We start from the raw sequence: 131780 nt of genomic DNA, 5'->3' as shown, positions 1-131780 counted from the left end.
TCTTTTTTTTAAATGCCTGTGATCTTCCTTCTCAAAAGAAGAACACATTTGCTCTCGCTGATGGCTCCGTTATGCCCTTCACCACATCAGTGGTAATTATAGTGATGAATTTCTAATTCTGTCCTTTCGCCTTAATTAGCGGGCATTCTTCTGTGAAAGCCTGAGAGTCTTGCTGACTCTCAGCCCAAGCAGCATCTACTCAACGGCATAAAATGTTCCCCTCATTTTATTTGTAACCAATGTAGCATGCTCCCCAAATTCATGGTACAAATATGGTCAAATACCTTTTATTTTCCTAGCTAATTGCTCAAGTCTTTACCTTTCTTATTGGCAGAAAGTCGATTACCAGCCTTTTGATGGTAGGCTTTCCCACCTTTCCTTCTCTTAGAGTTGCCAAAAAAATCGCTTGGTGCCGTCAGTGGGTGCAAGTGGTGGCTGCCAGCCCCAATTGCCCCTCAAGGCTTCTCCACCTCCCCCTACTCCTGAGGGGCGATTGGGGCTGGCAGCCATGGCTCACACCTGCTGCAGGTGCAGGTCCCAATTGCTCCGTGCTGTCACTGGATGCATGCCATGGTGGGAGGGGTTGGGCGGGGGCACAGAGGATGGGCAGAGACCTGCCCCTGTGCCCACTGCAGCTTCACGGCCCACAGTTCCTTTCAAGGTGCACAAATTCGTGCACTGGGCCCCTAGTAGATATATAGATATAGATGCACATTTTAACAGCTGATAGCTCAATTGATGTTTCTTTTGAGCTTTAAACCATTGAAATTAATTCAAAGTGTGTGTACATTTTGGGGGGACAACCTGTAAACAGCAAATTGATCAGATGCAGTTAAATCCAAATTTCTCCTCATGGTTTAGAAATATATTTTGCTGCACCAACCTGGCTATCCAGCCTATCTACCACTGCTCCTCTAACTACCCTGAGCTCAAGCCCTGTTGCTAATCCCCTAATGTGACCAGCATTGTCCCTTGGCCTTCTTCTCCCTTACGTATCACCTCCATAAAAACTCAGTGCTTGTCAATCAGAGGTTTAATAGCATTTTCCATGTACTCCTCTTATGCCTTTATACTGCTATCATTTACAGGCTTATTTGAGCTCTCACTCGATTACAAACCTTGGAGGGCAAGACTATGACTTTTTAAAATCGTAGTATTTGCACACCATGAAGTTGAACGAATCCTTTGCATTTTAATTTTTATTGAATTACTTGGGGACATAAAATGATTACAGATGTGAGAACTGGGGTTTTTGTGTGTTTTTTTTTTTTAAAGAAAGGACCACTTTTCTTCTAAATCTACTTTGCCTAGTAAAAGTTTTAAAAAGTCCTTTATTGAACAAGACAAAGAAAATAGATTATACTTTTAATATATGGACAAACTCAAAGTAGTCCTAATTGTTAGGAAATAGGGTGTTATTCTTTAGATATATTGGATTAAAGACCTTTATTAGATATTTGATTTTCAAATATTTTACCCCAGCATGTGGGTTATCTTTTGATTCTCTCAACCTTGTTTTTCAAAGGAAAGTTTTAATTTTTAATGAAGTAAATTTATTCTATTTACCAACAGTCTTCAGATTCACATAAATCTTTAAGAATTTCAGTAAGGCCCTGAACTTGCTGTTTCAATTTAGAAAAGAGGTGAACACCAAGGAGACTTCATTACCCAGAAGCCTGCTTACCTTTTCAGGATCATCTCACCCTTCCAAACTCTCCCCACCATCTGCACTCCCAGAACACATTAAATTTCCTTCTGAAATGGCCATGCCCTCCTGCCCTCCCAGCTTCTACACATGTTTCCAGCTGCCTAGACAGACTTCCCCAATCAAAACACTAATCTCACTGAGTTGTATTTGTGTAAAATGAGAGAGAGAGAGAGAGAGAGAGAGAGAGAGAGAGAGAGAGAGAGAGAGATTTATTGGCTCACTGACTCATAAAAACTCTAGAGTAAGAGGAACAAGGGACACAGGATAATGTGTGCTTTGTGTAGTATGGGCATTTTCCTCCATGTTGGTTTCATTCTCTAAAGTGTTCTATGTGATATGAAAAAAGCCTTTGGTAGGTGTCTGCAAATTTGAGACTCCCCTACTTCTCTACACATCTATATCACCCACCCCCCGCAAAAGATTCAGGCATAAAGGAACAACTTTTCTTTTTCAGAAATGACAATGGGTTTGCAAAGATTTACCCACTAGCCCATCTTGCAGTTCACTCTTTCAGTAGTGAGGAAAGCTTTCCTTGGACCCTCTAAGAAAAATTTCCCTCACATGCATCACATGGTCATTTCTGAGCTAATCCTTAGTGACAGAATGGGATTATTTTACACCACTCAGATCCATGCATGAAGTTTGGGTGGGATTAACTTTTCCTCAATTTCATGGTTCCAAAAGAGAAGTGCTTGACTTGTAAACAAAATTTGGATAGGAAGGAAAGAGAAGAAAATGGTTGCTGAGTAGGCAACCAGCAATCGACTACAGGCTGGCTGCAGTCCCTGTTTAGAGAATAAAATTCATTTATCAATAGATGCCTGCTAAGCTCCCAAACCTCAGATAGCTCACTATCCAGAGGAGGAAGAAAGCATAAATTCATTGTGTTAAGATCAGTGATGGAAGCAGAGCCAGGCACCTGACAAAGTTTGGGTGAAGGATCATTGAAGGTAAATGTTAAAGTTCAAGAAGGCGTTAGATAGAAAAAAATTAAGTAGAAGTTGTTGGAACAGGAAATTTCTCTTTGCATAGTTCTCTAATACTTAGCTTTTTAAATCACCCAAAGGCTTTCTGAAGACCAAGTATTGCATAGTTTTCTCAATACGTGGTTGATACTCTTCCAATAAGAATATAATTCCAGAGTAACAATACGAATCTAATAAAAATTCCAAAAGGCAAAGGTTCTGTGTGACACTTGAAAGTATACTCTGAAACAAAGGCTAAATATATCGCATATAGTACCTAAGTGACTGGGCTAACAAAAGCCTGAATTCCAGATCCAAGTTTAGAAAGCATTTTAGTGTTACTTTCACATTTGTATATGTAAATATTTAAACTTTCTTTTCCGTAAAATACTGTTTCATTATTTAGATAGAATACCTATGTGCAGTATAAGTAACTAAGTAGATGACAGATCAATAGATGACTGATTGGTTAGACAGACTGACGGTGATAGCAGGAAAGAGTGGAAAAGAGATGGAGGGAAGGAGAGATGAAAGAGCCATCCACATACATGGATTCCTCATAAAACTTTCTTCAGGGTAGTTATCACCAGTGCAGGGTATGGCTGACATCTGCTGGTAAAACTCAGTAAAAAATGTGTGTGGATTTGTGCCCTCATTAAAGAGGTGCTAATCAGTGAATTATGGCTCTGTTTTCAAGAAGAGTAATTTAAAATGCTTCTAGTCATGCAATTTTTATGTCTGCATCATGCCAAGCATCCAGACACTTGAAAATATCTGCAATGTCAGGTCTCACACAGATACCGACAGTATCTATGTCTTCTTTGCTAAGAGTCACTATTCTCTAACCAGAGACCAAAAAGTCATGAAATTTTTTGGCTGTTTTTTACACGAGCACTTCAAGAGGCAAAAATAACATACGTGATGTCATTCAAAATCATTTGCACATTGTGTTAATCTAGTGCCATTTTAAGAAATAAGGGTATATTAAAATTAGGTTCAGCTTTTAAAAAAAAAAGAAAAGTTGGGTGAGTATTGTTGGACAGAATGGAGGTGGGAGCTCGGTGAGCAGTCCAGCGGCAATCACCATGTGCAAGTGAATCTCTGTCCCAGTGGGGCAGGTGGGTATCCTGACTATCATGCCTGCTGGGAGTTGTATGGTCTTGAACATGGAAATCAGCCGGATGATCAAATGCCAGAGGGGAGAGATGTGAAGGTAGCTACGGGGAAAGTTGAATTCCTGTGAGGGAAGAACAGAAAACATTGGGCTTTCTGGTTCTTTCCTGCCCCCAGTGACTACTGTCTTCTCCAATTACACATGACCTTCCAGTCATTCATCATAGTGGGAATAAAACTCTACCACTAGAGCCAAACACAGCTTCCTCCTCAGAGAGAACTGAAATGGCATATTGCTTCAGTAAAGCCCTGTATCCCAATGACCTAGATAATTTAGGTATCTTAGTAAAATTATGTACAATGCTAAGACTTTTAGGTGCATTGACAGAAATTCAAAGGAAAGTTCATAACTAAAGGTTAATAACTTCAACTTTGTGCGGTGGAATAAAAGAAAGATGTTCCAAAGAAATCCTGATTCTTATTCTGGAAAAAGGAAATTCTCTCTGCAGTTTTCAAATTGCAAATTGAGGTTAAAATAGAAAAGTGATATTGGAACAACCTCAGAAATTCTATATAAATTGCATTGGATTGTGAATTCCTTAGCAAAGCCAAAGTACTACGTGATTGCAAAATAATAGGTTACTAATGTTTTGCCTCTTTCAGTTTCCACTGACAAATGAGAACGAGATTCTTGAAAACTTGCCTGCGTTATTTGTAGTCCCTTAAACGTGGTGTTAGCATCAGCTATATTCATCAAACGGGGGAAAGGGGAGGAATGCTCTGCTGCCATCATTCATAAAGCTGGGAAACCTGCTTCAGCATCTGTTTGCTCTGCCAGGTAATATAAATAATGCCCTAGATTATGTTTAATCAATCACAGAATGCTCTGGATCGCTGCCTCAGCAATGAGGAACAAGAAGTGTGGCAGGTCAATGGCAAGTGCAGATCTCCGCAGAAGAGAATGCCTTGGCTGCCCAAAAGGGACACAGATTAATTCAAGTTTTATTTTGGGAAGTCTGAATTGTGCATAAATGAATGCTGATTTCTTATCTCCTGAACTCCAGACTCATATCCAAATGTCTACTCCACAGATCCACTTGAATGTATAAAAAGCATCTCAAAAATCAACACGTTCAAAACTGAACTCTTTTCTTCAAAACTGCTCCTTCTAATCTTCCTCATCTCAGTTACCATCAATCCCATCCTTCCAGTTATGTAAGCCTAAAAAGTCTAGTCATGGTAAAAGACCTGTACTCAGAAAATTACAGGATGTTGAAAAAAGAGACAGAGGAAGACATAAACAAATGAAAGAATATACGTGTCCATGGATTGGTAGAATCAACATCATTAAAATGCCCATACTACACAAAGCACTCTATAGATTCAATGCACTTCCCATTAAAATACCAATGGCATGTTTCACAGTCCTAAATAAACTCTTCAAGAATTCATCTGGAATATAAAAAGACCCCGAATAGCTACAGCAATCCTGAGAAAGAACAAAGTTGGAGGGATCACAATACTAGATATCAAGCTATATTACAAAGCCACTGTTCTCAAAACTTCCTGGTACTGGCAAAAGAATAGACATATAGACCAATGAAACAGAACAGAGAACCCAGAAATCAACCCAAGCCATTATGCTCAATTAATATTTGACAAATGAGACAAGAGCATACAATGGAGTCAAGACAGTCTCTTCAATAAATGGTGTTGGGAAAATTGGACAGATACATTAAAAAATGAAACTAGGACACCAACTTACACCATACATAAAAATAAACTCAAAATGGACAAAGGACTTAAATGTAAGACGAGAAACCATAAAAATCTTAGAAGAATCCATAGGCAGCAAAATATCAGACATATGTCTTAGCAATATCTTTACCAATACAGCTCTTAGGACAATGAGAAAAATGGGACTACATTAAAATAAAAAGCTTCTGCACAGCAAAAGAAACCATCAACAAAACAAGAAAGTCCACTGCATGGGAGTACATGTTTGCTAATGTTATCTCCAATAAGGGTTTAATCTCCAAAATTTATAGGAGATTGTAACTCATACAACTTAACAAAAGGAAGATAAACAATCCAATAAAAAAAAAATGGGCAAAGGTCCTAAATAGACACTTTTTTTTTAAAGAGGTCATACAGAAGGCCAAGAGACATATAAAAACATGCTCAAAGTTACTAATCATCTGAGAGCTGAAAATCAAAACGACAATGAGGTACCATCTCATACCTGTCAGAATGGCTATTATCAACAAATCAACAAATAACAAGTGCTGGCGAGGATGAGGAGAAAAAGGAACCCTCGTGCACTGCTGGTGGGAATGCAGACTGGTACAGCCACTGTGGAGAACAGTATGGAGTTTCCGCAAAAAGCTAAAAATGGAACTGCCATTTGACCCAGTGATCCCACTTCTAGGAATATATCCCAAGAAACTAGAAACACCAATCAGAAAGGATATAAGCACCACCTATGTTCATAGCAGCACAATTCACCATAGCTAAGATTTGGAAACAACCTAAGTGCCCATCAGCAGATGAGTGGATTAAAAAACTGTGGTACATCTACACAATGGAATACTACGCTGCAGTAAAAAAGAAGGAACTCTTACCATTTGCAACAGCATGGATAGACCTGGAGAGCATTATGCTAAGCAAAATAAGCCAGTAGGAGAAAGATAAATATATGATATCACTCATTTGTAGAATATAAGGAACAACATAAACTGATGAACAAAAATAGAGCCAGAGACACAGAAGCATCAAACAGACTGTCCAACCTAAGAGGGAAGGCAAGGAGGTGGGGGTGGTAAGAGATCAACAAAAGGACTTGTATGCATGCATATGAGCATAATCGATGGACACAGACAGTAGGGAGGTGAGGGCATGTGCTTGGGGATGGGAGCAGCCAAGGAGAGATCAATGTGGGGAAAAGGAGACTTATGTAATACCTTAATAAAGAATTTAAATTAAAAAAAAAGTTTAGTCATCATAGATTAACCTGAAAAGCTTAGAGTCATCATATACTTCTCTATTTTTTTTTAAATTCCTGCACCTAATGTCAGCAAATTCTGTTTAATCTAGCTTCAAAATATAACAGATACTAAGCATGTCTCACCACCTCCATTGCTACCAATGCCATCATCATCTAGCACCTGAATTATTGCAACAGCCTCCTAACTAGTCCTCCACTGCTTTTTCAGTCCATTCTCATTCCAGCCTCCAGAGGGATTATCACAATTTTCACAATGGTTGTCACAGTTCTGATTTGTTATGGTTCTGACAGAGGTTGCATTCCTCTATGGATACAAACTCTGGTTAAACCCTGTTCCATAACCCATCTCTCACTGGGCATTTCCTCTTCTTGACCTTTTAGGCCTACAGATTTCTGGCTACTGCTGGTCACCAAATGTTCCACCATCCTTTGTGTGCTCCATTAATCCTCCTTTTAAAACAGTTCTTTATCTTCAGTTGAAATCATTTTAGGTGTTTTATCTCCTTCTTATCAGGACCCTTAGAAATGCAGCCATTAATTATATTAATTGCTTTTTTTTTTTTTTTACATGAAACCAACCTCACATTTTTGAGATCCACTCAATTTGGTTAAAATGCAAGTTATAGGTTGTTAGATTCAGTTTGCTAATTTCTTTTCAGGTCTTTGTATTTATGTTCATGATAGAATGACCTGTTATTTTCCTTCCTCATTCTGTCCTTTTCAGATTTTTATATCAAGATAAAAAATCCTCATGCCAAGATTTCAGAGTCTTTCTTCGGTTTCTATACTCTGAAAAAATTTATGTAAGATTAAAAATACATATTCCTTAAATTTTATTATGTTTGGTAAAATCATCTGGCTTACTATTTCTTCTTTTATTTTTCTTGAACCACTTTTGCAAGTTAAATTTCTCCAAAATGTATCCATTTTGTTAGTTTCAAACTTACTGGGAAAAGTTGTAATATCCCTTTTGAACATCCTCATTTATACACGGTTCTGTCTCTTTTACATCACAATATTGTTTATTTATGAATTCTCTAGGTTTATTTTTTTTATTAAGCTTATTAGATTTGTCTCTTAGTATTTTCAAAGAAGCTACATTTGGCTTAGTTATTCTTCATATTATATATTTATTTCCTATTTCACTAATTTTTATTATCTTTTTTATTTTAAACCTATTTTCTTAATGTTTATTCACTTGTTCTTTTTACACATTAAATTGGATGCTTAGATTATTACTTTTTAACTTTATTTTCCAATATAAGGCCCAGTCCTTTTTAAACCTCTTATAATAGTTACAACTTTCTACACAGTCCAAAAATAAGGGGAACAGAACACATGCTTTTTTAAGGCTTCAGGTAGGGATCCCAACAAGATGCCTGTGTAAAGGCTATAAATGACATTTTAAGATTGGATGTAAGTAAAGAAATATATTTAAAACTGCTGGTCACTATTTCACTACGCAACTGGGATGTAAACTCTAGGAGAGCAGGGACTTTTGTTTCTCACTGATATACCCTTAGTGCCAGAACAGTACCTGAAACATGGGAGGCATTTAATACATACCTTTTTTTGAGTCTATTAAATGAATCTGACAGGTAAATATGTAGTAAGTTTACTTTTATCAATCTTAGTGAGTTAAATTTTTTTAGATAGCACTATTAGAACATTTCACACAAGAAATGTTAACTATGATATCTAAAAACTTTTCAAACCAGGCAATTATTCTCATTTAGAATATACTTTTCCTTCATTTTAGCTCAGCATTTCTATTTCCTTCTAAATTTTAAGTGTTCATAGTAATACCACAAGGTGGCATACAAAACCTCATAAAAACATTTCTGTTTTTTTTGTTTGTTTTTTGTCAAAATTTTACTATATATTCATCCTATCGAAAACCTCTTTAAATCCAGGCAAGAGAGACCAAACTCTGGACCCTTTGCTTGAGGGCTAGGTTCTGCCTGCTGGAGTCTATGTCCTTCTCTGTAGGGTGAAACCATAGGGCCTAGAGACATGGCCCTTCTCCCCTGGACAGCTTTTCTGGTCAGTTCCAGGAGGGTGGGTAGAGAGCTGGAGAGCACATTCCTAGGCTGGGCTGGTCGAGGGGCATTTAGAAGCTGGGATGGGTTTTCCTTGGGAGAGGATAGAGCTGGGACAAAAAGCTCTCTGAGACCAGCTCTCCCTGCTTTGCCACTCATTAACACAGGGCTTGAAGAGTCCAAGAATTCTGGAAACCTTAGGAAGGCATGTTTGCCAAGGATAGGAATAGTTTATTAGCTAGAATTATCACTTCTAAAAGTCAGGTGCTATATGGTATGTGGACCTCTATTTTCACTCTTGTCAGAGCCCTGTAAACATTAGAGAAAAGACTATGTGTGTATATATAATTTGTGTGCATTTGCTTACTAAAAATCTGTATTTGAAATTTCTACATTAGAATACTGGGATTTCAGTAATAAAATTGGCTTTTTATTTGAATAGCTTGTATTGACTATCAGGAAAATAACTTTCATCATATATGGCCTCTAACAGAATTTGCAAACAAAGTATATAATTCAATGAATTTTATTATTTTCAGAGTTATGCAGCCATCACCACTAACTTCAGAACATTGTCATCACCACAAAAAGAACTCTACCCATTAGCAGTGTGTGAAGGTTTGACCACTGTAATGTGAGTAGGAAGGATGTGCATAACTTCACCTCAAATCTTCGCAGTTAGTGCTTGTGTTGTACATGGCTTATCTGGTCCATATTCCTTGCCAGACTGTAAGTCCTTTATGAGGATCAGACACAGGCCTGACTCATCTTTTAACTTTTCCACAGTATTCGTCAAATGATTTATAACAAATATTTGCTGAGTAAAATTATAAACATCATAGAAATGATAGTTTAAAATCTTTGACATCAGTTATTTTATCATTAATATTCACTTATTTTTTAATATTTACTTAAGACGGTAGAAAAATATTAATGAACGATTTTGGCTTTAAAATATATTATGAAAATGCACAAATGTTTTCAAATCAATATATAGTTTCAGATCCTAATCCTGAGACTAACAAGGTAAAATTGTCAATATCCCTCCTGTAAGAACCCATTAAATAACTAAATATTTTCCTACAATATTGTTTCTAAAAATTTTTTTTTGGCTAATCCTCACTCAAGAATATTTTCCCATTGATTTTCAGAAAGAGTGGAAGGGAGAGAGAGAGAGAAGCATGTATGTGAGAGAGACACATCGACTGGCTGCCTCCGCACACACTTCGACCAGAGCTGGGGATTGGAGCCGGGAATCGAGCCTACAACAGAGGTACATACCCTTGACTGGAATTAAATCGACCCTTCAATCCACAGGCCAACACTCTTTCCACTGAGCCATGCTGGCTAGGGCCCTACAATATTGTTTTTAGATGTTCCAGTGACACAGAGAGAAATTTTACTTAATTCATTGTTATGATTGAATAAATATTTATTAATCCCATTCAAGGTAGTTCAAATTTATTTTTTTAAGAAATATTTTTTAAAAATTAAAAGTGGAAACATGGTACCATATCAAAAGATCTGAAAGTTTTGAGCCGAAATTTACTTCACTTTCTAAGAAACAAGCATTACCTGTTGTTGTTTTTAGAAAAAGTGAATTTTATATATTATTTGCTTTCTTTGCCCTTATATATATGCACTAACATTCAAAAGGTACAACTTTAGATCAATAAATAGTTATAAAATAAATGTTCAGAATTTAGTTATTAAGAGTGTGTCCAGACACTTCTATACAACCTTTTTCAATGGAAAAAATATCAAGTTTCAAGGAGTTATATATTCTTAACAAGCACTATAAATAAATTTTGGCATTTACTAACTTAAGTACTCAAGGACTTGGTTTGAAGAGTCCAACAAACTGAATGTCTGCTTTTCAAGATTACTATTATCTTCTATTAACGGAGAGATTTTAGTGTTTCTATATTCTAATAGTTCACCATCCTTGCTTGATGTCAATAGTTCATTATCGGCTACACCAATAGTTGCGTCTTCTACCAGAATACTGGCTTGGTATGCTCCAACTGGAATTTCAGGCATTCCAATGTAGTCATGATCTGCCACTACTGAACTTTGTAAGAGATAAAGGCTGTCTGAAAGAAGAAACATAAGTTTGCCTTTTAGAATTATAATTAAACATCACTTCAAATTAAACAATGCTAAATGAAGAACAAAATCCCAAGTAATAAGAATTAACTAGCAAGATTAACTTTCATTGGATTCTCCTACCCACTAAACATTCCAGAGAATGAATAAAATAATATATGAATTTGAAAGTTTATATATATTGAAATAGTTACCACTTTTATATGTTAGAAATGCATTTATAGATCTTGAGCTTAAGTACTTACTAGTTATATTAGAATTGGTAACAAATGGACTTTACCAAACTTATTTGTTAGAAGAGAGGTTCTATATATATGATACACACTCTATATATGTGATACACACACACACACACACACACACACGCACACACACACACACACACACACTTTTTCTTTTAAACTAGAGGCCCAGTGCATGGATTCATGCACCAGTGGGGTCCCTTGCCTGGCCTGTGCCCTCTCGCAATCCGGAACTCCTTGGGGAAGGTCAGACTGCCAGTTTTGGCCCAGCCCCCGCTGGCCAGGCTAAGGGACCCCACCGGTGCACAAATCCATGCACCAGGCCTCTAGTATGCATAAAGGATCTTTGGTTAATCTCTGCCTTCCCCCCTTTTCTCTGAGATTCATCAGTGTGTTCAGTGTTTCCGTGCATTGAGCGTCTGCCCCCGGGTGATCAGTCTGCATCATAGCTACCAGTCAAATAATCGCTTAGGCTTTTATATATATAGATAAGTAACTTATTGTAATAAGGATTATATTCAGCAAATTCTACACAAATGTAATAGAAAACTACTCTGGAGATTTCAAGCCTTGTTTATGTAGGGGAAAAAACACAATATTCTCATTCATTCAGAAAGGTCAAATATGTTTAACTCCTACGATGGTCTGTCTGCTGGAGCCAATAGAAATGCTCTTTAACTTCAAAAAAAGATTACAAAAAATTACCAGAACAGTGACTCTTGAAACCTTAAGAACATATTGAAATAATATTTTAGATACACTAGGTTATATAAGAAATATTATTAAAATTATTTTCATCTATTTGTACTTTTTAAATGTGAATACTAGAAAATTTAAAATTACATATTGCATATTTCTTGCATTGTATATCTATTGGATGGTACTGATCTAGAATTCTGAGTTAGGGATATAAAAAAGAACAAGATAAGTCCTGTCTTCATTATAGAGAGATAAACATTTTAAAAATATATTTTTATTGATTTCAGAGAGGAAGGGAGGGGAAGAGATAGAAATATCAATGATGAGAGAGAATCATTGATTGGCTGTGCACCCCCACTGGGGATTGAGCCCACAACCCGGGCCTTGACCTCCTGATTCACTGGTCGGTGCTCAACCATTGAGCGATGCTGGGTAGGCTAAACAAACATTTTTAAAGGACTTTTCTACTCAGTCCCATTACACAAGAGACTAAGTATTTTTCTTTCCTCAATATATTGACTTAGTTATGTCTGATGAAAGCAATATTTCAGTTTTTGCAGTTTTAAGGAGTAAAAAATAAGTTTAAGCAGCAAATTATTTTTAGGCTTTTTCAGGTTTATTTGTGTTCATATTACCCTTTCTAAAGTATTTATTTATTTATGTGTTTTAATTCATTTTTAAGTTATAGTTGACATACAATATTATATTAGTTTCAGGTGTACATCCCAGTGATTAGATATTAATAACTTACTAACTAATCACCCCAATAAACCTTGTACCCATTTGATACCATACACAGTTATTTATGAAATATTATTGACTATATTCCCTATGCTGAAGTTTACACCCCCATAACTATTCTGTAAAAAAAAAAATTTAAATATTCTTAAGGAGAAAAATAAATTAAAGTCAAAGCCTCAGAGACGTCTGAGTGATTTGGATTAATATATTTTTTCAAATAGAAAGAAAAGTATAGGGTTTCAAAATACTTAATTTTCTTATTCAGAAGAGAGGTGACTTGACTATTCCTATACACTGAGTGGCCAGGTTATTATGATCTCTGAACGCATAATAATCTGGCCACTCAGTGTGTGTGTGTGTGTGTGTGTGTGTGTGTGTGTGTGTGTGTGTGTGTGTGTATTAGAGGCCTGGTGCATTAATTCGTGCATGGGTGGGGTCCGGCCAGCTTGGCCAGGGAGGGGACATGGGCGGTTGGCTGGCCTGCCTGCTGGTCGAACTCCTGGTCAAGGGGACAATTTGCATATTAGCCTTTTATTATATAGGATATACACTGAGTGGCCAGATTATTATGCATTCAGAGATCAAAATAATCTGGCCACTCAGTGTATATGGCCTGATAATCCTAAAACCATTAGAATGTGTTGCCATACTCATCTTCTCATGATAAAATAACAATAATTTGATAGTTATTGTTATAATACAATAGTTGTTGTTGTAATAAATAACCAATACTAACAACAGAGAACTGAATGACTGAGTTCAGATTATATACGTAAAAGGCCAAAGGGAGGCTCTTTGCATAAACTATATTAAATAAAGTCAAGATCATGGGCTTGATAATATAGAGGCTAAGCTCTGTTTTGTTTCATGGGTGTAGTCCATATTGTGGTGGGCAGAAGAATGGGCCACTAAAGATCTCCATGTACTAATCTCTGGAATGTGTGAATATGTTACCTTACATGGCAAAGATGAACTAGAATAGTGATGGAATTAAAGTTACTAACAAGCTTATGTTAAAATGGGGAGTTTATCCTGAATTATCTGGTTAGGCCCAAAAACTATGGTTCTTAAATGTGGAAGATAGAAGGCTGGAGTTATGTGATGTGAAAAGGACCACCTGCCATTGCTGGCTTTGAAGACAGAGGAAGAGGGCCACAAGCCAAGCAGTATAGGTAGCCTCTAGAAGGTGAAAAAGGCAAGGAAACAGGTTCTTGTCTAGAGCCTACAGAAGGGAACAGAGCCCTGACAATGACTTGATTTTACTAGTAGCCCAGTGAGACTTAGGTTGGACCTTCTAAGCTACTGAACTGAAAGGTAATAAACTGGTATTGTTTTTTTGTGTGTTTTTTTAAATATATTTTTTGACTTTTTACAGAGAGGAAGGGAGAAGGATAGAGAGCTAGAAACATCGATGAGAGAGAAACATCGATCAGCTGCCTCCTGCACACCCCCTACTGGGGCTGTGCCCGCAACCAAGGTACATGCCCTTGACCGGAATCCAACCTGGGGCCCCTCAGTCCACAGACCGACGCTCTATCCACTGAGCCAAACCGGTTTCGGCCTGGTATTGTTTTAAGCCACTAAAATTGTGACTTAAACGCTTCCTAAATTTGTTCAGCAGCAATAGGAAACAACATATAATGAAAACCATTTTACAAATTGTGAAGGGCCATCACACTATATCTTTTGAGGGAGGCAAACACAATCTATCACAATAACTCCTATCCAAAACAAAACAAACAAATGAAACTATTTAAAATCTATGATGGATAAAACAAGGTTCAATAACATTTTTAATTTCAAAGGGGAACATTATGATTATAAAGAGACACTATGGTATATCATTAAATTTCTTGTTAAAATAATTAATCTTGAAAAGATGCCTGTCATTGGACTAGAGAGACAAAATGACAAATAGGACTTGCTAAAATAATAATGAGAAACATTGTAGACATAGTACAGAATGTACTCTCTCTACACCATGTTCTGGATAAGAATGGATAAGAAGTTGGCATCAGAAGCATATCTGCTTTGGACAGTGAGCCTTTAATACAAAAATCTCAAGGCTGGTAAAAGTAGCAATGACAGGTACAGACAAATTCATAGTTCTTTTGGCTATAGCTCATCCAAATTTATGTCAAATAAAAGAATGGGGTGCTTATTCAAAGACATTTTGTTTGCTTTAAATTTAGTTCAAGACTCTTTAAAATCAGCTTCTGAGGTGAAGATTTTCAGGAAAATATGTGATATTGAAGAAAAGATTGCAGATATCACATTACAGTTAAACCTCATTTCTGGAACATCTCCCACCTCCAACAATTCGGTTCTAGATCAACGGTTCACTGAGAAAAAATGTCTCAGTTGTCAATCAAAACTTCAGTTTCAGACCTGACAACCCTTTCATACTGATACCTCAGCATGTCAAAAAGCGTCTCTCGGGCAACAAAGGACAGAATGCTTTGTTGCTGTGGAAATCAAATGATTAGCACAATTTTAAAACATAAAGAGACCATCAAGAGTGCTAATATTCCCTAGCCAGTTTGGTTCAGTGGATAGAGCACTTGTGAGAGGACTGAAGGGTCCTGGTTCCATTCAGGTCAAGGGGACATCCCTTGTTGCAGGCTCTCCTGGTCGGGTGTGGGAGGCAACCAATCAATGTGTTCTCACATCAATGTTTCTCTCTCCCTCTGACTCTAGTCCTTTCCTTCCACTCTCTCTAAAAACCAGTGGAAAAATATCCTCTGGTGAGGATAAACAAACAAAAAGGAGTGCTAATGTTGCTAAGGGTGTGAAAACAGCCTTAAAACAATCACAGGCAATTGGACAGGTAGGAAAACTGTTGCTAACTGGATAAACAAAAAGCAGTTAGCCAGTGATAGCATTCCAGAGGCAGTGATACATTGAAAAATTCATTTAAGGCCCTAGCTAGAGAGTGGGCCCTTGGACCAAAGGGTCCAATCAATGTGTGTGTCTCTCTCTGTCTCTTCCCCTGCCCCCCTCCCTTCCACTCTGTCTAAAAATTAATTGAAAAAATATACTTTGGTGAGGATTTTTTAAAAATAAAAAAATTAAGGCTATTAGGGGATGGTTCAATGAATTTAGGAAGCGTTTATTTATAGATTAAATAGTACATTAGACAGGCACTATATGTAAGAAGGGTTAAAACAGGGAATCATTTAGGGGTCTGGAATGGATTAATTCAATTTACATTATTTCTAATGGAATAAAAGGATTCAAGTTTTCAAACAAACCGCTCCTCAAACAGCCTTCTGGAATGAATTAAGTTTGAGAACTGAAGTTCCACTGTATTTTGAATTGCTGCAAATAAGAGAAACATAAAAAGGACCAAACAGTAATCACGAACCAGATTCCAAGATGGCCAGATCAACACTTTCTTGGTTAACAAGAAAAACAAATTTACCCACCAATCTCAGGTTTCTTATGTGTACACTAGTACTAGAATTGCAACTTTATTTATATACTGGAAAAAGTATCTGCAGAGAATTCAAGCAAGCAGCAAAGAGTATATAGCCTCTGTTTAGAAACTGTTATACATAATTGGATTCTGAAATATCCAGGAGTAGCAAAATGTTTGGCTTGTTTCTTTGGCAAGAGCAAATTGCAAAACGTTGGAACAGATCCTGAAACAGGAATACCTTAAATATAAATTTTGTATTAATGAGGTTAACACATTAGAAAGAAGCTGAACGTCAAAGATTAAGAAGAAAATCATGCTAAAGAAGAAAGGACATGTACCTGCATAAACTTTTCCTACAGAAGGGAGAAATCATAAAGGGTAGCTCAGAATTAAGTAACTCAAGAAATAAAGTGCTTATCTTCTAACAAAGAGAATGAAGGTACCATGAGCTTTCAGAATTCAAATAGTTCAAGATAAGATTACTAATAGAGCAACTGGGTCTGTCACAAGCAGATGGAAAGGCACTAAGAGCTTCTAATGAGAGCTGTGACCCAGATCAGAACCACAATTGAGCTATTACTGAGCAAACAGACTGCAAGGGCTTCATCTATCTATACTAATAAAAGGGTAATATGCTAATTAGACTGGGTCGACCAGCCATCTTCTGGACGTCCGACTTCCTTCTGGACCAAGCCATGGTGGTGGGGGCCAAGGCAGAGAGGGCAGTTAGGGGCTATCAGGCCAGCAGGGGAGGGCAGTTGGGGGCAACCAGGCTGGCAGGGGAGGGCAGTTGGGGGTGAGATCAGGCAGGCAGGGGAGGTCTGTTAGGGGTGATCACGCAGGCAGAGGCAGTTGGGGGCGAGATCAGGCCGGCAGGAGAGAGCAATTGGGGGCAAGATCAGGCTGGCAGGGGAGGGCAGTTAGGGGTGATCAGGCAGGCAGGCAGAGGCAGTTGGGGGTGATCAGGCAGGCAGGCAGGTGAGCAGTTAGGAGCCAGTGGTCCCAGAGTGTGAGAGGGATGTCCGACTGCCAGGATCTTCAACTAAACTGGCAGTCGGACATCCCCTAAGGGGTCCCCATCTGGAGAGGGTGCAGGCTGGGCTGAGGGAACCCCACACCCCGCCCCCCCTGCACAAATTTCGTGCACCAGGCCACTAGTATATATATAAAAGCCAAGCGACTGGAATGCTGGGACGACTATAACAACTGGTCACTATGATGCCCACTGCAGCCGGCCAACCTCCTGCAGCCCCTCCCCCCAGCTATCCCTACCCCCCGTCGCCTCTCCCCCCAAATTGGGGGAGGTGGCCAGCTGGACCCCCCACCCATGCACAAATTCATGCATTGGGCCTCTAGTGTCCTATAAAGTGTAGGTTATCTGGTGCTCTTCTAATTATTATTAAGACAGTTAAAGAACTCAGCTATTTATACAGATGAAAACTATACTAAATTATATCTTCCATAAATTGTTATTCATATTCAAATAATATTGATGCTTTATCTTTCTTTATGGAAAAGGCAAAGTTAAGTGGCTAAGGTACCAATGAACTCCTTCTCAGTTATCCACCCCAGAGAAACTCTAGGGAGCAGATACCCTAGGACAAAACAAAAGTCTCACAAAAGTGGGATTTAATCTGAAAGCCATAGCAAAATGTCATTTAGCTCTAGTCTATGAAAGAAAGGGTTAAAGAAATCAGGATATCTTGACTGCTCAGTACCATATTTGGGGGAAAGTATAATTTTGTTTAGGGTGTTATCACCTCTTCTTATAGCACCTTATAACATTCTGAGTACACCCCATTCTGCCCCCTCCCCCATACCCACCTGACTATGATGCAATGTTAAAAACTAATCACATTTAAGTCCTCTAATAAATTTATCTCACAACAGGATTTGGGACAGTATATTTGTTTTTGGCATTATCTTAGTTGCTGTTTTTTCATGCTAAAATGAGAAAGTTGCTCATAAAATACTGAATATGAAACTAGAGAACACATAATTCTTCCGTGAATTGGCTCAGTATCTCTCACATGAACAATGGGAAGTGTGAGAAGCACACTAGCAATCAAAATAAAATCTCTTTTAAGCCTGATGGTTCCAAAAGAGATATTCTAATAAAACAGAACTACCTAGGATCTAAAACTATACCAAGTTTTATAAAAATGAAAATGTGTGGCGTTTTATTTTTAACTTCTCTCCTCATTCAAAGAAAGTAAAAGTATAGAGAAGTGACAGATATTTACCTTGTTCACTGGATTCTCTTACATAGGGCTTAAGGTGAGACATTTTGATAGGTCTTTTAAGCCTAGTCCCAGTGTTGTCTCTCAGAACAGCACATCCACTTTCTGTAATATAGTCTATGACACAAGGACCAACCCATTCCGACTGGAAACGACCATCCTTCCACCAGTTTTTCCTTTGCCTTAAAACTTCATGACCCACTTTTAGATGAAATGGATTTAACTGCTTTGGTTTCTTTTTAACAATGATTTTGTTTTTATGTGTTTCATCAACAGTGTTATTCTCCATCTACAAGTATGGGGCAGGGGAAAAGAGAAAGAGAACAAAGGGGATGAAAGAGCTATAGCTTCTTGAAGGTAAATGCAGATAATACTATAAATTATTAATTATTAAGATGCTACTTTAAAGTTAGGTATGAATCCTACTTAATCCTTAAAATAATATTTGAAAGTCAGCATTACCCCAACTTTACAAACAAAGTAAACTGCAGTAGATTAAGTAATTTGCCCGTCAAACAACTGGAAAGCAGTAAAATGAGGGATTTGAATTCTGCTCTACATGATTCCAAAATGCATGGTTTTTCTATAAATGTCTTTCAGAATTTCATAGCTAGTAAGAACCATGTTTAATTAAGACAAGCAGAATTTGGTGGGAAAAGAATTTGGTTTAAGGATGTATCAGATGTGTGTGTGTGTGTGTGTGTGTGTGTGTGTGTGTGTGTGTGTGTGTGTATGCTACGGAATTTTAAAATATCACTTTATAGATTTTTCTGTTATAGAGTTTTCTATTAAATAGAATCACCTGGCTCACTGAAGTTGTCTTATTCTCCATTATTTTATCAGCTTCTTTAATTGCACTTAGAATTTTGGCAAACATACTTGTATCATCACCATCCACTTGGTGGAGAACATCTGAAGTCTCAGGCATATAAGGATTTCGATTAAACATTTGAAAGTATGGCATATTTTTAGTAGGCTCCTGTTTTAAGTAAAATAAACAATAATTTACAATAAAACACTTATTTGGCAAGGAATACTCATAACTTAAAAGTATAGAATTACAAAAAGGGACATACCAAGTGAGTTACATTGAAGGCAAATGAGACAGCTGACAGGTGCTCATCCCAGTTGTTTGGGTGGTCAGCACAGTGTTTGGAAAGAAATGTTTTGATGGTGCTGGGTATACCTTCAGTCTGGTTAACAGCTTGAGAGGCATGAGAAATTACAATTTGCTTCATGCCAAACAATCCACACAGTTCAACATTGATCTGAAAAATATATAAAACAAAGCTGACTTTAAAATTTTATTTTATTTTCCCTTGATTAAAAGGTTTCAAAAGAAATTGAAACTTGCCTTTTGCATTGACCATGGCCATTTTATATAAAAACATGTTTCTTATTTAAAATAGTAATTATCATTTATTGAGTCCTATGTGCTGATCAACGGACTAGATGCTTTATACTGTTGTCATTATACGTTACGACAATCATATAAGGTAATATTAATCCCATTTTAAAGGTAAGAAGCTGGAGCTTTGGTAAGTTTAGTGCCTTGGTAGGCACACACATACATCAAGGAAGTGGAAGAACAGAATTTAACATCAACTCTGAGTACAAATAACATTTTAATTCAGTAGATAGTTTCTAAAAAACACTAGTCACATAATCCAATTATCAGCTATATGACCTTGGCCAACTCACCAAACCTCTGTGTACTCGGTTTCCTCATCTGTAAAATCAGGAAAATCCTACACAGGATTCTTTTGAGGATTAAATGAGTAAATGTAAAGACTTAAAACAGTTCTTGGCAATTTATAACTCTTAATGTTACTATTATTGTTGTTGTAATGTACACGACCTAAAAGAAGTCAGAATGAGTTTAAAGCCCTGGCCAGTGTGTCTGAGTGGGTTGGGTGTCATCCTGTGCACCTAAAGGTTGCCTGTTTGATTCTCAGTCATGGCACATGCTTGGGGTTGCAGGCTCCATCCCAGTAGGGGGAGTGCAGGAGGCACTGATTGATGCTTCACTCTAACATCAATATTTCTCTCTCTCTCCCTCTCCCTTCCTCTCTCTAAAAAGAAAATCAATAAAAAATCTTTTTTAAAAGTTACAAAGTGCAATTGTTGGGCTTTTAAGAGTTGTTGGGTGGACTAAGCTGGTACTAGCTTTTTTTTTTTTTTTTTGTCCATTACCTTTCCCCTCTTTCTGACTAAAATGTAGACTTTATGGCATGGGCTCTGGCAGCCATACTGGAAGCACAAGCTTGACAGTCACCTCTTAAAGATGGTGGAACAGTAAGCTAGAAGCATTAGTTCCCAATGACATTCAGAGTTACCCTTCCAACCTGGGCCTTCTTTTACCTAAATTTATATACTGGGAGGAGGAGAAGTGTTGTGTTACTTGCAGCTGAATAAAATTTCTAGCTAATATACTATGTACTAGTAAGCTATCTCCTTTTAATTAAAAAATAATTAAAAATAAATCCCAGAGAATAGGTATATTTGGGTAAGCTTCAATCTGGGGTCATATCAGTAGTTTTAAGTGGCACCTGTGGAATAGCTTCAACTTCTTTCTTTCAAGAAACTGCCTAGAAATGATGCAGTGAATCCATTTGTGAGATGCTATCTTGATATCCTTACCCCAATGGCCTTTTTTTCTTCCCATTAAACCAGACATCCCACTAGTGGTTACAATTTTTGTTTTCCATAAGACATATTTCTAAAATTAAAGAAGTAATTTTACATTTGAAAATGTTTATTCTCTTTTCTTCAGAGGCTTAAAAAAATCTATATTTTATTGAAACAATTAGCAAATATTCTAAGCCAAGTTACAGTAGAAACGTGTATTTTCATCCAACTATATGATAAATCTCCCACTTTGTGTACACTGTTCTAATCTTATTACAATACTTTACCAGTGTTTTCTGTATTTGCTGACAAAATAAAACATTTGGTAGTCATTATGCTTTCTTTGTAATATTTAAGCCATTTAAATCACAGCAAAAAGAACACATTTTCCCAATCATGTGTGATTTTAAATTTTTTGTATTATTAAACCTCTTAAAAGAGACTTATAAATATTTACTGTTACTTTTGGTAAAAATTTCAAAGTGCTGGATTGATTATCATGATTTTAAACATGACTGGAAACACTGCTGGTGATTTATATTGGCTTTAGGCTATCATTATTTCATTTCTTGAAGCACTATATGCACTTAAGGTGAGGCTCCTCATTAACAGAGGTAAAAGCAAGTACTTCCAAATAGTGTTCTTTATAATTTTGAATTTTGGGAGCCAATTTCCTATCAGATTGGATTAGTTCATATTTATTTTCATTTCATTAATGTGTCTATGAAAGATCTAATACCACAAGTTAATTAGAAGTGTCAGCTCTATCATTTTCTTGTGGTTGATAGGTGACTGCATTATTGATATTATCATGTTTTATTATAAGAAACTTAAGCCACCTGGCTACTCTGTGATGATTCACTTTGCTGAAAATTACATGATAGCTATAAATTCAATTATTGCTAAAAGCAAGGGACAGGGAACCACTGAAGATTCCTATATATTGAGGATTCTCTTTTTTCAAAAAAATATATTTTATTGATTTTTCACAGAGAGGAAGGGAGAGGGAGAGAGAATTAGAAACATCGATGAGAGAGAAACATCGATCAGCTGCCTCCTGCTCACCGTCTGCTGGGGATGTGCCCGCAACCAAGGTACATGGCCTTGAACAGAAACGAACCTGGGACCATTCAGTCTGCAGGCCGATGCTCTATCCACTGAGCCAAACCAGTCAGGACTCTCACTTTTCTCTTATGATACCTTCACACAATCATTTGCCTTATTGACTCAGGATGCTATTATCAATCTGTCCACATTATTAGTAAAGCTGTATTTCTTTCTTATTAGATAAAAAAGAAATATAAACAGAAGTTCTAATATTGTCATTAAACAAAACAGGGTCTTACATCCCTATTTTGCAGATTACTGCTGTGTCAGTCAAGTTAGGCAAGATTATGTTGCAGTTACAAAACACATTCAAGTTTCCGTGGCTTAATTCAACAGTTTTACTGTTTGCTCATTCAAAGTCAGTTGTAGGTCAGAATGTCTTTCCAAAGCAACTATTCTCCACTAGGTGCCTCAGCAATTCTGGATGAGAGAAATTCCATCACTCTCTACTATAGTAACTGGAATATTCTGTCAATTCTCCAGAGAAAAGAGTAAGATTGGGAGACTGAAGAACTGGGCATGAGTTTTTCACTACCTTGTGCTGTAAAAGTGGCACACATCCATCCACTCAATTTTTTTGGCTAGATCTAGTTACTTGGACTTCTCTACCTGCAAGAGACTAGAAGGAGCCATCTATATCTGAAGACTAGAAGAACTAATTATTGCTGAGCACTAGTAATTTATATGACAAAAGCAACAGATAATTATGCATATTTTAATCACTAAAATTATAAAAGCAATTTGATAATACATATAAACTGAAAAATTAAGAAATAAATCTATAATCTTATTCCTCTTAAAAATAATTCCATGGTTAATCTTATGGGTTTTTATTTTAGTGTTTTAATACCTATTTTTTATATAATTATCTAAGTCAATAAATGAATATGCAATATAGATGTAATAAAATTCTTTACTCAGATTTTTGTTTGTTTGTTTAATCCTCACCTGAGAATATGTTTACTGATTTTAGAGCTTAGACCTCAGCTGTCTTACCTGATGAATGAACTCATCTCTTTGGTCCATTATTATTTTCTGAGGAGGTCCATATAAGAAAAATATATTGATAATAGCTTTAGAAACTTCTGATGCTGAAACATCACATAGAGGCAAAATCACAACCCATTTTGTGAACAAATCTGTCATGATTATAGCATATACATGACGTCTGTTGCTTATATGAAATGGACCCATTAGATCAACAGTAACTATACTCCATGGATTTTCCACCTTGAGGTGCTGTTTAGGTGCTAGAATAACTGTATTTTTTGCCACTTGACAATGATGACAAGCATATACCTGCAAAACAGGCACACAGTGAAGAAAAGACATGTAAATTTTAATACAGTCAACATAATAAAAGCAGTCTTATAAATCTAAAACTTCAATACTTAATAGGTACTTTGTGTATTAAAGAAGAAATTTTTGGATTATTCTAGAATAGAATAAAACCTCCTATTCAAGATAATAAGTAAATATTAGTTGCTATACTATTCAATGACCATCTTAAGAAGTTTTATTCAAATGGAACATAATTCTGGTTTACATTCAATAAATATTTATGAAATGAATAGATCTTAAGACAACTCTGCTATAATTTGAAATCAGTATGTAAATATATAGTAATTTCTTTAAGCAAAATGTTTTTAAAAAATTACCACTCCAGTAAATTAATTCATACATCTACTTCAACAAATATTTATAAAAACATAATTTTATTCAAACAATATTTATAGATACCAAAAATTCCTTTAGGTTCTGGGAAAAGAGAAGGGGCAAAAACAAAAAGTCATGGAGCGTTCATGTGAATGAGATGAGATCAATTGATGAACTTATGGATGGTGTCATTGCTCAACATATTTCTGGAATTCCACTTTGGAAACTAGTTTCAAACCAACTCCTAAACAAAATTTTAAAACAATCTTCTTAAGTTATAGTTACTTTTTCATTGATTATTTTTTAGAGAGAGAAAGGGGGAGGGAGGGAGATGGAGAAAGAAGGGAGAAAGAGAGAGAGAGAGAGATTGATGTATAATTGTTTTTGATCAAAGTTTTTATTTTATAACTTATATACAAATAACCTGGTTATTTCCAAAAATCATATCCATTCTCAAATTTGATAAATATGTCATCAAATGTTTGTAAAGGAATTATGACAGATTCTAAAGGCAAATACAAATGTCCAGGTCTTTGGAATACCTACATAGATTCATAAACTAATAAGTCATAAATGATACTTTTTTAAATGTTGGCTTAATTATTTATGCCTAAAATGACCATCCTTTTGATGTACTATTACAATTATTAAAGGGATCTCATATACATATCAAAGAATTCCTACTATTTGCAAATTGAGTGTACTAGAAAGAATAGAAATCAGTTCATCTACCAGCAAGAATCCCAGAATTTCTGGGTGACTTTTTTATTATAAGAAGTTGAATGTTCTAGTGGGTTATAAAGTTACAAAACTCAGACTAATTTCATTATCTTCACAACTTGACTTTGCATTTAGTTGGTTTTAGGTTTCTACAGTATTTGACATTTTCTATGGCAAGATGAAATGGGCACAAAAGATGATAGCACACATAGGACCTGACTTTTCATGAACATATTCACTTCAAGAATTCACATAAAGATTGGATGACTGCCATCAATGAGGTCATTTAGTTCAAGGAATTTCAACCCCATTTATATTCTGCCTATACAATGGAGATAAATGATGGAAGTCTGGTTCTAAAAAATCTGTCTATATATAATGTTTAAATAATGCTTTGTTCTAGTTCATATTATACTTTAGTGATTTTAAAGAATAATTCTGAAGGAAAATAAAACACCCAAAATGTTTCAGTACAGAAATTACCCACACAAAAGGTACTAAACCATTTGTACACCATAAGTGTCTACAGATGTAAGCAGCGGGCCTTTTTTAATTAAATTCAAAATATCGTGGCAGTTAACTGGTTAATGAAAACTGTTATCCAGAATAAATCTGGAGCAATAATGAATTTTGGATATCTATTACAGTTACATTATTCAAAATATTCTAAATAAAAGCCATACCCACTGTTTGACATCATTGGTCACAGAAGTCCAGTAGTAATTGGATTCCACTAGAGTGAGGGTTCTGGATATGCCATGATGGACTCCAGTTTTGTTTTCATGGCATTCTCTTAGGACTTTCTTCTTTTCTTCTTCTGAAATAATAACCAAACGATTTTGTTTTCTGTCTTTTCCAACATAAAACAACTTTTTATCTGGAATAAATGAGACAAAAATATAATTGCAATTTTTAGAGATCTATATAATTTTAAGATAATCACGGCCTTTTCTTTAAACCATGAGGGTTTTTTAAAAAAAATTAAAAACCTTTTTATCTCTAAGACAGAATATTTGTAATGATGCTAACATACAATCTGAAAGGCTCTCAGCTGTTAGACTTACTAGATATATATGAGGAGCACTAGCTTCTATAACTTTGTATTACTTAACTAGCTTGATCACCAAAGCATGTGAAACTATAGAAGTATGAAATTAACTTTCTATGGGTTACTCAAACTAGAAAAATACTTGCAGACACCTTCTAAAAATGGCAAACTATGTACTGATAAGCCACTTCAGGAACAGAATTTTCTGAAATAGTATTTCATAATAACTCCATTTTTGTAAGCAACCACCTCTCTTAAAATTTTTCTGGATTTGAGTAGGAGGTGGGGTTGTTAAAGCCAGAAAGTGGGAGAACATTAATCTTCAAGATAGTTTGCTTTCCTTTGGAGGATACCTGGCAAGAATCTAGCAGGGAGAGAACCATCGCCTCTCCAGTATAGATGAGGTAACTGTTTGAAATCCAGATTACACCATTAAGTTACTAATATGATTAAGTTACTAATATGATTAATTAAGCACATGCTCAGTGGAACAGTCCTTACTTGAATTTAAGCAACCTGAGGGCAGAAACCTTACTCTCTTATTCATCAATGTATCTCCAAGGCTGAAATATGACCTGCTCATTAGGAACTTTGTAAACATTTTTTACAAAAAATGATTAAATAAATCAATCAATGAATCCTCACTTTAATCTAAGAAGTATGTCTGTTCTTAAGCTTAAGGGAGTTATGTACACAGGGAGAAATGAATAGGTGTTTATTTATTACTAGAGGCCCGGTGCATGAATTCATGCACCAGTGGGGTCCCTCAGCCTGGCCTGTGGGATCAGGCCAAAACCAGCTCTCTGACATCCCCTGAGGGGTCCTAGATTGTGAGAAGCCGCAGTCTAGGCCAAGGGACCACGCAGGTGCATAACTGGGGCTGGGAAGGGACACGGGAGGTTGGCCAGCCAGAGAGAGACCACAGGAGGGCTCCAGGGTGTGTCCGGCCCATCTCACTCAGTCCTGATCAGCCGGACCCCAGCAGCAAGATAACCTACCAGTCGGAGCATCTGCCCTCCGGTGGTCAGTGCACGTCAGAGCAACTGGTCGACCGTCTGCCCCCTGGTTGTCAGTGCACATCATAGTGAGCGGTTGAGCAGCCTTAGCATATTATGCTTTGATTGGTTGAATGGATGACTGGACGACTGGACACTTAGCATATTAGACTTTTATTATATAGAATCATAGAATTTTCTTGACTTTCTTTGAGGAAAGCCTGATTCTGTGCCTCCAGCCAAAATTCTCATTAATAGCACCAACATTCAGTTATCTGGTGACTATACCTCTTACTTATCTCATTCCAAACTTCCCTTCCTCTTTGGAAGAGGGCAAAGAGGCAAAAATTATCATAAACTTTCAATACATATATTCTACTGCCTAATATTTAACCCATTCAGAAATTATTTAATAGCAGTGAAAAGAGGGAACCACAGAAATAAGTATAATAAACAAACAAGTTAACTTTGTCAACATTTTCATATTAAGCATCAAATAAGTTTTTCATTGACAGTAAGTGCTTCAAAATACATCATTAGAGTAGAAACCACCTGAGGGGGAAAAGCAGGCAAGGTTAATTTAGGTATATGTTATTGTTTTTTATCCCAAGGTATAATTTTCTGTCTATAAATTTAAATGCCCTTTTCATGGCCTTCAGTTAACTTCTGTGTGATTTTTATTTTGCTTTTGACTGAGTGGCATCATCAATTCAACTAGTAATTGTTTGGCAACAACCAATTACTACAGAAACTCTCAGGATTCCATAAAGAACACATATGGAGAAGCATCTATATTAACTCTATATTCAAGATTTGGGGCCTTAATTTTACCTTTGAAGACAAATTTTTTTGCAGCTCTTCTTATTCCACTTCTCTCACTCGGTAGTGTAGTTGGATGATATTCACCAGTTCGTTTATAATATGCAATTTGTTTAAGATGAAGTTCACCGTTTTTTCCACTACGTACCATTATGAACCTAGGTAAAAGATATTTAAGATATAATTTAGCCCGGCTAATGTGGCTCAGTGGTTAAGCATCAACCTATGAACCAGGAAGTCAAGGTTGGATTCCCAGTCAGGGCATATGCCTGGGTTGCAGGCTTGATCCCCAGTAGGGGGCGTACAGGAGGCAGCAGATCAAGGATTCTCTCTCATCACTGATGTTTCTATTCTTCTTTTCCTTTCCCTTCCTCTCTCTGAGCTCAATAAAAAAATATATATATATGTATTTAAAATATATAATTTAAATAAGATAATTCAGTTGCTTTTTCAGTTCAGACCCTGTCACACTTCTGCTTTACATATGAATTTAATATTCACAAAATATTACCTGAGAGAGATTACTGTATTGTAGTACAGAAAAGGAACAGTATGATGTATAAGAGCTAAAATATTCAAATGTTATTTTTGAGATATATTATGACAAATTACCTTGTCTCTTTCTACATGGTAAGAAATGTTGACAATTTTCCACATACTGGGGGAAAAAAGGAAATGAAAAAGTATAGTTCAAAGAGTTTTGTTTAAAGTCTCTCAGTACCATTAACTAAAGTGTTACTTATATAGGATGGTTCTGTTATGAGACATTTAAATAAACGATAGGTTATAAAGAGAGAGATTCAGTTTCATATTACTTCTACATATATTTATGGTCATTGAAAAATGCAAAAAAGAACCCTATTCAAATCATTTATGGGAAAGGTATGTTTCGGAAATGTTCATATAATAAGAAGAAAGGAGATAGTTATTCTAGAGGTCATGCACTCTTCTGAACTATACATAAGCTGCTTTTTTGAACAGAAATTATTTTTTATTTTATGCATACCTTCTCTATGTTATAAAGAAAAATCTGGTTGTATAGGCCAAAATAAAGGAAAACTTCTCTATTTTAGTTTTCTTTAAAAAGAAAAATTTTTCTTTCATATTTTCAGTTGAAAGGAATGCGCCTGTGCTGGTTTTCTGTTTGGCACCACCCCCACCCCATTCAGAATCATTTTTGGCTTTTCTCTCTCTGCTGCTGAGCCCTAGGAGACTGACCTTTACAGGCTGCATTTATAGCTTTCTATCCCACAAAGTCCATTCTGCACAAATAAGATGGATTGGGGTGGAAAAACAGAAAGGTCAGTACAGTTAGGGGGCAACTGCATAATTCAGGCAAAAAATGATAAAATTCTGAGTCAAAGCAATATCAGTGGAAATGGACAGATACACTTTTTAAGAATCGTGACTGACTGGATGTGTGAGGGAATAAAATTAAGAGGCTGGGATCATTTCTGAAGTTCTGGCTTAGGGAGAACAATGACAGTATTGAACATGTTGTACTGAGCTCATGGATGGCCTAAGCCTGTAGATGAAGTTAAGGCAATGGAAGAAGGATTTCATGGAAAGGGCACCTAGTAAGAAGAACAGCAGACATACCCTTATCCTTTAACATTCACATGAATGAATACGCTCATCTGTGAATCCTTCCTGACCACATCTATTTCCTCTCAGGCAGAACTGTGCACACCTTCCCTGGTGCACCCACAGTACGTGCACCACTTTCATAAAATCTGCAACACTTGATTCAACTTACTAGTTTATATTCTCTCTCCCAAACACTAGTCTATTGGAAATCCCTCAGCAACATGAGATTAGCCAGAGAAATAGGAAAAAGTCCAGAAGAGCTTCTGTCATAGAAGTCTAGGGAATAAAGAGCAAAGAACAAGAATTAGCTGTAGCGCCTAAAGATGTGCCAGAATTACTACAATCTCATGATGAATCTTTAACAATGAGGAGCTGCTTTTTTTTTTTTTTTTTTTTTTTTTGAGGAGCTGCTGCTTATGGATGAGTAAAGAAAGTGGTTTCTTGAGATGAAACCTATGCTATGAAGATTGTTGCAATGACAACAAAGAATTTCGAATATCATGTAAACTAGTGGATAAAGCAGTGGCAGGATTTGTGAGACTTCTAACGTGGGCAAAATGCTGTCAAACAGCATTGTATGGTACAGAGACATTGTTCATGAAAGGACGAGTTTTCAATGCAGAAAACTTCATTTTTGTCTTTTTTAAGAAACCGCCACAGTCACCCCCAACCTTTAGCAACCACCACCCTAATTAGTCAGCAGGCATCAACATCTAGGCAAGACCCTCAACCAGCAAAAAGATGACTCACTGAAGGCTCAGAGGACGATTAGCACTTTTTAGCAATAAAGTATTTTTTAATTAAGGTAAGTATTTATTTTAGAGAATGTTATTGTGTACTTTATAACAGACTACAGCATAGTGTAAACGTAACTTTTATATGTACTGGGAAAAGAAAAACTTTGCGTGATTCGCTATTATGATATTCACTTTACTGCAGTGGTCTGGAACTGAACCTGCAATATCCAGGGGTTTATCTGTAGTAATCATGACTGTGTAGTACTGGCAAAATGCGAGCCGTTGGCCTATTGAACAGAATAGAGTGTCTAGAAAAAAAGCAACACAGAAATTATAAATTGATTTTTGAAAAAAGCACCAAGGTAATTCAACAGCGAATGAATAATACTCACAAGAAATGTTGCTGGAACAACTAAATAGCAATATAAAAAAAAAAAGACCTCAACTCATATCTTGCACCAACTGTAAAAATTAACCCACTATGGGTCACAGACCAAAAGGTAAAACCTGAAACTATAGAACTTCTAGAATAGGGGTGGGGAACGTCCGGCCCGCAGGCTATATAATGGCCCTGAAAGGCATTAGGGGTGAGTCAATTAAATGTCTGATCAAATATAGTAGGCTCATTTTTAAGTTGATAATTTTGTATGGCCCGGGAATTATGTTATAAATATCCAAATGGTCCATTGGCACATAAAAGCTTCCCCACTCCTGTTCTAGAAGATAACAAAAAAGAAAATCTTTGTGAGTTTAGGTACACAGATATGGGTGGCAAATAATCACATGAAAAGATACTCAGCACCATTATACAATGAAAAATGCAAATTAAACCACAATAAGATACCAGTACATACCCATCAAAATGGCAAAAACAACAACAACTAAGCAAAACAAACCTAACAATACTAAGTATTACCAAGGACGAGAATTGATAGTAAAAGTTACAAAGTGATTTTATAATAAGTAATTTAAATTACAAATAAGGAATAGGTCTTATTAATTCTTAATGCTTACATTGTTTCACACAGTGTTTGGGACACAATGATCATTCAACTATTTGTCAATAAGTAAAGTATTACTTGCATTTCCTAATAGAAGAGTTAGCATTGAATTAAAAGAGACCACATGTTCCAAAGTTCACATTGGGAAAACATTACTTGCATACATGTGGCACTGTTAGTACGGTGTGTCTAAGAAGATAAGGCTTTTAGGAGTCAGCATTTCTAGTGAGTGAGTTACCTAAGCCTTAGTATCCACATTTAGAAAAAGGACATAATACTTATCCCACCTTTTTCACAATTACATGGATCAATGAGATAATGGATTTGAAGTCTTTTACAAATGGTAAATCAATACATAATTACTAGAGGCCTGATGCACGAAATTCGTGCACGGGTAGGGTCCCTAGGCCTGGCCGGCAATCAGCGCCAATCTGTGGGGTGACCGGCAGGGCAATTGGGAGGCCCCCACTGGCAACCGCCTTAGCTGGCCTGGCGCTGCCCACTCACTGACCCCACTGCTGCCGCTGGTCACCTCCCTCTGCAGGGTGACCAGCGGGGCGATCCGGGGGGCCCCCGCTGTCTGGCCTGGGGCCTGCGGGCAGTTCCTGCGTTGAGCATCTACCCCCTGGTGGTCAGTGCGTGTCATAGCGACCGGTCATTCTGCTGTTCGGTCAATTTGTATATTAGGCTTTTATTATATAGGATTGTTTAAATACTTAAGTATTATCATCCATATCAAGCTGTTCAAAGTAAGAGAGAACACTTCTCAAAATCTTTACAAGGAATAAGATTTTAAAACCTCACTTCTTTCTTTAATGGTTGATTAATGTTTTCTGGCAAAGTATATGTTTTACTAACAATGAAACCTAGAAAACTCAACAGTTGCATACTTCACTAGCATAATGAGATTATAGTCTAAAGGGGTTCACAAGCTTATAGTTCTGGAAGTAGACACAGATGACAAGGACAAATAGAAAATGGAAAAGGAAGAAAATCAGTTCACAATAGTAGTGTTTTAAATAGATGGTTAAAAGTTTGCTGCTAATACCTGGTATTTACATACAAGAATAACTTAAAGAACCAGTAGATTTTTTTTTTTCTTTTCAAAGTGTATTCACCATTTGGTCCCTAGAAACCCCTCCGCACTCCCCCTGTGCCTTGGTGGTTGAGCATTGACCTCTGAACCAGGAGGTCAAGGTTTCATTCTATAGGCCTATGTTGGGGGCTGGATCCCCAGTAGGGGGTGTGCAGGAGGCAGCCGATCAATGATTTTCATCATGGATGTTTCTATCTCTCTATCCTCTCCCTCCCTCTCTGGAATAAAAAATATTTATAAAAGAAAATGGCTTTAAGCTGTAATATTCAGAACAAATATACGTAATCTTCCTCTGCCCAAGTATTATTATTTTTTATTGATTTCAGAGAGGAAGGGAGAGAGAGAAACATCAATGATGAGAGAGAATCACTGATTGGCTTCCTCCTGCACGCTCCCTGCTGGGGACTGAGCCCATTACCCAGGCATGTGCCCTTGACCAGAATCGAACCCAGGACCCTTTAGTCTGCGGGCCAACGCTTTACCCACTGAGCCAAACCAGCTAGGGCTGTGCCCAAGTATTATTAAATGAAGGTATCATTTACAAAGGACAATTTAGTGGTTTGAGCAATAAATATGAAGATTCTATTAGGCTTTTTTTGGATTTACTCTGTTTCAGGAATTTTTGTTAAAATAATTGCTTGTGTATTAAAACAAGTAGAAGTAAGAAAAGGTATGGCTCTTCCTTTCCGTCTGGCCGCAGCCATCAGGTAAACCAAGATGGGCGCTTACAAGTACATCCAGGAGCTATGGAGGAAGAAGCAGTCCCATGTAATGCGCTTCCTCCTCCGCTGCCACCCGCCCGACAAAGCGCGCAGGCTGGCCTACAAGGCCAAGCAAGGTTATGTCATGTATCAGGTTCGTGTGCGCCGTGGTGGCCGCAAGGGCCCTGTTCCTAAGGGTGCGACCTCCGGCTAGCCTGTCCATCACGGTGTTAACCAGCTACCATTTGCCCAAGTGTTCGGTCTGTTGCTGAGGAACCAGCAGGACGCCACTGTGGGGCTCTGAGGGTCCTGAAATCTTACTGGGCTGGTGAAGATTCCACGTACACATTCTTTGAGGCTATCCTCATTGATCCATTCCACAAGGCCCTCGGAAGAAATCCTGACACCCAGCGGATCACCAGACCAGTCCACAAGCACAGGGAGCTGTGAGGGCTGACATTTTGGGGAAGGCGCAGTCCTCTCCAGCTCCACCGTTACCGCCAAGGTAAGGAACGTTTGTGAAATTCTTCCCTAATAAGCAATTAGCACAGTCAAAACAAGAAAAAGTCCTGAATGAAGGTGGCTCATGACAACTTCTAGCTTGGCAAGAGGAAATGTCAGTCGTATTTGGCTGAACTTTTTACACTCGATCCCTTGTACAACATCAGGTAAAATCAATGAGTATCTGTGTTAATATTTATTACTTAATTCCTTTAATAATTTTATCTTGTGCGTGCAATAAAGACAGTGAAGCGTCCCTTTAAATAAAATCAGGATTTAACTGTTTCACCAAAGGCAAAACCCATCAAGGCCACCAATTTAAAGCCTCTAAAAGTTGTATGCCTATGCTCCAAATTAAGAACTCAAAATTAGTAATATTTCAATAAGCATGTTAACTTGTGATCAGAATTTTACTTCTTGATTCTTCTATTTTAATTTCTAAAAAAAATGTAAGAGCACAATTTTATGCAGCGTCCAAGACTGGGAAATCTAAATATACCAGACAATTCACTGTAATCTGCGCTTCACTTCAACGCACACATTCGTTTAACAAAAATGTCTTCATCTCCAAATGCATAAAAATGAAGTCACGTGTGACAAATGCATTTCACTTTGAAAATTATTTCTCTAGGTTAGAAACGCCCATTTAAGGAACACCCACAGAGATAAAATGGGTCCTTTTCCTTCAAAACAACGGCACAGGATTCTCCCTGGAGCCAGCGCTTCTCCCCGCACAGGAGCCTTTAATTTGGGGCAGAAGGGTAATACTTCGGGTTAAATGACAGCTATGCTCAAGTCAGGAGGGAGAATTCTTCAATGTCGACCAAGTGCAGCACTCAACTTTTGAACTCACTCGGAGACTCGGACGCTACTTTAAAGGAGCATTTCCAGAGCGTTTTCAAGCGGCTAAATCTGAAAGGCAAGGTCCGGCTAAACTGAGCACACACAGAAAAACGACCATTAAGCAAAACTCGGTTCCACCGAGCAGGCATCTCCCCAGGCCCGAACACGGAAACCGCCCAGTTTCAGTTCTGCCGACGGGACACCGCCAGGCCCTGCCGCCCCAAGGGCGCCTGCGCAACATCCAATTACACCCTTCCTAGGCTAGGCGGTGGGAACGGCTTTGAAATTACTGTCAGGTTACGCCTCGCTTCAAAAATCCATTAGGTATGACAAAGCACACCTGAACGACCACTCACCGAAGTGGTCCTAAATGCAAGCGACAGGATTTAAGCTCCCTCTCGCGACTTATCTGGTGCTGCCGGAAGCGGAACTAGCCGAGTCGTTAAGAGGGGAGGGGCTTATGGGGGTGGAGCTCCGGTCAAAGAAGGTGAGGGCGGAACCTTGGGCTCTTGCGGGGACGTGGTTCTGCCCGGCGAGGTGTCGGAGTGAGACCCGAAGCGGGCGAGGAGGCGTGGCGGAGGCTCTCCGGTGTAGTAGTTCCTTGCGCTCCCTCCATGTGGCTCTTCTGTTACTGAAGAAAGAAGACCCGCGTCCGCGCTGACAGCTGGAGCCTCGGGACCGATACCTCCCCCCCTGCCCTCGGGATTAAAAGGGAAACCGAGACCTGTATGGTGTGGGCCATCTCCAGCCGCTCGCGTGACCACCGCAGCCGTGGCAGGTGAGGGTCCCGAGACCGAAGAAAAACCGAGACGCGGAACCCGCTCGCCCAGGGTTTGCAGCCGGCCGCCGCCGCCGCCGCCGGGCAGTTGCTTTGTCTCCCGCGGAGCTCTGCGGAGCCGGAGCCACGCGCGCCTCGGAGGGCGGGGACCAGAGCGAAGGGCAGCGTGGAGGAGTGACAGCACCGCTCTGCGGGTCGTTTCGCGTTTTCATTTCTCCTCCTCCATTGCTTCCCCTTTTTCATGTCTTGGGTTTGGGATACCAGAGGGTGTCAGCTCAGCAGGGAACAGCCGAGCTTCTCGCCGGTGCTGCAGGCTGCGGTCTGGCTCCACCAAAGTAGGCGGTCTCGAGTTTGGGGACTTAACGTGGGTAGAAATGGCTATTTTTATTTTCATTTTTCCGCCTCTATCCCCCTGCCCATCGCCGCCTCCACCCTCATTTCAGTGCGTGGCAGCTCTCCGGAGTAAGGACTGATGACCGCACCGAATCCGTTGGAGAGGGTTGCATCCTTTGGCGCTTCGAGGAAGCAGGGGCGAGGGCGGTGGCCCTTCGATCTCTGTTGCCGGGTTCTCAACGACTTCCTGGGGGAGTTGCGACCTTTGGAGCCTGCGGGTCACACTCGCCTGGCGTGCTGGAAGGCTTAACTGGAAGTCAGAAGCATGGCTGACTTCATAGCACCTTACCATGGGTGCTCTCCGCTGCGATAGGCTTTTGTTTTACTGTTGAAAAATTCTACAATGAAAAATAAAGTTTTTGTTTCGGGCAGATAAAATAATAAGGATAGCTGACATGAGCTGTGTGCCAAGTGCTTTACATGTTTTCTCCTACACCCCTCAACAATTGCATGAGGCAGATTATTATCCTCATTTTACAGAAGAAGAAACTGAGGCTGAGAGAGGTCGCATAACTTGCCCTAATAAACTACTGCTGCTGTTAAACATTTGAACCTGTGTGGGAAACCAGGTTTTTCAGACTCCAGCCTCTGCATGCTTACTTATTATACTACTATTGTTCTGCCTATATGCTTCATCGCTTCCAGGTTCTTGACTAACCTTTGCAATGGCTGAAAGCATTCATTAAAAAAAAATTTTTTTGGAGTGTCTAACCAAAGACAGACATGATCTCTGTCTTTATGGAGCGTCAGTATTGTGATGCAGAATTCAGTACTTCAGAAAGCGAAATACTGAACTTACTGTAGCATGGGCTTGCTTAAAGCAAGTGATTAAAGCAACGGTTTTCAACCAGTGTGCCACAAGAATTTTTAAAACATGCAATACCTGACTCTTTAGTCAGGGGCACTGATCTCTTTTCCCTTAGATTGTCACATAAAAAAATGACAAGAGCCAACACAACAATAGATGTCCAGTGTGCGTGAATCAAAATTATACCTATTTTTTGTCAGATCAGCAAAAATTAAAACATTTTTTGGTGTCCGGCAAAATTTTAGTAATTAGTTTATGTGTGCCATGAGATGAAAAAATGGTATGTATTCTGTGCCAGTTAAGTTTAGGTCAGAATCTCTGCCATCATTATAACAACTATACGTAAACAGCTAACATTTACTTTATGTTTACCATATGCTAATTGCTATGGTGTCTGCATTGTCATTTAATCGTCAAAATAATCTCAGACTTATCACCCCATTTTACTGGAATTAGCTATTTGGGACTAGAACTTTCGGAGTTATGCTTTGCAATTCTATCTAGCATAGCATTCAACTCTTCTTAAGAATATTTGATCAAGTAAGTTCTTAGCAGTAATCAAATAAAATATTTGATATGTAGTTTCATCTTGGTAGGTAATTAAGTTTTAATATGACCAAGGGACAAGTACTTGTAAACAGCCTTGAGATAAATCACTGATGTGTGGAGTTCTTAAACTGATGTTCATGGGCGTCTGTTTATGTGGAGGAGTTTGGATGGCAATCCGTCACATACAGTTGCTTGAAGGACTTAGTGCACATGTACTTTTTTTCTAAGAGAATCCATAAATTTTATCAGATTTGCCAGTTTTTTTTTACTTCTGAAGGTTTAAGGGCTGATATAATCAAATACTGTTTTCACTCTAATCTTGTTTTGTTGATTTATATGAGACCAGAATGCAGAATAGTTATATTCTCTAAAACTATATACATATATTTTTGGGTTTTTTTTGTTTTGTTTTGTTTTGTTTTGCAAAATGTACTTTTACAAATTGGGGCCTTTTAAATTTCGATTCAGCTTCCTCAGCTCAGTGCGGCAGGCAACATTAGCTCGCTCTGGCTCTGCTCTAACAGGGAAAAGCAGATGACAAGAGACTGAACTGTAAGTGTATCTGCCTCTATTTCCAACAGACTCATGTTCTACTTTCGCACACACACACACACACACCCACACTCACACACAATCACAAAAGCTCGGAAAATTTTATTCATCCTTTTAAAGAAAAAGTTAATATAAAATTATAACAACAAAAAAAAAGGGAACCTGAACTTTAGTAATAACAGCTGGAACCATCCTCAGCAGCAGTGGGAAAAAGACTTAATTTAGTTGATTTTCTGTGGTTATTGATTGTTCACTAGTCTCACAGTGAAGGAGCTGCACATTTTTTTAAAGGGACTGAACAGCTACTGGAGGTTTGGTTCTCCAGGCAACAACCTGACACAAATCAAGGACCTGGGAATCTTCGCACCATCCCAAGATCTAGTAGCACATACTTTTCGAGGATGTGCAATGTTCAATTATAAGTGTGCTTATGTGAGAGTAACACGTTTGTCTCCAAGAGACATTTCATTTTGAAGATATGTGGTATCATCCTCTTGTTGAAAGCACTAGTTCCCCTGTTGAAACTTACTAGGGATCACAGTGGGTTGGACGCAATTTAAAGTTGCTTTTGTTCTCATAAGAATTTCATGAAGCCTTCTCACCAAGGGTGCTGACGCCGGAATTTCTGGGGGAAAATACAGCTTCTTATTGCAGTTTTCCCAAATGGAGCAGCACATTGTATGGGATGTATGACTTCTGACTGTTGTATACTTTGGATTTCCCAGAGAGTAGGGTTAGTCAGTCAGCCAGATTAAACCTTGAAAATTCTGATGAGTGAGCTTGACCCAGCAGTTATGGACCAGTTCTACATTAAAGATGGTGTTACTACACAGGATGCTACTCGTTAGAATGGAATTCATGACCTGATACCAGGTTCTGTCATTGATGCCACAATGTTTAATCCTTGTGGGCATTCAATGAATGGCATGGAATCGGATATGGAACTTATTGGACGACTCACATCACTCCAGAACCAGAATTTTCTTACGTTAGCTTTGAAACAAACTTAAGTCGGGCCTACTATGATGACCTGATCAGGAAGTCTTCAGACCAGGAAAATTTGTGACCATCTTGTTTGTGAACCAGAGTTCTAAGTGACACACAATGCTTTCTTCTCCCCAGAAGATTGAAGGTTTTAAATGTCTTGATTGTCAGAATGCTACCTTCAATGATTACAACCTTGTTTTTACCAGTTTTGCTAAGAAGCAGTAACAACAGCAGAGTTAAGAAAAATGGAGAAAAAAAATGCAAAAAGAGAACACACATAGAAGAAGGTGGTGCTGCTTTTTAGATATTGATACCAGGGGCCATGCTTTCCATAGCCACCACCTTGTAGTTGCAGAAAGCCCTAGACTCAATGATAGTGTAATCATTTTGAATTGAATACTTTCTTATATCAAGGAGTTTGATATCTTGCATGAATGTTCTCTCCTGTGTTTAAGTATCCTATGCCACCCTTGCTGTGAAATTGAAGTGCTTGTAGAAAAAAAATATTTTATTATATGAAACTTTATAACACTTGTGATAATTCAGTTTGGTTTATGCACAATGTAATATTTCTCCAACACATGGCTTTCATCCCCCTTAGGTGCTGGCCTCAGCCTAATCATTTGGGACTATTCTATTAAATTGCTGCCAGGATATTATGTCCAGTTACCTCCAAATTCTAGAACATATTCTCTACTGATGTTGCTGAAACCAAATTCTACTTTATACAGATATTTTTTGCAACAGCAATTAAAGGTTTTTCTTCCACGAGTTGAGTCCTCTTAAGAAAGTGATTGCAGTTATCCATTCTTTGTGTATTATTATTTTAACATTATTGCTTCCTGCACTTGTATTCCTTTACTTGATTTAGTTCCCTACCATGGTGTCTCCCCTTCCAGCCCCACCCCAATAAAGTGATACACTGTTTAAAAAGAATTGATTTAATGTAATTTCAGACTGATGGATAGGGGTCAGTGTTTATTAAACTTCATTACCTTTATCTGTTGTTTTTCATTCAGATATTACTGAACTATATGCAGAGGAATTTAGCTTTTAATGTAATTTTGTTACAATTTAAATATTTTTTTTCCTAAGTTGTTAGATAATTTTGCACTTGAGGATTTTAGTGTTTAGTCTTTTTGTTATTTTGTATCAGTTTGTCCAGTTACAAAGTTGTATATTGAAGATCTGAGTCTTAATTTCTTAATTGTATGGAAGAAAATATCTTTTCAAGTTATTGGTACAGATTTTATAAGCGTCATTTAAAATTATTTTTTTATTGTATTTTAGGTAAAAGGATTGCTGAATCATCTCACTGAAGCAATAGCCTCACTATCTTTGTTTTCTAAACTGCATCAACAATGAAGCAATGATATCTGAAAACAAAAGAACATTTGCCAGCTAAGTGTCATCACAGTTCAAGTGACTATAAGCAGAAATAAGCTGCAACAGACCTATGTGTCAGCTGGTATAAAGAGAATGCATTCTTGTGATGCTATTTATGTAGAAGCAGTTTTAATATAGCACATTTAAATTATAACCTATACCAAATGAAATAAAAATGAGCGGATCCGCCAGATTTTTTGTTGGGCCTGAAGATACAGAAATCAACCCTGGTAATTATCGACATTTCTTCCACCATGCAGATGAAGATGAGGAGGAGGAGGATGAGACTGTAAGTTGTTTTTGGGTGAGAAAAGACCAATATAGGATAGATTTTTTTATTGATCATTGTTAAGGTGAATTAGTATTTTATCTGAAATTGTGAAGACTTTTTTTTCATATAGAAATTTGTAGGGAATATTTTAAACTGAAAAAGTGGATTTTACAAGTGACATTGAATTTATGGTGTGTCAAGAAATACAATTAGGGCTCAGACTTTTAAATTACTTAATGATTCCTATTATAGTGTCATTCAGTGATATGCCTAGCACAACAAAGGATTAGGTTGAAAAAGTGACATAAATCAAAAGGGTTTGTATGTAGAAATATATAACCAATACATCAAGATAAAGAAGGAAATAATTTCAAAGGTACCAAAGTAGGACTACTTAACCAGCTTAAGATTGTCATGTTATCAACACGGGGTGGTTGACCATAAGATATCCCTATTTATTAACTAATCAGAATTAAATAAATTGTGTGGCTAGAAGGAGAGGCTACCTTACATATCTGCAGATTGTGTGTGCATGTGGGTTTAAGTATGTATAAGCGTGTGCAAGTTCTGTTCTCTTATCTATTAGAATGTTTATCCATGTTGGATCTTGAGGAATGTACATCCATGTTGGATCTTGAGGACACATTTATTATGTTTGTTTTGCTATAGTTCCATGAGTTCAATATTATTCTTGTTATTTTCTCTTTACAACTTGAGATTGCTTAACTCTGAGAACTGATTTAAAATACAAACTTATGTTTGTGTTTCTTATATTTCTAATTGAAAAAATAATTTTGTCTTAAAACAAAAACCTGTTATACTTTGTAAAAGCAGTAAAAACAGACCAAAAATAGTTGTTAAATGACTCTTTAAATTCTTTCACAGTGCAGTTACACATATCTAAAATGCAAATCAGACTGTCACTCATTTAAAACCTATCCCACCACCCACCTCACTCCAGAAAAAAAAAAGATTTTCAAGCTTTTCTTGCCAGCCAAAACTTTTCTTCCTCTGCAGTTTTATCTACAAGGCCAGTAAATAAATCATAAAAACAGCTTCTCTGGCTGACTTAGACTGGAAAGAACTATTGACTCAGCTTCTACTGCACTTAACCCTTTCTCTATCGAGTTCTGAACACACTGTGGACACCACTGGTAGATCAAGTCTAGTCTTACACATAAGGACTTTTTTTTTCAACTGTATCTAGACCTGTACTGTCTCTCATGCCTTTTACCTTTTATGTTTTAGCAATATTAAAGGTACCACGTATTCCATGTTGTATCATGCCTTTTTGCTGTTGTATGCACTCCTTTGTCTCTATGAGATGCCTTTATTTGGGGGTGCATTGTGAACAGTTTTTCATCCTTCGAAACAATGCTCAGATTTCATATTCACTCTTGCCCTTCTTCCCCATGAGAAAATTGAACACTTCTTCCTTGATACTATTTCTGTAACTTGACATATATACTTTTATTTCATGTATCATAATATACTGTATTATTACTCTGTCCCCCATTAGACTCAAAGAACTTTGAGGACAGGTAGTTTTTATATGTCTAACTCTTCAGTGCTTAATATACAGTTCTTGGACTATTCGAACTAATTAAATTGTTTATATTCATGATGTGTAGTTGTCATTTTGAGGAGCTTGATATGATTTATTTGACCTATAAATTGTTAAAACATTTTGTTTCAGATCATTCTTCTGTTAAAATTTCAAAGAATTTCATTTAGACATTAAATCTAACTAAATAATTTAGACCTGTTTTAAAAATTATTTTCATTCTTCTAAGATTTTATCTAATAGGAAAATTCTGTTACTTTTTCTTAATATAGGTTTATCTGTACATTTTAAACTGTAATGTTTTCAGTTCATCTTAGGCAATGATCAGCTATTCATTAAATAGATCTACAATAAGCAAATAAAACTTAAATCTGCAATAAGGAAATAAAACTTAGATCTACAATAAGCAAATAAAACTTAGATCTACAATAAGCAAATAAAACTTAGATCTACAATAAGCAAATAAAAATTAGCTTTTAATTTTTTAAACTGTAAAGCAGTATGCAATATTAGGTGGAGCACTTTTGTTGTCTGCAAAATCTACTTTAGGGACATTATAATGAGCTATGCCGAAGCTTTTCTTCAGGAAAAAATTGAATAAGGGGGGGATATTAAAGTGGATGATCACAGTGAGAAAGACAACAGATCCCAGGGAAGTTAGGATTTACAATCAAATCCAATACCAATTTGAATTTTATATGAATTAGAGCAATGAAGAAATATAATTCTAGGCTAAAAATACCAATTTAATTCTGATGTTATCCAGCTTTATTTTTAGAGTCTAATAAAACTTTTGAGCTCTAGTATAAATGTGAGCCCAGATTATAATGTCATATGAAATATATAAAATGGAAGGAGAGAAGAATTGCAATGAAAAACTGGATACAGCTTTCTTTATATATTTGATAAAACTCTAAGCACCTGAATGCAAAGGCCTCAATGAATCTTGAGTAATTTTATAAACCTGTGAGCTACTCATAAGTTCTTATTTTCATTTTCTGCTTTTTTAGTTACAGGCCAAATCATGGCCTTTGAACTGTAGCAGTGGTGCCAGAGAGGAACAATACGATTAAATAGGAATATTAGAGTGTGATGATTGGGGTGTCAAAGAGCATTGACACTGCTTAGCAGTGTGGCCTTCTCTAAAATTTCCTTCTAATTTGTCATAGTTGACCAACTAATATTCACACTTAATCTACAAAAATAGTTTAATACTGTGTAGCTTTGTAGTCAGAACAACATCATATTTTAGTCAAGAGAATTCTTTATTGCACTCCCATTGGCCTTTTATTTGGATTAGATAGGGTTTGTCTTTTATTTGCCCCTTTGTGGTGTGAAGAAGGTAAATATTAGGGACAATTAAAGGAGAATTTGTTTAAGTTTAAAATTTGAAAGAAACTAGTAACAATGTTCTGAAAGTTTATTTTAAATTTTTTTGCAGAGCTTTGTAGAAAACTATTATTTTGTTAATATGTGTTATGACAATGATATAATTTTGAAAAATGCCTTTTTTGGTTAATGTGTCATTTTTTATTAATTCACAAGCCTCATCTACTTCTGAGAAAGATTTAAGATAGCTGTACTTTGGAGTTTTTATTAAGTCAACCTGATTTTTTTGTTTCTTTTCTGTTTTAGCCACCAGAAAGGCAGATTGTGGTTGGAATATGTTCCATGGCAAAGAAATCCAAATCAAAACCAATGAAGGAAATTCTTGAAAGGATCTCCTTATTTAAATATATTACAGTAATAGTATTTGAAGAGGAAGTTATTTTGAATGAACCAGTGGAAAATTGGCCTTTATGTGATTGTCTTATTTCTTTCCATTCTAAAGGTATTAAAGAATGGGGATGGAAACCCCCTTTTATCATCTCTGATTGTAAAACTAATACATGTTAATTGTAAATATTAGATAAATTAGAAAAATAAAATTAAACTTATCTACTCTCACAGATGATATAAACATTTTTACATATTTCTTTCCAGCCTTTTTTTGTGTGTGTATTTTTAGAAATATATTTAGTATTATAGTGTATATGTAATTTTATGTTTAACTTTTTCACTAGTTATATCAGAAGTTTTTTTTCTCCATATCATTCTTTAAAAACCTGATTTTTAATTCTTTTCTAGTGTGTCATTGTGTGGAAGTACGATAGCATATTTAACCAATATCCTAACAATTACATGGTTTCCAGTTTTCACTATTAAAAGTAAGGTTTTGATGAAGTCCTCTAAGTTTTTTAGGATAAATTTTTGAATTATTTAACATTTTAATCCCTTATGCTTTTGCCAGATAGGAAATGATCTGTTATTTCTCATATATATATATTCATACTTTATTTCTTAAGAACTTAAAATTTTAATATTAGGTTTTACTTCTATAAATCAAACTGAAATATCATTAAGCTTAAGTTTTACTTCTTAGTAAAGTAGTTCTTCATGATAAGTCTACTAAGCAAAATTATTGTTAAATGTATGTCTGAAAATTTATAACCTAAGACTGTGAATTACGTGAATTTCTCACTAAGAATTATAGGAGATATGTGCTCACTTATAATATATTTATAATATATGGTTCTTGTTACCAAATATGTAGTCCCCAGCTGTATTAAACTCTCACTTTAGTTAGTGTTCAAGAAGCATCTCCTTCAGCAAGATGGAGATGGACCATGGTTCAGACCTTTTGTGCTTCCACAGCCTATATTGATTTTTATTCTAGAGAAGCCAAGGCCCTGGTCTCCTTTATAGACTGAAGTACATCATTTCAGAGAACCTTAAAATTTGCTTATCCCTGAGGGTAAGGTGTTCTTCTCCTACTACCACATGGTTCTTTCTACAAAACCTATTTGCCTATAAAAAGTAGGTGCTAAGGTCATATCCCAAATGCTGTCTTTTGGTGAGGAAAAAGTTCCTCTTAACAACAACAAAAGCAGGGGGTTGACTGTTGCTCAATTCTGTTAGGAGCCTTCAAATTAGAGGCATTGAGACACCTTTACAAGTGAAGAATTCTGAGTCTCCATAAAAAGGTTTGTAACTTGTGGTCATGTGATTCTTGGTATAGAGTATTTCTATTTAAATTTTAAAAACTAAGAGTAATTTTGGAATAAATCTTCCTTAATTGACTAGCATTTTGTTTTATTTTTACCTTCAGTATGTTTTAATACTTCTTTCCTACAGGTCTTCACGGGTATAATATAGTTAATGCTAAAGTTATGCATGCTTGCTGATTTTTACCCATTTCCTTAGATAAAATATCCATTAAAATATTGTCACTTAAGAAATAATAACAGTTAACATTTATTGAGTACTTGCTGTGCCAGGTATTGTTTTTAGTATTTTATATACACTTTTATTTAATTCCTCAGAAACCCTACTAGGTAAGACTGGTGTAATACCCATTTACAGCCAGGAATCAGAGGCTTAGAGATGTTTAAAAAAATTTTGGCCCAAGATCACATAGCTAGTGAAAGGTGGAACCAGGATTTGAACCCCAGTTTATGCTCTTAACCTCAAAGTAGACTGCCTCTCTTAATAATGTGAATTGATGAATAAAATTGTAGGCTTCTACTGTCAATACAAAGAGTGACATATAATCATTAAAACTTTTTAGATTTTTAAAGACTATATTTGCCATTTGATTTGTTTTCAATATAATTAGTTATTCCAGTCTAGAAAGTTTAGGGAGTTAATAGCTGATATTTTAACACTGACCTAGTAGTAGCAGCAAGTGTTATTCTGCTCTTGTATTTTTTATTTTGAGCATATATCTGTTGCTTGTGAATTAATTTTTGTTTTGCTGCTATTTTTAAAGATGTATATGTTCTTTGAACTGTCAGCTAATTTATATATATATAAATTATATATAAGCATCAAAATATTTTAAGTGAGAAGAGGAATCATGTATTTTTTTTAAAAAAAAATCACCAGGTGACTGTGATATTCTTATTTATATAGAGATTTCTATTTGTTTATGAGGTAATCTTACCTTTATCAGGTGACTTTAAATAATCAAGCAGTGACTAACAGGTCAGTGTTCTAAATTCGGTTATATAATCACTGGCTTGCTATGCCTTACCAATCAAATTAACTACAAAAAAATAAAGTTTATTTAATAGTACATGTCAAATCAAGTTTTATGTGTTTATTATTCCACACCTATAAAGAAAGTATTTATATGCATAATGAAATTCAACTTTGATGGGAAGTGGCTTACATTTAAGTCAATAAAGTTATAGATCTCAGCTTATCTTAAGATTGTACAGAATATGTTAATGATATGTGTTCTTAGGATTTCCACTGGACAAAGCAGTTGCCTATGCAAAACTCAGGAATCCATTTGTAATCAATGACTTGAATATGCAGTATCTCATACAAGATAGGTGAGTGAGTGGTGAAGTTGGTTGAATTAAGGGAAGGAAAATTAACTTTAATATCTACTGTAAGCAGACATGGGATCAGGTGCTTTCATATACTTTAATTTGTGGTATCCTTGAAATAATACTTGGAAGTAGGTATTCATACCCAGTTTTATGGATGAAGAAACTTGAGATCTAAGCATATCAATACGGTAAATTTGCCTAAAGTTACTAGTTCCACAAGTAGTGGGGCAAGGACTTATGCCAGGTTTGTTTAATTTCCAAAGCCTACTAAACCATTGAAAATGATGAACAATTACTTAAACATGTGACTGATGAGGAAATTAGGGCTTTACTCATTATAATTAGATTATTTTTAATGGTAAAGTATAACCATTTGAAAAACATTTCACTATATATCTTAAAATTAATTTAACAGGCCAAAAGCATGGATTTCTAAGAGAAATGGTAAAATATTAATGTATTTCATTTAATTGATATTTTAGTCTAATGGCTACCCTTATAATTTTACTAGCATTCTGTTTTCTTTTGTGTTAGCATTACAATATAAGATTATATATATGAAAGGGTTTTATAAAGTATATGACCCTATAGTTTATTTGTTTTTCTATTTTTGTTTTTTACTATTCTTTCAGATAGTAACATTGTTAATATCTAAAATTTTAAAACATTTTTCTTAGGTTTACATATTAATGCATGTTTATGTATTATAAATATATGTACATATACAAATGCATATTCATTTTAAGAAGTTTGGAAAACAGAAGCATAAAGAAAAACATTTAACCCTACCACTACATCTACCATATTTGTTCATATAGAAAGTGATATATACCGACACTCATATTTTACAAAATTAGGATCACTGTTCTCTTGTACTGTAAACATTTTCCCATGTTATTAAGTTTATGTAGAGTGTAAAGATTTAATGGTTCGGTAATATTCTGTCATTGCAATGTAGCAACTTTAACCATTTCTTTTTATACATTTACATTCTTAATTTAAAAGTTAGTATTTTAATATGCCACATAATATATTATGCATACATTTTTTGTTCTAATTGCTGAATACATTTTTTAATATTTTAAATGACATTTCTTTATTTAAAAAATAAAGAGACTTAATATACATTTCTTTTTTAGTGGTAGAACAGTAATAATATACTTATGAAGAGTACAATGACATACTCATGAAACAACTATAAAACAATAAGGATGTTTGTTTTCCTTTTTCTTCAGGAGAGAAGTATATAGTATTCTTCAGGCTGAAGGTATTTTACTTCCTCGTTATGCAATTTTGAACCGTGATCCAAATAATCCCAAAGGTAAAAGTAACAAATTTTAAACAAGCTATCTTCTATCTTTCAACATATTTTGAGGAACTATAGTTCCTAAAGCCATATATCATAAGTGTTGGTAGATGTTGTTTGCATAGGTGTTTTAAAGTAAAATCAAATTAGTACTTAAATTTTTCTTGCTATTATGTTTGATTTATAGAATGCAGCCTGATTGAAGGGGAAGATCATGTAGAAGTAAATGGGGAAGTTTTTCAAAAGCCATTTGTAGAGAAGCCAGTTAGTGCAGAAGATCACAATGTTTACATTTACTATCCAACATCTGCTGGTGGTGGAAGTCAAAGACTTTTTCGAAAGGTAAACCTTTGTTATCCTAGTGAAGACTGTTCTTTATACATTGTTGTATAAATTTTACTAAAAGTAATCAATTATTTGTTAAAACTATGATTAAGAATGTATCATTTAGATATAAATTATTTAAACTAATATACTATGTTAGAAAAACAAGGCATCATTTTACTTAATGTTGCTTATGCAAAATTTCTACCTACAGAATGTCAAGAAGTTGCTTTCTTTCTTTCTACCTTTCATTTACATATCTGTCATATGAAAAATTTAGGTAAATATCAGCAGTATTTTAGAAAATATCAGCAGCCCCCAAAATGGATAGTTCATAGAAAAAGTAATACAAATAAGTTTTATATACCTGCGAGTATGCTCAAAATTGCACCCATAATAAAATAAATGCAAGTCAGGAATAAAAGATAATGATATTGAGTTACTTTGTATTGGCAAAGATAAAAAAAGATGGAAGTAGTTGGAAAACAAGCCCACATACACATAAATAGTCATGGATGTGCAAAGTAAAGACACAATGATACTATTTTATATCCACTAGGGTGGCACATATTAAAAAGTCTAACAATACCAAGTATAGACAAGCATGTAGAGTAGTGGGAACTCGCATACATTGCTGGAGAGATAAGATTTTGACATTAGTTTTGTAAGTTGAATATGGGCATAGTCTCACCTAGCAATTCCCTTTCTAATATATACTTTAGAAACACTCTTGCACACATGTGCCAGAGAGACAGTTTTAAGAATGTTTAAAGTAATGTTGTTCTAGTAGGAAAAGCTTTGAAACAACTCAAATACACATTGATAGGAGAATGAATAAATTACAGTATATTTATATGGTGAAAAATTCTGTAGTAGTAAAAATGAATGAACTAGAGTTACATGCAACAACATGGTTGGATCTTAGAAACATTATTCTTAGTGTTCATTGTATTTTTTAATGCTGTTTAACTTACATGTAAATTACAAATGCAGCAGAAAATATAGTATCAGCTGCACAGTGTTGTTAAATATTTGTGGATTAAAACGAATTATTTTTGTCTAAGATGGAAATAGATGCTAAAGGGTTATATTATAAAAATGAGGAGAATAATTTAGTTTTTATGCTGATGGCCATATTTTGTTTTCAGATTGGCAGTAGAAGTAGTGTTTATTCCCCAGAAAGCAATGTACGAAAAACGGGCTCATATATATATGAAGAGTTTATGCCCACAGATGGTACTGATGTTAAGGTAGGGTTGATTAAAGTATATTTTAATTCTGTATTTAAAGTTTACCAGTGATATCATAAAATAGAGCACCCTTTAATTAGCAATGTCTATGCTTTATCTGTTTTGTACTGTGAAAGCCTTTGGAAGTCTGAAGCCTATAGACCCTTTTAAAAAATAAATTTTATAGAATAATGTTTTTAAATGCTTAAAATAAAACATATAAGATTAAAAATGAGATAAATTTTATTGAAATAAAATTTTTAAAAACCAACTTTGTGATATAATAATATGTATGCTTCTTTAAAAGGACATTAAGTAATAAAATATAGTGGGTCTAATAACCATCACTGATCAGCGTAAATGATGTTTTGAGATATGCAACAACTGTAATGTGTTATAAAAATGTGTGATTTCTGCTGGCAAAGATAAAATTATAGACAAATCTAAATTGCTTTACTTTTTGTCAGTCTGTCTAACCAGAGTGTTCTTTATTAAATCTGATCATGAACCTCTCCTTAAAAATTCTCTTGTGGATCCTCATTGACCATAGGATAATTATCAGGTTCATAAAACTGGCATACAAGGTATTTATTTTATAGTTTGTCTGCTGTCGGTCCTATGAACCTTATTTCTTAGGGTATAAACCAGGCCAAATAACTTACTCTTACCTGAATACCTTGTGCTATTTCATGCCTCTGCCCTCTATCTGTGTTTACCTTTGCTTAGAATGCCGTTCCCTCTCTTGTGTGCCTTCAAATTTATGCTCTCCCTCACCTTCCCTTTTTTTTAAATCATCTTTGGCAGTTACTTCTATAATGCTTTTTTGTTATTTGTATCTCTCTTTTTGTTAAACTAAAATATTTTAAGAAAAATCACATCATTTACATCCCCGTATTCCCTCATAATGCTCAGTATAATTTTTTTCTAGAGAATTGAACTTCACTTTACCAGTTTTGCCATATAATTAATTATTTATAACCTCTTCCAACATATTAAAAAATTTGACATGTAAATAAAAAGATGTGTGAAAGCCTAATCTGGAGACAAATATTTTTTATATTTTAATAAAATATATACTTTAACATTCATGAAAGGTTTATACAGTGGGTCCAGATTATGCCCATGCTGAAGCTCGAAAATCTCCAGCACTTGATGGCAAGGTGGAACGAGACAGTGAAGGAAAAGAAGTAAGATACCCTGTTATTCTCAATGCACGAGAAAAATTAATTGCTTGGAAAGTTTGCCTTGCATTTAAGGTAAGATGTTATACAGCCCATATAGAACTATGTAAAAGGAATTCTAATATTATTTTATTTTTTTAGTAAAATAACTGTTGTTTGGGCTTATAATTGGAGAATAAGCGGAGAAAAAAGAAGTGATATATCTGAACAATTTATGTACTCTTCAAGGGATTCTTGTAGTGCCAAAAAATAAAAATACATAATAAATGAAGGCCTTTGTTTTTCTGTATTTCTGTATTACATAAAAGGGAACTTTGTCAGTTTATTCAGAAATTAAAATTATGGGGGGAAAAACCTCAAAACACTAGAGTTAACCAGTGTTTAGGATTATTATTTAACATACTAAAAACAAAATAGGTTGTAAATGTTATTTACTCATAGAATTGATAAACAATTTTTGTTGTTGTCGAGTAACAGAGGTCCTCAGTATTCTAGCCTTGACAACCAATCTGTTAGCCTATTGTATCTAATAAAGTATGTTCATGAAAGCGATACAAATATATTTCTTAAAGAAAACTTTTTACTTCCAATATTTGACTACATCCCTCAATCTATATTGTTAGGCTTTTACTACTGTTAATATTTTTGTTATTATTATTATGTTAATGGAAATATACTTTTATTATTCTTTTTATATTTTTTATTAATCCTCACCCTAGGATATTTTTCCATTGATTTCTTTAGAGTGAGGAAAAGGAGGGGAAGAGATAGAGAGAAACATTGATGTGAGAGAGACACATCGATTGATTGCCTCCCACACATGCCCAACCAGGGCTGGGAATTGAGCCTACCACTGAGATATATGCCCTTTAGTCCATGGGCTGACGTGCTATCCACTGAGCCAAACCAGCTAGGGTATACTAAATCTACTATAAAGATTTAAATAGAAGTTTTACAACTTGTGTCTAATAACTTCAAAAGCTACATTTTTGAAGACTTGCCTTGGAAATATAACTTGAAGATGAGTGTGTATTGGATAGTAAATAATAAGTAAATTCTTTATTAATAATTTGAGGTCTCTTTTATGGAAGGAATGTTAGCCTATAAATACGTTTTACTAACTATATTTAAATCATTTTAACTTGTAATACTAAGATTTCAAAAGCCATGACTTAACGTCACATTATGCTAATATGTGATGATTTGAATATAAAATAAAAGCTAGGAAAATTCCTAGAGCTTGAACAGGAAATGCATACCTTTCAACTGTTTTGTTCTCCCAAATAAAGTAAATTTATTTTGGATACTCACAAGTATGTGCTTGTCAGGGTTTGAAAGATTCATGGGGATAATTTGACATTTCCTTTGCGATATTTCTTCAAAATTGTTTTTTCTTTTTTTTTCTTTTTGGATAAAAGTGATGTCATTTCTGCTAGCACAAAATTTATCAAAGCCTTTATATGTTTTTACTTTTGTTTTTAAAGCAATGTTACTTGAGAACTGGATAAAAAAGTATAATTTTTTTTGGTCTCCTTAGTCCCTTAAACATTATTGTTCTACATCTACTTTATAATAATGATTATATGGCATGTGTTATATATTTTCAGGGTAGTGAAGATACAAATAAGTAATATCATTTTTTTTTACTTATTATAAAGTAAGCTAGTAAACAGTAATACACTTTTTGGCATTTATATAATTTGATATGTTCTAACAAGCCTGGGAAATTGTGAATATTAATTCAAATGGAACTTTAAATTTTATAATTTATTTTAAATAGCAAACAGTTTGTGGCTTTGATTTATTGCGAGCCAATGGACAGTCCTATGTCTGTGATGTCAATGGCTTCAGTTTTGTGAAAAATTCCATGAAGTATTATGATGATTGTGCAAAAATACTTGGGTATGAATTTTTTTCTTTATATTTCTTCTTCTTTACCTTTATTACAGCTAATACATGCTAGTTATACAGAAACTAAATAATTATCAACATCAAATGATTAGGATTTTGTTAGCACTGTAAAAATCAGTGTTTATAAAATGACAACCCCAAAGACCATGCCAAATCATGACTTAAAATTTGAGTTATCAAAGATAGATTAATTTATGACCAGTGTAGATAAAGGCTTAAAGGTTTTTTAACTTCATAGATTTAGAAATGCTGTGGTTTCATTCTCTTATATGGCACAAAATTAACATTCATGAAGTAAATAACCAGAGTGAAATAGAAATATTTGGAATTTAGGATTGTTTTGAATAATACTACTTTTTAAAAACATGTTACTTAAAGATCTTTCTTATGAGATTATCAACTGAATGTAAGAAATTATTGCTTACAGAAATGCCATCTTTATATTCTTTAACCTGTTTTCTTATACTCTGATTTAAAAGACTTACAAAACAAGAGCTATCTCTAAACCATTTTAAAGTATATATGACAAAGCCATAAGAAACTTACACTTTAAAATGCATTTTAATAATTGCAATTAGCTTTTATTGTATATTTCAAATGTTTGTGAACTTATCCTTAAAGTGAAATTTGGGAACTTACTAAATTTTAGCATGAATAAATGCTAAACTAAAACAAAACCAAAAGTATTTTTTAATTACTTAAACACGTTTGTTAACCCTTTTAGCAATATGATAGAAATTTGTTAAAAATAGGCAATGGTATTTAAAATAGCTTATATGTGATCAATACATTAGTAAGAATTGATTAGTGACCATACCGAAGAGATCATCTTCGGTTTTAGAACCTTTGTAAAGTAGATGTGATACGGTTATAGTGAATTACTTGAATATAATGTGACTTACATTTTTAAAACTAAGGTATATAAGTAAATACTTTTAAATTTATGGCATCCCATTAGTGTGTTCTGATACACCAGTTTAGAACTGTTTGTCTAATTTTTCTTGATCAGGATTGATTCTTTGGGTTACTTATGTGCTGTTGTCACAATAATCACTAGATAGTTAGACTTTAACTCTTATGATTCTCTATTTTTTGTCTTAAAATGAACTACTTTTTATTTTATTTTTATTTATTTATTTATTTATTTTACTTTTCTCAAAGCAATATTGTGATGAGAGAGCTTGCTCCACAATTTCATATCCCCTGGTCAATACCCTTAGAAGCTGAAGATATCCCGATTGTACCAACTACATCTGGAACTATGTAAGTTTGAATATTTTCATTTAGAAATTCCTTCGGTTTTCCCCAGTAGTCTGTGCTATTTCAATAAAGATTAAATTTCTGAATGATTATTAGATATTTTACTTGGCATATTTTCATATGGTCCACTTTGCAGATGGAGCAATAGATTACATGCTTTTACAGAGGTTCTCCTGGACTAAAAATGTTTTACATTGTTATAAATAAAATCCCCCAAAATGCTCGAATAATTGTAGAACTGTTTAATTAAACCATAAAAATAAAGGGGTTGACAACAGATGCATTACTTAAACTTTTATAGTTAGTGGTCATGCAACTTTGGCATGCTTAGCATGTAAAGAAAAAATATAAAGTTATATTTTGAGTTAAGTTAATTGAACGAATATTGCCAAAGTATTTCATAACATTCTAGTGAAAGTTACTGCTTGAAACTCACCTATTACTCAGGTGAATTGACCATATTGTTCACATTCACAGCTTAGAGACTTACATTAACATATTAAATATTCTCAGAAGTCCTGGGAGGATGACAAAAGTATTTAATTTTGTTTTTAAACCCATATTTCCAAACTTATTTAACACAAATTGAGAATTTCTTTTGTTTTAATTTTAGGATGGAACTTAGATGTGTCATAGCTGTCATTCGTCATGGGGATCGAACACCAAAACAAAAAATGAAAATGGAAGTGAGGCATCAAAAGTATGTTTTAAGGGGGATAATTTAATACTCAGAAGATAATTTATTATTTTTGATAGATGATTAGCTATTTCAATTACTACATCATATAGAAAAACTGTTTACTACTATTTATTGGCCATTAATATTTAAACCTGTAGTTGCAAACAGAATCCATTTAAAATAATTGTATATATCAGCATCTGAAAATTATTGTGGCAGTACCAATAAATGACGTTCAGTCTGACCTAGTTTTCATTTATTGCTGTAAATATGTTCTATTTAATCTTGGTTTATTATTCTCTTATATTGCTCTCTGATAGTCATTAACCTCCCAACCTTCTAGAAGAAAATTAGTATGTTTTTTTTTCTATTTAGTATTTGACATGGGAAACCTGAGCCATTAAATAAGTACTGAAACATATTTTTTAAGTATATATGTGTGTGTTGTGACTTCAGAGAACATATATTTCAGATATTTTGTTTTATAATCATATAAAAAATCATGTTTTTATCATGAGAAACTTTTTCACGTAATCCAGTGATTATTAGTTTGATAGGGTTAGGGAAATAAAAAAGTATATCTATCAACGTAAAGAAACAACATAGTATAGTGAAGAAGGGAAAGAGGACACAGTATTTGAAATCCAAAGAGCCTGAGTCCCATATCTATGATTTGTTATCATTATAGTTCTATGTCTACTATTTATTATAATTGATGTAAGTATATGGCAAAAATATTAATTATTGCAAATGACTAATAGTGCTCTATCTTTTTTATAAGATTTTTTGATCTTTTTGAAAAGTGTGATGGATATAAATCTGGGAAATTAAAACTCAAAAAGCCAAAACAATTACAGGCAAGTGCATTTGATTTCTTGTTGAGTTTTAAGTTGCTAATGGGAAAGTTATATAAAAATGTAATTCTTAATTTATTTTACAGGAAGTGCTGGATATTGCACGGCAACTTCTTATGGAACTGGGGCAAAATAATGATTCTGACATTGAAGAAAACAAGTCAAAACTTGAACAACTTAAGACTGTGTTAGAGATGTGAGTATCTTTGAACCCCTTAATTTTGATGATGACTTGTAATGTTCTTTTGAAAATATGTGTGACTTTCCTTGTTAATGTCCTTCAGCTCGATATTTTTAATTTTTATCACTGTAGCTGAGGAGAAATTAGTGAAAGCCTATTGAGATTTTTATTCTCACCAGTAAGAAAATAGATGTTGTATTGAAGTTTATTGTTTTAGTTTTAATTTTAATGAGGAGATGAAAAGAGGACATCAAATTTGGATCTTCTATGAAGTACTACTTAGTATGAAGTTCACTTTGCTAACTTGACAACATACTCAGCGCTGTTTCAAAATATAATAATTTTGAACTATGTTTTGTCGAGTGAAGTAGGTACCACCAGTATTTTTATTATAAACTTTACAATTTTGACCACTTACAATCTTATTTCATTTATTTATTTATTTCCTTTGTTTTTTAAGACACATTTATGTTTTAATATATTTCTATACTTTGTTATCTCTTCAAAATCGTCTAAATTTTGTAGAGAAACTTTTTTGTATTATTATTATTTTTTTAATCCTCACCAGAGAACATTTTCTTGATTTTTGGAGAGGAGGAAAGGAGAGAGAAAGAGAGAGAGACAGAGAGAGATATCTATATGAGAGAGAAACATTCATGGGTTGCCTCCTGCAAGCTGCAAGTGCCCCAACCGGGCCAGGAGCAGACCTGCAACCCACGTATGTGCTTGACTGGGAATCGAATTCTCAACCTTTTAGTGTACTGGAGGATGCTCCTACCAACTGAGCCATACCAGCCATGGCTCTATTTTCATTTTTAAGGTGCTAGAATGACTACTTTTACCACAGATTTTCTACTAGGATATTTTGAAGAATTCAACAAGGTAATTACAAATAGAGGAGGCAATAAATGTAAGGTTTAGTTTTTTCTAGAGATGGATTTAGTTGTTTTCTAGGAGGTCATATTGAACACTTACTGAATATTGTTCATTCTGCTTGCCATTTTATTTTTCAGGTATGGCCACTTTTCTGGAATAAATCGTAAGGTGCAATTAACCTATCTCCCTCATGGCTGTCCTAAAACATCTAGTGAAGAGGAAGGTGTGTCATTATTACTGCCTATTGTGTTTTATTTATATGCAAGGATTGGTTTGCTTTTTAGTGGTGTTTTGTTAACTGCTTTCTATCTAAAATGTAGATTTTATCCTTTAAGTAAACGGTAGATTTTATTATATTGAAAACTTCATAGGACTTCTCTTTTACTCTGGGGTTGTTTCAGAAAATTTATTTATTTATAACTAAACTAGAGGCCCGGTGCACGAAATTCGTGCATGGGGGCGGGGGGGGACTGTTCCTCAGCCCAGCCTGCACCCTCTCCAATCTGGGACCCCTCGATGGATGTTCGACTGCCCTAAATGGGCAGTCGGACATCCCTCTCATAATCCAGGACTGCTGGCTCCCAACTGCTCACCTGCCTGCCTTCCTGATTGCCCCTAACCACTTCTGCCTGCCAGCCTGATCATCTCCAAACCACTGCCCTGCCAGCCTGATTGATGTCTAACTGCTCCCCTGCCAGCCTGTTTGCCCCCAACTTCCCTCCTCTGCCGGTCTGGTCAACCCTAACTGCCCTGTCCTGCAGGCTTGATCGCCCCAACTTCCCTCCTCTGCAGGCCTGGTCCCTCCCAACTGCCCTCCCCTGCAGGCTTGATCGCCCCCAACTTCCCTCCTCTGCAGGCCTGGTCCCTCCCAACTGCCCTCCCCTGCAGGCTTGATCACCCCCAACTCCCCTCCCTTGCCGGCCATCTTGTGGTGGCCATTTTGTGTCCACATGGGGGCAGGATCTTTGACCACATGGGGGCAGCCATCTTGTGTGTTGGAGTGATGGTCAATCTGCATATTACTCTTTTATTAGATAGGATAGAGGCCTGGTGCATGGGTGGGGGCCAGCTGGTTTGCCCTGAAGGGTGTCCTGGATCAAGGTAGGGGTTCCCTTGGGGCATGGGGCGGCCTGGGCGAGGGGCCTGTGGTGGTTTGCAGGCCAGCCATGCCCCTCGGTGACCCAAGTGGAGGCCCTGGTATCTGGGATATATTTATCTTCTACAATTGAAACTTTGTAGCCTGGAATGGAGCCAAGCATTCTGCTCACTCCATGGCAGCAGCCATTTCTGTTGGGGTTTATTCACCTTCTATAATTGAAACTTTGTTGCCTTGAGTGGAGGCCTAGGCTGGCCAGGGCAGGTGGAAAGCTTGACTTCCTCCATCGCCAGGGGCAACCCTAGCCTGCTCTCTCCAGCTCCGTGGCTGCCACCATTTTTCTTGGGATTTATCTTCTGTAATTGAAACTTTGTAGCCTTAAGTGAAGGCCTGGGCCGGCCAGGGTGTGCGAAAAGCTTGGCTTCCTCCATTGTTGGGGAAACCCAAGCCTCCCTCCTGCTCTCTCCATGGCCGAAGCCATCTTGTTTGGGTTAATTTGCACAATCGCTCCTGATTGGCTGATGGGCATGGCTTGTGGGTGTAGTGGAGTGATGGTTAATTTGCATATTACTCTTTTATTAGATAGGATGGTACTTAATGAGCCTCTTCCTCTTTTGGTAGAAGAGGTCAAACTATAGGATGAAAGCTCAAAAAGTATGAAAAGACTATTTAAAAAAATACACAATCAATGTGTTCGAAAATAGATATTTTTCTCCAGAATGAGCATTTAAATATGATTAGTCTCTTCAGAGCAGTCAGCTCAAAAGTTCATATACTAATTTACCTTTCAAAAGAAAAATAGGCAGGGTTAGAAAAGTCATTTTGTGGAGAAATGCAGATGCCCTATAATATAATCCTACTTAATAAAGAGGGAATATGCAAATTGACTGTCACACCATCACAAAGATGGTGGCACCCAATTGCCTCAGCCCTGCCAGAGTCCCCCAGTTCTTTCAGTCCCGCTGAGGGCGGGTGGCAAGTGTGTAGTACAGCCAGACCCACCCTCAGCTCCCCAGCCGCCTAGGGCCGGCCCGAGGCACAGGTAAGCCCCGGATGTCGGCTGCCCAGCCACCCAGGGCAGGCCCAAGGCGCAGGCAAGCCTCGTATGGCAGCTGCCCAGCTGCCCAGGGCCACCTGAGGCTCAGGTAACCAGGGCCAGCCCAAGGCACAGGCAAGCCTCGGATGGTAGCTGCCCAGCCACCCAGGGCCACCCAAGGCTCAGGTAACCAGGGCCCGCCAAGGCTTGTGCTGCCGGCAGTGGCAGCAGCAGAGGTGTGATGGGGGCATTGCCTTTTCCTGATTGCCGGGTCGCCTCCCACCCCTGAGGGCTCCCCAACTGTGAGAGGGGGCAGGCCAGGCAGAGGGGACCCCCCCTATCCAGTGCATGAATTTTCATGCACCCGGCCTCTAGTATGATGATAATTACTCTTGCTTATCACATTGGGAAAGTATTTTCTTATTTTATTTTCTCAAACTGTTAATAAAGAATGCTGATGAGAATATAGTGTGGCAGGATTTCAGTCTACTGGTAGGAGTATAAATTGACGTAACTCTTTGAATAGTAATATGTCAATATCTTTATATCAGGAACTTCAAAAAATGTTCATATGCTTTAACCTTAATTCTACTTATACGAGTTTATCCCAAGGAAATAATTGGATATTCAGGGGAAGATTGATCTATTGGGACTTTCAAAATGGCATTATTTATAATACAGAAGTTGAAGTAATGATTATCATACATGCAAACAGAACTTAGACTATGCTGATCTTTATATATTTACTAGAGACCCGATGCACAAAATTTGTGCAAGAGTAGACCTTCCTTCCCCCGGCTGCCGGCACCGGCTTCCCTCTGGTAGGCACCCGGGACCCGGGCTTCCCTCGCAGCCCCGGGTTCGTCTGGAAGGACTCATTTGGAAGGACATCCAGTCTAATTAGCATATTATGCTTTTATTATTATAGACTAGAGGCCCAGTGCACAAGATTCATGCACTGGAAGGGGTGTCCCTCAGCCCAGCCTGCACCCTCTCCAATCTTGGGGGATGTCCAACTGCCAATTTAGGCCCAATCCCAAATGGGCAGTCAGACATCCCTCTCACAATCCGGGACTGCTGGCCCCCTACCGCTCACCTGCTTGCCTGCCTGATTGCCCCTACCGCTTCTGCCTGCCAGCCTGATCACCCCCTAACCACTCCCCTGCCAGCCTGATCGACACCTAACTGCTCCCCTGCTGGCTCAGTCGCCCCCAACTGCCCTCCCCTGCAGGCCTGATTACCCCTAACTGCCCTCCCCTGCCTACCTGGTCGCCCCTAACTGCCCTCCCCTGCCAGCCTGGTCCCCCCAACTGCCCTCCCTCCCCTGCAGGCCCTGTTGCTCCCAACTGTCCTCCCCTGCCAGCATGGTAACCCCTAACTGCCCTCCCCTGCTGGCCTGATCGCCCACAACTGCCCTCCCCTGCCGGACATCTTGTGACCACATGGGGGTGGCCATCTTGTGTGAGGGCATGATGGTCAATTTGCATATTACCTCTTTATTATATAGGATTTTAAAATTTGATGTGTTGTTCTCTTATTGTACTAGTGATTAATAGCAATAAGCTTAATTTCTTTTATCTTAATCTTTATAATAAAAATACATTCCATAAATAACTAAATTAAAAGTCAGTTAATTAAATGTTCTTCCATAAATTAATATTGGTGTGCATGGTAAAGCACAAAGAACTATTAACTAGCCCCAGGGGAAGAGTGATTTTCTATCATTTCTAATGAATCATCAAGTTGTTTAGCACTTATATTGCTTGTTTTTAAAATATCTTTGTTTTTGCCAAAACCGGTTTGGCTCTGTGGATAGAGCATCGGTCTGTGGACTGAAAGGTCCCAGGTTCAGTTCCGGTCAAGGGCATGTACATTGGTTGTGGGCACATCCCCGGTAGGGGGCGTGCAGGAGGCAGCTGGTCAATGTTTCTCTCTCATCGATGTTTCTAGCTTTCTATCTCTCTCCCTTCCTCTCTGTAAAAAAATCAATAAAATATATTAAAAAATAAAATAAAATAAAAAAATAATAAAATATCTTTGTTTTTGTAGCATAACACAGAACTTAGGACATAATAAAGGGCAGATCAAAATTAAGTATAGAAATTACTCACTTATGGTACCTCCTCTAAGTCTGAGAAAATACTTGGTCTGGGACATATAGAGATTCCACAATTCCAAATTTTATTTTACTTATTTTTTAATTACAGTTGACATACAGTATTATATTAGTTTCAGATGTACAACATAATAATTAAACATTTCACAAGTCTTAATTTTAAAAGCTGCTCTTGGCTACATTTTTTTGTATATCTCACCTATACATTTAAATTATAATTAATTTTAGGCTCTGTCATTTCACATCTTTCTAAAAATTGTGCAAATCATTGATTCCTAATCATAGAAAAGGGATATATCTTCTTCACTTCAGCTCTTGATATAAAGACAAGATCTGGATCCCGTCATCAAGGAGCTCTTAATCTAGCATGTGTAGCACAATTACATACATTGCTATTATACCACTATGAGAGCAGTGAAGGAGAAGCAATACTTCCTTTCAGAAAACTCGGAAAGAGCCTTATTCCAAAGTATGGGGGAGATTTTGAGATTTTTAACAGGTGGAATAAGGGGTATTTCTGTCAGAAGCCTACTAAGAGAAGTACGTTTAAGGAACAAAATAATACCTAAGGGCCACAAAGAAAAATTAATCTTGAAACATGTGTTTAAAATAAACAAATTTGACATTTGCTTTATCCACTCACATGTATCCTAGACAGCCGAAGAGAAGAACCGTCCTTACTTTTGGTTCTAAAATGGGGAGGAGAACTAACTCCTGCAGGCAGGGTCCAGGCTGAAGAACTTGGAAGAGCTTTCAGGTGTATGTATCCTGGAGGTCAAGGTAAATCTTGGAGTTTCTCTAATTTGGTTAAATTTATACATTGTGTTTTCTATCTTTATGTATTTTGAGACATTAAATGTTTATAGAAATATAGTGAAATAAAAATATAGCTTAAGTGATTTGAGGATTTATTTTCAGGAGATTATGCAGGATTTCCTGGTTGTGGATTACTTAGATTGCATAGTACCTACAGACATGACCTCAAAATATATGCTTCTGATGAAGGACGAGTGCAGATGACTGCAGCTGCTTTTGCTAAGGTATAAGTCAATGTTTTTAGAATTACTAGAATTTTTATCTAATATTGCATTTTAAAATATTTTTACTAAGACAGTGTTAAATTCCCAAATCTGAAACTTTCAACTAAAGCCCTGAAATGACAGTGACAAATTATATTAGTAATAAAATTTATTGTAAATAGTTTATACCTTATAAAATTCATGTAACAAAATAATTGCGATACTTCCTATTATTTTATATAATAATTTTAAAAACTGTGTTGGTTTTACTTAATCTGTTTAGGGGCTATTGGCACTAGAGGGAGAGCTTACACCCATCCTTGTTCAGATGGTAAAAAGTGCAAACATGAATGGTCTTCTGGACAGTGATAGTGACTCTTTGAGCAGTTGTCAGCAACGTGTGAAAGCAAGACTTCATGAAATACTTCAGAAGGACAGAGATTTTACTACTGACGATTATGAAAAGGTGGGTCTTAACCAACTCTTTTACATGTGAAATATTATACACCCAGAAAAGTACAAAAACATGCACTTAGCCTTTATTGTATTGTATTGTATCATATAATCATCACCATTCAAATAGAGAAATAGAACATTTCAACAACTCTAGCCTCTGTGTACCTATCCCGATTGCAACCTCTATCTTGGCTTTTTATGTTGCTCTTTTTCATAATCATATCACTGGATAAATCTGCATCTCTATTATAGTTTTAGTAGTTTGGGCTCTTTTTTTAAGCCTCAAATAATAGAATATGTTTTCTTTTATGTCTGGCTTCTTTTACTCAATAATGTTTGTGAAATTCACATGTATTTTTGAGGATTTTAATAGTTAATAATCATCTGTCTCTGTGTAGTATTTTATTTCAGATGTTGGCAAACTTTCTCTGTAAAAGACTAAGTAGTAAATATTTTAGACTTTGGAGTTTACATTTGTTCTTTTGTTGCATAATCTTTTTTTTTTTTTTTAACCACCTTTGAAAAATGGACAAACCATTCTTAGTTTGTGGGCTGTGTCACTGGCCACATTTGCCCTGCAGGCCTCAGTTTTACCCCATGTTCTATTTTATGAGTATACTACAACTTATATATGCTTCTATTATTGTTATAGTTTTAGGTTATTTGATAATGCTATGACTATCCTTGTGTGGGTCCTATTGCATATGAGCATGTCTCTCTTGGATCTATTCTAATTGTAACCCACGGTATGCTTATGTTTCAGTATCAGTAGACAATGGCCAACTGTTTTCCAAAGTCATTGGCCCAATTACACTCCCATCAAAATTCCTTGGGAATTGTCATTGTTCTGCATAGTCTCTGTTCATGTCATTCTCAGACTAATCAATTTTGACCATTCTGAAAGTAGATGTATAGTAGTACTTCATTAGATAATCCTCTTTCCTGAGGACTTCTCTTCAAGTCTCTGGTCTTTTTTTTCTACTACTTGTCTGTGTTTTTCTTTTTGAGTGGTAGAAGTTCTTTATATATTTCAGATATGAGCTCCTTTTTATATATACTACCACTTATTCTGAGCCTTTATTATATCTTTTGGTAAACAGAAGTTCCTATTTTTCATGAATTCCAAGTTCAATTTTTTCCTTTATGGTCAATGCATTTTAATGTATTGCTTATATCTTTTTCTAACCAGAAGGCATTAGATATTCTTATATATGATCTGTAAGCTTTACCATTTTGCTCTTCACATTTATCCACAGTCCAGCTAAAATTGTATGCTATATACAAAGGTAAGGACATAAATTTGTATTTTTTCCCTAACTATATGTATGCCTTGATGTCTCAGCATGACATACTGCAAAGACAGTCCTTTCCCCATTACTTTATAATATCACCTTTATCATATATGTTCGTATGCTCTTTTTGTGGATCCCAAATTCTACATAGTTCCTTCTTCAAGTTTTCCTTGGCTTTTCCTACATTTCCATGTATATTTTTAAATAATCTGGTCAGAAATTCTGTTGGGATATTGATCTACATTGCATTAAACCTGTAGTTTGTGAAAACTTACAAATTTTTAAAAAAATGTATAATTGTAAATGGTATCTCAGAGTTTTATTTTCTAATTGCTGCTATGTAGAAACATTTTTAATATTGACTTTATATGCATCAACCTATTGAACTTATTTATTAACTTAATAACTTATCTATAGACTTTTTTTGATTCTTTAAAAGCATATCCACAGGATTTTTTCTTCCTTCCCATCCTTATATGTTTTTATTCTTTTTCTTACCTTAATTTAATAGCTAGCACCTTCAAATTAATATTAAATAGAAGTGGCATTTCTTGTGCATGCTCTGAAAAGGAAAGCTTTTAACACTTGTCCATTAAGTGTGATGTTTTCTGTAATTTTTTATAGCTTCTTATTTCAGTATGAGGGAATTCTATTCTGTTCCTATTTTGCTAAGATTTTATCATGAAAAGGTATTGATTTTTATCATTATCTTTTCATCTATTGCATCATATGATATTTTAGAATGTGACACTACTTTCGTTCCTAGAATCAACTTTTTAATGTATTTTTAAAAATATATATCTCTGGATTTACTAATATTTTTGGTAGGAGTTTTACATTACTTCTTTATGTCTTCGTCTGCTTTTAATATTAGGATTGTACTAGACTCATAAAAATAGTTAGGGGATCCTATTTAGGTTGCATAGTTTGTGTACTTATGTTTCATTAAATGTTTGGTAAAATTTACTGGTAAATCCTATGATAAATTTTATTGGCATTTTCTTTAGATAAAGTTTGTAATTATGAATTTCAGGGTAATTAAGTAGTTTCTAGTTATTATGTCTTATATCAGTATTAAGTTATATTCTTCTCAACATTTATAATACCCTATATAAGTTCTTTGTAATGTCTGTAATATCTGTAGGGACATCCTTATTGTTTTATCACATTATACCATTTTTTTTTTCTTTTTAAAAAAATATATTTTTATTAATTTCATAGAGGAAGAGAGAGGGAGAGAGATTGAAACATCAGTGATGAGAGAGAATCATTGATTGGCTACCTCCTGCACTCCCCTGACCAGGGATTGAGCCTACAGCCTGGGCATGTGTCCTAACTGGAAATTGAACCATGACTTCCTGGTTCACAGGTCGATGTTCAACCACTGGCCACACCGGCAAGCATACCATTTTTCTTCTTGATGAGTTTTGCCATGGTTAATTCAGGTTTATTAATTATTTCAAAGACCTAACTTTCAGATTTGTCAGATTTGTTGGTCCTCTGGATTATGCACCTGGTTTTCATTTGATTCATTTTTATTGCTTAATGTCTCATTCCTTCTATTTCTACAGTTTTATTTTGCTATTTTTCTAATTCTCAAAAACTAATGTCACTAGATGGATGCTTATTAAGTCTTGAATCTTTTCAAAAATACATGCTCTAGCCATACATTTTTCTTTATGCACTGTTTTAACTGTATTCATAAAATATAAAGGTTTATGCAATTTGAGACATTTTCTCATTTTCTTTGTGATTTCTTCTTTGGTCATGGGTTATTTAGAAGTATATTTTTTAAATTTCCAGACCTATGGCATTTCAAAGTTATACTTCCATTATTTCTAAGTTTATATCATTTTGGTTCAAATAAAAATTCCTCTTGATTTCTTTATCTATTTTTTCTTGCTTTACTGTTGTGTTAAAATTTCTTAATATAATTGTGTATTTTTCATGTCTTTGTAGTCCTCTCAATTCTTGCTTTATCTCTTGATTCCATGTTATTAGATGCATATAAATTTAGAGTAGATATATTTCAATCAATACTTTTTGCCTCAAAGTTTACTTTGTTTGAGATTATATAGCTACAACAGTCATTTTCTCTTATTTGGTGTTTGTATAGTATATCAGATTACTTTTAATCTTTCTGAAACTGTATTTCTTAGGTATATCGCTTAAAATCTGCATATAGTTGTTTTTTAAATAATTCTTATGAAAATTTTGGTTTATTCTCTCATTTCTTGCTTCATTGGAATTGATACTTTATTTATTTTTCTGTTAGTTTGACATTTTTGTTTGATTTTACTATTTGTTTTGATATTACCCCAGAGATAGCAGTAGGCTTCTATGACTTCTAAAAGTTGAAGGTTTACATCATGCTTTTACTCTCTTCCTGGACAATGCAAGGACCCTAAAGAGTGCTTTTCAAACTTTAACTTGCATAAGAATTGTGTGGGGCCTTGTTAAAAAAATGCAGATTCTGATTCATCATATCTGGGGTGGGGAATGGAATTTTGCATTTTTAATAAGCTTCCAATTCATGCCAATACTATTAGTCCTTGAACTATATAGCAGTAAGGCCCCAAATCATTGTAACATTTGCTCAGCTAGCAATATACATGATACAATAAGTAATGTTGTTTATTTTTATTCTGTATATTTTAAATCCCACAATGTATTATTTTTGTTACCCTTTTATAAAAGCAATATTTATTTAGATTTACCTATGATTTTGCTCTTAAATTACCTTTTCTTCTTTCTGAATTTTAGAGTTTCCATTTAAGATAATTTTCATTCTGTTTGGAGAGCAATATAGTCATTCTGTTAGTATCACTCTACTGATGGTGAATTCTTTTTTCCTGAGTATAGAATTCTAGGATGGCACTTACTTTCTTTTATTGCTTTGAAGATGTTGTTTTACTATCTTATAGCTTCCAGTGTTTATCTTGAGAAGTTAGTTGTTGATCTTATTATTCCACATTTGAAGATAATTTTTTAAAATAACTCCTTTTGGCATAATTTAATCTTTGGTTTTCAGCAGTTTTTCTATTTTATGTCTAGATATAAATTGCTTTTTAATTTTTCCTTCTAATAGTTTCTAATAGGATTCTTGGATCTTTGGTTTTAGTTTTGGGAAGTCTTTTTTTTGTTTTGTTTTGTTTTGTTTTCCCTGTTACTTTCTTCTGTGTCTCCAAATATATGCTTGCTAGAACTTTGTCTTATCCTTTTTTTGGATTTTATTTTTCATCTTTTTTTCTCTGTGATTTATTCCGGATAATATCTTCTAACCAGTCTCTAATTTACTAAATTCTGGCTGTATGTAATGTGCTTATAAAGTCAGCCAGTGTATTTTTCAATTTCAGAATTTCTGTTTGCTTCTTTTTTACATATAATATTGTCATTTTTTCGATAATATGCAATTCTTTGATAATTTTCAATGTTTTCTTTTATCTTCTTGATCATAGAAAGTCTCTCTTTTTTTTAGTTTTTGATAATTTTATTACTTAGTCTCTAGTTCTGTTTCTGTTGTTTATTCTCCTGATTGGTATTCATAATGTCCTATTTTCTTGTGTGCCTGAATATTTTTAATTACGGTTGAATACTTTGTTTGTGGAAATAAATAGAATATTAACATCTTCCAATAAGGTTTTTTATTTGTCCTTGCTATATGCCTTTGGACATAGCAATCTAAGATTGCCTTAATCCAGTTTCAGAACAGATCTTTTTGGCTTAGCAGTTGACCTGAACCTGATCTGCAGTTTGTTGGTGGATTGGTTTGCTTCTGATTGACTCTCACTTTTTGAGGCAGAGTTTATCAGTGTTCCACCTTTGGAAATCCTGGACTTCACTTTTGCTCCCTTAGCCTAGTACAGTGGTCGGCAAACTCATTAGTCAACAGAGCCAAATATCAACAGTACAACGATTGAAATTTCTTTTGAGAGCCAAATTTTTTAAACTTAAACTATATAGGTAGGTACATTGTTATTAACTTAATTAGGGTGCTCCGAAGCTGGCCTTTGCTAAAAACTCAAGGGGCCAAAGAGCCGCATGTGGCTCTCGAGCTGCAGTTTGCCCACCACTGGCCTAGTAGGACTATTAAAGCTCTACTCCACTTCTCTGCTGCCTATTCAGGATCAACAAATGTCTCCAGTTCAGAAACAGCCTTAAATGCCAGATTCACTCTCTATATGAGTTTCGGTTCTATAATTCTTTATTATATTATTAGAGGCCCGGTACACAAATTTTGTGCATGGGGAGTGACCTCGGGGGATGTCCGGGACCCCTTGCTCCTTACCACCCGTCTGCTCGCTGCTCCTTAGCGCTGCTGTGGAAGAGAGAGAGGCTCCCACCACCACTGCTGCCTCACCAGCAGTGAGCCCAGTTTCTGGCGGAGCAGTGCTCCCCCTGTGGGAGCGCACTGACCACCAGGGGGCAGCTCCTGCATTGAGCGTCTGCCCCCAGTGATCAGTGCGTATCATAGCAACAGGTCATTCTGGTTGTTCCGCCGTAATGGTTGCTTAGGCTTTTATTATATAGATTCTCAGATACCTCAAAGCAGAAGTATAGAAGTTCTTTGCCCAAGATTTTTATGTATTTACAATGGTTACATTAAGCTGAACTACTAGTTCGTCATAATGAGAAGTAGAACTCTACTTTACACTTTGTATTATTTGTAGAAACTTACTCATTTGATGGAGTTAAGTAACTTGCCAAGCTAAGTGTAAAAACTAGAATTTGAAACTATGTTGTTATTAATGGCTTTTGTTGACTTGTAAAAAATCTTATCACAAAGGAATTAGCATGGTGTTTAAGAGCACCAGCTCTATAGCCAGACTACCTGCTTTTTTATCCCACTCTTCACATACCAGTGGTTGATCTTGGGCTTAACCTCTAAATACCTCAACTGGAAAAAAAAATTATTATAATGATAGAGCCTTAGGATTATTACATCTAAATATCTGTCAAATTGTTGAGTCTACAAATTGTTGATGTAGGTTAGAATAAAATGGCATTGTAAGTTATAGTACTTCTGCCATACTTTCTCTGAAGATGATCTCATGATAGCTAATGTTTAATTTTTTTAACATGAAATTCTGAGGTTTTTGCTTCATCCTTAATCTTATTACTATATAATGTGGCCATCTTAATTTGTGGTATGGAATTATTCTTCAGTTTTGTATATTGTTATCTTGGACAGTTGTGCACAAACAGATATAAAATGTATACTTTATCCGTTTGTAGCTTACTCCCTCTGGAAGCATTTCTCTTACTAAATCAATGCATTTAATTAAAAATCCTGTGAAGACCTGTGACAAAGTGTATTCTTTGATACAAAGTTTGACTTCTCAAATCAGACATCGCATGGAAGATCCCAAATCATCAGGTAAATATGTTTTTCTTAGAGCATAACACAAATAAAAATTGCTATTTGGTTACTATAAACATTTTAAAATAAGGTGCACTAATCTTAAAAAATAAAACTTCTCATACTACATGTAGGTGTGAGTTAATATATATCCAGCAAAAGAATAAATAGCTAAGTTATAGTTGCTATTTTTCCCTTGACAGCATGAAAGAAAACGTTCTTATTTGGTTCATTCTGTAGCGTTGCCAGATAGCTAAACAGCAAATAGGCAGCATAATAAGCAAGAGCAAACAATAAGAAGGTGACCTGGGCTCTGGCTCTGAGACTAGCTTGGTTAATAACAGGGGTCCTCAAACTTTTTAAACAGGGGGCCAGTTCACTGTCCCTCAGACCATTGGAGGGCCGGACTATAGTTTAAAAAAAACTATGAACAAATTCCTATGCACACTGCACATATCTTATTTTGAAGTAAAAAATCAAAATGGCAAAAACACCCGCATGTGGCCCACGGGCCGTAGTTTGAGGACGCCTGGTTAATAACTTGGACAACCTTGTAATCTTGGATTACTTACTAGTAAAAGTAGATCTTTGAATTGTTTAATTTGTATGGTTTCTTTCCGTAATGACTGTCTACTCTGTTAGTTATGTGAATCTAATAAAATAATAAATGATAATATAATTTGAATAAGTTAAAATTCAGAATTGAAAATTTATTAGCTTCATAGAGTTTTGTATATAATTCTTCTGTTTCTTACTATTGACGTGTGTACCATATGGAAAGGTCTTTATAAACCCGAGTTTTAACCTATATATACCTTTATTCAAGTCTATAAAATATATGGTTGTTAATAGCTTATGCCTATGGTAACATTTCCTAGCTCCTTAACAATTTTATCTTTGACATTCAAAAAAATTGCTAATTATCAATCTTTTAGTATATTCTTAATTTTATTTTTAACTTTAATATTTTTAAAATGTCATGTTGTTTTAGATATCCAGCTTTACCATAGTGAGACATTAGAGCTTATGCTACGTAGATGGTCCAAGTTGGAGAAAGACTTTAAAACAAAGAATGGAAGATATGACATTAGTAAAATCCCTGACATATATGACTGTATAAAATATGATGTCCAGCATAACTGTTCCTTGAAGTTAGAAGACACAATGGAATTATATGGTCTTTCAAAGGCATTAGCAGATATTGTTATCCCTCAGGTAAGTAATTCCTAGGAATCAATTTTCTTAGTGTTGTATAGATACTTTACAAATGTCTTATCAGTGGCTAAAAGACAGCTGATTTTCATGTTCATTTAAAACCCACAACTTCAAAAAGGAAACTAAGTAATTATGAATTTATATTTTGAACCTTTTATTTATTATATGAAATTATTATTTGATTTTCTAATAGTTTGTAATGACTTGTTAAAATCTTTATTGTTGAGAGTATTACAGTTGTCCTCCTTTTTGCCCCCATTGTCCACTTCCACCTGGTTCCTGACCCACCCCAGGCCCTCACCACCCTATTGTTTGTGTCCATAGGTAATGCATATATGCATATAAGATCTTTGGTTAATCTGCCCCACCTCTCCCCTCTGAGATTCATCTGTCTGTTCCATGTTTTCATGCCTTTGGTTCTATTTTATTCATCAGTTTATTTTGTTCATTAGGTTCCTTTTTCATTTATGTTGATTTTTAGATTCAATTGTTGATAGATATGTATTTATTGCCATTTTGTTCATATTTTTAATCCTTTTTCTTCCTCACCTTCGTCGTCTTCTCCCTCTTCCTCTTCCTCTTCTTAAATAATACCCTTCAAACATTTCATGTATTAACTCCTTTAGCTTTTTCTTTTCTGTGAATCTCTTTATCTGACCTTCAATTCTGAATGACAGCTTTGTAGTGACTTTTTAAAAATTAAGCATTGATACTCCTAAAGAACAATAATACACTAACAAATAAGACAACTAAAAACAATGGAATAAATTACTTAAGTATTTGTTGGGCAGTTGTTGTACATCTACCAGTCCTATGCTGTGGAGATGTGTGTGGAGTGAGAGAAAAAGGTAACTGTGGCCCTATATAAATTTTAAAATTCTTTACTTTATGGGAAAATATTTTGAAAATATATTTAGAGGTCAAGATGTAAGTAGTTATAAGGAGAGGTGTTCATGGGTCTTTTTATTATAGGAAAACAAAGTAAAGTCAGAATTTAAATAACTAAAATGCAATTAAGCAGAAAATCAGATTGATAATAAAGAGGTAAGTGATAAGACAAGTTGAGGTAAAAGATATCTTAGAAGAAAATAGTTCTGGATGCCCTTTTGGCATCTCCTTTACTAAAAGATTATTTGTGTGTTATACCAGGGAGATTGGACTAGATCAGACATTTCAATGTAGAATCACAATTAAAAGGCAGAAAGAATGAAATACATGAAAAGTACAAAGATTATGAACAAATATAGCCTCATTTAAAGCTACTCTGCTGTAAAAATTGTTAAAATATTACTTCTCCTTCTGCTAATATTTACAGAAACTCCAGGAAAAACCTAAAAACTTTGAAAAACTAGGAATTTAGACAGCATGCAACTTACCTGTGGTTATTGTGTAAATGTTAGAGATTAGCTTATTCTTCCAGCATGAAAGAGCAACTATTTATTTGTTTGGTCAGATATATCATATAAACAATTTTAGGTGTAGTATATGAATCAGTTATTTGCAAACATGAATTCTTTTTAAAAGAATATAAAAATATCTGACTATGTCTTTGGACTTCACTTTTAAAAATACTCACTTAGGAACAAGGACTTTCGTTGACTAACAACTTTTGTTTACTAAATTAAAGAATTTACTCTGCAAAATGGGATATTTTATTAACAGAATAAAATGTTCTATTTTTATAATCAGTATTTTAAGATTACCATCAAAGTGAACACACTAAATTCTGCTGAACTCAGTATTAGTTACAAGGTATATAGAAAATCATTGAGCTAACACTAAGTTACTGAATCAGCATCCATTTTTGTTATGAAATTCAAGATAGAGAATTCATTCAAGTTTCTTTATAAAAGAGTCTGAGAAGAATGGTTATTGTTAATTTTGGTAAACCTTAGTTTGCATTGAAAGCATACATAAGACCCTGATATTTTTCATTGTTTTGGATTGCATTGACATTAGTTCAGGCTCAGTGTATCTTATTTATACTTATTCTTACAATGAAGATGATTTAAAAGTATATTTTTAAACAGATAAGCTATAAATATAAGACCCTCTTAAGTCTTTATGTTACCGTTATACATTTTTCAAGGTAGATTTTCAGTATATCTAAATGTATCACAATGGCTAAATAAATATACAAATGCTTTGTTAACATAATCATGTTGTGTTAACATAATTCTAAACATTCAGGAATTGGGAATGAAAAGTTGCTTTCCAAGAATTGGGATAAAAAGAAAACTCAAGTATCAATGGTGTTTTAGATGATGTCTTCTATTTTTTGTGTATTTCTGGTATATTGTTTAAATAGGTGAAGAAATTTCCCACCATCTCCTTGTAAATTAAATATTTATAATGAATACTAGAGACCCGGTGCACAGAATTCATGCACTTGGGGGGGGGGGGTGTCCCTCAGCCCAGCCTGAACCCTCTCCAATCTGCAGATACAATTTATCTCTTAAATTTATATATGTAACAAATGTTCTTTGTAAAAATAGAACCAGGAAAAGCATACTGTTTTACAACATGATTTTACCCCTTCACTTAGCATTAAGAACTTTTCATATCAGTACAGCTTTCCTGTACTCCCCCCCACCACCCCCCTCATAGCTTGCTTCCCTGCCCCCTGGTGTAGCTCTCCACCCCCCGCTTGTAGTTTGCTGCCCCACCCTCCTGCAGATCCTTGATCTGGTTGTTACGAGGTCGTTACGTTAGCATATTCCTCTCTTATTATATAGGATGGTGGAATGCTGTGATGTAACAGTAACTTATTTAACCACTTCTCATATTTGGAAATCTGGATTTTTTTTTTTCTTTCACTCTTTTTACACATACATTTTTATCTCAAGACTATTTCTGTAGCTTTAGAAATCTTTTACCAGTTTTCTTCCAGATGAGTTGTGTATGAGAGTATCTGTTTCCTCATGCCTTGATAACAATAAAAATTTCCACTGGTAATTTTTAATTCCAGCATTTTCCTTTCATTGACTTGTACATACACAATTGCATTTATAGCCCTTTTACATACTTAATTCACTGTCATCTATGTTGGCAAGATAATTGAACCAACCAAGCTTTAGTTTAAGAAAAATGACCCCAAGAAGTTCCATTATTGTGGGTCTTCCTTTTGTAATCAATCAACCTTTTCTTTATTAGGCAGTCTTGATCATACTTATCTTTGGCCATCTGGGAAGTACCTGATAGCAGGAAGTAGCCTTTAAATTCAGATATCCCAGTTGTACTTGGAGAGAGTGGTGCCTATTTCTTTCTCCTCTCTACTCTCCCTTCTTTCCCTCTCTTGTCCACCTCACTTTCTGCCCTCTTCCTTTTCTCTCTTATCCCATCTACACACACATCACAGATTTTTCTCTTCTCATATCATCATTTTTTTATCTACTCCTTTGAACTAATTTTTATTAGAATTATTATAATTTATTTTTCTTTATACCTCATATTATAATCTCTCATAAATTTATTTAACCTATAGTAATTATAGATATCATGAAATTTGATAATTTTATGGCATTTTTTTGCCCACCACTAATTAAAACTTTAAAAGTATTGGCCAAAGGCTTTATATAATTTGTTAGCCTTTTTAATCTGGCATTTGAATAGATAAAAATTTCAGTTTCAATTTATATTTCTTTTCAAATGTTTATTGACTATTTGTTCTGTGCTTCAGTGTTTGTATTCTTAATCCATCTTTGTTTTAGGTTTGTTTCTACATTTAAAACCTAACCTGCCAATTGAGTTGGACTACAACCCATAAAGATTACATTCATCCATTCATCATCCCTTCTTCAGAAATTATTAGGTGTTTTTTTTCAGTCCCACCAAAAATTCTTTCAATTACACTTAATAGTTTTGGGAATAGTATACTTAAACAGCTACAGAAATGTAAACTAGAAGTTGTATATAGTTTTCTAAAAGGCTTATTATAGTTCTTTAATTTAGCAGTGCATTTGTTAGAGCTCTTCGGCATTATACTTTTTTTTCTAATATCATATGTTTTCTGTTCAGGAATATGGTATAACCAAAGCTGAAAAGCTGGAGATTGCCAAAGGCTACTGTACTCCTCTAGTTAGAAAAATTCGCTCAGACCTTCAGAGGACACAAGATGATGACACTGTAAATAAACTCCATCCTGTGTAAGAGACTGTATTGGTATTTAAATCTATAGGTGTCTGTTTTAGTATACTTCAAATCTAAATTACTTTTTAATGTTCCTATGAAGTAATTAGGAGTGTGTCACTTGGCACACTGTGGAAATAAGGATTGCCTAGGTATTCCTAGTAGTTAACTTCCAACCAGGATTCTTTTTCCCTCCAAATTGGGTAAGAACTGAAGTGAAAAGGGAAAAGGAATATGTGTCATTATTCACATTATTCAGCATGTACCCCATTCAGCAGCATAAACATTGTGAATTTCTTTAGTACTATGACCTGTTGTTTTTAGTAGAGGAGCTACAATGAGCTATTGGCAGTGAATTTGACTAACGTTAATTCTTCTTTGACTAATCTCAGAGAGGTCTGAGTTAGTTCCAATTATTTTCATATTAAAGGAATATCTAATAAGATAGTCCTCAATTGTGGTTGGAAGAGGGATAGATTTACTTACGGGAGTCTTTTACTTCTAGTAAGATTAAATTCCATTTTATAGAATAATTTCAATGCTTATTAAGTTTTGACTATATGGTTGTTTTACCATTGTCTGCTTTTAACTTTAGGTATTCCAGGGGTGTTCTGTCTCCTGAACGTCATGTCCGCACCAGGTTATATTTCACCAGTGAAAGTCATGTACATTCTTTACTGTCTATTCTTCGCTACGGTGCCTTATGCAATGTAAGTAGAATAAGTTATTCCAATCTACTTAACAAACGTTTCCTTGAATTTGTCATCAAATCACTAATGCCTGTTTTTACTGTGTAATTTTTTAATTAAATCTTTATTGTTGAAAGTATTACATATGTTCCCTTCCCCTCCCCCCCATTGACCCCTTCAAATAATGAAGATTTGGTATCTAGATTCTTTATCTTATTATTGGGCTTGATAGATTAAGTTATCAAAGGTACTCCAAGGCTATTTCAGAGTTTTGTGCCTGTCATATTTTCCAATTCATATGTTCTTTCCTCTTGTTTTGGGTTCTTCTTTGTTCCAACAAAGAATAGCAAAGTGGCATCTCTTGCAACATTGTAGGTTCATGGAAATTTAACAAATGAAATAGTGAGTGAAAAAAAGTGGTCCTTAATTAGCAAGGCAAGAGCTTATATATTCACTAGTAACAATGGAATTATTTTTGGAGAGGAGAGATATGTCTCCTGTGTAGTCCCCTTTTAACCCTTTTGTACTTATTTAGAAGGTGGAAAGAATGTGCAGGACATAGGAACCAATAGAAGTCCTGTAGTTGGAACATAATAATGAGTGATGGATAGATGGCAACAGGTAAGTTTGGAGAGCCAGTGCCTTGGATCATAAGGAGATTGGGAAGCCATTGAAATGTTTTAAGCAGGGGAAGTAAGTATATTTGATTACTGTGTGGACAGCACATAGGTGGGAGTAGATATAAGGAAATCAGTTAGGAAGTTATCGAAATGATCTAAAGAAGGATGGTATAGTTTGAACCAAGGTGGTGGCGGTTAGAACTAGAGCTTGTTGAGTATACATTGTATTTGGCTGCACTTCTCAAAACAAAAGCTTACAATTTCATTCTTTTAAAAATCTGTGCTTCCAAATAAAAGAAAAAAACGTTACATGTATTTACTAAAGTAAAAATTAAACTCTATACCAAAATGATGTCCTCTTTTCTAATTTTAAAAAAATATTAACTTATTTGAACTATAAATATTATCCCAACTCATACTGCCCTTATAAGACCCTGTAACTAATATACTTAAAACCTTGTTCAATATCTTCCCAGTTGAAAGTTTTGATGTTTCAATATGGCCTGGGTAAAATCCATCCCTCTATAATAGCTTTTTAAAAAAGGTTTGTTTGGGGAATAAGATTAAGCAAGGTTTCAGGGAATACATATAATGAGCCTTACATTAACATAAAACATAATATCCAATGACCTTGAATGAAAATAATCTTTAACACATGAACAATAGGAATATTTTTTCTCCTAAATACATTGTTCTAAATTTCTTTAAAGTGATTCAATATTCTTTTTTAATTTCTGTATCCTGGCAACATGGAAGGGATATTTAGTGTTATGAATAATCTATGAAGGGATAATTGCAAATATTCAAGGTTAAGTCAGTAAAGCCTACACTTCATTTTGCTCAGTTTTTAATATACCATTCACCATGTTGAAAGCAAAATGATGCATGTTTGAAAAGTAAAAACCAAATTAAGTCTGTAATAGCTAATAAAACATAAAGATATTGTATGCTAAAAATACATATCCTATATAATTTCTTATATAATAAAAGCCTAATATGCTAAGTGTCCGGTTGTCAGGTTGTCCGTTCAACCAATCAAAGTGTAATATGCTAATGATATGCTAAGGCTGCTCAACTGCTTGCTATGATGTGCACTGACCACCAGGAGACAGACAGTCGACTGGTCGACCAGTCGCTATGTCATCACTGACCACCAGGGGGCAGATGCTCCAACCAGTAGGTTAGCTTGCTGCTGGGGTCTGGCCAATCGGGACTGAGCAAGACAGGCCAGATATGCCCTGGAGCCCTCCTGTAATTCCTCCTGGTTGGCCAACCTCCTGCATTTCTCCCCGGCCCCGATCATGCTCCAGTGGGGGTCCCTTGGCCTGGCCTGCACCCTCTCGCTATCCAGGACCCTTCGGGGGATGTCGGAGAGCCGGTTTTGGCCCAATGGTGGAACAACCGATAGCTATGACGTGCAGTGACCACCAGGGGGCTGACGCTCAACACAGGAGCTGCCCCCTGGTGGTCAGTGCACTCCTAAAGAATGCCGCTCAGCCAGAAGCCAGGCTAATGGCTGGCAAGCGCAGCAGCGGTGGCAGGAGCCTCTCCCACCTCCATGGCAGCACTAAGGATGTCCCACTAATGGCTTAGGCCCACTCCCCCACCTAAGCCGTCAGTGGGACATCCCCCGAGGGCTCCCAGACTATGAGAGGGCGCAGGCCGGGCTGAGGGACACCCCCCCACAGTGCACGAATTCTGTGCATCAGGCCTCTAGTCTATAATAATAAAAGCATAATATGCTAATTACACTGGATGTCCTTCTGGACAAAGCCGGGGCTGTGAGGGAAGCTTGGGTCCCGGGTGCCAGAGGGAAGCAGGTGCCGACAGCTGGGGGAAGGAAGGCCTACTCTTGCACGAAGTTCATTGCATGGGGCCTCTAGAGAGAGAGAGAGAGTGTGTGTGTGTGTGTGTGTGTGTGTGTGTGTGTGTGTGTGTGTGTGTATGTTTATCAATTCTTAAATATTGTATTCAGGAGTATCCTACTAAATTTTATTAAATTTTATCTGTTCATTAAAACCTAGCAAAATATAACTGCAACACTAAATTTGGTATTACATGATGTTCTTACTAATAGTGTAGTATTTAACTTAAACTCATTATTTATAATAATTTACATCTAGTGAAACTTAGCGATGCTATGCTAATTTATGTTTTCTCTTATCAAGTTTGAAAAAATATATATACATCTTTGCACATATCTCCAATCCAAACACTTAACACACACAGATGCAGCTTTTGCTCCAGAGTAGTGCTTAGGTGGAGAGTGGCTGGTCTAGTGGCTTGGCATTAAAGCAATGTGAGATGTGAATAGCCATACTGGGAATCAAACCTGCAACCCATTCATGTGCCCTGACCGGGAATTAACCAGCAATCTCCTGGTGCATGGGATAATGCTCAACCAACAGCCACAAAGGCTGGGCCCTACTGATCTTTAACTGCCACCTGTGTGTTGGACCAGCCTGTTCTGTGTTTCCATCCCTCCTACCAGTCTCTACATGGCTTCTTCTTCAGTGATAGGTTTTCTGTCCAGCTAGATTTCAGGTGGTTCTCAATGATGGCTGTTTGGTAGTTTAGTTATAATGTTGATGTGGTTGTGGGAGGATGACAGTACCGCTTTTACCTACTCTGCCATCTTGACAGGAAGCCTTACGTTAAGTTACTACAAGAGTTTCTAATTCTTCTCATGAGATGTTTTTTAATTTTATTTTTTAAAATAGGTTTTTACGAATTTCAGAGAGGAAGGGATAGGGAGTCAGAGATAGAAACCTCAGTGATAAGAGAGAATTATTGATCAGTTGCTCCTGCACGTTCCCACTGAAGATCAAGCCTTCAACCCGGGCATGTGCCCTGACTGGGAATCAAACTGTGACCTCCTGGTTCATAGGTCGATGCTCAACCACTGAGCCATGCCAGCTGCGTTGTTAAGATAGTTTTAAAATAATTTACTTAGGCTTAAGTAAATTATTGAGACTTAAATATAGTGGAGTTATTTTGAAAGATTTGTACATATAAATATTCACCTTTCTTTGTGATATCACTCAGGATTAAGCAAACTACCATAATAAAAATAAAGTTACTTCAAGTAATACAAAATGAGAAAATGTTTTCCATATATTTTTTGTTCAGGAATCAAAAGATGAACAGTGGAAACGAGCTATGGATTATTTAAATGTTGTCAATGAGCTCAACTACATGACTCAGATCGTTATCATGCTTTATGAGGATCCTAACAAGGTAACCAAGTTATCGATATGTATTTGTTACCTGAGGTAAATAAATAGTTTTAAGTTTCTTATTTTCCAAATGTTCTGTGATGTTTTTTAGGATCTTTCTTCAGAGGAACGCTTTCATGTTGAATTACACTTTAGTCCAGGAGCCAAAGGATGTGAAGAAGACAAAAATTTACCATCCGGCTATGGATATAGACCAGCTTCAAGAGAGGTAATGATGCTGAAACCCACAGAGCTTGGTGACTGCAAGAGAGCACTGCAGTGTTAGCTTTTCATGAAGTTTCTATAAGAATTTTCTATCATGTGCTAGAATTCTTATCTCAAGTAATGAGTAGCAAGATGATTTACATTTTTAAATTATGATTTAGGTGGACATTTTTAGGCATGGTTGAATTTTATCTTTTATTTAGATTATTTTGGATTTTTAAGACCAGTATTTAGAATGGATAAAAAACTACAGTTGTTTTGGTTTTGGTTTTGGTTTTTATTGTTTTACTTGAGGATTAATTCATGCTAAACACTGTGCTAAGCACTTGGCAAGAATTGTATTTTAATATTTATAGTAACCTTACAAAGTTAAATATGTACTCAGTTTAAAACTTTGTACTAAAGTATATTACATATTGATAAAAGTACGTAAATCTTAAGTACATACCTTAATGATATATTATAAAATGAACACAATTGAACACCCAGCCAAGTCATAACTACAACAATACCATTATTCCAGAAGACCAGATTATGCCCTGTCCTTATCACAACCTCCCTATCTTCTCCCCAAAGTACCTATTGTCATAGATTAACTTTGCTTATTTTTAAATATTATATATATGAAATCACAAAATATATGCTTTTTGGGGGTGAGGAATAGATTTGGCTTTTTCTTCCATTATGTTTGTGAGATTCATCTGTTCTGTTCTTTGTTTTTGTTTCCATGTAGGATTCTATTAAATAAATATAGTGGAATGTGTTACTCCACTGCACTTGGATAATCATTTCATTTTTTTTTCTAATTCAAGTTATGAAGATGAATGTTTTTATGAACACTATTTTACAAATCTTTTGGTAAACAAATGTACACATTTCTTTTGAACATACATCTAGAGGTAAATTGTTAGGTCATAGGATATGTATAAATTCAACTTTAGAAGATACAGTCAAATAGTTTTCCCAATTGTTTTCTAAAGATACTGTCATATCCTTGTCCGTACTTAATATGACCAGTGTTTTTAATGTAACTATTTTGGGAGGCATGTAGTGCTATCTCATTGTGGTTTAAATTTACATTATCCTCATGACAAGTAAAGATTAGCACCTATGTTTATTGGCCATTTGGATATGCTTTTTGGTGAAGTGCTACTGCCTAAGACCATTATGATGATGAATAGAAGTGTTGATACTAGGCATCCTTGTTCATTCTTAAACTAAAGTGAAGAGGAATGTTCTAGAAAATTTTTGGAATTTTGAGATTTACATAAACTCTGCAGATCAATTTTGAGAGAAGTAACACTTTTACAGTGTTAGATCTTCTAGTCCAAGGACTTAGTATATCTTTAGCTAGATACTATATCTTTTTGATAAAATTAAGATATTTTGAAATGCTGGACCTGTTTTGTCAGATTAATTCGTAAGTTCTTTATATTTTTATGCCATCATAAATTATGTAAATTTCATTTTCTTTTATTGTCATACTGAATTTTAACTCATTTTTGTATAAAGATTTTATAACTAGCAGCCTTACTACATACTGTTGATCATTCTAATAATTTATCCATAGAGTCATTTGGATTTTCCATGTATACGGTTGTATCTCTTTGTATATGATTTTCTATGTATATGATTGTATCTCTAAGTATATGATTGTAATGATGACAAAAGTCCAGTAAAATGTTGAATAGATTTAGTGACAGTGGCACTCTTGTTTTTTAGTGACTTATTGTTGACTGTGTTGATTGTTTCAGGTTTTTAGATATCTCTTATCCAGTTAAAGAAGTTCCTCTTTATTTTCTATACCACTTAGTTTGATGAGGGTTTTATGTATTTCTGTTTGACTTCTTTTGTCTAACTTTATGTTTATGAGATTCGTTGATGTAATTGTATTTAGTTTTAGTTTATCCATCTTATTGCTTTAAAATATGTGTTTTACTGTATAACTATGCCCCAATTTACCCATTCTATTATGGACGGGTATTTGGTATAAGTTTTTTAACTTATCTGTCTCCTACACTATATATACTGTGAGAGTCTTGCAATCTGAGATTGTATCTTATTAATCTGTGTCCTGGCGAATGGTACCACTCAGTAAATATTTAGTGAGTCATCAAATGATTGTTATTTATGTATGCAATCATCACATTTGTTGGAAATATTTGGCATAGAATTTAAGTATTCTGAAATGTATAAATTCGAATGAAGTTTAGTTCGTGCTTGGGTTGATGCCATTCCTGTATAACAAAACTGATCTTTACTCTTCTTTACTGTATTATTGTTGTTTATTTATTTGGGCATATAATGGAATTTAATTAGGCAATTTGTTTTATATGGCTTTTTTGTTGGATTATTGTTTAATTTCTCCATAGAGTATATGTATTTCTTAAAGTCAGCAACTCTGTCATCTGTCTCACAATACCCAGAATAATACTAGGTTGTTGTAAGAATTTAATTACTATTAATTTACTTGAATAAGCAAAGCTTTATATGTATTTTCAGTGACAATACCAATTGGTGGTTCAATTTGTTCATCAGAAGAGATTGTTGTTTTATCTGACCTTTATATGGTATATTCATTTCCCACAGAATGAAGGCAGAAAATCTTTTAAAATTGATAACGATGACGAACCACATACTTCTAAAAAAGATGAGGTTGATCGAGGTGTGCTGTTGTTCAAACCTATGGTATCAGAGCCAATTCATATACACAGGAAGTCTCCACTTCCAAGATCTAGGAAGATGACTACAAACGAAGTAAGTGCATGTGTCAGAGCATGTTTTTCATATAGTAAACTAACTATATTTTAATAAAACAGAAAAGAAAATACAGCTTTAATTATGGAGAAGGACATAATTTTTTAATAATGTATCAGGAATAATATTTGGTTAAAAGTAAAGAGAAATTGCCAGAGATGCTTCAGCAACAACTGATTCCAATGATACTGTAGATTAAGATATGAAATTCTAAATTGTTAGCCTGATTGCAAAAATCAATATAGGAATTTGAAATTTGATGATATAGTTATAGTTGAAAAATTTACCTTTGTATTAAGATCTACAATTAAATAACTAAAGCTAATTGTTATGCTCAATAATAAAATAACATTTAAATAGCCACTAAAATAACATTTAAAAGGAAAGTTGAACAGTTTGAATGAGCTTGTTAAGTAAGTCTTTAATATCTGTATACATTTTTACTTTAAATGCCTTTATTTTAGATTATCTATATTCTTTGTCAGATGATTTTCCAAGCACTGATTGAGATCAGAGCTTACAATTGTTTTCTAAATGCTTGAGTAGAAGTATAAAGCAAGAATTTAACTTTAACACAGAAGAAACATCTTGTTAGAAAATATATATATATTTTTTTTATTTTAAAGCTTTTTAAAAATATATTTTTATTGATTTCAGAGAGAGGTAGGGAGAAGATATAGATAGAAACATCAATGATGAGAGAGAATCATTAATCGCTGCCCCTGCACAACCCTTACTGGGGATTGAGCCCACCGCCCGGGTATGTGCCTTTGACTGGAATCAAACCTGGGACCCTTCAGTCTGCAGGCTGACACTATCCACTGAGCCAAACCAGCCAAGGCAGAAAATATATTTTGTTGCTAATTAAGTGTACCAAGTCTTAAGAGTATAACATTATCTAACAGTTGATGAATAAGAATATAAACAACAACAAAAAAGAATTATGCTCATTTCTATGGCCCCAAATTATACAAACAGTGTCTTATGATTCTTAAGTTTCAAATATATCTGTGCCTCAATTTGACAGTTATGTATAGAAAAAGCATCTACCAATACAATAAATTGTTGTAATTTTATAATGGAAATTGTATACTAGTCAGGGTTCCCACTAATTTAATATTTTAAGTTAATTATAATAGAAGATGATTAACAATTATAGAACATGGGTTATTTGTTCTATTACAGTTTAATTAAAAACAATGAAACCTGGGGTTATGTTTAGGTATCTTTAATTTCAGAAAATAACCTAAGCTACCACTTCAGGGCAGTGATTTTGATGCTGAACAAAGCAATCTGCTGTTAATCGGATTTTCAGAATTTCACCATTCAGTCTTCTCCTGCACTCCAAAAAGCCTTAAACACTGATATAGCTATCATTTTGCAACTCATCTGTACTTGTAAAATCTTCAACAAAATCACTGCCCTTTGTTAACTCTTAAAACACAGAATACATTTATAAATATTTTCTCATAAATACTTAAATAGTTGCTTTCAAGAGATTATTTCTATGCCATGCTAAACTTTTACTTTCATAAGGTAAATTATTCAAGTAAAACCTTGAAGACTCTTTCCAGCGTCAGCCATCTGCATGGATATCAGAAGTTTGTACTTCCAAAAGACACACAGAGAAAAAGACTATTCTCTTCATTTTGTGCAAGTAGATTTTACTCTGTCCTCACTGTCTGAAACCTGAACATGCAAACATATAAAATGAGAATGTTTGCTGCATGTTTTGCCTACTGTACTCTATAAATAATCTTTGGAGGGTGTACATAAACAGATAGTGTTGAAAGTGTAAACAAGTACCATTTGAATCCATCTAATGGTTAAATTTTTTTAGTGTCTGGCAGACAGATTTTCTTTTCTACATTATATACATTGAAATCTCTTTCACCCTGTGCATAATTTTTTCATGCTTTGGGTTGGAAACTTTACCCACTTTAGCACAAAACCTCTTGAATATACAAAATTAAGCAGAATACTTTCATATTTTAAAATTGCTAAGATAAACATTTTTTAAATCTCCAGTTTTAAGAGGGAAGAAACAACTATTAAGCAGTATAAATATATGTTGTATATTTAAGATAATAAGGTAATTCTCACAATTTTTATCACAATACAATTAGATTTATATCATTCCTATCAGTTTCTCAGATATTGAAATATTTGGCTCCCAAATTACTGTTTAATAGTTTTTAAAACATTGATAAGCAAATGCGAACAAACTGTATTTTTTTTTCTTTCTGGTCATTGGCTCTGTTGTATCTAACTTTGCATGCTCTGCTTTTTTTTTTTTTTTTTTTTTTTTTTTTCTTTACCCCCTTTCTCACTTCCAGGAAGAGAGCCCCCTGAGTGTGTCTAGCCCAGAGGGTACTGGTACCTGGCTGCATTATACCAGTGGTGTGGGTACTGGGCGTCGAAGACGCAGATCAGGGGAACAAATCACTTCTTCCCCTGTCTCCCCCAAATCATTGGCTTTCACATCCAGTATTTTTGGCTCATGGCAACAGGTTTTTAAACTTTACTTCATTAAACATTTTCCTCCCCGCATTCAGAGCAACAAACAGCTATCTTTGAGGACATCTAATCCCTTATTTTACATCAGAGTAAATCCTTCTTGTTTTTAATTTTGTGTTTATTTTAAAATGCTTGTGATATCTAAAAATATTTGAGGGAAATAAATCACTTAAATTGCATGTGTTCATCTTTTTTATTGGGAGGGTTTTAAATATTCAGGATTTAAAAATTAATAAATTTACACTCCTGGTATTTTAATTTGTTAGTAAAAATTTTAAAAAGAACAGAATCTTTCTTTGACTTAATTATCTTTTAAAACATTCAGAATCAAAATTACATAATTCAGTGGTAAGAAAAATAACCTTTCCCCCATAATTGAAAAATGAGATTCCACTTGGAATTTGCTGAGAATGAACATTTTTTAAAATATCAAAATTTATGTGGCCCTGTATTAATTAGCAGGATACATCTAACACTGATCATTCTCTCGTTATTCCATTGTCTGGAAGTATCTAATTGAAAGGATACATTGGGTTTTTTTTAAGTTGTATAATGTTTTAATGCTTTCTTTAATATAAGAGGGGGCAATTTATGTCTGCCCATCAACAATATGGGTCAAATAAAATGATTTCTGAAGGACTCTCTGTGATGACATTTGGAATTTTTAAAAGATTACTTTTATTTTATTTTTTTTTTGTCTTTTGTTCTGTTTTTTTTTTTTTGTGTGTGTGTGTGTTTTGTTTTGTTTTTACAATGGAAGGTCTGCCTGTTACACATGACTTTTCCGAGAATTTCAGCAATTTCCTTTTGGAAATATAATGCTTTTGATTATAGGAAAAGGGATTATGGTATCCATTAAGGCTGTGAATATTTAAAGGTTACTCTGATAAAGCCTGTGCATGGATCAATAATTGTATGGTGACCTCAACAGTCTCTGTCTGTCTTTTCTTTTGTTTGTGATTGTTTTTCCCCCCTTCAAATACAGGAGCTGTTTAAGAGTGGGCATTTGGCTTCTTTTAAGAGAGTGAAACTATATCAATCTATTAATTGTTTCTTTTCATCTGTCTTGCTTCATACATGATCTTTCATTCTTGAATGCCTGCTTCGCACCACTTCATTGCAAGGATCTCATATGAAATGAACTCCCTTCAGAAGGGGATCTTGCATGATCTTCATGTTCTATGTATTTCTACTAATATTTATCATACAGCTTATTAACCTTTGTCTGTCTGGAACAGGCTGCAAATGAAATATGGACTTTTGAATTCATTTTACTGTTTTACCTCATTTATTTTGCTTTCCTTGTGCAGGTTGTATCTGAAAATGCTAATTACCTACGAACACCAAGAACTCTTGTGGAACAGAAACAGAACCCTACTGTAGGTATGTGGTCTGAAAAAATTGTATTCCAAACCTTAAACTCACTATTTTGCACACATGTAAAACTCTTCAGTGGTGAAAGCATGACCAATTGCTATGCTTTAGTTTTTGTTTAATTTAATGTACACTAATTTAGAAATGTTGAGTTGTAAAACTCGAAATATACAACAAAGTTTTGGTAAAATGAATTAAAAATGGCCTTTAGTTTTGTTTTATAACCCTTTGAATGCCCACAATATAAACTACTTAGTTCAATTGCCAAGGCTAGTTTTTAATCTTTTATTCTATAAGTTAAAATCCCAGCATGTTTCAATGTAGGAAGTAACTTCCTTTTCCCAGTTGATAAAGATGAAAATAAGCTATTACATACAAAAAAGATCCCTCTTTTCTGATTAAAAAAATTAAGTAGGGAGTGTTTCAGACCCCATCTGGGATTATTAATTTTCCTTGTGATCATCTCTTATGGAAAACCAATGCAAAACTAATGCACAGTTGGCAGTGTTACTTATTGACTTATAGAACACAATTGGTTTTTTGCTAACACTCAAACAAAGCAACACTAAAAAAGACCTCTCTAAGCTTATTTGCTTTTAAGCTCATTGTTGATAAACTATATGAGGTGATGGCATATTATTTTCTGGAAATAGCTGTCTAATTAGGTTTAATAAAAGCATAAATAAGTTTCAACTATGTATGTACTATGATCTTTATACTAAGTATATGAACTGTCTATTGATGCCTACCTACTTGAAGATATTTTTTTAGTTAATTATATATAGCTAATGTTGATAGCTTTTACTGTTTTCACAATACCTTGTCAGAAATATATACATATATACAAGTATATATGTATATATTTCTCCTTCCTTTATGTATTATGATGTATTAGCTAGAAATTTATTTAATCCTTACCCAGTAGTAAAAGTTTTGCTTGGTTGTAAAGACTTCTGCTACAAATTAAGCATCAATTTATACTGGCTGTGTTTTATATGCTAATAATGTGTTTCATTGGGGTCTTATTAAAGATCTTAAGTCATTTAAGTATTGGAATTTAAACTGATTTAAGCCTGGATGACCTAAAAGGAATAGTTTTTACCTGGTCTTCTCACAAATAAGTAAACTTGGATTTGTTTTATATCATAACAAATATTGATAATTTTAAATTAGAAAGTCTTTATTTAAAGACATACATCCAGAAATATTGATTTAATATGGCTTAATTTGTGCTCGGAGCACTTTTCCTCCTATGGCCTGCTCATGCAAATTGACTGACAGAATCCCTTATCATCCTAAATTAATTTTTATAGTAATGTTTTAATACTTTTAGTATGTGTATATCTAATTATTGTATGGACATATTATTTTCTTCAAAGATAACATTTTGTCCAGTGTTAAATACCCTCATTTGTACATATGATAAATAGCGCTAGTTGATTGTATTAAAGTTGACATTACAAGCAAATTGTGAGCCTATTCAAGGCACTGCCAAATACGTGTGGTAAGAGCCATGTTATTGCATGCTGCATGAATTCCCAATGTGAATGGAAGAACACCCGTTGTTGTATGTATTTTCTCTAACTCCCATCAGGGTCTCACTGTGCGGGCCTGTTTAGCACCTCGGTGCTCGGGGGTTCTTCAAGCGCACCTAACCTACAGGATTATGCTCGTACTCATCGTAAAAAGCTGACCTCTTCTGGCTGCATAGATGGTATGTGCACACATGCACACTTATACCTACACCCACGCACACACCCATGAGGAGGCAGTATTTCACAAAGGCAAGCCTAAGGCCATTGACTGAATCAAGTGGAATCCTAGCATCTTTTGCCTAAAAGACTATCAATCCTTTCTGTTATCCACAGCTTGGATCCATGTTTCATCAAAGAATGAATTATAGTTAGACTTAACAGTACTTATTCAATGAGTAGTTTGTTGAAATGTGAAATTTAGAACTTTATCATGTGTATTATTCTTTTAGATAGTTGATAAGCCCTATTATAAAGAATAAATCTAGGATCTTTTCAACTTTGTTCATAGTTAATCCTTATTTTTGCTGATTGATCTTATAAATAGAAAAATATATATTGGCAATATTTATAAAAATAAACATAGGATGAGAATATTTTAGAATCATCCCTAGTTGAAGCAGATCCTCTCACTACTGTTAATATAAGTTAAGTTTTAGTATTTAGAATGTTATTATTGTTTTTTCAATCACATGAGGCTCAAGGAAGCTTGTCCCTTTTGTTAATAGGAGTGTTAATTAGCCTTTTCAGGATTAGCTTTATTGAAAACTTTTTCTTATGTATCCACAAATTTACTTTAGTCGGTAAAACATGGATTTGTCAGAGTTGCCAGCTCATCCTGCTTTTCTTTCTTTTGTATATTTCATTAAATACTTTGCCTCTTTCATCAAGTCATTTTACTTCTTCTAACTAGTATTTGGCTTATTACCTTCTCTCATTGTCCTTTCTGCATGTCACCTATTACTAACCTCCTTTTATATTTGTTTTTCCCCTTTTTTTTAAGTGTCTTTCTTTTGGTAGCTGTTACGAATTTCAGGTACCTGTTTTTCTCTTTCTCAGACGCCACACGCGGTTCTGCTGTTAAAAGGTTTTCTATCTCATTTGCTCGACACCCAACCAATGGTACGTTTTGCTTTTATTTTAAAAGATACTCCCCTGCTTCATCCTTTTTTATTTTTATTTTATTTCAATATTTGGGGTATACAGTATCATTCATTTCTCCATCCTTAATTTCAATTGGCATATAATTCCAGCTTATAATTCACCCAAAGTACTGATACTGTCTGGCTCCTCTTTTTAGCTCTAATTTACACAATAATTTAACACTACTCATCAGACTTTTATATGAACACAATGATGATGAGTTTTAATATTAAATCAGCACCTGAAAATTCCTTCTAATTTCTGAGGTGATCAGTCTACACAAAATTTTTTTAATTAGTATTATTTATTTTCTTAATTCATAATAATTTTAATTTGTTTTTGTTCCTAATTTCTTTTTTGAACACATGGTTGTTTTATTGAGCTATTTAACAAATAAAGAGCCACACTCATCAAATAGCCAAATGAGATGTATCTTTGAGACGTTCTTGGGAACCAGGGGATGCGGATTTCACTGTGTGGCATCATTTATCCCTGCCTTTTTGTCTGAAGCAAAACCCAACTTGGTCTGGAGCACTCTGAAAATTTCATCCAGCATTCACTTATATGTTTGCTGTTGTCAAGCAACCAGTTTCTTTTGGTACCACTGCTTTTTGTTAAAATTTGGAGAACCACTGATAGGAAGAAGACTAAGCTAAACATCTGGAAAGCCAATTCAATTAAATTGAGTTTTTGAGGCTGAATAGGAAGGTGTTTTGTGGCCATTATTTATCCACCGTATTGTTGCACTGCTGCAGCTTTTATACATGGAGCTTGTTCTTATGAGGCAAGAGGGAGTGTTTACTGATCATCCTATCTAATAAAGAGGGAATATGCTAATTGACTGCCCCGCCCTCAAAGATGGTGGCACCCACAGCCAATAAGGAGAGAATATGCTAATTGACTGCCCCGCCCTCAAAGATGGCGCTGCCCACAGCCACAAGATGGCAGTGCCCAGTCCCCTCAGCCCCACCAGGGCAGCAAGCACATGGCAAGCCTGGCTGCCTCTGGAGTCCCCCAGTCTCCTCAGCCCCCCAGCCACTCAGGGCCACCCAAGGTTCAGGTAACCAAGGCTGGCAGTGGCAGCAGCAGAGGTGTGATGGGGCGTCGCCTTCCTCTGACCACCGGTCGCCTCCCGCCCCTGAGGGCTCCCAGACTCTGAGGGGGCAACCCCCCTCCCGTGCATGAATTTTCATGCACCAGGCCTCTAGTTTTTAAATAATTCAGGATTAAGAATTTAAAAGAAAACATACAGGTTTTTATGGTTATCCAGAATAAAGGTATTTTTATTCCTGGAACATTTTTTTTCTTTTTAACTACTACTAAGTATTTCAAAAATTCAAGTCAGATCTTTAAAAAACTTGTATGAAACTAAGGGATTGAACACAAGTTTATCATTCTTCCCTTCTAGATCCTTTAATAGCACACCTAAATAACAATGCACTAATACTTCTTGAAGGTTGTATAAGATCTCATCCTCAAGAAGTAAAAATGTAGCCTCAAAGCTTAATGTGTTTTCCCTTCATTGTAGCTATCTAAATGCTACTTTTTAAAGAAAAAGATCCTTATTTGATACAACTTCAGCTTCTAAAGAACCTGCATGAGAATCGAAATCACAAGAAAAAAAGAAGTCATAAAATTCTAAGAGACCTTGCAGATTTAAGACTAAATATAGTTTTTGTGCAGAATGCTTGTGCTTATAGCCAGTATTGCAAGTTTTATATTGCAAGGAGTAATCTGTGTTTATTGAAGCTATTAAAAAAAGTACTGTTGTTAGATTTAACCGAAAGTATAATAATTTTATATTTCTTTGGCTTAGGCTTTTAAAGAATGTGGATATTCCACACATTGTGAGACTTACTGCATATAAAATGCATTTCGTTCAACTCAAGAAATATTTCTTTTGGGTCTTTTTTTTTTCCTTTTTTATATTGTGTTGTCTGATCTGTCCTATGAATTTTCATTTGACTCTTTCACTTTTTATTTTTCCTAACTTTCATGTTATTTCCGTCTTAACATATATCATGGACTTACCCCTGCCTCCATCTTTAGTTCAAGGAACGTGGTGAAACAAGTTATCTTCTGACAGTACTTTACCTTATTATCTGGGCCTCTGTGCTGAACATCTAAACCTCTGTAGGTGCTGGTTCGTTTCTTCTGTGGAATTTCTAGGCTTCAGTGGTATGTTTTCATAGCTTCTAAACATGACAGCAGGTGGCTTTTTAAATTGCTGCGCTAACCCTTTCATTGTGCATTAAAGGAAATGTTTTACTGGAGATAAATGTGGGGAAATGCAGTCCAGAAGAACTTGATTATATTGCCATTTGCCTGTTATAAAGTAACAGGCAAATGCAGGAAAATAGTTGTTACAGAAGACTTATAAACATTCTAAGGAAAGGATAAAAACCACATTGTTAATTGCAAAGAAAGGGTTAGCACTTATTTGCATGAATCTTATACTTAAAAAAATAATAATACTTGTGCAAACCTAATTTCTTTAGTGTTTAGGTGCTTTAGCTGCTCTTATGGTATTAATAGTTGTTGCTTTTTTAAAAAAGTACATGTATGTTCTGTCATACTTTGGTTTGCACCTGAAAATCAGACATTCCAATTTTGTAAATCCTTTGGTTATATTCATAGGAAGGCTAAATTCTTTTTAACCAAATTTTTCCTATTCCAGCTAAGAATTAAGCAGTTCTTGGGTCAATATTTTCTCCCAAAATTAAATAAATATGCCAGTGTTAAAATGAGCACATGCCTATTATAGAAGCACAATTTTGCAGCCCATTTGAGTTTAATTTTTACTTTTTAATTGATAATATTTGACTTTAATATAAAACTTTAAGTATTAAAAATATTTTCTTTGGAAGAAAATTAATTTGTGTTTTTGAAAGAATAGATGCAAAAGGACTTGTTATTTTGGTTGCATATGAAAGCAATTTTAAAAGCCATTCAGTTGAATATGTAGACAAGACATTTTTATAAAAGGCAAATAACCTAGATCCTATTTGTTTTAAAAGAAAACTCTATATTTAAACACTTTTGTTTTACTGATGGTATTAACACATATCTGCATGATTTGTTTCAAGAAATTTTTGTATTTCTGTGCCATTGTTGAATGCAAACATGTATATTTTGTATTTCTTTTTACTTGACCTAACTTCACCCAGCTAGCAATTCCCGATAATAGAATTATTGTGTTAATTCATTAAAGGTGGGTGAAATACGTTCTGGAATTTTAATCTCAGCATAAGTTAATGTTCTTTTGGGTTCATATTAGAGAGTATTGTTGGCCTTGGTAAGACTAGAAAAGTCTATAAAATCACTCTTGGCAAGTAATTACATATTGTTTTTCAAAAAATGTTACCTTTAGCATCCTGGCATCAGGGACACATCATGGCATCAGCTTATTCACCTCTCAAATAGAACTGCTGTTAAAATGTAAAATACTGGAAAATTGTAATTTTTTCTCTTTTTTCCCCAGGTATTTTTCTTTAAGTATTATTTTTAGATTTTATGAAAATACAGAATGAAATTGTGTGCATGCTGTACTATGTGATTACTTTAAAATGAAATCTGTGTCACATCTTGTTCCAGGCCTGTGTTGCATAGCATCTGGTGTCATGACTTCAGAGATCCGTGTGTTTGCATGTGCTAGACTACAAAGACCTAAACTGTCCAGTTCTAAACAATGCTCTGATTCCTTTTTAATTACTGATTTTTTTCAATATCCAACTTTAGTTTTTGCTTTTGTTTTCCAGGCTTTGAGTTGTATTCCATGGTGCCATCTATTTGTCCTCTAGAAACTCTTCACAATGCCCTGTCTTTAAAGCAGGTGGATGAATTTCTTGCTTCCGTTGCTTCTCCATCAAGTGAAGTTCCACAGACGGCCCCTGAGAGCTGTAGGAAAATTATTATTGTTATTTGATTTGGGGGATATAGATATTATCTAAATACAAAAAGAATTATAAAACAAACTCAAGTAGTGGTAGCAAATAGAATTTTAGGAGAGAAAGGGGTGTAAGGGAGCATTATTTGGAATTCTTTGTTGTAATATGTAATGTACCACTTTTTTTGACTCCTCTCAAAACTTTTGTGCAAAAGGGAAAAAAAAACTAAGGCCCCGCAATAGAAGTCAACAACATAATATAGAGTCAGGGTCTTTTTTTAACATTCCTATTATATGTCATTTTATAATGAACTTTTTAAAAAATTGTAAAATATTCCATATACATGCACACATGCCCATGGTAATTACTCATACTGATTCATAAAGAACTTTTGACTAAGAAGGAAGTGACTATAACATTTTTTTCAAATTATGTTCTTCAGAAAATATTCTGAAGAAATTGGTTTGTGTGTGTGATAAAAAGGGGTTTATGGCTAATTGAGTTTTGGAAACTGTGTTATCTCCTATAATACAGATTTTCTTACCGAAGAACCTTAGCTGTTGTAACTATACCTCTTGGAGTTACAACCCCTCTTGGAGGTATAGTACAACAGCTAAGGTTCTTCTGTAAGGAAACCTGTGTACCCAGATTTTCCAAAACTTATCATTTGAGAAAACATATTTTGGTAATACATTTAAACATCTTGCAGTACTATTCTAAAGGATTTCATTTTAGGAAATGTTCAGGGTTACATTTTAGGTGTGAGCTGTTGTCATTCTCAGCTCAATGAGATCCTTCTGCACATTGAAATTTCCAGTGTCAGATGCATTAGTTTTGGGAGACAGTGCTCTGCTTAGAGTTAAGAACCTGCTAGTTCTAATAATATCTTTAAAAAGATAAAAATTTTCTGTGTGCACTATTTTCCTTTTTGTAAGCAGAATGCTATAAATACGTTTCTTGGAAGAATAAAGCCGGAGGTCTTGGAATGAAAGCCACTTTCATATCTTGCTGTTACTCTCCTTCCTTTCCTGGGCCACCACATGTGCTTTTCGAGAGAATTCTGTTCACATGGTATTCTATCCAAATGGTGCCCCTGCATTTCTGCAGTAGAGTGGCCTTTCCCTTTTCCTCCACTTCTGATAGTAGAGGTCAACTTTCAGTCATTAATTGAAACAGAGAGGAATCTTGGTATGATCTAAAATATTTCACTTTAGGTTTTGGGAAGTAGGCTTTAATTTCAAAAATTACATATGAAATGAAAGAATGTAGAGTAGATATCAATACTAATTATTTTTTTAAATAAATCTTTATTGTTCAGATATTACAGATATTCCTCTTTTTTCCCCCATAGCTCCCCTCCACTTGACCCCCCCCCTCATCCCATGCCCTTACCCCCCGCCACTGTCCTCATCCATAGGTGTAAGATTTTTATCCAGTCTCTTCCCACACCCCTCACGCCCCCTTCCCCCCGAGAATTGTCAGTCCATTCCCTTTCTATGCCCCTGATTCTATTATATTGACCAGTTTATTCTGTTCATCAGATTTTTTATTGATTTGATTTTTAGATTCACTTATTGATAGATATATATTTGTTGTCACTTTGTTGTTCATAATTTTTATCTTTACCTTTTTCTTCATCTTCCTCTTCAGAAAGAACACCCTTCAGCATTTCATATAATCCTGGTTTGGTGGTGATGAACTCCTTTAGCTTTTTCTTGTCTGTGAAGCTCTTTATCTGACCTTCAATTCTAAATGATAGCTTTGCTGGGTAGAGCAATCTTGGTTGTAGGTTCTTGCTATTCATCACTTTGAATATTTCTTGCCACTCCCTTCTGGTCTGTGTAGTTTCTGTTGAGAAATCAGCTGACAGTCATATGGATAATCCTTTGTAGGTAACTAACTATTTTTCTCTTGCTGCTTTCAAGATTCTCTCTTTGTCTTTTGCCCTTGGCATTTTAATTATGATGTGTCTTGGTGTGATCCTCTTTGGATTCCTTTTGTTTGGGGTTCTGTGCGCTTCCTGGACTTGTAAGTCTATTTCTTTCACCAGGTAGGGGAAGTTTTCTGTCATTATTTCTTCAAATAGGTTTTCAGTATCTTGCTCTCTCTCTTCTTCTGGAACCCCCGTAATTCTGACGTTGGTACGCTTGAAGTTGTCCTAGAGGCTTCTTACACTATCTTCAAATTTTTGGATTCTTTTTGCTTTTTGCTTTTTTGGTTGAGTGTTTTTTGCTTCTTTGTATTTCAAATCTTTGACTTGATTCTTGTGTTCCTCTAGTCTACTGTTGGGTCTCTGTATAATATTTTTTATTTCAGTCAGTGTATGTTTAATTTCTGGTTGGTCCTTTTTCATATCTTCGAGGGTCTCGCTAAATTTATCGGCCTTTTCTAGGAAATTCTTGAAAAACTTTATAACCATGGTTTTGAACTCTATATCCAGTTGTTTGTTTTCCTCCATTTCTTTCGTTTATGATCTGTTTCTTTGTCTCCACATTTTCGCTGCTTCCCTGAGTTGGTAGGGTAGCTTTGTGTGCTAGGTGTCCTATATGGCCCAGTGGGTCGGCCTCCTCAGTTACCTGAGGTGGGCACTCTTGGTGCACCCCTTGTGGACTGTGTGTACAGCCTTGTGGTAGTTAAGTCTTGATTGTTGTTGGTATCACTGGGAGGAATTGACCTCCAGGCCAGTTGGCTGTGAGGATCAGCTGTGTCTATGCCGGGAGAACTTCTATGCTGGAGACAGCCTTATGAGACAAGACTTGCAAAATTGCAAAAGCTCTGTGCTCAGCTTGGATGGGGCAGAGTCTCAGGGCTGAACAGACAGTCTTGGCTTCCTGTCAGCCCTGCCCTATGAGGCCCCTGGGTCTCATTGTCCCTTGGTAATCGCTGCAAGCACCTCTGAGAGAAAGCCACCTTCGAGTTTCGCCCGGTGCCAGACAGTCCAGTTTCTCCCCCAATGACTCTGGATTCCCAGATTCTCTCCCAGAACTGGAGTTTGGCGCAGTCAGGAGCTTCTGGTTCCCTCAGCTAGAGAAAGCCAGTGGCACACTCAGCAGTCAGTCCTCTTTGCGCGCACTTGTGTGCGCGCCTCCAGACCTCTGCATTTTGCGGCTCCCCTGAGTTTCCGCCTGACAGTCCAGATTTCCCCTGTAAGAGCCTGGGTCCTCAGGGGCTCGCCCAGACTGGGGTTCAATGCAGTCGGAACTGGGGTTCAGTGCAGTCGGGAGCTTCCTTCTCCCTCCCGCCAGAGAAAGCCAGCCAGGCACTCAGCCGCCCTTCCTCTCTGCGTGCGTGTCTCCGTACCTCAGCCCTTTGCAGCTCCTCTGGTTCTCTGTGAGCTTTTCTCTTTCCTTCTAGTTGTAGAATTTCCACTCAGCCAGCTTTCCTGTGGTTCTGGATGATGTCTGTTCTGTCTTTTAGTTGTAGTTTTGAAATTATTGTGCGAGGCAGCAGTGTAGGTGCTTACCTATGCCGCCATCTTGGCTTCTCTCAGTCGTTTTGTCTTTTAGTTGTAGTTTTGGTGTGGTTGTGAGAGGCAGCATGTACAGGTGTATACCTTATGCCGCCATCTTGGTTTCCGGTATCAATGCTAATTAGAATTTAGAAGGTTTTTAAGGAATGACTTAAAGATAATAGCAGCAGTAATAATGGGTTTGTTTTGGAAAATATTTTGGTGAAATATGTACAAAAAGGTCTTTTTTAAGGTTTATTGTGTGGTGCTGTTATTTTCTGATGGCTTTATATCTGTGGTTAGTGAATTTAGTTCATCAGAGTGTATACTGAGGTAAATAAATGAAGAATATTAAATTCCTTTTTCAGTTCTAATAAGCTCTCCTCTATATCATGGATACAAGATGTAGTCCAATTAATGTGGCTCTCTTAAATTTTCATGCCATTACTTACTAAAGGAACTAGGTAAGAAAGTAAATATTGTTAATGCAGTTCATAGAATTGGGTGAACTTTAGAATTAATCTAGTTCATTGGTCTTCAGACTATATTCCCAAGTGCTTTTGGAAGCTCCAGAGAAAGAGAGGGGTACTGAATGTGTCTTTCAGGGCTTCTTCAACTAGAGCAGTGGTTGGCAAACCGCGGCTTGCGAGCCACATGCGGCTCTTTGGCCCCTTGAGTGTGGCTCTTCCACAAAATACCACGGCCTGGGCAAGTCTATTTTGAAGAAGTAGCGTTAGAAGAAGTTTAAAAAATTTGGCTCTCAAAAGAAATTTCAGTCCTTGTACTGTTGATATTTGACTCTGTTGACTAATGAGTTTGCCAACCACTGAACTAGAGTATTTGCTTTGATCCATTTTATTTAACATTTGAGAAAAGGTTACTGTTTAAAGGAAAACACTTAGAATGACACTGCTAAAAAATCAACCAATTTGTGGTCAAGCAAGACTACAACCCAGGTCTTCTAAAATGTATGGGTTTCCTTATTGTTTCTGAATATTCAAATAGGATGCCAGTTATGATAGAAGTATCTGAATCCTGTATTTTATAGTGTAATTGCAGAATTAATATTTAGTAATCACAATATACAGGGTGGGGCAAAGATAGGTTTATAGTTGTTCGTATAGAAAAAGTACAATAATTAATAAATAATAATATAGTAATAAACTAAGTGTTTCATGTACTCACAGCTATAAACCTATTTTGCCCCACCCTGTATTTATATTATTTATACTTAATTCCCTAATTTGTCAAGGAAGTAAGTAGCATCATAATATAGAACTATTTTGATTTTGTGGTGTTACAAGGAAAAAAATATTAATCTTCTATCATTACAAAAGTTTTTTTTCCTAACCTTGGACAAAATTACTTTTGTGGTAACTAGATGGTTTATAATGGGGCACTGACAGTATCAGATTGAGGGAAAAGGTGTGGGAATGCCAACTGGATAAGTTAGAGCTGGAAGTTAACACAATCTGTACAATTCCCTTGCATGAAGATACATCTTAGCTGGGTAATATAGGAAGACAATATGGTTTATTTAATTACTTGTAATCTAGTTAGTTTATTCTTAAATAGGATCGTTCATAGATGAATCTATTGTGTTTATTTATTTCTGAATCTCTACTTGATGTTTTTGAGAGAGAAACAGTTTGGGACTCTGTCTTCTGTTACTAGCCAATAAAACTATGCTATCAGCTGTCATCCCTTAAGAATCTGAGTTTCTATTAGGGCAGGATAAAATTGTTGCTCTATTCTTATTGGCATTCCTTGGAGAATGCTGTCAAATGCTTATTGTTTACAAGATAAACAGAACATGTATTTGACTAAGAGTATGAGAGAAGGTCCTATAGGAAAGAGGAATTTGCTGAATTTATTCTGAAAACCGTGTCTTGTCAGTTTTCCCCTATTATTTATTGTGTATAAACATATATCTGTGAAACATGTCATAAGAAATTTTCTAAAATGTAAAGATGGAATTGACATAAAATTATTGAATTACCACTGTTTTTGTTTGTTTTTTCCAGCCTCCACAGCTTCACGTTCCAGTCCAGTAATGAGAAGAAAAATATCTTTAAATACATATACACCTGCAAAGATCCTCCCAACACCACCAGCTACCTTAAAGAGTACTAAAGCAAGCAGCAAACCAGGTTAGGCATATGTGTGAATTTATAGATTCTGTATAGCAATTAGCTTGCTTTTTAACTGTGTAATCTATTTTAAGTGGGATCATTACACTTTAAGAAGTTAATTGATCCTAACAGTTAAAAAATCTTACTATAGCTCTGGCCGGTGTGGCTCAGTTGATTGGGCATCATCCTATGCACCAAAAGGGTGCTGGTTCAATTCCTGGTCTGGGCACATCCCTGGTAGGAGGCATGCTGGAGGCAGCTGATCAATGTTTTGCTCTCACATCAATGTTTCTCTCTCTCCATCTCCCTTCCTTTCTTTCTAAAAATCATTTAAAATATATATTTTTAAAATCTTACTGTAGCCTCTTGATATATATGCATTTTTCTCTGTTGTCTTCTCCTTCCCCCACATCTGTTAATAAAATGTATTGCATACTCATACATTTTTCCAAACTAATTTATGGACTGTCTTCCTTTGGTTTTCTGTTAAGCTTAGGCATCATTTTATATGAAAGGGTGTTTTAGGAGGCGGTGGGGAGGGGTAATAACTTGTTATTGTTCACTTTTACCTGTTATTTTCATTATACTGTCAAACCCATCTAGTAAATTTTTATTCCAGATATTTTTTCTTTAATTTTAGACATTCTTTTTTATTCTTTATAGTTTTTCTTCAGAGATTTTCTATATTTTTTTCATTATAAGCATATTTTATTTTGTTCTTAAACATAGTTAAAATAGTTGCTTTCAAGTTCTTGCCTGCTAATATGGCTGACCTCAGAATTAGTCTTTATGAATTTACCCATTGTCAAGGAGGAAGATGTTTTCCTATTTTTTCATATATTGAATATCTTGGATTATATCCTAGACATTATGAATGATATATTATAGAAACTTTGGACTCTGTTATTTCTGTTATGTTCCTCCAAAGAGTATTGGGTTGTTTTGGTTTTTCTCAAGCAGAGAGTTAACTTTGACTGACCTCAAGTTGCAAAACTCTGCCCCTTGAAGTGGCTGACAGCTCCACTGTCACTCACTTTTTTAGGCCTTAGCTGGAATTCTTAGAGCTTGCTCTACTCATGCCATACATTTAATCTGTTTTATACAAAGAATTGGAGGCTCTCTGACTTTCCAGCAGCTGTAGTTTCCCAATACTCGTCTTCTGGTTCTTCATGCTAGTATGACAGAGTTTTATGTTGGAGTGTTAGCCATTTTACATGGTGCACACTGGATCCTGTCCTTGGGCCAAAAGCTTTTAAAAAGGGAGTTGGGAGTTAGGGGTGGGTTTGGGGGAGATATACATCTCATGATGTTCACTTCTGTCAAGTGTTGATTTTTTTCCAGTATGTGCCTGCCTTTGTTCACTGTTCAGTGTCTTCAGGTAGTTGTTTTCATACTTTATTCAGACTTAATACTTGTTATGTGCAGGAAGATTGGTCTGACACGAGCCTACCCATTTATATAGAAGTGTAACTCAGCTTAGAATTGCTTTTTGATAACTCACTAGAGTATGATGTTGGTTTGCATGTAGAAGGATGAGTCCTAAGCCAATAAATTTTCTAGTTTTCTAGCCTTTTAACTTTTTAAATAGGGATGAGATAGGAGATATAGGAGAAAATAGATGTTTACTGGGAAAATGATGACTTCGGTTCTAAATATGTTAAGTTTATGTTTCCTGTTAGATATCTATATAGAGATTTCTAGTAGGATAATTTTAATATTAGATCGTAAAGTAGGGGAAAGGCCTGGGCCAGAATTATGAATTTGAGTGTTGTTAGCACAATAGATGTTAGTTAAAAATGATGGAATAAATGAGTTTCCCAGGAAGAATGTAGAGGGAAAAGAAAAAATGTGTTTGGTGAATGCAGCCCATTGACATTACTTTTCTGTATTGGTGTTGAATTCTCAAAAGTTAAAAATGCTCTATTAAATGTTTGCAATGTTTCATTTACATTATAGTAACAACATAAAGTTTATTATTTTGTCACTCATCAGTATTACTTACCCTTTGGTTGCTTGTGAAAATCTAAGCAATAGTTCTTTTCTTTTTTTGTTTAGCTACCAGCGGACCTTCTAGTGCAGCTCCTAATACCTCATCCCGAAAAAAGATTATAAGTAGCAAAACAGAAGTGCATGAACACAAAAAAAACACTGGGAAGAAGAAATAAAATCTTCTTAGCCGGAGCTAGAAATCCTTACACTTACAAAAATCATGTGTTCATTAGAAAAAAACGTGATAAGCCTTGGCTAAAAACTGTCAAAGCAAGTAATTTCTGTTTCTTCTTCTACATCTCTGTATTCATTTAAAAATATATTGAATCTAGAGAATTCTTTGTATAGTTTCAGGTAAGAAACCTTTGCCATGATATGGAAATGTTTAAAACCATGTTTATTAGCATTTTATGAGTAGCAAAACTTATGGTGATAGAGGTCTGTTGTTCTGAATATGATGTTTACCGTATGCCTGTGGGAAGAAAAGGAACATGAACGCCCAGCTGGCCTGTACCGGTGTGGCTCCAGTAATGCTGTTTAATGAAGAATCTGTGAAGTGGCCTCTGTACTCACTTTCAGTATCATGGATTGTATCTCAGCTATAAAACCTGTAGCTTGGGTTGAAATTTGATGGTCAGGATTACATATTTCAGGCTTTAAAAAAGTACATTTCCAAAGAGATATTGACCATTTAGATTACAAACTCCCCCCACCCACCAGTTGTTACAATTACATATATGCTGCAATATTTAATAACTGGAGTTATAGGATATGGATTATTTTTTTCAATCTATGCTTTGAATTTTTTTATTGTGTGTTATTTAAAATATTACAGATACAGCTGGGATAGCTACACCTTTATGTGCATAAATTTGTATATTAATTTGTAGAAAATGTTTTCTTTATATATTTTCTTACCATAAGGTGCTTTTGTTCATCAGGAAAATTTTGCTCCACAAATTGGCAAGAAAGTCATCCTTAGAGTGTCTTTTTAAGAGATATAGGTGACAAGTTATAAATGTAACATTTATTTTCAGTTCTTTTTAGATCTAAGGAACTCAGTTCAGAAATAGAATTCATCAATGTGAGAAGACTATCTAAATTCTGTAGTTAGTACAGATTATACATAGCATCTGTTTTTACTCCATCCTTATCTCTAGTCTATCAGTTGATTTCACTAAGAAAGCTTAAAGATTGAGGATTTGAAGTAAATGCTTTTTTCAAGTGATTAGATTTCAAAGGGAAATTAAGATTGTGTTGTGATTTCATCTATGATGTGAAAAAAAATATTATCCTTGGTGCTTTTTTTCCTCTGCGCAAATAGTTAATTATATGCCACTTATAATGACTTAAACTGTAAACCAAACAATACAACCTGATAAGAATTCCATGCATTGCCAGTCAGGTACTTAAACTGCTAAAGCGTTAGCTTGAAATTTATAGTTATAAAATTATTGAATTCTCATATGAATACAACTATTACAGTTCTTCAAAAGAGACTCTACTAACCTTAAATCAACATATATGAACTGACTTTTAGAAAATAATCATATTACATGTTTTAAAAGGTACCAGATGTGAAATCACAAATATATACAATTATGTAAGTTCATATACTTCACATGAATGTAAATGTATTATACAGAGACATGTCTTGTAAACAGTCGAATGTATCTAAGCTTTTTGTATGTGAAAATGTGGTTAATGTGCTCATAGTGGGAGTTAGGAACCTACTTTTATTTTTTAAGTGAATTAAAATATTTTATTTCCAGAATCAGAGACTGACTTAAATGGCAAATTATTATTTGTTTCTACATCCACCCATCCTCCTCCCCCTGTAATCACCACACTGTTTTCCTGCCCATGAGTTCTTTCTCTTTTTTCTTTTTTGTTCAACAATAACCCCCACCCACACCCCCGCACCAGAGCTGTTTGTCTGCTCTCTATCTATGAGTCTGTTTCTCTTTTGCTTATTAGTCCAGTTTATTCATTAAATTCCACATATGAATGAAATCCTCTGCTACACTTCAATGTGATAGGGCCAATCTGTGTGGTCATCTGTCTACTTCTGAATGAGTAACGTTCTCCAGGAGAATGCTGGTTGTGGAGATGGTACTGGGCCATGTTCCCCCAAAGCTTCAGCACTGTTGGTATTTGGGACCAGATAATTCTTCCTTGTGGGAGGATGTCCTGCACATTGTACAATGTTTAGCAGTATCCCTGTGCCAAGCTGCAAGGATTGAGGTCATCAGTTAAGACAGTGAGCCAAAATGAAAACAACAAGTCTTTATTCACTTACTGTGATAATCTAAGCAAGAGGCCAAAAAGAAATGTAGTGCTGGCTCCTCGTTGTGGCATTTTCTGCCGCGGAATAGGCAAGGTCAATCAAATGGCATGTGGTTCAGATGGAGGAAATGGTCTCACTGCTGGCAGCACTGTACTAAAGGTTCCTGCCATTTTATGAACCCTGGAGACTGGGGGCAGGGGGAGGGGGACGGGTTAGGAGTGGAATCTCAGTGAAGACAGCTAAAAGGTGTCTCAGTCAAGGTCCGCTGATCAGGAGGCCTTTGGAGTTGCCTGGGTTAGGAACACAGGTATGCATATGAGATGCTGGCTCAGGGGGCCTGACTCCTTGACTACAGCTCTCTTGGAAGACTGTGGGTAGAACAGTCTTCTATGAAGCCTGCTAGGCAACACCTTTGTAACTGCCTATGGCAAGGCCTGAAAGATCACTTAGGATTTTGGTCTGGAGCCAGTCTCTTTATTCTGCATCACAGCTGCAAAACCTGTAGTGTGGGTTGAAATTTGATGGTCTATGTGTCTGTAGCATCCCCCTAAACTGTGAGAATCAAAAATGTCTCCAGACATTACATTATGTCTCTTGGGGGGCAGAATCACACCCAGTTAAGAACCACTGCCCTACAGCACAAGATGGTGTGACGAAAAGATGGATATATGACCCAAGTTAGGGTTCAGGTAGAAAGGGTGGGAGAGATGGATAACATGAATAATCAACAATGTACACCATATTATATTATTTTATCTATGTTTACTATAGGTCTCTCTTCCACTAGTGGTTTTCTTAACTCTAATTTTGAAATACATTTTAAGTTTTTTAGATGCTATTGACTCCTTGATAATTGAGCAATGTCCAATTAGTATACTTAATGCTTTCTTCTGCCTTTCCTCTATTGTAGTTTTATTTGATTGTATTATTTCTTTGGTTATTCTTGTGTTTAACTTTGTGCCTATAAATATGTTTATACCTTTATTACATGCTTAGCAATTTAAATGCTTTATTTTGAATCCCTGCTTAATTGAGATGAAAAATCATTCCACTTTATCTCCTCTTTGCCTTCTCATAATTTAATGTATTTCTGGGATGGCTTTATTTTTTCTTTTCTTTTCTTTTCTTTTCTGAACTCTGTTAGTTCATATTGCATTTCCTATGGTTGTTTTGCCATAGTCATTCTGACCACCTATATCTATCTCTGTATGAACTGTTTGTTTCCTTAAGTTCTTTGAGTTATGACAGTATATTTGGTCACATATTTCATGTGCTCAGTGGACTCATTTTTTTTCTTTATTTTTATTTATTTATTTTTAATGAATCTTTATTGTTCAGATTATTACAGATGTTCCTCTTTTTTCCCCCCATAGCTCCCCTCCACCCGGTTCCCACCCCACCCTCTACCTTTACCCCCGCCCCCACTGTCTTCATCCATAGGTGTACGATTTTTGCCCAGTCTCTTTCCACACACCCCCCATATCCCTTTCCTCCCGAGAATTGTCAGTTCACTCCCTTTCTGTGCCCCTGATTCTATTATATTCACCAGTTTATTCTGTTCATCAGATTTTTTATTCACTTGATTTTTAGATTCACTTGTTGATAGATATGTATTTGTTGTCACTTTGTTGTTCATAATTTTTATCTTTACCTTTTTCTTTGTCTTCCTCTTAAAGAATATCATTCAGCATTTTATATAATACTGGTTTGGCGGTGATGAACTCCTTTAGCTTTTTCTTATCTGTGAAGCTCTTTATCTGACCTTCAATTCTAAATGATAGCTTTGCTGGGTAGAGTAATCTTGGTTGTAGGTTCTTGCTATTCATCACTTTGAATATTTCTTGCCACTCCCTCTGGCCTGCATAGTTTCTATTGAGAAATCAGCTGACAATCATATGGGTGCTCCCTTGTAGGTAACTAACTATTTATCTTGCTGCTTTTAAGATTCTCTCTTTGTCTTTTGCCCTTGGCATTTTTAATTATGATGTGTCTTGGTGTGATCCTCTTTGGATTCCTTTTGTTTGGGGTTCTGTGCGCTTCCTGGACTTGTAAGTCTATTTCTTTCACCAGGTAGGGGAAGTTTTCAGTCATTATTTCTTCAATAGGTTTTCAGTATCTTGTTCTCTCTTTTCTTCTGGCACCCCCATAATTCAGATGTTGGTATGCTTGAAGTTGTCCCAGAGGCTTCTTACACTATCTTCATACTTTTGGATTCTTTTTGCTTTTTGCTTTTCCGGTTGGGTGGTTTTTGCTTCTTTGTATTTCAAATCTTTGACTTGATTCATGGTATCCTCTAGTCTGCTGTTGGATCTCTGTATATTATTCTTTATTTCAGACAGTGTATGCTTAATTTCTAATTGGTCCTTTTTCATATCCTTGAGGGTCTCACTAAATTTCTCAGAGGTTTCTAGAAGATTCTTGTGTAACCTTATAACCGTGGTTTTGAGCTCTATATCCAGTAGTTTGTTTTCCTCCATTTCTTTCATTTGTGACCTGTTTCTTTGTCTCCGCATTTTGGCTACTTCCCTGTGTTGATAGAGTGGCTTTCTGTGCTATGTGTCCAATAGGGCCCAGTAGCTCAGCCTCCCCAGTTACCTGAGGTGGACACTCTTGGTGCACCCCTTTGTGGGCTGTGTGCACAGTCTTGTTGTAGTTAAGCCTTGATTGCTATTGGTGTCACTGGGAGGAATTGACCTCCAGGCCATTTGGCTGTGAGGACCAACTGTGTCTACAATGGGAGAACTTCTGTGCTGGAGACACCCTTATAGGGCAAGACTTGCTTTAGTGGGGCTTTGGCGCTCACTGAGTCTGCCCCCTGAGTGTATCTCTTATGGATGTGAAGAGTTGTAATCTGGATGGTCTCACTCTGACCACTGAGTACACTGGCTCTTGGATTTCAAAGGAGATGCAAAGTTAGCCACTGCCTGAGGCCACCCAGCAGGAGCTACAGAGAGATTTGCAGCTTCCTCCTCTTTGTTTGGGGTTTGGAGGTGCCCAGATGAGGCCCAGCTGTGAAGCAATGCAAGCTGCTGTCCAGCCTTGGGCCTTCTTTTGGAGGCTCAGGCTCTCTGACCCAGCTGCAGTTTGTTAGGTTTTAGATTGCAAAAGACCAGACCATTCATATGCAAAAGCCTCTGCGCACAGCTTGGGTGGGGTGCGGTCTCAGGGAATCACCAGGGCAGAGTAAACAGGAATGGCTGCCCCAAAGAGATCCCCAGGTCACGGCACCGTGCAGGAACAATGATTGCTGCAAGCACCTCTGAGAGAAAGCCGCCCTCGTGTTCCAACCCGATGCCAGACAGTCAGTTTCTCCCCATATGAGTCTGGGTCCCCAGAGTGTCACCCAGAACTGGAGTTCAGAGCAGTCAGGAGCTTGTATCTCCCTCCCGATTGAAAAGCCAGCCGTGCACTCAGTTGCCAGCCCTCTCCGTGTGCGCGCCTCCGTACCTCTGCACTTCCGTAGCTCCTGTGAGTCTCAGTGTGCTTTTCTCTTTCCTTCTAGTTTTATAATTTCCACTCAGCCAGCCTTCCCGTGGTTCTGGATGATATCCGTTTTTAGTTGTAGTTTTGATGTGGTTGTGCGAGGCAGCAAGTTCAGGTGTTTATCTATGCCGCCATCTTCAGGAACTCCTTTTTTTTATTTTTTTAAAATATATTTTATTGATTTTTTTTACAGAGAGGAAGGGAGAGAGACAGAGAGTTAGAAACATCAATGAGAGAGAAACATCGATCAGCTGCCTTCTGCACACTCCCTGCTGGGTATGTGCCGCAACCAAGGTACATGCCCTTGAGCAGAATTGAACCTGGGACCCTTGAGTCCGCAGGAGATGCTCTATCCACTGAGCCAAACCAGTTAGGGCTCATTTTTTTTCTTTTGAATGGTTTTATCTGCTATTGTTTCTCCTGTTTCTTTCCTCCTTTTATTGGAGTGTTTTTGTATGAGTGCTATGCAGTTTCATTCTCCATTATTACTCATCTTTAAATGAGGCAAGTTTCCTTCTGGCTCACCTATTGGATATAAACATATATGATGGGTAGGTCAGCACTTTGGGCTAACAGTTCTTTCAGAGTTATAGTGAGCTGCCTTTGATGGGATTGTGGATCTGCAGGAACTGTTTTAGGCTTTTATTCTCTCACCTTTGGAGTCTCTTTTCTCCCATCCCTCTCCTCTCCAGGCCGCTGCTTATGAATGTGATGTGTCTGCATTTGCTCCTTTGGCTTTTTCTCTCTTGCTCCTCCCTTGATACCAGGCAATATCCAGAAAGCCCCCTACTGCTGGCACTCGCTCATCTCCACTGTTTCAGGCAAAGAATTGGTTTGCCCCTCAGATTATGCCATTGATTTTAGAGTCTTGTTCTAATGACTGAGATCTGAAACTATAAACATTCTCTTTAGGCATCTTCCTGTGTGACCTTTCCTCCCTTTGTTACCTCTTTCTCATATGTTGTGGTTAAGGTTACAAGTGTCTTCTAATTTTGTTGAAGACAATATATATTGGTTTTATATATAGGGTTAATTTTTTGTTGGGAAGTGATTTCTCTTTTGTTTTTAAACTGGGCATTACATCTTTTGTTACTATAATAAGAAGAAAAAGGAGGAAGAGGAAAAGGAGAAGCCCCTGTCTTTCCATTACAGTTATATTTTTTAAAAGAAGTTAATAATGCCAGTCCTGCCTGCAGTAACATGTTGTCAGGATCCAATATAATTTGGAAACTGTAAAGAGAAGAACATATTTGAAGCATTTTGTGTATTCTTTTGTTGTAATAGAGTTGTTTATGGTTCAAGTATCAACCAGGCCTCTGTTTTCAATGGTATTTCAACATTTTTGCTGTCAAGGATGTTCTAGACAGCTCTCAATACTCTTTTAAGGTTGCTCTTGTTGTCACGGGAACAGCCTGCCTAGTAACAATTGGACAAACCAACCAACAAACAAAATACCCCAAGGTTACTGGCATCTTTCCCTTTTAAAAAAAATCTTTAAAATAAGACAATACAGTAATTTGTAAAGAAGAGTTTTAAGAAAACACAACAATATTTAACAAAGTAAAGTCAGGTCTGCCCCCTCACCCATCCACTTCATATTGTGTGTGGTGTGAATGACACAGTTGTGTGATAATGGCTGTACAGTTTAGACACTTATTTTAAAGAACTGATAAGGATGGATCTCCATGAGGAAAGAAAGCTATTTCTTTAGCATTCTATATAAGATGCATTAAGAGTACTTGATATATGGAAGGATGATTTTTTTAAAGAAAATAACCATGTGCCTTCTGAAAGTGGTTTTGCTACTTTAAAAAAAAAACAACACATAGATTTTTCTCAAGCTAGTCAATGCCACTAGCAGTGATAAAGATGGATGGATGGAAGGGTGAGTGGGTGGGTGGATGAATGGATAAAAGAGAAAACAGAGAAAGTGAAGGAGAGGTGAGACAGAATAAAAGAACACAGGCTCTACTACAATTAAAAAAACAACGTAATTGCTGATGTGAAGAAATTGGAAGCCAAATAATTAAAGAATGCCTCTCACTACACATAGGAATGCTAATTTGTCCTAGAATGCCTGGCTCAAAATTGATGACAATAAAATGAGACCTGGGAGTCACAAATGTTAAAATCTTCCACAATTTTGTATAACTGATTCTTCATTGGTTTTTTAGGAACATGTTTGACAGTCTCATATTCCATACCTCCTCCCAGTGGGATAGTTGGAAAAACCACAAAGAGAATAAATCATACAATAGTCCTCATATTGGAAGGGAACAGAGTCTGCTCCACCTGGGGGAAACGTAATCAACTTTTTAACAGATGAAAATAGAATAATGTCTAATAAATAGACAGCTCAAGGGAAACACGGAGTCATTTCAGAAGCCCTATAAGAAACGGTAAGTGTCCAGCTTGGAGTCAGGTGACTAAGATGCCACCACATGCTCGTTACACAGCTTGGGCAAGACCACAGCACTGGACAGGTGGATGCTTTAATCCAGTCTTTGGCAATGAAATGTGTGCATGTGATAACATATATTGAGTTTTCTAGTTATAATGGTTTTCTCTACACTTTTCAAAGCCTCTTCAGGAAAGACCAAGGCCATTGCTGTAACGGGTATGTATAAGGGTCCAAGAAAAAGGAGACCTGAGTTTGAATCTCAGTTCTGCTACTGGGAGACTGCACTGCTCCAGACTTTGCTAGGCCCCAGTTCCCTTACCTCTGCCATCTACAGGCCACTTCATTCCAAAATCTGTCTGAACTTGTGTTTCCTTCTCTTCTTCCTCAGAATTCTAGACCCTTAACCATTCCTCCTATTACCAGCTCCTTCCTTCGTCATAGTTAAGTGTTTTTTGAACACTAATTGGTAGATAGCCTAACTAACAAAAAAGGTAGTGGACTGATTCCCATTACCACTCCCTCTTGCTCCCCAGAGGATCTTTTGAGGAATTTACAGTTAATACAATTAATGCTACAATATTTATTATAATAATTTTGAGAATTATCAATCTGAGAATATTTATGTAATGGCCTCTTTCTGTTACCCAGAATGCATTTAGTTCTGCATGTTAGTTGATATTGTAAATGCAAACTAATGTTTCATATTAGTTTAAACAAATGAAATATATTATAAAAATGCTTTGACAATAAAAAATATATACTCAGTATCAATCTGGGTAGTCTAGCCTGATAGATTTGAGTAAAAGCAGTTGACTGTGGGGGACATTTTTGTGTGTATAGAATATGATTCATATTCCTACTACATGTGCATTATTACCCTTGTCTGGATTGGCTGTTAAAACTGATAACTGTAAAATTGATTTGTAAAATTATCTAGGTTCTCACCTCTCTCTCACAGTCTATAATGTTATGAGTCTAAGAAAGGCCTTTTTCTTGTTACCTTTGCCCTCTGTATTCTGAGTAATGCTGCAACCACAGATAAGTATCTATCTTGCTCTGTGAGGAAGAATAGACCTGATATAATGTTATCATAAAACCAGGTTATAACTCATTTTGACCCCCCAAAAAAATCATCCCAGAAAACTAGTGAGTGATCCACAAGAATCAGATGACCTCATATTACTGGGTTGGGCCAGGAGGGTGCTACATAAGCAGAAAAGCTGTTTGCCTATAAGGTGTGAGAATTTGGGAGGAATTTTTCTGCTCAAAATAACACCTCCTTGCTAGATCTAGTGCCTGAAATGTCAACATGCCATCCTATTAAGGGGATGTGGGCGGGCGGGAGGGGGGCTCATTAAAAAACCTTGGTGAACTCCTTTTCAGAACACGTAGATAGCCCCCTTTTAAATGCAAATGCCCTAGGAAGGCTTACCTCACTAATCCAGCCATTAACCCCATAATTAATCAAATGCTTTTCTCACAGTCCTCAGAGAACAGGCATTCCTTCACTAAATGTGTGCTGAGTGCTGAACATAAAGCAGTTACTGTGCTCAACCTGGTGATACAAATCTAAAAAGTCCTGTTTCCATCCCACAAGAAATGTACTGGCTAGTAGGGATCTAGTGCTCTAAAGCAATCATAGAATGAATCCATGGCAAAATGACTGAGGAACTTCCAATTCCAAACACTTAAAAAGTCTAGATAAAATATTTATTTTGGAAATACATGTAACAGCTTCAAAGCCAGACATTAAAGCCAGAAGTTATCACAAATGTAAAAGGAATCAACAGCTAAATCAAGCTTGAAGTACTTCTGTCCAAGGGATTCAAAGGGCACCTCAATCCCGGGTTTTTCAGAGCTGATTGATTTGGTTAACATGAGCTATAGCTAATGGCACTCTTGAGGAGGCATAACAGGAGCTGAGGTTGCAGACTACACACAAGGCGAGTTGCTGGAGCTGGGCTCCATTCATAAGGGGGAGAGCCCCCATCCCTGATTTTCTAAGAATTATACCAGTACCGTGGAATAGTTGTCAGACATTTAAAGCATTCCAAACGCAGTCTCAAATGCTTCAATGGGTATCATGAACCAAGCTAGTAAGTGAGATTGAATATTAATAAAAGGATCACTCAAAAATGATTAAAATTTACTAGATTTACAAATGGAATAATGTTATCTTCGCATCAACTTAAATGCTTAGGGATTTTGAAATTGTTAGCTTTGCTAAATTGAGCATTTTAAAAACCAAAGTGCTCTGTGAATTTTTTGTGTGCCCCCAGGGTGCCCTCGAGGGCATCAGAGAACCCACATTCAGAGAGTCCCCTGCCCTTTCGCTCCTCGCTGGGCAGGTTGCTCCCTAACTCCCTAAACCCCTATCCTCTGTTTGCCTGTGTAAGCTCCAATTTCCCCAGGTTCTATGCCCGTGTCTTCCTCTGAATCACAGGGTAGCACCGTCACACTCAGAGGACTCGGTGTTCTCTGAGGAGGGGAGAAGGGTGAGCATGTGAGGGGCTGGGTGAGAAATAGACGTTGACTAGAAATCCACTGGCTTTTCCGTAGCCCCCTCCTGTCCTGCCTCCCACACACAGTGCTGCAGGCCCCAGTCTTCTTGCTTCTGGGGCGGCCAGTTTGCTTTGTGTTGGTTGCAGTTGCCTCTCTCTGCTCTTGAAATCCAGTAAACACATTGTTGTGTGCTTTCTATTTTCTAAAAATTGTTGATACCTCTCATCTGATGTACTTTTCATTCATACTTTCTTTATGGTTTATTGTTTATTATCTTGTCATTTGAGAGTGGTGTGGGAAGGAGGTGTAGGTAAGCTGCATGAGCTTAACTTTCACCACTGTGAAATCCGGTCATTTTCACAGGAAGTATAATATAGCCTATTAGTTAATCTACCATAATTTGTTGTAGAGCACTTAAATCCCTTCTTTTCTTTTCCTGTCAGCTTGTTTTCTTCTGATGATTTTTTTTTTTTTTGCAGTAAATTAGAAGAAGTGAAATTATGGAGTAAAAAGCCATAAAGGATACAGTGTGGGGTAGTAGAGTATAGGCTTTGGTATACAGTTCAACCTCCTAATTCTGTATGATAGCATTTTTTAAAAATTAACCTGAGTTTCAATATCCAAATTCAGACTGACACATTTATTCCCCAAATCAAAATACTCTGCAACGTAAATCAAGTACAATAAAAGTAAAAAAATAAAATTAAAAGTAGCTATAAATATGGATTAAAAAATAAAAAGCAAATTAGTCCTTCTGGTGTTAACACCCTGCTCTGTAACCTCCATAGCACATTTAGTTTCACTAATTACCATTTTCTACCCTTGAAAAGTCTCTGGTTTTGAAGTTTCTAGGTATCAAATCATTTCTAAGTTTTATCCAACTGTTCACACCCTCAAGGCTTTCTAGGTTAGGTATCTGAAGGTTGAAAAGTGCTTTTTTCACCTAATTAGAGCTTAGCAAATGCTATTATAATAAAAAGGAGCTCTCTCCCTCGGAGAAAAGAATTACTTTTTTTTTTTTTTGTAATCCATAGACGAAGTTATTATATCTTTCTGGAACATTGCCAGCTTTTAGATAATGATATTAAACTATTGCTAATGGGAGGGTGGTTTCTTACCTTTTTGTCCTACTTGTATTACTAAAAAGTTGATTGCTGAAAGTGCACAGAATAGATTCCTAGAATTTCTGTTTTTAGTTTGTAGAGAATAGTGTACTACAAAATCTGTTTGGATTGAATCCTGCCCAATTTTTTATTCTTGCTTCACTCTCCTCTGACTAAAGACAAACCATGAACTATTTCCTTGAGTATATATCTCACCTTCAATGACACCTTTAATAAAAAGAAGAGTGTAAGCAAAAACAGAGTAGAGGACATCCCAAAGGAACATAACACTATTTGATTATATTTTTCAGAATGTTATCAGAAATAAAATACACACAAAAATGCTAAGCCTATTTATTATTCACATGGTTTTAAACAGCTGAAGTTCTAGTCAAGTAATTCAACTACAGGCCTTTCATTTGTATGGAGACATTCTTTTCAACTTCATCATAAATAATCTGGCCTACTTTTTCAAAGAGCCCTGGAGGTTAGCAGTACTTGTATTATTATTCTTACTTGACAGAGAAGAAAGTTGGCATTATAGAGTTTGCCAGAGGAAACACAGTAAGTCAGTGACAAAGCTAGAAAAGGAACTCGGGTATCCCAACACCTGTGCATTATTTTTCCCAGTGCCTATGCATTTTTGTCTCATGGAACCATCTCTCAAGGGTTAGTTCTCTTCTCTCCCTGTTTATTACTTTAACTTTCTAACCTTGCTGAGTGGCTATTGTTTCCAGGAAATATCATTGGGTTTTTATAATGAGCATGTTTGTTCCAAATTAGAAGTACCAGTATTTTAGTTAGTGCACAGCAATTCTGGTAGCTTAATGGGTTTCAGAACTCTTCATTCAAGAAATATAACTCAATTTTGTCTCTTATTTATCCAGCCTATGTCACAACTCTTTGTGGTGTGGTTATGGGAAGAGCACTGGATGACAATCTGGGAGGCCTATCTGTCTTATCCTCCACCGTACACAACCCTGGGCAAACTGGCCACCCTCCTCAAACCTCAATTTTCTCAAGGTAAAACTGAGAATAACATCTACTTTCCTGCTGCACCGGGTGTGAGTTTTTTTTTATAAGCAACAATAACATGATATTCAGGAGAGTGCTTGGTAAGTTGTAAAGCACACCACCATGGTAAGATACTATTGTTTCCTCAATACACAGAACAGGTGAAGAGAAAGTGAAAGGACATTTAACACATTTCAGCCTTAGCGGCTGTTAAGATTTATTTGTTGGAATGAATGATACAAGTCGTTGACCTTTAGTAAAAATTTCCACTACGAAAGCAATACAAGGGTTGCAGTTTACAATAGGCTAGCAGTTTCTTTCCAAAGTACAAAAGTACACCAGTTAGAGCGAGGTAAAATTCTTAATCTCCAGGGGTAAGAGTAAGAGAGAGTCAGTTGTAGAATTAAATCCAAGTTCACTATAACTTGGTAGTTTACAAGTTGTTTTCAGACTTTTGATCTTGCTTCTGGGTTTTCAAATTCTCTTATCAATGAACAGCATTTTTGAAAGAAATAATTTAGTAAACTCTGTGTGTACATAGTCACTCATGCAGGCAAGAATTAAATAGCTAGAGAAAAAGTGAATTGTTCAAAATTGTTTTTGACCTCTTATCACAAGCAGAGTTATCACTCATGGAAGACTCATGAAACTAAGACTGCAATCTGGTGCCCAGCCTGGACTATTCACCTAAAAGGCTTGACTGAAATGTGATATAATACACGTTTTAGATTTATGTTTTATCTTCCACTTTGCTGGAGGGAGAGGGAGCAGTGCCTGTGGACTGTATTTGTGGCTGTCCAGATGTCCCAGTGCTTCTGTCTCACTGTAGAAGGTCGCACCCCACCCAGGCCTGCCCACTGTCCCTGACTTTGCAAATCCTTTTACTGTATAATTCCTAGATAAGGAATTTTTGATCAACAAAAGTAGATAAAGAGGAGTGAATAGAAAAGAGGGGGGAAAGAGAAGAATTCATTTTTTAAGTAAAAATAAGTACCTTAGAAAAAATTATTCCTCTCTCCAATTGCTAGATAACTTTTTTAAAATATATTTTTTATTACAGTTGATATACAAAATTATGTTAGGTTCAGATGTACAGCATAGTGGTTAAACATTTATATACCTTACGAAGTCATCACCCGGGTCAGTCTAGAATCCATCTGACACAATATAGTTATTATAATATAATTAACTACATTCTCTATGCATTCACTTCTTTTTGTTCTTTCAAGACCACATTCTTGCTTTAATCTTTGCTAAACCCTCATCCAAACTGCGGCCCGTCCACATGAAGAATTAGTAGTACCTAGGCCTATTTGAATGGTTGATAATAAGCTGCTCATTTAGAGCAGTTATTAATACAGATACTCTGGATGTTAGTAGCAATTACTTGGGGGGGAAAGTTCAATGATTAATTGAATCCTGGAGTAAGCTTAGATTAAACAAAGTTAAATGGGCTTCATTAATGCAGGAGCCCTCACAGCCTTTAGGAATGATAATAAGTCTGTGATTATTCCAATACGGAATATAATAGACAGTGTTCCCCAAATGTATCCGACCATGAAATCCTTTTCTCATGAAGGCATCTCTTGGGAAAGAAGATAATTTAGGAATTGACATTAGCATGGATGTCAGAAAGGCCTTTAAAATAGGCTGGATCTGGATAACAATCAGCATTCTAGCCCTAGTGCTGCTATTATTAACTATGCGCCTGGAAATGTCTCAAAAACCTTTCTGAGCCTCAATTTCCTCATCTGCAAATGAGAATAAGAATACTTAACTTCAAATAGGAATCATGAGAATTTTAAAAAACTCTATGAAAGTGCCCTGTAAATTGCAAGGCATCTTAAAGGTATAAGCATGGTGAAAATAATGGATACAGCGTTAAAAGTACAGCACTAAGAAAGTTTAACCTCTTTTTTTTTTAATGTGCTTTGACATTAGATAAATAATGTGTAATAATTAGATTTCCTGATTAAGCAAAGGAGAGTTATTCTCTTCCAAACTATTCAGATAGTGAAGTATTAACTTTAGGAAAAATAATTGTAAAGAATGAGGCAAATGTTTTCATGTGGCTTATGATTTTATAACAACATCACATGTGAATTCTTGCATAGTGCTTATGAACTAGAGATGATAAAATGTTAAAAAAAGTAGACTTCATTATAGTTGGTGAAATACCAGATTATAACTTTTCTCACTTGGATTAGGGGTCAAATATTAAGTAACGACTGGGGGAAATTATGTGAGTAAATAATAAAATGATTTTGAGTTTCATCCTCATAGCATCAGCTGAACAGTGGAGCTATTGATAGCCCCATAAAATGACAATAAGCAGGTTGTAGAAGAGTGAAGATGCAGAGGTCCTAAGACATTTAGTTAGCATTACTGAAATAGTAAGTTGGTTGATAATATTCCCTTATCAGTTGATTTGTGCCCTTTCCCCTAAATTCATATGTCCTAACCCTCAGTACCTCAGTATGTGGCTGTATTTGGAGATAGGGTCTTTAAATAGGTAATTAAGGTAAAATTAGGTCATTGAGGTGGGCCCTAATCTGATATGACTGATGGTTTTATAAGAAGAGGAGACACATGGATACAAACCATACAGAGCCCAAGAGAAGAAACTCTGAGGACCCCGTGAGGAGACAGCCATTTATAAGCAAGGAGAGAGGCCTTAGAAGAAACCAAACTTGCCAGCACCTTGATCTTGTAAGAACAAAAGAAAAGTTATGAATTACTCTTCTGTGTGCTTGTACCTTGATTCATGTTTTAGGCAAATCTACTCACTTACATACCATTGCTTTCTAATAAAAGTTTATGTGGCTTACTCAGAAGTGGGATCCTGAATTTGAAAGTATTAATTGTTTTTACATTAGAATATAATAGTTAAAAATAAGACTTGTAGTTAGATAGCCTGGGATTAACTTCTGGTCCTGCCACCATGTAAATTCATTGATAAAATTGGTATACAAATTGTTCCCATTTTTGTAGTTGTTGTGAAGATTAAATGAATTAGTGGATGTAAAGTTTAAAAACCCCAAAGGCTTATAATAGAGACATTTAACTTGCAAGTCATATACCCAACACCAGATGGCAGTGTGGCCATCCAAGTTTAGGTCATTGAGTGGTCAGGTTGATGAGCCAGTCTGACTATCTGAACGAAATTCTAGAAGGGTAACCAAATTGTAGAAGATTTCTATGGAAAAAGATTAATTTAAAACCTCTATGAAAGTGGTTGTATACAAGGTCACAGAAATACACATAATAAGCTTTAATAAAACACATCTGCTTATGATTAACTGACTTATGTCACTAATTATTCAAGTTGTGCTCCATGGATTACTAGCTGAATAACCTTGGACAAGTTACTTACCTTTTCTAAGCCTCAGTTTTCTTATCTGTAAAATAATACATGCATTTAACCAAGTTTTGTTGAGGTCCTACCATATGTCAGGCGTTGTTCTAGGAGTTGGGGATATAGCACTTAGGAAAGGACAGAAATCCTGCCTTCATGATGCTTATACTCTAAGTCACTAGAATCTACAGAATAATCAGAGAACTTTTATTATTTAAAATCAGATACTATTTGTTTACGGATGTTAACGTGAGACTCTCTACCTTAGTCTTCATTGAATCCCCAAAGGCCGGAACAAAGCATGAGAATATAGTAGTTAAGAATAAGATTTGTAGCTAGATAGCCTGGGATCAACTCCCAGTACTGCCAATGTGTAAATTCACTCATAAAACTGGTATACATATAGTTCCCATTCTCTACAGTTTGTAGCAAGGTATTCGGCAGACCATTGGTGAAGTACCTACAAAAGGAGTAGTCAAAAACTGCAAACCTCAGACCTATCTGAAGCATGTGAGAGAGCTTGGGTAGGCGAAAAGAAAGCACTGTTTTTGAAGAGCATGTGTTTGAAGAAAGTTGTTGGAGGACTGTGCATCTCCACCTTAGTGAAGAGTGGGTAATGTTTCTTGTCACCAAGTGGTAAAGGGATCTTCAGGAGAATCATTGGGAAGGCTTGGCAGGAGTGCCCTGGATTTGAGGCACAGAAGGACTGAGTGAGAGGCTAAGGCTGCTTAGGCCTGAGGAGACAGAGCCGAGAGGAGAGAGCTGCACTGGAAACCAAGTCACTTCTCTAGCTGACCAGCAAACATCACAGGTGTTTCTCATGAACCAGATGTGAACTCTGAGGAATCCCTATCAGAAAGGACAATGTGATATATCCACTGTTACAAGATAAACTGAGGCGCATTCAATTTTTCAAGAGTTGACTTGAGCAAACCGATTGGCATTGGGCGGTGCCAAACTGGAAGTGGTTAGGAGCTCTTTGTGGACAGGAGCTGTGGGAAAGGCTGTTAGAAAGCAGACCAGGAAGCAAAGCAAGAAAATCATTTGGGCCCTAACCGGTTTGGCTCAGTGGATAGAGTGTCGGCCTGCGGACTCAAGGGTCCCAGGTTCAATTCAGGTCAAGGGCATGTACCTTGGTTGTGGGCACATCCCCAATAGGGTGTGTGCAGGAGGCAGCTGACTGATGTTTCTCTCTCATGGATGTTTCTAACACTCTCTCCCTCTCCCTTCCTCTCAGTAAAAAATCAATAAAATATATTTTTTTTAAAAAAGAAAATCATTTGGGAAAACCTAGTTGGTTGCTTGTGGTTGGTTAGTCTTAAATTTCATTTTCTCCATATAAGTGCATTTATAGGAATTGACACTGGCTTGTGATTCTGTTTGCTTACACGGGCTTTCAAGGAGTTAGAAGTGTAGAATGGCCTCTTTGTTTAATTTCCGTAACACTGTAAAGAAGATGGGGTGTCAAACAGGTGCCCAGGACATGAGGGAGGGGTGGTGACCACTTGGGCTGAGGCTCTGGCAGCATCTCAGTGTAAGGGCCCTGGCTCCACTAGAGAAAGAATCCACCCCGGGGATCCACCACCCCAGGAGGGCCCAGAGGTTACATCTGTGCCAGCCAGGCAGAGTTTTCCTTCCCTTCCTCTCCCACCCTTACTCCAACTCTGATGTGAGTGTGGGAGGTGATGCCCACAGAGGACGAGTCGGAAGGAAACTGCCCACCAGTTCCCCTGGCCCCAGACTCCCGGAGGGCACAGGGAAGGGACACTGCCTTGAAGGAAAGTTTGGAATGTTAATCATGACACTGCACTGAACATACGAACTATTAAAATGAGACTATTCGTGTGCCTAGATGGGGTTAGAGCACTGAAGTTATTATTAAGATTCTAAAAGTTATTATGGGATCTGCCTGAGAGTTAGCTCTCCAAGAAGAGAGGAAGCAGGTGTAATGTGTAGAAGGTGCTCACAGAGGTAAATATATATATATATATTTAATTTCCATCACTCATCACTGTTCTTACAATCAACCCTTGTCATTTGTTTGACTCTAAGGCACACAGCTCCTTTACTGACTACAGAAGGAAGGTTCTCAAGGACACCAAAACAGTGTCCCATGAAGAGTGGACCAAGCAGCACCCACACTCCTTCGTGCCTTCACCATCCCGCCCCACCGAGACGGGCTCTGCTCTTCGGGGCCCCCCAGGAGGGGACCGTCTCTAACCTGAACATCTGATGCAGAGTTCCCAGTCCTCAGCACGGAGACCTCCTGAGCTGTGGGTAAGACTGGGCGGTGGTGACCATGGCAACGAAGGCAGGCGTGCCTGTCCACACAGCTCCTGGCCCTCCGTGAGTCTTTGTAGGATGCGCGCACGCATGCCGTCCTCCAGCCAGATGAGGGGGTTGAATTTCTTCTGGGATTTTGGTGGTGAACCCATTCTGGTCACCGAAGCAAAAATGGTGTGACCTGAATGGCACTTTCAGAAATAGTTCTTTCCCACAGGACTGGGGGGCGCTTTCACCACGGAGCGCCACTCCTCAGCCAAGGCCCCAGCTCTCCATGGTATTCTGCCAGCGCTTCCAGTTCACAGGAATAGAGAGAGGACATGCCAGGCTTCACTAGTCAGAGCAGTTCGGGAAATGCTGCCTTTGTCCTCCCCCACTAGAACACGCACATAGCATCTCGCCTTCAAAAGAAGTGCATTTACCGGCTTTATGGGAGCTCAGAACCCTTTGCTCCCCGCACGCCAGTTAACACACCTCTGACCAGTGTTCTGCTTTACACCAACCTGGACGCACAGGGTTGAGTCATTGTTCCCAACAGGCCCTGTGAAAAGGAACAACATGCAAATCAGTAAACAAGCCGTGATGCTGCAAAGTAGAAAGCAGGGCCGCAAGAAAGCAGGATTCATAGGATGGGAGAGGGGCAGGTTGATGAGGTGATGGAGGATCAAGAAAGGATTGGAAATCACTGTACCTGGAAGATTGGGAGACCAAAAGGGAGCAGGAGCCCAGGGGAGCTCCTCACGGTTCAGTGTACGGAAAGATACAGAAATTGTATGTTATGTCACCAAAGGGGACAAAAGACTGGAGGAAGATAGAAATGCCAGAGCCTGGAAAGTAGAGTGAATTTTATCTATTTAATGAAGACTTCTGTACCACTCTCTATGTACCAGGCACTGTTCTGAACATTACAAATATTAACTCATTAAATTTTCAAAATAACTATAAGGTAGGTATTATTATCATCATCCTCATTTTACAGAGGAGGGAACTGAGGCACATAGATAGTCACCAATTTACTCAAGGTCCAGGAGTCAGGTCCAGATCCTCTGTCTGCGGAGCCCACGCTCCTAATCTGCTCTCTGCTGCCTCAGCGAATGCTGGAGGGGATTCGGAATCATTTTATAGCACCAACAACAATTGCAAATAGAAAGGAAAAACTCCCCCTCAGAAATGGGAGAAATCTCTCTACTTTAATCAAAACTGACTGACATTAATGTTTATTCCTGTCATTTCTTGATATGACCTTTTATATACCCAAGATGAAACTAAAATTGATGTGAGGGATAGCATTCCAGGTAAGACAACTTAAGTGATAAAACCTGTTACCTCGGCAATGTCGCCCAAGGGGCAGACTTACATTTTTCGTGAAAAATGTTAGGCAGAAGGTCTTGATGTCATTTCATGCACCATTTAATCAGATTTAGCTCTAGAAACAGGGAGAGATAGAAAGCTATATTTTTCTTTATAAAAAATATAACTCATATTTTGGTATGAAAGTAGAGACAATTTTGAAAAAAAACCACATAAATTATAATTAAGAAAATACAAGTCACTCATAATTTCACTGCCCAAAGACAAGTACTTTGATGTATTTGCTTCCCTTTTTTTCTACATTGAATTTATGTCATTCTAAATACATTTTCCATCTTACACATTTTACTTAACAGTATGTTGTAAACATTGTCCCATTTCTGAAAAACTGTTTGTATAACTATCCTGTTTGTCCTGCCATCTTAAGTTTTTATATATATATGTTTGGTGCTGCCTCTGTTGTCTCTTTCAATATGAGGAACACGGTTTGTTTGCTTTGTCTTCTGCAGTGATTTGTATGGTTTCCACTTTTTGTGCGTGCATTGAACAAATAGGTCTCTGATTACGCAAATCAAGATTGAAACTGATTTTTTTTTTTACTCAGCCCGCTTCAACAGATGAGAAGTTTTCTAAGTTTCTATTTCTTCAAAACTGTCCTCCTCCACTTCCTGATCTCTGTTAACATCATTGGGAGTTTACCAAACAATACTACTCTACTCTTCATATCATATTATATCATATTATGTAATTATTAATAATATAGTAATATATAATTAAAGATGATTTAACATTTATCATTCTTGTGATATTTATAACATTTTTTTCTTTTAAACTTTTTGTTCAGAAATAATTTCAGACTTAAAATATTGCAAAAACAAATGCTATAAGTAAACACTCCTAGCCCTAGCCAGTTTGGCTTAGCGCAGTGGTCGGCAAACTCATTAGTCTACAGAGCCAAATATCAACAGTACAACGACAGAAATTTCTTTTGAGAGCCAAATTTTTAAACTTAAACTATATAGGTAGGTACATTATTATTAACTTAATTAGGGTACTCCTAAGCTGGCCTTTGCTAAAAACGTGGTATTTTGTGGAAGAGCCACACTCAAGGGGCCAAAGAGCCGCATGTGGCTCGCGAGCCGCAGTTTGCCGACCACTGGCTTAGCGGATAGAGCATCAGACTGTGGACTAAAGGGTCCTGGGTTCGATTCAAGGGCAAATGCCCGAGTAGTGGGCTCAGTTCCCATTAGGGTGCATGCAGGAGGCAGCTGATCAATGATTCTCTCTCATCATTGATATTTCTATCTCTCTCTCCCTCTTCTTTCCTCTCTGAAATCAATAAAAATATTAAAGAAAACAAACAAACAAAAAACACTCCTATTATAACCTTCACTCAGATTTGCAAAATATTTCCATATATTTCAATCTATACTTCACCAAAGAGATGTATGGACAGCAAAGCAGCACATGAAAAATGCATAACATTATTAGTCATTAGGGAAATGTATGTTGGCATATATGTCTGTATACATTACACACAGAGAAATGCACAAATTTAAATACATCTAGAGGGATTAGATAGATTTTTAGAAATATATTCATTGATACCTATATGTCAGAGATTTCAATTTAACAAGATGCACATATAATTTTATTAACCAATGTAACACCAATAAATTCAATAAATATATATATATTTTATAAAAGAAGTAAATTGTGGTAGTTGCAAAATAGTCACGGGGATGTAAAATAAAGCATAGGGAATATAACCAATAATATTGTAATAAGTAGGTACAGTGCCAGGCGGGGACTAGATTTATCAGGGTGATGAGTTCATAAGTTATATAAATGTCCAATCACTATGTTGGACATTTAATATTCTATGTCAACTATAATTGAAAAATAAAAAAATATTTTTCAAAAAAAGATGCCTAAAGCACAGTTGGTGTTGAATAAATATTTTAAAAAATAAATCAATAAACAATATTGTATCACAAAATATTTATATATTCATGTAAAATCTTTTAATAAAAAATAACTTATAATACTAAAAATCAGTTTGTTTTGGTCCTGTAACTTTAAAAGTTGATATTATTTATTTACAAGCACCACTTTTAAATAGCTTCTAATTGAAGGCTAAATAAAATAAATGCTGTTCCAAAAGTATTTTGGCATTGAAGTTAGCATTATTTGTGTAACACTAATTAGAGACAACTGAAAGGGAAGATAGTCATTCAATGATTTAATATCAGAAAATAAAAATAATACTATCTTTTTTCTTGCCTACTTTTTCATAATTTGAATATTGTCATGCTATTGACAATAGCATGCTATTGTTACAAACTGGTTTATCAAAGTACAATGCTCATTATACAGTTAACATTTTTTTTATAGTAAAGTTATGGTGTTAAGGAAAAAACAGCTAAGAGGAAAAAAGTAGGAGAAAAAGGATATAAAATGCTGCAGATTTCTACTATTTGGGTGTGAAAAATTACTAAATATTCAATTTTTAAAGTCATTGTTTTGCTTTCAATTACTAGTTAATTGGTAGATCAATCATTCAGTGTTTATTAAACTTCTGTACTTAAGGAACTATGAGAAATCATGATGGGTAATTCTTAAATCCCCAAGAAAGATAGAATATAAGAAAAGTAGCATAAGACTGGAAACTGAACCTTGGGAAACACATTTTAAGGGATGTGAAAGAAGTAATTCAGTGGGGAGTGGCAGGGAAGGGGAGAGAAAAACAAGAAAAGAAAGTTAAGAGGAGGATGTGAGCACCGTGTCATCTTGGCAATCAAGTTTATATCATTAATGTATTGACACGGCACTTAGGACATGTGGGAGACATTACGAGCTCATCAATATCCTGTTCTCTTCTCTTTTCAGGCACGTAGAGAACAGTATTTCCAGCCTCTTTGCAGGCAGGCATGGCAATCTGACTAGTTCTAGCCAATGAACTTTGAGCAGCAGTGGCAGGTGTCAATTCTGTGGCAAGCCGGACAAGAACAGAGATAAGATGTCCTTTCACTCTCTTCCCTGCCAGGTTGGAGTGGTGAATGTCCCTCAGCTGTGTCCTTGAATGACCACATGAAGTAGAGCATTTTATAGCGACAGATAACATGAGGGAGAAATCCACTTATATGGTGTTAAACGACTGTGATTTGAGGATTGATTGGTTTTCAAAGCATACATTTAGCTGGCTTCACTAGCAAATGAAGCAAGGGGTTAGCCTTGTTATGTGTCAGAGCAGCCAAAGCAAATTTGCCAGCCAGATTTGGTGGACCTGAGGTAGCTTACAAATAGGTATGATGCTATCTTAAATGGTTATCTCTGTCTGGATTGGAAAAACAACATAATCATACGGCTCAGATAGAAGAGATAAAACAAACATATAGCAACATTTTTGTGGTATGTATTGATTTACTATTTCCAGTCTAACATCCTTAATATATTTTATCATGGAACACCATTTACATACCTGAAAGTCCACATTGCAATTATTAGCACATTGCAGTCAGGCATCTTCTTACCCTGTGGGCCTACACAGAATCTTAACCATTTTCATGAAGCACTTGGAGTGCTACAAATGGTTTTCTACAGAGTTCAAGTAAGGTCAAGTACTGAGCTATTAAGTACTCCAAGATAAGACCCCAAGATCAACCTCATGGAACTAGAGAGAAACATCAATATAGACATGACACTGTCAGAAATTCCTGGGAAGATTGAGGACTTTTTCGAATTGTTGAATGAGGGGATGATGGTCCTAGTCTAGGGCACTCTGCTCTGGCTACCGTTATTCTCTGCCTCACCTCAGGGCCATCAGTGGGGCCAGAATCTATACCCATGTAGGTGTCCTTAGGTGTGAAATCTTGGCAGCACAAATGCTAGTTGGGAGCTTCAAAAGCACATGAGAATTTATAAGCCTCAGACAGTAACTTCTCCTCTTCCCCTGTGTCCTCACCCAACTGCTGACACAAACTAAGATGGTTTTCTGGCTCGTAAGGCACTCACCTTTAGGCTCACACCTCTCTTCTTCCCCATAAACAATCTGAGGTCATCAGGTCTGAGACAGATTGCAGTTTGACCCTTGGCCTTCCCTGTATATGTTGCTGGACAGAGCAATGAATACCTTAAAAGGAATAATAACTGACAGGCTAAAATAAGATATCTGAGGAACACAGCAATTTCCAAAGAAAATGGCACATTGGATTAGAGTCCGTTAAAAGAGTAAGTTTTACAACTGTTGGGACAAGGATTCAAAATAAACATGATAAAATATAATAAAACAGATAAAGAAAGATATTGGCAATATGAAACAATAATTAGACAATGTAAAGAAAGAACCAAATGGAAATATTATGTGTAAAAATGGGATAGTTGAAATAAAGAGCACAATAGATGGAGTAAAGAGTAGATTGCGGGGGCCGAGGCAGAGGCGGTTAGGGGTGATCAGGCAGGCAGAAGGGTTAGGGGTGATCAGGCATGCAGGCAAGTGGTTAGGGGCAATCAGGCAGGCAAGCAGGCAGACGAGCAGTTAGGAGTGATCAGGCAGGCAGGCAGAGGGGTAAGGGGCAATCAGGCTGGCAGGTGAGTGGTTAGGGGTGATCAGGCAGGCAGGCAAACAGTTATGGGAGATCAGGCAGGCAGAGGGGTTAGGGGTGATCAGGCAGGCAGGCAAACAGTTATGGGAGATCAGGCAGGCAGAGGGGTTAGGGGTGATCAGGCATGCAGGCAAGTGGTTAGGGGCAATCAGGCAGGCAAGCAGGCAGGCGAGCAGTTAGGAGTGATCAGGCAGGCAGGCAGAGGGGTTAGGGGGTGATGAGTCAGGCAGGCGGAGTGGTTAGGGGCGATCAGGCAGGCAGGCAGGCAAGTAGTTAGGAGCCAGGGATCCCGGATTGCAAGAGGGATGTCCAACTGCAGGTTTAGGCCCAATCCCGCAGGGATCCTTGTGGGTCCCAGATTGCTAGAGGGTGCAGGCTAGGCTGAGGGACACCCCCCACCCTGCACAAATTTTGTGCAACAGGCCTCTAGTAATGGAGATCATTTTCTCACACTTAAAGATGAATGTTTTCAGTTTGGGAAAAAAAAAAAAACACCTATAAAGTGACAAAAATGAGAAATAAGGAAAAAGCCACATTTAGACATATTATATAAAATTTAAGAACTTGTATCAAGGACAATTTTAGGTAAATTTTAGAAAAAGCAAATCATGTACTCAAATTCACTGACAGTTATTAATTTGTGTTCATTCTGATTATTCTAATATTTATTGTACATAAGAAATTATTATACTCCTAAACTATCAATTTGCCTGTTAATTGAAATAAAATAACAATTGTTTGCCAAAGCTTATTATAAAGATAATCCAAACTGGCTTGAGGACATTAATAATTAATATCAAAGCAAAACAACTTATTCAACAAGGCCAGAGAATATATATTTCCTCGAATAGATGCAATATTCCCTTTGATTCTTTTAAAGTCCTAAGTATGCAACATTCTGAATGCTACATGACAACTATGATGAAGTATGTAGATTAATAGCCTAATTGGATAAAATTATAATAAAAGTAATCTTGTCCACTTAATAGTATTTATCATCATGATCATATTGCAAAGTAACCTGGCTTAGATAGGAAACAGATCATGATTGTAAGTAATATTATTGCAGCCGATCAAAATTTTAATTATCTTCTCATTTTTTTTTCTTTTTGGTCTTCCTGTTAAAAATCAGCAAGTTTTGCCGAAACCGGTTTGGCTCAGTGGATAGAGCATTGGCCTGCGGACTCAAGGGTCCCGGGTTCGATTCCGGTCGAGGGCAAGTACCTTGGTTGTGGGCACATCCCCAGTAGGGGGTGTGCAAGAGGCAGCTGTTCGATGTTTCTCTCTCATCGATGTTTCTAACTCTGTCCCTCTCTCTTCCTCTCTGTAAAAAATCAATAAAATATATATATTTTAAAAATCAGCAGGTTTTGAGTAAGCATTGTCATCATTGTCCTTGTTGTCATCATGATCATGATCATCATCTTTATCTTCACTACCCTCATGGGTGTTAGTATTTCCTTGCCACCAATCTCTTTATACCATGCCTTAAAACATGAGCGCCTAGGTTTTTGTTTATTTTTTGCCAAATCATTTGCAAAATCTCCCTCCCTTCCTCCCTCCCTCTTTTCCTCCCTCTCCTTTCCTCCCTTCCTCCCTTCCTCCCTTCCTCCCTTCCTCCCTTCCTCCCTTCCTTCCTTTTTTTCCTTCCTTCTTTCCTTCTCTTAACATTGAGCACTTACTTTGTACCAGCACTAAATGATATTGGTGACAAAAGAGAAAGAAAGCTCTAGTCCCCGACCTATGCTTTCTGCAAGACCTCAAGGATTGGTGAGCAATTGCTAGATGTTTAGCAGTCCTATGCTGAATATGCTGGGGGCTAAGAGACTTGAGGAAGTGAAGACTCTGGACCATGCAATAATTCTCTCTCTCTCTCTCTCTCTCTCTCTCTCTCTCTCTCACACACACACACACACACACTCACTCTCTCACACACACACACACACACTCATCAAGTTTGACTCAAGGACTAACCTTAAGCACACACAGTATACTTTTCTGTTATTTTTCTATTCCTATTTTACAGCACAATATCTGACATTATAGATAGATCAATAAGTGTTTATGTAATAAATAAATGGCTCCCTCCTTCTTAAAAAAAAGAATAGAAAAAGAACCAACTTTATCTGACTTTGATGACTTAGCATCTGACTTTGATGAGGAACAAAGGCTTTCATTTGCCTGGTGCTTATGATAGAGGTTGAAAATGTAGTGTCTCTGAGATGGCTATGTTACTGATAAGTACAGGAACCAAAGAGCAGATTTATGATTTCTGGCTGATGAGGCATTAAGAATGGCCTTGAGTTTCAAAAATAATCAATAAAGTGATAGTGCAAAATCACAGTGCCTTATAAGGAAGTTGCAGTCATCCTACTGTTTGCTAATGGTACTTAACATGATAGCATGTTGATTAAACACACTAAATTGAGGTGGGTAGAGATACCACTTCTATAAAAAAACAGAAGCTGTCAGATTTTTAAAAAGAGGTTAGTACAGAGAGGCTCTCTCCACAGTGAGACAACCAGGCATCTTTTCCAATACTCAGATATTCAGAGAACAGAAAGGGTAGCTTGGAGGAGTGGAAATGTAGGTTTGAGAACAATTTGGGGCTCTTGTCTTCAGGGTTAGCCAGGAAAGAGAGGCCCAAAGGGCCAACAAAAGGACCTGGATAATCAGCTCAGATTTTCCATGGTATGCATAGCTCCCACCCCACATTCTAAATAAGCAGGCATTTCATATCAAATTGGTCTCTCTACCAAGAAGCAATATTTCCTTGACAAGTTATTACATGGACTTTCTACTCCAAACTTGTCTTGTGCAACTTTGGGTAGTGAATTTTTCCAGGGAATTCATTAGTTGATCTTTCATGGTTGGGAAACCATGAAACAAACTATAGCATAGGATAAGAGAAAAGGAACTGCACGATACTTTTTGAATAGCAGTTTATCCTTCATAACTACATACCTCCCAATAACATTTCAAAGCTTCTGTCATTTACAAGAGAAGGAAAGCCTTGTCATAAAACTAGTTTTTTCATAAATGAACATAGTGAAACTGAGATTAGTGAACATCGGGATCCATGCCATTCTGTCTCTATGAGTCTTCTATTCATGAATTCTGCTGAATACTTAGGTAGGATGTTTAGTTCAGTATAAAAGTCTCTTAGAGTTAAAAAAAAAAGTTAAGAAATAAAAATCACCCATGTGGTTCACATTAACACGTGTGCTATTATTGAATGAGCATATAGAAGATCTGTGATTTGACTGTCCTTTTGACTAAATTATAGTTTGAACTAAGAACTTACCACGTGCGTATTGCACATCGACTGAGAACAGAATGCTTTGGGAAGTGAATGTTAGAGTTATTATATATTATCTTGGGGACTTCAACATGGCAACCAGAAAGTTACAGTAAAAGGTGCATCTTAAAAATTTATTCTTTACCTCCAACATTGCAGAAATACATTTAACACATGTGGCTGTTAAAGCAATATAGAAATACAGAAACATCAAGGAAATGTCACTTGGATATTCATAAGTTTGATCTGATGAACACTAGTTTAGCGTCATGGGGCTTCGGCTCTGTTGGTGCCCTGTCGATTAAGATGGGTGCATGTGTAGATACAACACATTACTAGTGTTAACTTGCTGATTTAATAGGAACTCACCTGTTACAATGGGCTTGGATCGATTTGTTGTCTTATTTAGTTAGGTGGCCACACAGCTGATGATTCTCTCACATTGGAAGTTTGCCTGCAATGCAAGAAAGCACCCAAGATAAGAAGGAGACAGGCCAAAGTGGGAACTTGTTGCTTTTCTCTTTTCTTTTCTTTTTTTTAATTTTCTTTTTAATTTTATTGATTTTTTACAGAGAGGAAGGGAGAGGGATAGAGAGCTAGAAACATCGATGAGAGAGAAACATCGACCAGCTGCCTCCTGTACACCCCCCACTGGGGATGTGCCCGCAACCAATGTACATGCCCTTGACCGGAATCGAACCTGGGACCCTTCAGTCCGCAGACCGACCCTCTATCCACTGAGCCAAACCGGTTTCGGCATGGTTGCTTTTCTTAAGGGTGGTTTTCATGTTGTGAGTAAGCATTCTTGTATCTACAGAGTATAATCTCTGTGGCAGCCTCTTGCCCTTTCGCAGACTGAACTCCCTCCGAGGTTTGCAAAGAAGGTTCATTTCATATCTACTCCTGCGGCCTCTGTTTGGAACCTGCTTCTCCACACTGCATCTCATCCATGCTCCCAGCTCCACCACAGGCTACTAGCTTCTGGAACGTCCTACTGTCCTCCATGCTAGGGTCCTGGGCTGGACTGCATGTTGCTGTAATGTGGCTATACCACATGCTCTTTTATTACTGTCTGGTCTAAGTTCCCCAGAACACCAGCAGTCAAGTTTGTGTGAAACAGTTTTCCCTGAAGAACCACAAAGAATTTAAGAAAGTTCATTTCAACAGAGGAAAAAAACACTTTAATATTATACCCCAACTATATCTGTTTCCCTAGTCCAAGAGAAGAAAAAAAAAAAAAGGCAAGTTCTTTTTCCTTGCCTCCAATGTCCATTCCTTCCATTTGTAGAAAAATGCTATCTATTGCCGGCCCCCACAGGGATTTGTCTTGCTCTAGTTTCCAACCCCCTTCTCCAAAGAGTTCAATCCAGAAAATGAAATCATATCCAACCACATGTTTTCAATGAGATACTCAATCAGGAAAATTAAGGGGACTTCAGCAGAGTCCAGATGGGCTTACTGTAAAGGTAGAGCATCCTTAAGGTTTAAGTCAGTGGTGAGCAAACTCATTAGTCAACAGAGCCAAATATCAACAGTGCAATGATTGAAATTTCTCTTGAGAGCCAAATTTTTTAAACTTAAACTTCTTCTAATGCCACTTCTTCAAAATAGACTCGCCTAGGCTGTGGTATTTTGTGGAAGAGCCACACTCAAGGGGCCAAAGAGTCGCATGTGGCTCACGAGCCGCGGTTTGCCGACCACTGGTTTAAGGTAAAGCTATGCCTTTTCATCCTTCCTAGGGGTAACTGCTGGATCACATACACACCAAGCTTGAACAACAAATCTCAGAGCAGAATCATCTGAATTCATATTAAGAGTTAGAAACATTTTCCTGATTGTAATATAATATAGGCTGATGGAATACACTTTAGGTTGTTATACAGCCATGTTAGTTTCCTCAAGCTTACTCAACAGGTACATAACAAAGTCTCCTTACCCTCCAGGCCCTCTTCTTTGCTACACAGGGTTCTGTCAACAGCTTTGAAATTATACTTTTATTTTTTTGGTTTTTTTAAATCTGAGGTTATTTCAACTTCTGACCCAAATTGGGGAGAAGAGGTTTTGATCTTACAAATACTGTAGCTCAAACTATTTTGACAAACAGAAGCACAGTAATTTATTCAAAATATGTCTCAAAATGGCCAGAAGATATTATAATAATTCAAAATGCTAAATTGTTGAAGTTATCAGCCAGAGTTCAATCAGGAAAACCGAAATCATACCATTTGTTTTAACAGAGATCATTTAGAAAGGGAGAATTGGTGAAATAGGTCAATCTGTGCATTAGAAAGGCAACAAAGAGTAGGTAACTCCAGGAAGCAGCTTGGTGACTGGGGTGACCTAGGGGCCCTATAGGGCTGGGCTCACCCATCAGAGGTGGCGGTGCTGGTGGTGGGAAGTGTTGGAAACTGAACAACTAATTGCTGCAGGTGGGGAGAGGAGTTCCTACTACAGAGATACTGACAGGCACAAAATGCAAAGCTGGAAGCAGGGAGTCCCCTCTGCCTCCTGTTTTCCCCATCTCCTTCCACTGTCCCCTACTGGCAGAGCTCACCAGGCAAAACAGAAATTTCTACAATGTCCCAGCTTTGCACAGTGAAGAGTTGGTTTGGAGTTGAGACTCATAAGCCTAACAACTGTCATTAAATTGAAAAAAAAAAAAAGAATAATTTGTAGTCCAGAGATGTGGAAGTGATTTTTCATCAGATAGCCTGAGTTAACAAATAAATTAAATAAAGAAAAGGTGCCCTAGCCAGTTTGGCTCAGTGGATAGAGCGTCAGCCTGTGGACTGAAGGGTCCCAGGTTCGATTCTGGCCAAGGGCACATGCCTGGGTTGTGGGCTCGATCCCCAGTGGGGGGCGTGCAGGAGGCAGCCAATCAATGATTCTCTCTCATCATTGATGTTTCTGTCTCTCTCTCCCTCTCCCTTCCTCTCTGAAATCAATAAAGAAATATATTTTTTTTTAAAAAATGAAGAAAAGGTTGAAGACCACAGAAGGACAACTCTGAAAGAAATTTGAGAAGTAAATCTAAAATTAATGGAGTCTATTACAGGATATGATTTCTAAAGGAGTGAGATATATCTAAACAACAAATGAAGAGGTTTCTGTTTATGATGAATGAGAAAACGGAAGTAAGGTCCAGGAATTTTATTATCCAATCAACAAATATTTATCAAGAGCTTAATAGGTGCTCAGAACATTTAAGGTCCTAGGAACTACAGCAATGAATAAATGGGATAAAAATCTGTGCCTTCATGGAGCTTACATTTTAGAGGTGGAAACAGATGCCAAACAAGATCAATTAAATGAATGGGTCTAATGCCATAAATACTTGCAAGACAAACAAAACAAGAAAGGGGATATAGTAGAGTTGCTGGAGATGGCAGTGGACTGCAGTTTTAAATATTGTGCTGATTTTTCTAGATTCTCGTGAAAAAATTTCTGTGGAAGAAGAGCCAACAATGACTATACATAGAAGCATGCAGAGCTACATAAAACAATGTGCATTATAACAGAAAAGGTGACCTTACCTCATGTCTCAAATATTCTAAAGAGGTCACCTCTTTACAATAAGAGTATCTTCATGCTATTTTGTAAAAAGTGGCTTCCTCAAGTTGAGATTAGGTTGCCCCTCTGACAGACTCCCATAGCACCCTCCTGCAGGAGCCTCCATCCCCCAATATTGTCCTTGGAGGGAATGTTTAATACAACAGAGACACAGACCATGAGGCAAAAAAGACATCTAAGCTCCTGATAACTTTGAAGTTGCCACAAAGTTGGTGGTACTTTGTTTCCTGCCCTTATTTTCTAAGATGTGTGTCCATAGACTATTCCCACTCTTATGTTATTTTGGTGGACTTATGCTTTTAGCAACTAATTGTTTCTTTCATTAATTTTAACTCTCAAGCCACTACCACGTCTCAGGTACTGTATATAGGTTATCTTAATACTCAGAGCAATCTGGAAAAATGGGTATTATTTTGTTTCTTTTATAATTGAGGAATGGCACAGGGTTGGGTAGGGTAAGTAATTGGAACAAGGTCACATGGCTAGAAATCCTGGCTGTATTTCCAGGTCCATCTATCTCTATGTAATCACAGTGTCTTCTAAAGGAATTCTGTGAGAAGGTAGGATGTCAAGGCAGCTCCAACTGACCCAGAAGTGTGTAAATAGTTTGAGCAATAGTTATACATAGGGCCAACGTTTTCTTCCATGAGCTGCTTTTTTAAAATATATATATTTTATTGATTTTTTACAGAGAGGAAGAGAGAGGGAGAGAGACCCAGAAACATCTATGAGAGAGAAACATCGATCAGCTGCCTCCTGCACACACTCTACTGGGGATGTGCCCGCAACCAAGGTACATGCCCTTGACTGGAATCGAACCCGGGACCCCTGAGTCTGCAGGCCAACGCTCCATCCACTGAGTCAAACCAGCCAGGGCAATAAGCTGCTTTTTATTCTGGAAAAGAATGAGTATATAGAATCTTCATAATTTAAAAAAGGATAAGGATTTTGGCTAAGTGTTTAGGAAGAACAAGAAGTTATAATACTGAAGTAAGTTAATGATTAGAAAGGTTAAAAAGCCACTTCAGAAAATTTCTAAATAAAAGTTAACAGACTAATGAAGACTGCTAACATTTGGAAAGCATCAAGCTTTGATTGGCTGAGGAATTTTAAAATTAATAATTATAATTTTATTTCTTGAATAGGCATTAATTTTGCATAGCTCAAAAATCAAAATATGCAAAAGAATATGCAAGTAAATTGTTTACCTTCCACCTCTGTTCCCAGCCATTAATTTTTCCTCCCTAGAGGACACTACTATTTTTCCTCTTCTTGGATATGCTTCTAGTTCTTTATTAGCTAATTGATCTGCAAATGTGTTCTCCCAGTCTTCAGCTTGTCTTTTGCTCTTAACAGTTTTGAGCACAGCAACTGTTTTTAATTTTAATGAAGTCCAATTTATCAATTTTTCTTATATGAATCATGTTTTTCATGTTGTATCCAAGAAGTTTATCTTTTTGTAAATGTTTTCCAGTTTTATGTTTTAAATTTAGGTCCATGATCCACTTTGAGTTAATTTTTGTATAAAGTGTGAGACTTAGGTGGAGGTTCATATTGCTTATAGATGTCCAATTGCTCCAGTACTATTCTTGTAAAGGCTGTCTTTCCTCCATTGACTTGTTTTTATGTTAAAAATAAGCTTGCCATATTTGTGTGAGTCTATTTCTGAGTTCTCTATACTGTTCTACTGGTCTTGTTCACAAAATGCAATGGAATAGACTTTCTTTTTTGTTAAGTTTGTTTTAGCTATTCTAGGAACTGTGTCTTTCCAGATAAATTATAGAATAAGCTTGTCTGTATCTACAAAAACTTTGCTGGGATTTTGATTTCGTTAAACCTATAGGTCAATTTGAAGAGAACTGACATCTTTATTAGTTTGAGTCCAATCCATGAGCACAGTAGGTTTCTCTGTTATTTAGATCTTTTTATTTTTATTTTTTTTATTCATCAGTATTTTGTAGTTTTCAGCATACAAGTCCTACACTTCTTTGGTTATATCTTTGCTAAGTCTTTATCTTTTTTTGGAGTAAATGTAAATGATATTGTGTTTTTAATTTTGGTTTCCACATATTTATTACTGGTACATAGAAATGCATTAGATTTTTTATGTTTATCTTGAGACCTTGCTGAAGTCAATAGTTCTAG

At 36.2% G+C, this 131780-nt stretch overlaps 3 protein-coding genes and 1 pseudogene across 3 annotated transcripts; 3 read left to right on the top strand and 1 right to left on the bottom strand.

Annotated features, from left to right (window-relative positions):
- Window positions 1-10260: 10260 nt before the first annotated feature.
- On the bottom strand, window positions 10261-32742 carry GIN1 (gypsy retrotransposon integrase 1). Its single transcript, XM_054715023.1, has 8 exons — window positions 32692-32742; window positions 27261-27406; window positions 25070-25263; window positions 23007-23309; window positions 19352-19543; window positions 19078-19254; window positions 18279-18564; window positions 10261-10922 (listed from the first exon to the last, which is right to left on the bottom strand). Exons 1-8 carry the CDS (start codon window positions 32736-32738, stop codon window positions 10648-10650), a joined length of 1620 nt encoding a protein of 539 aa, XP_054570998.1. The 5' UTR covers window positions 32739-32742; the 3' UTR covers window positions 10261-10647.
- Window positions 32743-34084: 1342 nt separating this feature from the next.
- LOC129148755 (uncharacterized) lies at window positions 34085-35282 on the top strand. The gene is made up of 3 exons (XM_054714333.1): window positions 34085-34201; window positions 34484-34827; window positions 34936-35282. Exons 1-3 carry the CDS (start codon window positions 34085-34087, stop codon window positions 35156-35158), a joined length of 684 nt encoding a protein of 227 aa, XP_054570308.1. The 3' UTR covers window positions 35159-35282.
- Window positions 34118-100198, top strand: PPIP5K2 (diphosphoinositol pentakisphosphate kinase 2). The gene is made up of 32 exons (XM_028149791.2): window positions 34118-34492; window positions 39072-39456; window positions 42638-42833; window positions 45288-45378; window positions 46614-46699; window positions 46872-47026; window positions 48157-48258; window positions 49332-49493; window positions 51199-51320; window positions 52491-52592; window positions 53203-53289; window positions 54050-54125; window positions 54209-54318; window positions 55317-55402; window positions 60082-60207; window positions 60346-60467; window positions 60730-60912; window positions 67430-67571; window positions 68545-68768; window positions 72786-72913; window positions 73492-73606; window positions 77335-77442; window positions 77533-77649; window positions 80235-80402; window positions 81939-82055; window positions 82739-82912; window positions 84230-84302; window positions 85888-86007; window positions 86885-86947; window positions 90727-90867; window positions 96328-96453; window positions 98491-100198. Exons 2-32 carry the CDS (start codon window positions 39343-39345, stop codon window positions 98598-98600), a joined length of 3846 nt encoding a protein of 1281 aa, XP_028005592.1. The 5' UTR covers window positions 34118-34492; window positions 39072-39342; the 3' UTR covers window positions 98601-100198.
- On the top strand, window positions 36353-38227 carry LOC103288801 (S-adenosylmethionine decarboxylase proenzyme-like; annotated as a pseudogene).
- Window positions 100199-131780: the final 31582 nt, after the last annotated feature.

Source organism: Eptesicus fuscus, chromosome 4 (assembly GCF_027574615.1).
Source record: "Eptesicus fuscus isolate TK198812 chromosome 4, DD_ASM_mEF_20220401, whole genome shotgun sequence".
Lineage (NCBI taxonomy): Eukaryota > Metazoa > Chordata > Mammalia > Chiroptera > Vespertilionidae > Eptesicus > Eptesicus fuscus.
The sequence above is the reverse complement of the archived record's forward strand: the minus strand, read 5'-3'. Positions and strand labels throughout refer to the sequence as shown.

Coding starts and splice junctions, on each gene's coding strand:
- GIN1 (XM_054715023.1), bottom strand. CDS start 32,738: ATGAGGATAGCCTCAAAGAATGTGTACGTGGAATCTTCACCAGCCCA. Junction 23,310..25,069: donor CCAATGATGTCAAACAGTGG/GTATGGCTTTTA, acceptor CCTGTTTTGCAG/GTATATGCTTGTCATCATTG. Junction 10,923..18,278: donor AAGAGAATCCAGTGAACAAG/GTAAATATCTGT, acceptor TTCTTCTTTCAG/ACAGCCTTTATCTCTTACAA.
- LOC129148755 (XM_054714333.1), top strand. CDS start 34,085: ATGCAAGCGACAGGATTTAAGCTCCCTCTCGCGACTTATCTGGTGCTG. Junction 34,202..34,483: donor TGGAGCTCCGGTCAAAGAAG/GTGAGGGCGGAA, acceptor TGACCACCGCAG/CCGTGGCAGGTGAGGGTCCC. Junction 34,828..34,935: donor TGCGGTCTGGCTCCACCAAA/GTAGGCGGTCTC, acceptor CCCTCATTTCAG/TGCGTGGCAGCTCTCCGGAG.
- PPIP5K2 (XM_028149791.2), top strand. CDS start 39,343: ATGAGCGGATCCGCCAGATTTTTTGTTGGGCCTGAAGATACAGAAATC. Junction 46,700..46,871: donor TGATCCAAATAATCCCAAAG/GTAAAAGTAACA, acceptor TTTGATTTATAG/AATGCAGCCTGATTGAAGGG. Junction 90,868..96,327: donor ACAGACGGCCCCTGAGAGCT/GTAGGAAAATTA, acceptor TGTTTTTTCCAG/CCTCCACAGCTTCACGTTCC.